Source organism: Triturus cristatus, chromosome 4_1 (genome assembly GCF_964204655.1).
Source record: "Triturus cristatus chromosome 4_1, aTriCri1.1, whole genome shotgun sequence".
Lineage (NCBI taxonomy): Eukaryota > Metazoa > Chordata > Amphibia > Caudata > Salamandridae > Triturus > Triturus cristatus.
In genome coordinates, this window is record NC_140585.1 from 652428294 (window position 1) to 652572472 (window position 144179).

Genomic DNA, 144179 nt, shown 5'->3' on the forward strand with positions numbered 1-144179 from the left:
CCAAGTGGGTGGCCAACACTCATTTGCGGTCAAGCAATGACGAAGTCACTGCAGGCAGGCAATTCCATTGTTTATGGCCTACAGTCATGTACTGCAGGGGTTGGCAGCAGGGCATGGCCTGTGGTGAGGTTCTATGCCTAATCACCCCCATGGGCAGTACACCCCAGTTGTGAATGGCTTTTTGCTGTCAGCAGCAGAGGTAGGCTGCAAGAACTGCTTGTTACCAGGCCCTGCACCCGTTTTTTCATGATTACAAGGCATGTCCACTGTGCTTCTGTTTTTTTTTCTGGGGGGAGTGTTATGGACCCTGGTACCGAATTTGCCAACTCAAGTAGGGATTTTGGAAGTTGTGAATCCTACAACATAAAATTCTATTTAAAAATATATTTTGACCCTGGAGGGTCTCTTTGGATTCCCACCACACGGAATGACAGGATTCTTTCGATGCTCTCTGTAGCCAATTTCACTACATTTTCATTTCCAGGACGGAAGATAAACGCTGTGTTCTTTAATCGCAGCCACAACACATATTTGCCCATTGCAGCCAGCCAATCATAGTGCATTGGGCTTGTGGACTCACCTCAGGTTACACAAACCTACCTCGGAGGACCGTAGAAAATTCTCTCTAATTATTTTTTTTCTGAATGGTTGGGTCCTCAAATTAATAGTGGACTTAAACTGTCCAGATATCTCTAAATGTGGCACATTTTTCAAATGCAAAGGTCCCAAAAACTACTAAACAGATTTACGGCAAACTGTAATGAGCACGCGCTCCGAGTAAAGTTAACCTTTTCTGCCCGCTTTTACTGTAGCAGACAGCAACGTTTTACTTCGGGAACTCGAATGGAAAACGCTAAACAGTACAAAAGTTTTACCAGTTCAAAACTTCAATCAATCAATCAGGTGTTTATTAAGCACGACTACTCACCCGTAAGGGTCTCAAGGCGCGGGGGTGGGGTCGCATGTTCCAGTCTATCAAGGAGAGGGTCTGTCGAAGAGTCAGGTTTTGAGATTTCTTGCAAAGATGGGGAGCAATTTTGTCTGTCTGAGGTGGCGCAGAAGGTCGTTCCAGGCTCTGACCGCACGGAAGGAGAAGGAGCGGCCTCCCGATCTGGTCTTTCTGGTGCTGGGGACCACAGACTAGGAGAGCTGGGCTGATCATAGGGTCCTTTGGGGGTGCGTGGAATTTGAGTCGGCTGTTCAGGTATGCTGGTCCGGTGTCGTGGAGGGCCTTGTGAGTGTGGGTTAGCATCTTGAAGGTGACTCTAGCTTCGATGGGGAGCCAGTGGAGTGTGCGCAGGTGCTGGGAGATGTGGCAGTGTCTTGGCAGATTGAGGACCAGTCTTGCGGTGGCGTTTTGGATGTTCTGGAGATTGCGGGTGAGGTTTTTGTTTATTCCGGCATACCGTAGTCGATCCTGCTGGTGACCAGGGCGTGAGTGATGGACTTTCTGAGTTCGAGGGGGATCCATTTGAAGGTCTTACAGATGAGGCGGAGGGTGTGGAAGCAGGAGGACGAGACAGAGTTGATCTGGCGGTCCATTTTGAGCTCTAAGTCCAGGATGATTATCAGGTTGCGTGCGTGGTCCATGGGGGTGGGCGGGCTTCCAAGGGCAGGGGGGCCACCAGGTGTCATTCCAGGCATCGGGGTTTGGGCCCATGATGAGTACTTCCGTTTTGTTGGTGTTTAGTTGTAGGCAGCTGTTTTTCATCCATTTGGCGACGGCTTCATGCCTTCTCGAAAGTTGTGTCTGGTGGTGTTGGGTTCGTAGGATAGGGAGAGGATGAGTTGGGTGTCGTCTGCGTATGACACAATGTTGAGTACGTAGGTTCTGACGATGGGGGCGAGCGGAGCCATGTAGATGTTGAAGAGCGTTGAGCTGAGGGAGGACGCCTGGGGGACTCAGCAGGAGGTAGGTGTAGGGTCCGAGAGGAAAGGGGGGAGTCTGACCCGCTGCGTTCTGCCAGAGAGGAAGGAGCAGATCCAGTCGAGGGCCTTGAATGTGTAACTGATCCATAGCTACATTGACGCTCTCCCCGACATCATAATATATTTTTAATGTAGTGTAAGGTTAGAGTTATAGTTAAAAATCGTGTTTGCCTAATGGGTCAATATTTTCTGTACTTTTATTTAAAGCTGTATCATTATGGCTAAAATAAATAAATATTGTACTTGACACCGTTGGGATATGCTTTAGTGACAGATAAAAGGTCAATATGAAAATATGGTATGGATGTTATGTTAATTTGAATGTAAACAATATTCGGATGTAGTAATGCAGCACAAAGTACAATGTAATAGTGAAAGAGGCAATGACGGGAGAGAGAGTGGTATTTATCTGTTTTTAATAATGCAGTTTTGGGTTGCTGATGAGCACAAACCATACAAGCATTTGCCTCAACAAATCACCGGGCACATTATTACTTTTATCACAATTTGAGGGTGCTCCTCACCTTTTTAGTTTCTGAATAAAGGAAGCAAAAATTGAAAGGCAGATAGCAGACTAACTCAGAGGGTTGTAAGCTCTATGTGCATCATTTTGTGTAACATTGGATAGTGTGAAATGAAATCAGCAGGTAATGGACTATGTAGCAAATGTGACATCTCTCATTATGCATATTTAGTATCAACATAAAAATTTCAAAATCAATATCCATTTTTTATGTCTCATTTTCCCCTGCCAAGCTGGGATATTAACTATGCAAGAAATCCTCGAAATCCTTGCAGCTCTCAGCTCTGTCCCCTAGGAATCCTTCGACGACAGTGGCGTAGCTAGGGGTGGGTGGGGGCGTCAGGAGACATGTCTGTCGTCTACCACCGTCCCCCCTGCACCGAGAACAAGTCGTCCATTGGCCGCCGCACTCCTGAAAAGATTCATCCGTTGGCCGCCATCCCATCCCCCAAACAAGTTGGCCATCAGCCACTACCCCCCGCTGTTACCTCACCCGGGCGGAAAACTTAGGGGCCATCTCGGGTGGCAGTATGGCTAGCTATGCCACTGTTGAATCAAAAAAATAACGAATTGATAAATCACTAATTTTGCCAGCTCCTCTTTCCCAGTTTGGCCTTTAACAGCACTCTGCAGCAATTACTCATCTTCCAGGACCATATTTATGAGTCTTGTAGTACAGGTAGCACAGCAAGTTACCTTACTGGGCTGCCCTGCATCACAGGGAAAGGACAGGAATGCACCGCATTTATCCAAAACAGCGCATTCCTGTCCTTTTCCTTTACGCTGGTGTCGTTTTGGCAACCTAGCGCCAATGGAGGCACCATTGCAATATGGTGGAAGGGTGTCCATGTTGTAGGCAGAATTGGTTATGTGGCGGAAGGGACACTTTCCTGTGAAAAAACAAACCTGAGAGGCTTTTTTCTCTTTCTATGTGTGCTGCAGAATGTAGCACACATTGAAAGAGGAAGTTACAAGGAGAATTAAAGATATAACTCCTCGTTACACCTCTCCTGGCGAGGTGTATCTTTCTGTCTCATTTCCAGGTTTATCAGATTTGATAAATATGGGAATGCGTCAACAACCATGAGAGTTGCAGGGGAACACCCATTGCAACTCCTACAGAACATCTCCCTGCGCAGAGGGATGCAATGCAGCATTTGCACTGCGTTGCATTACTTCATATTTTTAAATCTGTTCAAAGCCATACAAAGCGGTTTTGCGTGGCTTCATAAATATGACTTAGAGGTCACACATCTATCATGTTGCGTATTTCAAGCATGATGCAAAGCTCTCATAAATATGCCTCCCCTATCTTAAATATTGTAGCAACCTGAGTACTATCTCAAAACTGTCAAAGTGATATGTGTGGAATGGTATTGGTGCTTCCACTGAAGTTTAAATACATCACCGCTAATTTACTATAATTGTAATGTAATTCAATCCATGCAGAGCCTCTTTCCTCTGATAAGATGCTGAGGTGATTTTGCAGATGGATAGCACACTGCTCCATTGGCATGTCAGGGATGGAACAGTGTATCTGTCATATGGCCTATATGGGTACTAAGGATGCTGTGTATGAGGTTAACAGTTGTTCTCCTTTCTTGATTTTGTTGCTGCACCTATGTATGCACTAGAAGTGAAAAGGAGCGAGTGAAATGAAGCAAAGCATACGAGGTGCAGTTATGCCATAGGGTCACCTTCCATTTGATTCTACACAAACACAGTACTCACTCCTAGTGCACAAAGCAGGGCATCCTATTATGTATTTTATATATATCCCACCACTCAGTGATAGGGTCACTGCCTTTCTAGCACTCATACTCAATATCAATCTACATTAATTAATAAACTTGGTCACCTAAAGAGCAGAAATTCCCTCTGGTATGATAATGACTCTGATGGACTGTAGGTCTGCTCTTTCACTGTATTTAGTACTTCCTTCATTGTGTAATCCACTCACCAATGCCAAAATGACTAGCCTACATTTATGAGCCTTACTCAGAGGAGAGGTGTAGCAGCCAGAGCTGCTGAACCTAGGGATCATGGTTCGATCCCTGGCACCGGTGGCCGCTCAGCATCATGTGACTCTGGGCAGTGGCTCACTTGCTCTCCCTGACATCTCCCAGTACCTTGAAACCCTTAAGGGGGTGATATGTTTATGCTTTGCAAATAGGAATTATTATTTAAACTCTTGTTAATCTTGCGTTTAGAGCTTGAGCCTAAGTAAATTTTGAATACCATGTGAAAGTGGAATACATGGAAAAGAGGGTCAGTGTAGGAGAAGGGTAAAAGCAACAACCAAACTGTTGTAACTCAAGTAAAAATCATGGAGCATGATATAGTGCTTGGAATTTGAAAAAGAGCCTTCTGTTGATGCAAACAGGCAATTCTGGATGTTGGGAATGCTTGCCACTCATATGAATGCAGGCATTTAAAATACCCAGTGAAGCCTTTTAGGGGGCACCATAGAGGACCCCTGTAACCATTTATTTCCCCTCCCTACTTGGTGTTGAGGGTGCAGTAACAAACTACACACCTCCTGGCATGCTAGCAACCTATTAACTTGTACTTCTGGGTGCAAATGTGGAGATGATTCTTGTGTGGCAGTATCTGTCCTGAGGTGTATAGTCTTGCATTGAAGCATATGATATAAGATGTCATCAGAGAGCGGTAGGTAAACCAACGATTCTGTGATGATTTCATACATACTCATAAGAACTTATTCTTAGAAGGATTCTCTGCATTTGCACAGCAGAGACCTGCTTTTGGAGTCTGAAGTTAGCCAAGTCAATTTGATTTTAATAAAATTATATGTAAGATATACTTCAAAGACTTCCATCCTGCTTTCTTCATCCATTGGTCTATTATTGCGGCATTCCCATTTTTCTTACGTGCATTATAGCAAGCAGCATGCAGCACGTGACAGTGGGTCACACACTGGCTCACTTCATTGTGAGTGATGGCATTCTTTCTTTCCACAAGGAGCACATCTACACACAAAGTATTTACCTTAAGTGCCAGGATCTGCTGTGGCAATATGTGTTTATTAGAAGAAAAACTATGGTTACTTAGCCCCTGTTTTGTTTAGGGTGATGAGGGCCCGACAGTTCCCTGAACAATAACATTTTGCAAAACACATAGCGAAACAAACCAAGCACTGACTAAACCAAAAGGCTGGCTACCAATGCCAGATCTAATGAATTTGCCAATATTTGTTTCATTTAATGATAAAGCACATTGTGCTGATGAGTGCACAACAAATACAGCCTGAGATTGTGTGACCATACACTAGAAATGCATGCTCAGTTTAATAACAGCATCATCATGGAGTCTGCAATCTCTGTATAAAAGCCTCTCTCTAGCTTCCTTATTACAGGTGATTTGTGATGTTTCTTGTCACCTGTAATAAAGACATTACATGGCTGGTCAACTGTAATAAGTTATTACAGTTGATTTCTGATGTCAAAATGCGTGCTGCCAGGGTCAGCAGTCAGGGTGAAAGACCTTTCATAGAGCACAATTACAGCTGCAGTTTAAATAGTGAAAATGAAACAGCATTTGCTTCTTGAACTCTCTTTTTCTAGATGGATGTGATCAGCAGAAAGGAGATATTTAGGGCAACATGTTTATTTTTTGCACACCTTAGGTAACTATAGGAAAGATAGAATCTCTGCATGTTGCTACACATTCTGACTTACAACATTTTTGTTTTAAATGACTTGTACTAAACTGATTCTATATTTTTGTACTACTTAACTGTTTTGGTGTATTTCATTTTGCACTATAGATTCTATTTTATTCTTCATGTCTACAAACATCCTCTCGCTTTCATATAAAAGAGCAACAAACTGAGGGGCATATTAGCAACAACTTGTGATAATTATCGCAAACTTCGCTTGGTGCGATTTTTTATATCGCCTCCTATCGCTGGATTCTATTGCGGAGATAACGCAGTATTACCAACGTTTATCTCCACGGCGATAAAGAATCCAGCGATATCGGCGAATCCCATCTTTAACGTGAGATTTCCAGTGATAAAAAACCTATCGCTAAGGAAAATCTCGTTAATAGGGAGGTGGGGACTTAGCCGTAGAATCCACCTCCCATTGACTATTATGGCTAAGTCAGGATTTTACCAGGTGTAAAATCCTGGCGCTAATCGCGGTTAGCGCGAGTTTTTTTATCGCGTCGCGGGTATTGCTAATAGGCGATAGCAATGTTAGCGACTGCTTTCAGTCGCTACCAGTTTGGGTACGCCCACTTTGCATGTCATTAGGGATAAATATCGCTGACATGCAAAGCGGGCCCCAAACCGGTCGCTATCGCCTGGAAGTTGTCGCTAACTGCTGTTAGCGGCAGCTTGGTAATTGGGCGATGAAGAAATCGCCGCTTTATCGACAAAAAGTGCCAATAAAGCGGCGATCTGGCCCTTGTAATATCCCCCTGAGCTTTTAAGTGGCTTGTAGTAAGGGTGATGGTGTGACCACGAATTATAAGGAATAATGTACCCCTGATGTACATTATAAGAAATTGCAAGTCATCCTTGTGTTCCAAGAACTTCACCCTGAAAAAAACTAGTATCCAGCCAGGAAGCATTTGGAGCAGCCATGTGTCTGCCAAAGTGGTTAGATTTTGCTCCTGGGGCGTTTGCAGCCTCCAGCAACATTGTATATTTGGAGGTGACAAACCCGGGATATTAATAAAAATACTCGCTATAGTCCAACATTTCTATTTAAAGTGAATGTTTCAGATTAAAGAGCTCGTCGTGAGACAGCACGGCCTGAAAGTGATGCAAGAGCTGTTGAATGTAGTACTTTGCTGGGATATTATAATGAATATGGATTTTGACACAAGTGTTATGAGCATCCGTGCGCGTTGCAGCACTATGGAACCACGTGCCCACTACCATCGGCTCTCCTTTATTTTCAGTCTGTTTTCTCATTTGGCGGCAGCTGGGGGAGTTGGCGTGTGTGGAGATTCGTTTTGGAATGGCTAGGCTGGTCAACGGATATTACATCACCGAACGCAAAAAACGAGCCATGTTAATAGCATTGTAAGTTATGCGTGACAGTTGACTTTGCACAGAGAGTATTCTGTGTGCTGCTCGGCGGCATTCCCGCCGTCATGGCCCAAGAATTCCAGCCCGGAGCACGGTTGTTAATCTGGCGTTCCTCTCTGGAAACTACATCACCACTTCGGAGCAGCATTCCGGCACCCCACGAGCCTTTGCACACTTCTGAAAACTTAAAACGCAACCTTTCAGAATTGTCTCAGGCTCCATCAGAGGAGGGTGGGCGGAATAACAAACGCGCATTTCTGCCAGTCATTAAAATATCATTAACCTACTGAAAGAATCTTCATGCTATCTAGATTTAGACAACATGGAATTAGCATGCCAGCATTTCCAAAGGTCAGATTTGAGATGTAGCCATATAATTTTATTTCAATATACCAGAATTTCTTACTCGAGCTGTAATTTGTGACAGGAAGGGCCATATTTGTGAAAAGGTGGCGCAACGCAGCAAGTCACCTTGCAGCGCTGCGCTGTCTGACTGGGAAAGGGCAGTAATGCGCCGTATTTAAAGTAAAGAGGCGCATTCCTGTCCTTTCCACTGCACTGGTGCACAATGGCCTGCCTAGTGCCAACGCAGCCACCCTTTTGCCGTGGTGCAAGGGTGCCGGCATTGCATGCAGGATCGTTTTTGTGCAGGAAGATGCACCTTCAGCACAAAAACAATCCTGAGAGGCTGTTTACTCTTTCTATGCGTGCTGCAAAATGGAGCACACATAGGGCCATATTCTGAAGGAGCTATCACGAGTTAACGGCACCTTAACGCAGCCAAATTTGCGATAAATTTACCACCCATTTCACGAGCTGCTGCAAACAGCCCATATCACCAGTTTCCCGGCGATAGCAACCGCAAAAAACATCGCCATGGATGACCCCGGCAACTATCGCTAAAGAGATGCAGAGTAGGCATTCCCGAGCAAAAAGCCATGACAACACCACACCACAACATTCTCAACGACCAGCGTGATCTGCGATAAGAACACACAACATGCGATAAAGTGCGTTTGCACCAGGAAACTAACACCTGCTCCGACCTGGTGCAAAGTCAGACTACAACCTGCACCACAAAAGAAAACCCAGCCCAGAACCACACCTGAAGAACAACAGATGACATGGAGCCACAGAACATGCATCCTGGAGCTCCAAGTGGACAACAACATCCACTGCCACCACCCCCAGGACCCCACCTCCCCCCCACCCACCCAGGGGCCCCGCTCTGGGCACCCCCCACCCACCCCCGGACAGAGATATGTCACATCAACCACACAGAATCATATACCAAATAACCCGCATGATGTCGCACAATCACACCTGGTGACATGCATGTGTCTTCACAAAAATGAGCATCACACATTCACCTTCAAAGCAACAAATGATAATTTATTAAAATAAACACAGTACAGAAATGAAGACACATGTCGGCTGTCCTCGGGACAATCCGTAGGTCACAGCCTGCAAGACAAAAATCATGACAGAGAGGGGGAGAGAGATATAGACGGACAGATAGGGGGAGAGAGAGATAGATGGACAGATGGGGAGAGAGAGATAGACGGACAGAGAGGGGGAGAGAGAGACAGACGGACAGAGAGGGGGAGAGAGAGATAGACGGACAGAGAGGGGGAGAGAGAGATAGAAGGACAGAGAGGGGGAGAGAGAGATAGGAAACAGAAGAGAGGGGTAGGTAGAGAGAGTGCCGACACTGCCCACCCAGGCCACACTGCTCACCTGCTGCCACTGGTGTGTCTCCAACCACGTGCCGGTATGTAGTACAGTTCACCAGGTCCCACATCTGAGACAGACTTGTCATCTGGAACAGAGTCCAGATACATCAATGGCGCAGTACATGCAATTGCACACAACATCATCGCCGGTCCACCCCTGCGCACCCAGGCAGCTTCACCCCAGCCCCTCCCGCCGCCCAGCGGTGCATACCCGCCCCTGCGCACCCATGCCTCCCTGCTCACCTTCCGCCCTTGGCATGTAGCAATGAGGGCAAAAACCAACCCTCAAACAAGGGAAGAAGGTGTCAACTGCCAACAACTAGGACGCCACTACGTCTCTAGTAAATGGAACGAAAATGGAATTTGGTCCAGAGGAGACCAGGACCAATAACTCAGGTGAGTGCACCGAAATGGAAATAACTGTATGTTTGAAAGTAAGAACGTGATTCAAAGATGCACAATACCAAATCCAGATTATATTTATACATTTTTTTGGTTATTCTTTTTTTGTTTCTCAAAATAGCAACAGAGCTAAATGAAAGAGTACTTAGCTACTCACAATAATCAGTTAAATCAATAGGTCACACAATAGTCAAATACATTAACAGAGACATAAACAGAAGAATCTCCCACCCCATAACCATAGGGCTCGGTTAAAATCATGAACATGGAAACATATACATATACTTGTACTTGCCAACGATCAACCATCTCATACATTCCACATTCTCACATATCTACATAAAACATATAACACACAGAAGTTATAAAAAGTAAGACTGAAACCACAGTCCAAATAATGGTGGTAAGTTGCCAACAGTATATCCAGTAGGTATTATCAGATATATAACCCCTAGTGGGTTCTGTCTTGCACGGTGCCGACGCACGTTTCGGTGCAAGGCTAGATGGAAGCCATCACCTTCCTCAGGGGAAAAACAGGGGAGCACGAGGGTGGGGAGGAGCAATGATTACAAAAGACAATGAGGGTTAAATAAAAAATTGACAATTCTTCAGTCAGGAACTCCATGTATTTGTTTGAGATCTAGTAACCATGGAATCCTGTGCGCAATAATGGAAGAGGGAATCCCAGCGCTGGATATAATACAGAAGTCCTTCTACAGTAGCAGGAGGTAGGTGTGTCACGATACGTAGGATCAAGAGATGGGAGTCTTAGCGATAATTCAGGTTCAAATATAGAACCGTCCGAGGGCGTCCAAAGTACAGGGAAGAACCCTGGGATAAACAGCTGAAAAATGGCACGTGGTAGCCAACCGACTGTGCCACGCTTTAGAAATCTTAGAAGCTACTAAATGGAAGAAACTCGCCGATATGAAACAATCCTTGCCCAGGCTCGGCCGAGGCTGGTAGAAGGTAGATGAAGATTTCGAGGAATTAACAAAATACGAATCCTCCAGTGGTCACAAAAGCCGGTGAGTATATGTCCTGAATCAAACATTCGATAAATGGACCGACCCTCTGAACGAATGGTGTGTCTCCAACCACGTGCCGGTATGTAGTGCAGGTCACCAGGTCCCACATCTGAGACAGACCCGTCATCTGGAACAGAGTCCAGATACATCAATGGCACAGTACATACAATTAGACACAACATCATTGCCGGTTCGCCCCTGCGCACTCAGGCAGCTGCACCCCAGCCCCTCCCGCTACCCAGCGGTGCATGCCTGCCCCTGCACACCCATGCCTCACTGCTCACCTTCCGCCCTTGGCGTATAGCAATGAGGGCCCACCACGTGCCGCTGCAAGCCAAAAGCCCGGGGCCCGCAGACATGGCACCCTCCACATCATGCAGCCCCGCTCCCCAGGCCACCAGGTCTCACGTTTTGTGCTGGGTCTTGATTACTCCATGGCAGAGGACATACCAGTGCACCCGGCCTCATTGCAGGATGCACACCCGCTCAGCCTCATAGGTGCCACTAACTCTGTGATCCAGGAGGCGACGCCATGTGGCGGTAGGCCAGCGCTGCCCGCTGGCTCAGGCCTACACTGTGGTCCAGCAGGGCACACAAAACCTGAACTGTCCAGACCGCCGGGACGGGGCATCATCACAGGCTGCACACCTGCTCAGCACTTAAGGTGCCAAAACCTAAGTGCACCCAAAGTCACCGTCCCGTGGTGGTGTGCCTGTGCCAGCCGCAGTGTATCCGGTGCCACCAAGTCTCTGCCCCCACAGTCATGGACACTCTATGCTCGGGTATCGTGGTGCGGACTCCATCATGTCCCCTCCGGGCCTGCGGAATGTGATGTCGTAGCCCCCTGGGCCCCCATGGCTTCATGCACACCACACGGATACACCCCTAGAGAGGTTGGAAATTGCACTGTGCACGCGCGCCCAGTCCTTTTTATTGGCAGGATCACATGTGCTGTGACGCGTGTGCTGGATCGGTGTTGTGTGGGTGTAAACCAGCCGTGAGGGAGTGGCCGTGACATGCTGACAACTAGACCTGTGAGCAGCAGATCACTACAGGGGAGTCCTGGCACTTGTGGGATTTTTGCCCCCCCTGGAGCATAAGCGTAGTGGGCTGGCCTAGCGTATGCCAGTCCAGCGTAAGGGTTTGAACAATGAGCCCGGGGCTCTGGGCGTGATTCCGTACGGGGGTGGACAAGGAAGTAACAAATGCATGTGTCACTGTTGTTGCATCGGTGTAACCCAGACGACACTCGGCAATGTGTCACCCTGTGACCCCAGTCCAACGACATGAGCCACATGGACGTAAGAGGAATTCACTGATCCTACATTCATCCATACTAACACACTTGAAAGACCATAGACACAACACATCCGTGTGATTCAGAATGTTTAATGCACATTCAGTGGAGTGTTGCATCTGGAGCAGGGCCATGCAAAGCCCACTTTCAAAGGTTGGCCCATGGAGGGCCAGCCAGAGTCCTTCAGGGAATGAGAAGTCCAAAGGAAGAGGAAGAGTTCAGTCCGCAGTCTGAAAACTGTGTCATAGGCGATCAAACAGAATATGGCAGTCCATTGCAAGGTCCAAGGTGAGTGTCGCAGAATGTCTTGGGGACAATGGAAGGTGATGATGTAGAGGGCAGAACCAAGCTGAAACCGACCATATGGCGGAGATAAATGCTACAGTTTTCTCCATACCAGTAAGGCAGTTTCATCCGCATCTTCGTCCTAGAAGGTAGAATGTCTGCCGCAGTGTGTGGCACTGACACTTCAGGGGGCGGAGATGTGGATGTAGTGCTAGCAGCAGCATGCATCAGCGCCGGGACTTGTGGCAGCAATGCCATGAGGATGATTTTGAGCCCATTGTGGAACCCAGCTACCTTTCGCTGGTGTGCCACCGTGGCAGCCGCTCTTTCCGCATTGGCCCGCTCCATGTTCTCCATGAGCCTCCGCATGAGTCCCAACTCCCGGGCGAGCTCGCTGGAGCCACTCTAACTAGACAGTCATTCTTGTCTCACAGTCAGGACGATGTTGGCCATGGTTCGTTGGAGAGCATGGAGCGGACTGTTGGTGTCCGTTAGGGACTGTGAGTGGTCCCTGATGGGACTTAGACACCCACGTATGGCGTCTAGTTTGTCTGCCATGCGGTTGAAGCCCACCCACACCTGTTCAGCCAGCTGCTCCTGGCATGCCAACACACGCCGTTGGAAGGCCATGTGTTCTTCGTGAGGGTCCTGGGAGGCAGCCGTGGTGGTGGGTGCTGCCTGCTGTGTGGTCTGTGCAGGGGGTAGGGTGTCCTCATTGCAGCTGGGCTGCCCTGCCCCTGGAGGTGGGCTGTGGAGACTGTCAATGAACTGTTGGATGGCGCCGGAGTCGAAGCTGTGGTGGTCCTCTTCGTTATCAGAGAAGAGAGGTTGGGACTGCTCTGCAGAAGGTGTTGATTGTACCTCTGCAATGTGAAGGGGAGATGCAGTTTAACAATGTGCTCACATATGTGTTGTTGCATTGTACATGTTTACATACAGACTGTATGACTGTGTACATCGTGGCTGTTTCGGAGGGGCTGCCCATTTGCTGCGGGACAGTGGACATTTCGACAACATCACGGCTGTGTGTTTGTACTTGTGCATTATCAACTCACATTTCCCTGCAATGCTACTTGTGATTGGCCTGTATCTACACCCAGTCGGCACCAGTTGTGTCCTGTGTTCTGGTGAGGACGTGTTGCGGTTTGTGCCACATTGTTGTCAGCGTTGATTTGCTCTGCATGTGTGTGCTGCATTTTGGGGGAGTCGCCCCTGCAGCTCTGATTTGGCTGCCCCTTATCCCTTACATGCGGTATGCCTCTGACTCCTGTGCTTCTCTACAGTGCTGAGATGTTGCATACTTGGGTACATTGTTCTCTGGGTGGGAGTTGGGGTGTGGGGCATAGTTTGTCCGCAGATGTGCTCAGCATGTGTGCCATTGTGCCCATCTCCCCTGTCCCCTCAGTCCCTGGTCGTTACTCACCCTTTTGCTGTTGTGTCTGGTCCTGTTGAGCAGTGTCCGGTCCCCCAACTCCTGCCACCGTCTCCCCACTGATGACTGTGGACACCATTTCCTCCATCCCGTCCAGCTCCACCTGTGGCACAGGACTCCCACCTCCAGTCTGCATTGCTGCCTTCCGGTTGTTGGCGAGTTTCAGCTTGGTTTTTCACTTGACATCATTCCAGTGCCTCTTGACCTCGTCCATTGTCCTATTCAACACTCCGACTGCATTCATCTTGTCCACGATGGCCTGCCATAGTCCATTTATTGTTGCCAATGACACAGTGGAGGTGACGAACAGTTGTTGATGGTGTTCGACCACTTCCGTTATCAGAATCCTGTTTTACTGTGGACTGAAGTGCTTCTTCCTACTCTTCTTGTCCTTGGCCTTCCCTGACCCTGAGGCCTCTGGGAGGCTTGTGGGGTTCTAGTTCTCCTCCGTACTTGCTCCGGCAACATCCATGGTTCTTCGCTGTTGTTTGGCATTTGTTTTTCATTTTTTTCCCTACTTTTATGGTGATTGTTCCCGCATGACAAGTGTGAATTGCAGGCCTGTGGCTGGTTTTTGCTGATTTTTGTATCGCGATTGGCCTCATCGCTGCTTTTTTTGCATTCGTGTTCCGCATTTTTGCGGCATGGTGTTGATTTTAACACGGCCATTTGATGCGTTGTCTGGTGACTATCGCATGGTACCGCCATGTTGTGAATACCTGGTTAACACAGCGTAAATTTCCCGCGATGGACTGCGATGTCGAGGTTGTGTTAAGTAACTTTTGCGATGGTTATCACATGTTCTTGAGAATATACCCCATAGAAAGAGGAAAAAACGAGGAGAAATAAAGGTATTTCTCCCCGTTATGCCTCTCCTGGGGAGGCGTATCTTTTGGTGCATTCCCAGGTTTACCTGTTCTTGTCAATCTGGGAATGCATCAAAATCCATAGATGTTCGGTGGGAAAACCCGCACAACACCCATGGAAATGCCTCCCTGGCACAGAGTAACGCAAGATGAATTGTGCTGCGTTGCATCTCTCAAGACTTATGAAGTCACACAGGGCCACGCAAGGTAACCTTTGTGGCTTCATAAATCTTATTTTTTAGTTGTGTCACTCTTGAACAATGTTGCGTGATGCAAGAGCATCATAAAGGGGCTCATAAATATGCCCCGAAGTGTCTACGTGTTTCACTTTGGACATTCCAGCTCCTCAATGACTTCATCTCTCTCACACAGGATGCCGTGTGGGCGCTATGCTTATAAATCAATCATGGCTCAGAGACACACCCAACAAGAACCAGTTTCATAAAATGCTTTGGCATCAAAGTAGGGATGAAGGGAGACTATGTGCAAGCACAACAGTAAACAATGGTACTATATATCTTTTTTTTTGCAGAGTTTTATATAGCGCAAACTTGACCCGAATCCAATCAGGTATCAGAGCACTTTACATAGCACCAGTTACGTTACATGAGGACACACATTCATTTTTTGTTAGGCACAGGGAGATTAAGTGATTTGCCCAGAATCACAGGATGTTTAGCGTCATTACATATATATATATATACATATATATATATATATATTCACTGAAAAAACCATAGGTTTCACACATGTTATAGTTAGCTGGACATTTCACTCGTACAAAACCATTGAAATTCCCCCGTTATAGTTAGTTCAGCTAACTATAACTCGCGCGACCGCAATCCACTGCCGATGACGTCACATATTACATCACTCATGACATGGTCAGTGACATCACTCATGACATCACTGATGACATCTCAAATGACATCACTGATGACATCACTGATGACACCATCCTTGTGTAAGAGTGGCAGACCTCCTCTTATCCGAATATAAACTTTGATACACACATTGAAAAATACAAACTAAAGTTTTGAAAACTATAGAGATACCAATACCAGTTAGAACAACCTATTCAGTAATTCCAAAATCTACGTACGCATCCACTCATTCATCAACACTTCTATATAGTCACTCATACATGTACTCAGTCATCATATGTACTCATACACCTATACATCCTGTTACACACCTACACTCATACATAGAGTTACTCACATACATACTCACACATGCAAATAAACATCCATTTACTTGCATATACAGCTATACACACACCACTACACTTACTTCTACAGAAACGTACACATACTTACTCTCTTAAACAATCACTTATAGAAACACATACTTATTTATACAGGAACTCTTCCAATCTCTCACTCTCATATATCCCCACTTATATACATCAATACTCACATATACTAGTTCAAAACATATGAACTTACTCATATAGACACTATTGAGACAGTCATTCACTCTCTTACTCACCCATACACACACTCATCCACCCATACTGTCCTGCTCACATAGGTGCTGATTCGGATCCTGGAGAAACCGGGTACGAACCGTCGGTCGGAGTGTTTTCTCCGTCCGACTCGTACCCGGGGAAAATACATTACAAACATGCAAGTACGATTCGCACGGAAACACCATTTCCGTACGAACCGTAAAAAACACCGACTGACGAAAATATCCATACAAATGTGATCCGGGAAAGCGCCGACGTGATGTCAGGACGCATTCCGGCTGCGTTTCACGAACCAGGAAGTACGATTCGAACCGACAGCAGTCAGGACTGCAATATTTTTACGGCACCCAAAAAGTGCCGGAAAAGCTAAGTACGCCGCGATGCCAGTGGAATAGGGGGCCCGGTACGTGCCGTACCCCCCCCAGCCCCCGCATGTACGCCCCAAATTTTTCCAGGATCCGAATCGGCACCATACTGTCTTCAAAACACATACAAACAGTGAGTCACTCATTCATGCATCTATACGCTAAGTAACATCCCCCACTGAACCATACAGACACTCATACTGATACTCTAAAAACGAACTAATAACCCATGTACACACTCATGTAGCTACTCACCAACCCATGCAGCCACTTATACACAAAGTGAGACACTGATACAGATATTTGAATATTTAGACATTACTCACTAATACTTGTATTCACTAAGATACTGTTAATAAGTCAGTTATACAATTAATTTTACAAAAAAACATCCATTTAGACACTTATTTACCCATTTATTCTTCCATTAACCTTTAGATATACATATATAAAAAGTATTTATTTTTCAGAAAGACACATATTCACTGGATGATGTCATCAAAGATGTCATCAGTGATGTCATTTGAGATGTCATCAGTGATATCATGAGTGATGTCACTGACCATGTCATGAGTGATGTAATATGTGACGTCATCAGCAGTGGATTGCGGTCGCGCGAGTTATAGTTAGCTGAACTAACTATAACGGGGGAATTTCAATGGTTTTGTACGAGTGAAATGTCCAGCTAACTATAACATGTGTGAAACCTATGGTTTTTTCAGTGAATTTGCAAGGTTTTTTAAATGCTAATTCCTAACTATAACGTGTGTGAAACCTATGGTTTTTTCAGTGAATTTGCAAGGTTTTTTAAATGCTAATTCCTAACTATAACGTGTGTGAAACCTATGGTTTTTTCAGTGAATTTGCAAGGTTTTTTAAATGCTAATTCCTAACTATAACGTGTGTGAAACCTATGGTTTTTTAAGTGAATTTGCAAGGTTTTTTAAATGCTAATTTCTAACTATAACGTGTGTGAAACCTATGTTTTTTTTAGTGAATTTGTAAGGTTTTTTAATTGCTAATTCATCTATGTATTATTATATTTTTTATATATTTATTTTACAATAAACTACCTATGTATATAGTTATAGATTGACTGTATCCTGTAATATGGAATGGCTCAGCTCTTTTTTTTGAATTTGGATAAAGTTGAACAGCAGAGTTAATATCTTCTATAAACTTATAAACAGTTTAAAATGTTTTTTTTTTCTTAGGGTTTTTCACGGTGCGCGCACCGTGCGCGCACCGGCAATTTTTTTTATTAAAGGAAATGGTTTTTTTTTATTTACGAGGTCCTTTAGGGACCCCTGAGAAGGTCTAGGGGGTCAGGGAGTATCTTCCCTGCCTCCTTTTCATGTTTTAGAAATCGGGTTAAAATTAATTCATTTCTGATGCGTGCGTGCACCGTGCGCGCATGCGTGCGAGCACCGTGCGCGGACCGGCAAGTTTTTTTTATTAAAGGAAATGTTATTTTTTTATTTACGAGGTCCTTTAGGGACCCCATGAGAAGGTCTAGGGGGTCAGGGAGTGTCTTCCCTGCCTCCTTTTCATGTTTTAGAAATCGGGTTAAAAGTAATTCATTTCTGATGTGTGCGAGCACCGTGCGCGCACGGTGCGCGCCCCGGTAATTTTTTTTATCAAACAAAATGTTTTTTTTGATTTACGAGGTCCTTTAGGGACCCCCTGAGAAGGTCTACGGGGGTCAGGGAGTGTCTTCCCTGCCTCCTTTTCATGTTTTAGAAATCGGATTAAAAGTAATTCATTTCTGATGCATGCGTGCACCGTGCGCGCACGGCAAGTCATGTGATTACGAAACAACACTTTTCATTGGTTTATAGTAGTTTCTGTTCCAGAATCTTCAAACACCACACCCACTCCCCTCACTATTTCTTCTTATTTCCTGGGAGAAGGAGCTGAACAGCTACTCGAGTGAAATCTTACTTGAAAATGGCAGAACAGCAGTCAACTTCAGGGAGTGAGGAGGAGACCTTTGTGGAACCACCAAGGAAGAGCAATCAAAAACACTCTTTCATCTGGAATTACTTCACCTTTCCAGAGGGCCAAAAGAAGGTGAATGCGCCGAAGGTGACATGCACTATCTGTGGAAGTGTCTTATCTAGAGGAGATCCCAGCAAGAAATACTCCTTTAGTATTTATTCAATGCTGAGGCACTTCAAGACAGTGCATCCTGTACGTTATGCTCGTGAAACAACTAGAGCCCTAAGGGACAACCCTCCACCTGCTCAGCCGAGCACATCATCTGCGGCCGCAGATTCACCGTGTACCAGGCCACTGGACATCCGCCCCTTTTCCAGAAGGTGACATACATTGCAATGTGTGCAATGCTGTTCTTTGCTACGGTGAGAGCAGCATAAACTTGATTGAAAACAGAATACAGCAGCACACATGCTCCAGCCCATCATTTTTTTCATTTTTTTTGTTCCTGTTTGAACAGTTTTTCATTACCAGTTTTTTTTGGTGCTCTAAAAAAATTAAAAAAAATACAAAATTGTTAAAAAACTAAAAAAAAATACAAAACAAAAATGACAAAAAAAACAGTTCTTTTCAGAACTCACTTCACTTCTCCAACAAGAGCTATATTTCTAATATACTGTGTTGTAATTTTATTGAATGAATGTGTAGTGTATACATGAATGATTGAAATGATTGAAATGACTGAGTGAAGAGGAGGAAAGGACAGACACAATGAGTGAGAAAAGGAAAGTATGATCAGTCATGAAAGGGAAGTGAAAGACTGACTGCAACAAAAGGACTAAGGGTAGAGGATACAGGTAAGAAGAGTGAATGAGTAAGGGAATGGCAGTGAGTAATGGAGAGTGATGGAGGGGGAGTGAGAAAAGGGGAGTAAGGGACGGAGATAGGAAAAGGGAGTAACAGATGAAGCGGATGAAGTACAGCAGGGTAAAGGGATTGAAAGTGACAGAAGTGGAGTGATGGTGAGATAAGTGGTATGAGGATTAGAAAATGGGGTAAGGGAAAGTGACAGATGGGGAGTGAGGGGATGGAGGGATTTAGGAAACTGGAGTGAGAGAAAGGGAGTTCGGATTTCAATGAGCAAAGGAGAGTGAGGGAGAGTGGAGGAAAGAATGCGAAAAGAGGAAGGGGTGTGATATACAGACAGACAGGAGGAAGTGAAGTAGGAGAATAGGAGTGACTATGAGTAAAGGATTGTGACAGTTAGGGAAGGTGAGGGAAGGAGAATGACGGAGAAGGTTAAAAAATTAACATAGATGGAAAATGAGTGATGGAGAGAGGAGGAGTGGTAGAAACAGAGATGTTAAGGAAATTAAGGGTAAGACAGACAAAGGGAGAGAGACAGAAACAGAGACAGAGAGCAAGGAACTGAGAAGGAGTAAGGCAGTTAAGAATGACTGAGACATATGGAGACAGGGAGAGAAACATGGTTGAAAAAATAGTGATGGAGGCAGTAAACCTAGGGGAGTAGTAGAGAAGGAGTGAGGGAGTTACGAAAGAGCAGTAAAGGAAGAAGAGAGAGGGAAGGGGAGTGAGAAAAGCAGAGTGACGAGAAGTGAAGAAAAGGGAGCATGAAAGTGAAGGGGTGAGAAATACAGATATTTTAAACTTACCTGACCACCAAAATAACTTAATTAGAAATAAATGTTTTTTTTAATTACAAGAAAAATGGATTCAATTTCCTAAATTTTCTTTCTAGATCTGAAAAAAAAGAAAAAAAGTAGTAATATTTAACAATACATTTTAGAATACAGTACACATATTTTTATATTTAACAAAGTAATTTTTTGCCTTTTTGTTGCTGTTTTTAGAATATATTGAATTTCACTGAAAATAGTGATATCAATTGCATTCATCACTTAACAGCGGGCAAAAAAATAAACAATCTAAAAGATTGTTTAAAAAAGCCCTGAATCTATCCTCAGTAAAACATACATTGATAGAAATGTAACATATATATTAAAAATATCTTCTACGAACAATAACTATTTGCAATAAATAACGTCTGTAAATCTTGTTGCTTAAGCACATACACCAAAATAATATCTGTCAAAGAAGTCCACAATAGAAACATTTACGTTTCCATGAGGCCAAATGGTAATTTTTAAATCCTTTTTAGGTGAAATATCCAATGGTAATCCTATAAAATCGAAATAATGGTTTCTTCAGATGCTGCAATTTGTATCTAAAATTTTGGTTTTAGAAAAATTAAGTTGGAATTTGGTAATTCTGCAGGCAAACGTTGCTTGAAAATCAATTGAGAATCATTACACAGTGTCCAGCTTTTTTCACATTTTAGATACACTGTGTAATGACCAGAAGTTATAGAAGGTCCATCATGGAAAATTATTGCAACTGCAACAAAAGTCTTTCCTGATATTGATAATTGATTTCCTACAAACTTCTTTATTAAAGTGTCCAATTTTGTTCCATCAGCTCTACAACGTTGCATCATTAAAATTATATACTGTCCATATTTCTTTAAAAATAACGTTGATAACATTTCTGATTTACATTGAGAACATTCCATGTCGTGATTTGCATCTTTAACTAATTTACTAAAAGTCACTGATTTACTCTCTGGTACTGTTAAATGTATGAACCTTTCAGAATCAACATTAGTGCTGGATGTGTTCATACAGTTTTCACAACAATGTTCCCATTTATAAGAGAGACCAAACATATTTTCTATTTCTACCCCTTCATCTTCCAGTACCATAAGCATATACATTAAGAATTCCTGTGCATCTTGCTGGACATTTTGTGTAAACTGTGTACATCCAGAACATACATCTAAAAGATTTCTAACATCGAAGCACTTTCTATTTTAGTTTTATCATTACTCAACTTCTCATAAAGGAAACTCAGCAGAGAACAAAATCTTTTTTCATGATTTAGTATTATCTGCTCTTGCAAACTTTCAAGATAAAATACAACATTCAGCACTATATTAGCATAGCAGTTGACACCAGAGCTATTTTCAAAATGACAACCAACAACCTCTTCAACATTGTCCTTTTTCTCTTTGCTTGCAATCACATCACTCTCCTTTTGTTTTCTCTTCTGTACATCCTCATTACAGATATTCTCAATTCTCTTTTTCCGACAAACAACACGTTTTTCAAACACATGATCAAATTTTATTTTTAAAAATTCAATTCCATCTTTTTTCTGGTAATTAACAAAACCCACAACTTTACCCATAGCTCCATTCACTAAACCTTTTTCTACATTCAAATTACGTCTTAAAATTACTCGACAGTTAATACATACATAAAGATTCTTTTCTAAACCAGCTGTTTTCGATATGTTTTTCTCTAGAGAATCCAATTTAGTTTTCAATTTGCCTGTCAATATAATAGTTATTCCTTCATGCTGTATTTTATCCACGGCTTCCATTTTCATAATCTCTTCATTTTCCAATTTCAAAAGTTCTCCATTGAATATAGAGCATTCATGTAGTGTTAGCATTAAGCAGATTACAGTATTTTTTTCTGCAATTTCCTTGTATATTTTTTCTGGAACTATTTGTTCTGTTGGAAAAAAATTACATTGCAATCGACTCTGTAAAGCTTTTCTGCTATGTTCTGTGAGTAGTGCAATTCTGATATCTTTGAGAATACTTGCATAATCATCATCATTTGCTTACCGCATATTGGTAATGAGTTCTTTGTACTCAAAGTTTGACCAAATATTCACATTACCTATACTTCCTAATGACTTTTTCGTGTCTTCATGTGCAAGAGTATTAAATACTGGTTGTCCTTTAACTGGAGTGAGCTGCAGTAGATCCCCAAAAACTATAACATGTTTTCCTCCAAATAACACGTCATAGTCTGTCTTTAGAATTTGCTGCATTCCTAAATGCACAAAGGCAAGCATTAAGTTTGATACCATGCTTACCTCATCAATAATAAGAACTTTCATTTTCGTCAACACTCTTGAAACTTCAAAACATGCTTCTCCTGTTAGCTTGTGGTATTCTATTTTGTTCTCATGCTCTACTGGTAACATTATCAAACTATGTAAGGTAATTCCTATGAGAGTACCAGAACTTTGACTGTCTTGAGAACTGTCTCTAGCTACTTCAGCTGCAATTGTAGCTTCTTGTTCAATTTCTTCATTTAACATTTGTACATAATTTGTGAAAGTACTGCATTCTATGCTATCTTTACATGCATTAAAGGAATCTTCATAGCTCTGAAAATCTCCAAGTAATTCATCCTCTGAACGCCATGGTTTAAACAGCTGTAAAAGTGCTAAGTAGTAAAATTCCTTTTTGTCAGTAGTGTCGCAACTCAGCTTCCTGTGATTAATCAAACTTCCTTTTGTTTGTTTCACCAAACATCCTTCCTCACCAATGACTTTATATTTTCCAATGTTGATGTCTTCTGTGGCATTCCGTGTAAAAATGTAGTTCTGCAGCACTTCATAGAGACACATGTTCTCAAGATGATGACCTCTGTTTGGGTAATATGTGTCCAACATATTTGTTTTCAAAATGTCTGTACTTTCTGGTTCGTTCTCTGCTAAATATTCAATTTCTCGAATAGATTTCAGTACCCGATTTGGCATTCCTGCAAGGCCTAAACTTACCCAAATTATTCTTCTGGATTTGGAGTACAGACTTGCAGATGATAACCTATCTGAGCATTCGTATGACCCAATTTCTTGATGCGATAACATCTTTAAACTGAAACTGTATAACTTTTTACTGACAGTCTTCTCGTGAGAAATCTCTTCCCACATTTCTTTCAATTCCGTTTTCTCAGATTTAGTGATGTAAGATGTGACATACCGAGCAACAGCAATAGAATTGTCAGCTACATACTGAATATCCATGTTAGCATTCCACATGGATAAAATGACTGGGTTGTAGTCATTTATATATTTTGGCTCTTCTTTTCTTCTTAGGTTGTAGGTATTTTTCGGAGATTTTCTTGTAATGGTATGTCGCACAGCTGACATAAAACTGTTTACTCTTCCTTTTGAAAGAACAGGTCGTGGAAATCCAAATCGACATTTTGTGTAGAATTTATCTTTACTCTTCGTCGACAGTATTTTCCACACCGATGACTTTGGAAACGTAAAACTTGTTCTTTTAAGTTTTTTTCTTCTGTGCTTTTAGGTATAGCACATGTTGCATATTCTTCAATGAAAGATAAAACTGCATCATCAGAATCTGTTCCAAATTTTGGGGCATCCTTGATCCACAACAGCATATGAATATGAGGAGCACCTCTTGCTTGGTACTCTTTTCTCCAAAAGAAATCCACAACTTCTCCAAGAGGTGGATTTTTTTTTATTGCAGATGAAGGACATCATAGTGTTTCCCATAACTTCTTTAGAATGAAGAGGATGTATGCTGAAATGTTCATAAATTTCTTCTTCTTTTGACTTATCCACTTTTACAATTTGCCCAGTTGGCATTCCTGTGTCTGCTAGTAAAACTTCTTCATCTTCATCCATATAAATTGATTCATAGTACTTATTATTTCTTTTCAAATATAAATTTGCTCTTTGTACTTTTCGTACATCTACTAGCTCCTGCCAAATTTTCTTATTCTTTGTAGGTACACCATTAACCAGAATAACTAATGGTTCAGTTTCCAAACTATCTGCATCAATTGTTTCAATATTTTTTTTTTCAAATTTAATGGCAAATAGACAACTCTTCCTTTTAAACCTCTTTGTAAATCTGAAGGAGGTAATTTACCTGTTTTGGGCTCCATACGAACTATAGTCTGAAACGGATGGACACATTGAATGAGTATAGACTCATACGTATTTAAATCACTAAGTTCTGCAGGAATATCAACCGATTCTAAATTATTATGTACAGCTCTAGCTGGCATTTTATTGTCTTCTAACTTGTTATAACAGTATTTACAAATATGCTGATCTTCACCCAAATCAAAAAAAATTCCAGAAACAAATATGTAGCAAAATCCTTCCACTCATAATTATTTTCTTTTTCACTTTTTTTATAGAGATCAACATTCCTTGTTTGAGTTTTATAATGGCTTCTCCAGCAACAAATACAAGTAATATTTGGTCTTTCATTAGAGATGATAGTAAATTTTGTCATTTGATCTTCAAAATTTTTACTAACAGTGGGTTCTACATTCTCTTCCACATTTTCTTCAATAACTGTGTCATTTCCTGCACTTTCTTGTTCTGGACCAAAATAACAAAACTGAATATCATCAGTAACCTTCTCTACATTTGATACAGATCCACGCAACAGAGCACTATTCAACTCATTTAACTTTAGTGCTGGACTTTTAGCAAAATACAATCTTCTCACAAACTTTCTCATTTCAGTGTGATGTACTGCCAGCATCCTAAAATGGTGAAAAACACTTTGACAAACTTTCCTAGAAAGACAAGCCAGAGAATGTCCTTGCAAACCAGTATTCTTTCTCACTCTGCATGGATCTAGTCTTTGAAGCACCTTAATCTTCTGTTTAACACTTTTTTTTACTATATTCTCTTAGAAAGTCACGTAATTTATCAATAGATTCTTGTCGTACAGTACAAATACTACTACAATTCCAAGTGTACACTGGGGCTTTAGGACGTTCCCCCATAACCTCATCAGCTAACACTTCTTCCTCATTTCTTGGAACCATTTTCTCCTTTTCCATTACACAACCATCTTTAACTTCATAACTTCGACCACTGGTGTCAACTGCATGCAGCAACATATTACTTTGAAGATAACTCTCTTCATTAAAAAATGGTTCAGTACTTGAACTATGCTTCCATTCTCCTAAGAACACATTACAAAAATTATTTTTTTTCACTACTCTTTTCCTTTTGCTTTTTGACTTCATTACATTGACTATTTTATCTAATGTACGGATCCTGTTCAAAATTAAAATGAATGGTTTTCTTTTTAATTCCAAAGCCTTTGCAACAATTGATTCAATATGTTTCTTTTTCTTATAAAATATTGCTTTCTTCCTATATTTTTTCACATCCTTTAGCAAATTGAACACCACTCTTCTCTGAAACAATTCTTTACGAATGTTTTGAAATTCTGTTTTTCTTTTTAAGTCATTCTTTCTTGCTTCTGATTGTACATTAGCATTTAGTAATTTCTTTCTATTGTCTTGTTGTTTTCTTCTTGAAACACTATTTGTAGTGGATATACTTTCTACATTTTTTCTATGTTTGAGGATATTTAAAAAAAAATCCTTAGTCTGCTTACCAGAAGACTTTTTCTTTTTTCCAACATGAGGTTCTTCAACTAATTTCTGTTGTCCAGTTGTCTTCAAATATAGATGTTTTTGCTGTTCTTTTCTCTTTCTTGATTTTATAGGCATGTTTAATTTATTTCTGTGTTGTTCAGCAATACCTAAAGGAAACTAAAAAAAAAATACCTTTATGTAACTTAAATATATTACTATATTTTTTTTTAGCCTTTCAAATCCTATTATATGAGCTGCCCCTTTCCTACGAGTGCAAGTCTTACAGAACGAGAGCAACACGACTTAAATCTCTGACAACAATTCCTGTGTGCAGACAGACTCATGGTGTGATTCTAGGCAGAAAACGATATTTGATTGGCAATTTCAAAGCACATTTACTACTGTGGTAGAGCAAGTGATCATTACTGTAACAGCCTGACACATTTTCCTTATAGTTTAGAGAGGCAGAAAAGAGCCCATGTCCCAACAGCTACTTGAGACCATGAGCATGTGGAACCTGGGTGAGTGATTAGATGATTAGACTAGAGCAAAGGAAATGAGCCTTGGTGATGTTGAATGTGTTAGTGTTACACACTGCTATCTGAAATACAACACAGTGCTGAATAGTAAGCATGGGAATGCAGGAGAAGCAGCTGCCTGTGTGCTAAGAGTGTGTTTCTGGAGACTGTGTATTGTCAGGTGCAAGAGAGATCTGCATGGACGCTTGCACAACTGCATGAAGTCTGCAGAGATGTATGTACGATCACCTGTGGTAAGGGTTCATTGGAGTTTTGAACATGTAGGAACTACCTCACCCATTGCAGGAGTGGAAGTAAAATCTACCCTGTTGTTTTCAAATGTGTTACCATTTGCCTCTCATCTGAGAGATAGTGATTTGTGCTGAATGCTAACCATCACAGTTCAAGAAAACAAGCTTCCCCTTTCCTACGAGTGCAAGTCTTTCAGAACAAGAGCAATATGAATTAAATCTCTGACAACAATTCCTGTGTGCACACAGACTCATGGTGTGATTCTAGGCAGAAACCGATATTTGATTGGCAGTTTCAAAGCACATGTACTACTGTGGTAGAGCAAGTGATAATTACTGTACCAGCCTGACACATTTTCCTTATAGTTTAGCGAGGCAGAAAAGAGCACATGTCCTAACAGCTACTTGAGACCATGAGCATGTGGAACCTGGGTGAGTGATTAGACTAGAGCAAAGGAAATGAGCCTTGGTGATGTTGAATGTGTTAGCATTACACACTGCTATCTGAAATACCACACAGTGCTGAATAGTAAGCATGGGAGTGCAGAAGAAGCAGCTGGCTGTGTGCTAAGAGTGTGTTCCTGGAGACTGTGTATTGTCAGGTGCAAGAGAGATCTGCATGGACGCTTGCACAACTGCATGAAGACTGTAGAGATGTATGTAAGATCACCTGTGGTAAGGGTTAATTGGGCTTATGAACATGTAGGAACTACCTCACCCATTGCAGGAGTGGAAGGAAAATCTACCCTGTTGTTTTCAAATGTGTTAGCATTTGCCTCTCATCTGTGAGATGGTGATGTGTGCTGTATGCTATCCATCACAGTTCAAGAAAACAAGCTGCCCCTTTCCTACGAGTGCAAGTCTTAAAGAACAAGAGCAACACGAATTAAATCTCTGACAACAATTCCTGTGTGCACACAGACTCATGTTGTGATTCTAGGCAGAAAACTATATTTGATTGGCAATTTCAAAGCACATTTACTACTGTGGTAGAGCAAGTGATAATTACAGTAACAGCCTGACACATTTTCCTTATACTTTAGAGAGACAGAAAATAGCACATGTCCTAACAGCTACTTGAGACCATGAGCATGTGGAACCTGGATGAGTGATTAGACTAGAGCAAAGGATATGAGCCTTGGTGATGTTGAATGTGTTAGCGTTACACACTGCTATCTGAAATACCACACAGTGCTGAATAGTAAGCATGGGAGTGCAGGAGAAGCAGCTGCCTGTGTGCTAAGAGTGTGTTTCTGGAGACTGTGTATTGTCAGGTGCAAGAGAGATCTGCATGGACGCTTGCACAACTGCATGAAGACTGCACAGATGTATGTAAGATCACCTGTGGTAAGGGTTAATTGGAGTTTTGAACATTTAGGAACTACCTCACCCATTGCAGGAGTGGAAGGAAAATCTACCCTGTTGTTTTCAAATGTGTTAGCATTTGTCTCTCATCTGTGAGATAGTGATTTGTGCTGAATGCTAACCATCACAGTTCAAGAAAACAAGCTGCCCCTTTCCTACGAGTGCAAGTCTTACAGAACAAGAGCAACACAAATTAAATCTCTGACAACAATTCCTGTGTGCACACAGACTCATGGTGTGATTCTAGGCAGAAAACGATATTTGATTGGCAATTTCAAAGCACATTTACTACTGTGGTAGAGCAAGTGATAATTACTGTACCAGCCTGACACATTTTCCTTATAGTTTAGAGAGGCAGAAAAGAGCACATGTCCTAACAGCTACTTGAGACCATGAGCATGTGGAACCTGGGTGAGTGATTAGACTAGAGCAAAGGAAATGAGCCTTGGTGATGTTGAATGTGTTAGCATTACACACTGCTATCTGAAATACCACACAGTGCTGAATAGTAAGCATGGGAGTGCAGGAGAAGCAGCTGGCTGTGTGCTAAGAGTGTGTTTCTGGAGACTGTGTATTGTCAGGTGCAAGAGAGATCTGCATGGACGCTTGCACAACTGCATGAAGACTGCACAGATGTATGTAAGATCACCTGTGGTAAGGGTTAATTGGGCTTATGAACATGTAGGAACTACCTCACCCATTGCAGGAGTGGAAGGAAAATCTACCCTGTTGTTTTCAAATGTGTTAGCATTTGCCTCTCATCTGTGAGATGGTGATGTGTGCTTTATGCTAACCATCACAGTTCAAGAAAACAAGCTGCCCCTTTCCTACGAGTGCAAGTCTTAAAGAACAAGAGCAACACAAATTAAATCTCTGACAACAATTCCTGTGTGCACACAGACTCATGTTGTGATTCTAGGCAGAAAACAATATTTGATTGGCAATTTCAAAGCACATTTACTACTGTGGTAGAGCAAATGATAATTACTGTAACAGCCTGACACATTTTCCTTATACTTTAGCGAGGCAGAAAAGAGCACATGTCCTAACAGCTACTTGAGACCATGAGCATGTGGAACCTGGGTGAGTGATTAGACTAGAGCAAAGGAAATGAGCCTTGGTGATGTTGAATGTGTTAGCGTTACACACTGCTATCTGAAATATCACACAGACTGAATAGTAATCATGGGAGTGCAGGAGAAGCAGCTGGCTGTGTGCTAAGAGTGTGTTTCTGGAGAATGTGTATTGTCAGGTGCAAGAGAGATCTGCATGGACGCTTGCACAACTGCATGAAGGCTGCAGAGATGTATGTAATGTCACCTGTGGTAAGGGTTAATTGGAGTTTTGAACATGTAGGAACTACCTCACCCATTGCAGGAGTGGAAGGAAAATCTACCCTGTTGTTTTCAAATGTGTTAGCATTTGCCTCTCATCTGTGAGATAGTAATTTCTGCTGAATGCTAACCATCACAGTTCAAGAAAACAAGCTGCCCCTTTCCTACGAGTGCAAGTCTTACAGAACAAGAGCAACACGAATTAAATCTCTGACAACAATTCCTGTGTGCACACAGACTTATGGTGTGATTCTAGGCAGAAAACGATATTTGATTGGCAATTTCAAAGCACATTTACTACTGTGGTAGAGCAAGTGATAATTACTGTACCAGCCTGACACATTTTCCTTATAGTTTAGAGAGGCAGAAAAGAGCACATGTCCTAACAGCTACATGAGACCATGAGCATGTGGAACCTGGGTGAGTGATTAGACTAGAGCAAAGGAAATGAGCCTTGGTGATGTTGAATGTGTTAGCATTACACACTGCTATCTGAAATACCACACAGTGCTGAATAGTAAGCATGGGAGTGCAGGAGAAGCAGCTGGCTGTGTGCTAAGAGTGTGTTTCTGGAGACTGTGTATTGTCAGGTGCAAGAGAGATCTGCATGGACGCTTGCACAACTGCATGAAGACTGCAGAGATGTATGTAAGATCACCTGTGGTAAGGGTGAATTGGGCTTATGAACATGTAGGAACTACCTCACCCATTGCAGGAGTGGAAGGAAAATCTACCCTGTTGTTTTCAAATGTGTTAGCATTTGCATCTCATCTGTGAGATGGTGATGTGTGCTGTATGCTAACCATCACAGTTCAAGAAAACAAGCTGCCCCTTTCCTACGAGTGCAAGTCTTACAGAACAAGAGCAACACGAATTAAATCTCTGACAACAATTCCTGTGTGCACACAGACTCATGGTGTGATTCTAGGCAGAAAACGATATTTGATTGGCAATTTCAAAGCACATTTACTACTGTGGTAGAGCAAGTGATAATTACTGTACCAGCCTGACACATTTTCCTTATAGTTTAGAGAGGCAGAAAAGAGCACATGTCCTAACAGCTACTTGAGACCATGAGCATGTGGAACCTGGGTGAGTGATTAGACTAGAGCAAAGGAAATGAGCCTTGGTGATGTTGAATGTGTTAGCATTACACACTGCTATCTGAAATACCACACAGTGCTGAATAGTAAGCATGGGAGTGCAGGAGAAGCAGCTGGCTGTGTGCTAAGAGTGTGTTTCTGGAGACTGTGTATTGTCAGGTGCAAGAGAGATCTGCATGGACGCTTGCACAACTGCATGAAGACTGCAGAGATGTATGTAAGATCACCTGTGGTAAGGGTTAATTGGGCTTATGAACATGTAGGAACTACCTCACCCATTGCAGGAGTGGAAGGAAAATCTACCCTGTTGTTTTCAAATGTGTTAGCATTTGCCTCTCCTCTGTGAGATGGTGATGTGTGCTGTATGCTAACCATCACAGTTCAAGAAAACAAGCTGCCCCTTTCCTACGAGTGCAAGTCTTAAAGAACAAGAGCAACACGAATTAAATCTCTGACAACAATTCCTGTGTGCACACAGACTCATGTTGTGATTCTAGGCAGAAAACGATATTTGATTGCTAATTTCAAAGCACTTTTACTACTGTGGTAGAGCAAGTGATAATTACAGTAACAGCCTGACACATTTTCCTTATACTTTAGAGAGACAGAAAATAGCACATGTCCTAACAGCTACTTGAGACCATGAGCATGTGGAACCTGGGTGACTGATTAGACTAGAGCAAAGGAAATGAGCCTTGGTGATGTTGAATGTGTTAGTGTTACACGCTGCTATCTGAAATACCACACAGTGCTGAATAGTAAGCATGGGAGTGCAGGAGAAGCAGCTGCCTGTGTGCTAAGAGTGTGTTTCTGGAGACTGTGTATTGTCAGGTGCAAGAGAGATCTGCATGGACGCTTGCACAACTGCATGAAGACTGCACAGATGTATGTAAGATCACCTGTGGTAAGGGTTAATTGGAGTTTTGAACATTTAGGAACTACCTCACCCATTGCAGGAGTGGAAGGAAAATCTACCCTGTTGTTTTCAAATGTGTTAGCATTTGTCTCTCATCTGTGAGATAGTGATTTGTGCTGAATGCTAACCATCACAGTTCAAGAAAACAAGCTGCCCCTTTCCTACGAGTGCAAGTCTTACAGAACAAGAGCAACACAAATTAAATCTCTGACAACAATTCCTGTGTGCACACAGACTCATGGTGTGATTCTAGGCAGAAAACGATATTTGATTGGCAATTTCAAAGCACATTTACTACTGTGGTAGAGCAAGTGATAATTACTGTAACAGCCTGACACATTTTCCTTATAGTTTAGAGAGGCAGAAAAGAGCACATTTCCTAACAGCTACTTGAGACCATGAGCATGTTAAACCTGGGTGAGTGATTAGACTAGAGCAAAGGAAATGAGCCTTGGTGATGTTGAATGTGTTAGCGTTACACACTGCTAACTGAAATACCACACAGTGCTGAATTGTAAGCATGGGAGTGCAGGAGAAACAGGTGCCTGTGTGCTAAGAGTGTGTTTCTGGAGACTGTGTATTGTCAGGTGCAAGAGAGATCTGCATGGACGCTTGCACAACTGCATGAAGACTGCACAGATGTATGTAAGATCACCTGTGGTAAGGGTTAATTGGGCTTATGAACATGTAGGAACTACCTCACCCATTGCAGGAGTGGAAGGAAAATCTACCCTGTTGTTTTCAAATGTGTTAGCATTTGCCTCTCATCTGTGAGATGGTGATGTGTGCTGTATGCTAACCATCACAGTTCAAGAAAACAAGCTGCCCCTTTCCTACGAGTGCAAGTCTTAAAGAACAAGAGCAACACGAATTAAATCTCTGACAACAATTCCTGTGTGCACACAGACTCATGTTGTGATTCTAGGCAGAAAACAATATTTGATTGGCAATTTCAAAGCACATTTACTACTGTGGTAGAGCAAATGATAATTACTGTAACAGCCTGACACATTTTCCTTATACTTTAGCGAGGCAGAAAAGAGCATATGTCCTAACAGCTACTTGAGACCATGAGCATGTGGAACCTGGGTGAGTGATTAGACTAGAGCAAAGGAAATGAGCCTTGGTGATGTTGAATGTGTTAGCGTTACACACTGCTATCTGAAATATCACACAGTGCTGAATAGTAATCATGGGAGTGCAGGAGAAGCAGCTGGCTGTGTGCTAAGAGTGTGTTTCTGGAGAATGTGTATTCTCAGGTGCAAGAGAGATCTGCATGGACGCTTGCACAACTGCATGAAGGCTGCAGAGATGTATGTAATGTCACCTGTGGTAAGGGTTAATTGGAGTTTTGAACATGTAGGAACTACCTCACCCATTGCAGGAGTGGAAGGAAAATCTACCCTGTTGTTTTCAAATGTGTTAGCATTTGCCTCTCATCTGTGAGATAGTGATTTCTGCTGAATGCTAACCATCACAGTTCAAGAAATCAAGCTGCCCCTTTCCTACGAGTGCAAGTCTTACAGAACAAGAGCAACACGAATTAAATCTCTGACAACAATTCCTGTGTGCACACAGACTCATGGTGTGATTCTAGGCAGAAAACGATATTTGATTGGCAATTTCAAAGCACATTTACTACTGTGGTAGAGCAAGTGATAATTACTGTACCAGCCTGACACATTTTCCTTATAGTTTAGAGAGGCAGAAAAGAGCACATGTCCTAACAGCTACTTGAGACCATGAGCATGTGGAACCTGGGTGAGTGATTAGACTAGAGCAAAGGAAATGAGCCTTGGTGATGTTGAATGTGTTAGCATTACACACTGCTATCTGAAATACCACACAGTGCTGAATAGTAAGCATGGGAGTGCAGGAGAAGCAGCTGGCTGTGTGCTAAGAGTGTGTTTCTGGAGACTGTGTATTGTCAGGTGCAAGAGAGATCTGCATGGACGCTTGCACAACTGCATGAAGACTGCAGAGATGTATGTAAGATCACCTGTGGTAAGGGTTAATTGGGCTTATGAACATGTAGGAACTACCTCACCCATTGCAGGAGTGGAAGGAAAATCTACCCTGTTGTTTTCAAATGTGTTAGCATTTGTCTCTCATCTGTGAGATAGTGATTTGTGCTGAATGCTAACCATCACAGTTCAAGAAAACAAGCTGCCCCTTTCCTACGAGTGCAAGTCTTACAGAACAAGAGCAACACAAATTAAATCTCTGACAACAATTCCTGTGTGCACACAGACTCATGGTGTGATTCTAGGCAGAAAACGATATTTGATTGGCAATTTCAAAGCACATTTACTACTGTGGTAGAGCAAGTGATAATTACTGTAACAGCCTGACACATTTTCCTTATAGTTTAGAGAGGCAGAAAAGAGCACATTTCCTAACAGCTACTTGAGACCATGAGCATGTTAAACCTGGGTGAGTGATTAGACTAGAGCAAAGGAAATGAGCCTTGGTGATGTTGAATGTGTTAGCGTTACACACTGCTAACTGAAATACCACACAGTGCTGAATTGTAAGCATGGGAGTGCAGGAGAAACAGGTGCCTGTGTGCTAAGAGTGTGTTTCTGGAGACTGTGTATTGTCAGGTGCAAGAGAGATCTGCATGGACGCTTGCACAACTGCATGAAGACTGCACAGATGTATGTAAGATCACCTGTGGTAAGGGTTAATTGGGCTTATGAACATGTAGGAACTACCTCACCCATTGCAGGAGTGGAAGGAAAATCTACCCTGTTGTTTTCAAATGTGTTAGCATTTGCCTCTCATCTGTGAGATGGTGATGTGTGCTGTATGCTAACCATCACAGTTCAAGAAAACAAGCTGCCCCTTTCCTACGAGTGCAAGTCTTAAAGAACAAGAGCAACACGAATTAAATCTCTGACAACAATTCCTGTGTGCACACAGACTCATGTTGTGATTCTAGGCAGAAAACAATATTTGATTGGCAATTTCAAAGCACATTTACTACTGTGGTAGAGCAAATGATAATTACTGTAACAGCCTGACACATTTTCCTTATACTTTAGCGAGGCAGAAAAGAGCATATGTCCTAACAGCTACTTGAGACCATGAGCATGTGGAACCTGGGTGAGTGATTAGACTAGAGCAAAGGAAATGAGCCTTGGTGATGTTGAATGTGTTAGCGTTACACACTGCTATCTGAAATATCACACAGTGCTGAATAGTAATCATGGGAGTGCAGGAGAAGCAGCTGGCTGTGTGCTAAGAGTGTGTTTCTGGAGAATGTGTATTCTCAGGTGCAAGAGAGATCTGCATGGACGCTTGCACAACTGCATGAAGGCTGCAGAGATGTATGTAATGTCACCTGTGGTAAGGGTTAATTGGAGTTTTGAACATGTAGGAACTACCTCACCCATTGCAGGAGTGGAAGGAAAATCTACCCTGTTGTTTTCAAATGTGTTAGCATTTGCCTCTCATCTGTGAGATAGTGATTTCTGCTGAATGCTAACCATCACAGTTCAAGAAATCAAGCTGCCCCTTTCCTACGAGTGCAAGTCTTACAGAACAAGAGCAACACGAATTAAATCTCTGACAACAATTCCTGTGTGCACACAGACTCATGGTGTGATTCTAGGCAGAAAACGATATTTGATTGGCAATTTCAAAGCACATTTACTACTGTGGTAGAGCAAGTGATAATTACTGTACCAGCCTGACACATTTTCCTTATAGTTTAGAGAGGCAGAAAAGAGCACATGTCCTAACAGCTACTTGAGACCATGAGCATGTGGAACCTGGGTGAGTGATTAGACTAGAGCAAAGGAAATGAGCCTTGGTGATGTTGAATGTGTTAGCATTACACACTGCTATCTGAAATACCACACAGTGCTGAATAGTAAGCATGGGAGTGCAGGAGAAGCAGCTGGCTGTGTGCTAAGAGTGTGTTTCTGGAGACTGTGTATTGTCAGGTGCAAGAGAGATCTGCATGGACGCTTGCACAACTGCATGAAGACTGCAGAGATGTATGTAAGATCACCTGTGGTAAGGGTTAATTGGGCTTATGAACATGTAGGAACTACCTCACCCATTGCAGGAGTGGAAGGAAAATCTACCCTGTTGTTTTCAAATGTGTTAGCATTTGCCTCTCATCTGTGAGATGGTGATGTGTGCTGTATGCTAACCATCACAGTTCAAGAAAACAAGCTGCCCCTTTCCTACGAGTGCAAGTCTTAAAGAACAAGAGCAACACGAATTAAATCTCTGACAACAATTCCTGTGTGCACACAGACTCATGTTGTGATTCTAGGCAGAAAACGATATTTGATTGCTAATTTCAAAGCACATTTACTACTGTGGTAGAGCAAGTGATAATTACAGTAACAGCCTGACACATTTTCCTTATACTTTAGAGAGACAGAAAATAGCACATGTCCTAACAGCTACTTGAGACCATGAGCATGTGGAACCTGGGTGAGTGATTAGACTAGAGCAAAGGAAATGAGCCTTGGTGATGTTGAATGTGTTAGCGTTACACACTGCTATCTGAAATATCACACAGTGCTGAATAGTAATCATGGGAGTGCAGGAGAAGCAGCTGGCTGTGTGCTAAGAGTGTGTTTCTGGAGACTGTGTATTGTCAGGTGCAAGAGAGATCTGCATGGACGCTTGCACAACTGCATGAAGACTGCACAGATGTATGTAAGATCACCTGTGGTAAGGGTTAATTGGAGTTTTGAACATTTAGGAACTACCTCACCCATTGCAGGAGTGGAAGGAAAATCTACCCTGTTGTTTTCAAATGTGTTAGCATTTGTCTCTCATCTGTGAGATAGTGATTTGTGCTGAATGCTAACCATCACAGTTCAAGAAAACAAGCTGCCCCTTTCCTACGAGTGCAAGTCTTACAGAACAAGAGCAACACAAATTAAATCTCTGACAACAATTCCTGTGTGCACACAGACTCATGGTGTGATTCTAGGCAGAAAACGATATTTGATTGGCAATTTCAAAGCACATTTACTACTGTGGTAGAGCAAGTGATAATTACTGTAACAGCCTGACACATTTTCCTTATAGTTTAGAGAGGCAGAAAAGAGCACATTTCCTAACAGCTACTTGAGACCATGAGCATGTTAAACCTGGGTGAGTGATTAGACTAGAGCAAAGGAAATGAGCCTTGGTGATGTTGAATGTGTTAGCGTTACACACTGCTAACTGAAATACCACACAGTGCTGAATTGTAAGCATGGGAGTGCAGGAGAAACAGGTGCCTGTGTGCTAAGAGTGTGTTTCTGGAGACTGTGTATTGTCAGGTGCAAGAGAGATCTGCATGGACGCTTGCACAACTGCATGAAGACTGCACAGATGTATGTAAGATCACCTGTGGTAAGGGTTAATTGGGCTTATGAACATGTAGGAACTACCTCACCCATTGCAGGAGTGGAAGGAAAATCTACCCTGTTGTTTTCAAATGTGTTAGCATTTGCCTCTCATCTGTGAGATGGTGATGTGTGCTGTATGCTAACCATCACAGTTCAAGAAAACAAGCTGCCCCTTTCCTACGAGTGCAAGTCTTAAAGAACAAGAGCAACACGAATTAAATCTCTGACAACAATTCCTGTGTGCACACAGACTCATGTTGTGATTCTAGGCAGAAAACAATATTTGATTGGCAATTTCAAAGCACATTTACTACTGTGGTAGAGCAAATGATAATTACTGTAACAGCCTGACACATTTTCCTTATACTTTAGCGAGGCAGAAAAGAGCATATGTCCTAACAGCTACTTGAGACCATGAGCATGTGGAACCTGGGTGAGTGATTAGACTAGAGCAAAGGAAATGAGCCTTGGTGATGTTGAATGTGTTAGCGTTACACACTGCTATCTGAAATATCACACAGTGCTGAATAGTAATCATGGGAGTGCAGGAGAAGCAGCTGGCTGTGTGCTAAGAGTGTGTTTCTGGAGAATGTGTATTCTCAGGTGCAAGAGAGATCTGCATGGACGCTTGCACAACTGCATGAAGGCTGCAGAGATGTATGTAATGTCACCTGTGGTAAGGGTTAATTGGAGTTTTGAACATGTAGGAACTACCTCACCCATTGCAGGAGTGGAAGGAAAATCTACCCTGTTGTTTTCAAATGTGTTAGCATTTGCCTCTCATCTGTGAGATAGTGATTTCTGCTGAATGCTAACCATCACAGTTCAAGAAATCAAGCTGCCCCTTTCCTACGAGTGCAAGTCTTACAGAACAAGAGCAACACGAATTAAATCTCTGACAACAATTCCTGTGTGCACACAGACTCATGGTGTGATTCTAGGCAGAAAACGATATTTGATTGGCAATTTCAAAGCACATTTACTACTGTGGTAGAGCAAGTGATAATTACTGTACCAGCCTGACACATTTTCCTTATAGTTTAGAGAGGCAGAAAAGAGCACATGTCCTAACAGCTACTTGAGACCATGAGCATGTGGAACCTGGGTGAGTGATTAGACTAGAGCAAAGGAAATGAGCCTTGGTGATGTTGAATGTGTTAGCATTACACACTGCTATCTGAAATACCACACAGTGCTGAATAGTAAGCATGGGAGTGCAGGAGAAGCAGCTGGCTGTGTGCTAAGAGTGTGTTTCTGGAGACTGTGTATTGTCAGGTGCAAGAGAGATCTGCATGGACGCTTGCACAACTGCATGAAGACTGCAGAGATGTATGTAAGATCACCTGTGGTAAGGGTTAATTGGGCTTATGAACATGTAGGAACTACCTCACCCATTGCAGGAGTGGAAGGAAAATCTACCCTGTTGTTTTCAAATGTGTTAGCATTTGCCTCTCATCTGTGAGATGGTGATGTGTGCTGTATGCTAACCATCACAGTTCAAGAAAACAAGCTGCCCCTTTCCTACGAGTGCAAGTCTTAAAGAACAAGAGCAACACGAATTAAATCTCTGACAACAATTCCTGTGTGCACACAGACTCATGTTGTGATTCTAGGCAGAAAACGATATTTGATTGCTAATTTCAAAGCACATTTACTACTGTGGTAGAGCAAGTGATAATTACAGTAACAGCCTGACACATTTTCCTTATACTTTAGAGAGACAGAAAATAGCACATGTCCTAACAGCTACTTGAGACCATGAGCATGTGGAACCTGGGTGAGTGATTAGACTAGAGCAAAGGAAATGAGCCTTGGTGATGTTGAATGTGTTAGCGTTACACACTGCTATCTGAAATATCACACAGTGCTGAATAGTAATCATGGGAGTGCAGGAGAAGCAGCTGGCTGTGTGCTAAGAGTGTGTTTCTGGAGACTGTGTATTGTCAGGTGCAAGAGAGATCTGCATGGACGCTTGCACAACTGCATGAAGACTGCACAGATGTATGTAAGATCACCTGTGGTAAGGGTTAATTGGAGTTTTGAACATTTAGGAACTACCTCACCCATTGCAGGAGTGGAAGGAAAATCTACCCTGTTGTTTTCAAATGTGTTAGCATTTGTCTCTCATCTGTGAGATAGTGATTTGTGCTGAATGCTAACCATCACAGTTCAAGAAAACAAGCTGCCCCTTTCCTACGAGTGCAAGTCTTACAGAACAAGAGCAACACGAATTAAATCTCTGACAACAATTCCTGTGTGCACACAGACTCATGGTGTGATTCTAGGCAGAAAACGATATTTGATTGGCAATTTCAAAGCACATTTACTACTGTGGTAGAGCAAGTGATAATTACTGTAACAGCCTGACACATTTTCCTTATAGTTTAGAGAGGCAGAAAAGAGCACATGTCCTAACAGCTACTTGAGACCATGAGCATGTTAAACCTGGGTGAGTGATTAGACTAGAGCAAAGGAAATGAGCCTTGGTGATGTTGAATGTGTTAGCGTTACACACTGCTAACTGAAATACCACACAACGCTGAATTGTAAGCATGGGAGTGCAGGAGAAACAGGTGCCTGTGTGCTAAGAGTGTGTTTCTGGAGACTGTGTATTGTCAGGTGCAAGAGAGATCTGCATGGACGCTTGCACAACTGCATGAAGACTGCACAGATGTATGTAAGATCACCTGTGGTAAGGGTTAATTGGGCTTATGAACATGTAGGAACTACCTCACCCATTGCAGGAGTGGAAGGAAAATCTACCCTGTTGTTTTTAAATGTGTTAGCATTTGCCTCTCATCTGTGAGATGGTGATGTGTGCTGTATGCTAACCATCACAGTTCAAGAAAACAAGCTGCCCCTTTCCTACGAGTGCAAGTCTTAAAGAACAAGAGCAACACGAATTAAATCTCTGACAACAATTCCTGTGTGCACACAGACTCATGTTGTGATTCTAGGCAGAAAACAATATTTGATTGGCAATTTCAAAGCACATTTACTACTGTGGTAGAGCAAATGATAATTACTGTAACAGCCTGACACATTTTCCTTATACTTTAGCGAGGCAGAAAAGAGCACATGTCCTAACAGCTACTTGAGACCATGAGCATGTGGAACCTGGGTGAGTGATTAGACTAGAGCAAGGGAAATGAGCCTTGGTGATGTTGAATGTGTTAGCGTTACACACTGCTATCTGAAATATCACACAGTGCTGAATAGTAATCATGGGAGTGCAGGAGAAGCAGCTGGCTGTGTGCTAAGAGTGTGTTTCTGGAGAATGTGTATTGTCAGGTGCAAGAGAGATCTGCATGGACGCTTGCACAACTGCATGAAGGCTGCAGAGATGTATGTAATGTCACCTGTGGTAAGGGTTAATTGGAGTTTTGAACATGTAGGAACTACCTCACCCATTGCATGAGTGGAAGGAAAATCTACCCTGTTGTTTTCAAATGTGTTAGCATTTGCCTCTCATCTGTGAGATAGTGATTTCTGCTGAATGCTAACCATCACAGTTCAAGAAAACAAGCTGCCCCTTTCCTACGAGTGCAAGTCTTACAGAACAAGAGCAACACGAATTAAATCTCTGACAACAATTCCTGTGTACACACAGACTCCTGATGTGATTCTAGGCACAAAACAGTATTCCTGGGTGATACCAGTACACCTTAACTTATGGTGAAGATATACTCCATAATATCTTACAAGTTCAAGGCAGTTAAATATCTTCCAAAACATAAAATGTAAAACACAACTTTAAAAGAAGAAACAAATTTCTATTATTTATATCAAAATACACCACATACATCCCCTCTCAAATTCATAACTCACCTTTAAAAGTAGTTAGTTGAGAAAGAAATGTGCCACTCACACAGCAGATTATCAGAGCCTGAATCTGTGAGCTGTACTCCTCTCACCAAAACCACTAAATGGCAAAATTTCCCTCTCTTTGTTCACACATATACATGTTAACTTCAAATCACATTGCTTCCCACATTTTTTAAATGGGAACACACATTTCTATTGGTTGCAAATTTCTACCCTTTCCAAATGATTCCTACCCCCAACATGACTTTTGCCTGCTACCATAGCAACAGATCATGGAACACTGGTGTGAGCAGAGAGGTCAGAAGTTCAGCACACAATGTTTCTAATCCAAAGAGCAAGAGTGCTTGACTTTTCAAACCTAACAGCATATCCAAAGTAGTCTTCTGTGGGAACACATTTTTCTGAATCAATACAAAACATGCTTTTAAAAATTTAAACATACAGCCTAGTTTTTAGTGTTGAATGGTCTGAAACAGCCAATGAGCTCTTTTTATTAAAAAAAAAGTGTGTAAGCCTCCATTTTACAACTATCTTTCTTTCCATATTGCCATTCTACTGAAAGACACCTTCTGATTTCATCCAGATCTCCTTGAAAGATGTTCACAGTGTGGATTGTAGGTCATAGCTATGTCTACTGGAGTGAAAAGTATGCAGAAAAAAGAGGTATTGTGAAAGACCTTGCTTTGCCAAATGTAGACATTAAATGGATTGGTCAGAGAGGGTTAAAGTGGCACCAATTAATGCCTTTGCTGAAATCCTTTCTACATCTCCCACAGCCTGACCTTATAATTGTGCACTGTGGTGGAAATGACCTAGGCACTTTAACTGGGGTAGGTCTGGAAATGCTTGTTAAGGACACCTTTGTGCAATTGATGTCACTTTTTCCACAAACTACCTTTGTATATTCTAATATATGCCAAAGGCAAAAGTGGAACTGGTCCAACCAATATTGTCCGTAGTTTGAGAAAGCAAAAAAGCACGTCAATAAGTCTGTTTCTGCTTTCCTCAGAGACTATGGTATGGGTTCTATATACCACAACAACTTGCGTTACAACATGCAAGGCATTTATAGAGGAGACGGTGTTCATTTCACAGATGAAGGGAACAGAATCTTCCTCTTGAACTTTAGACTCTGCATCGGTACTTACTTGTAGGTACAAAAAAACACTCAATGAACACAACGGCTCTTTTTAGAGCCAACCAACATCTAAACACTTAAACTTGATTTTTAATTCTATTTTTTTAATGAATTTTTTGCCGCCATGCGCGCACCGTGCACGCACCGCGCAATATTTATACATTTCTTTTTTTTTTTGGGACCTTAGGGGTCTTTCATGGTCCCCCTGAGAAGGTCTAGGGGGTCAGGGACTCTCTACCCTGCCCCCTTTTCATGTTCTCCACTTGTGTTTTTAGCTCTCTTCTGCCTCTAAAACTCAAAATGGTGGCAGGGGGTGCGCGCAACGTGCGCTCACCCCGCGATTTTTTGAAAAAAAATACAATGTGTTTTTCACCCTTCGAGGTCCTTCAGGGACCCCCTGACAAAGGCTAGGGGGTCAGGAACTCTCTACCCTGCCCCCTTTTCACGTTCTCCACTTGTGTTTTTAGCTCTCTACTGCCTCTAAAACTAAAAATGGCGGCTGGGGGGTCCACGCACCGTGCGCGCACCCTGCGATTTTTTGAAAAAAAATAAAATGTTTTTTTCACCCTTCGGGGTCCTTCAGGGACCCCCTGACAAAGGCTAGGGGGTCAGGAACTCTCTACCCTGCCCCCTTTTCACGTTCTCCACCTTTCTTTTTCACTGCCACACACAAAATGGCGTCCGACACTTCCTGATTTCGACCGATTCGAATGTTGACTGACATCTAACCACCAATCAGAATTACGCTTGCGCACGGCACGGTGCGCGCACGGTGTGCGCATGCACACCTTAGATATTTATGTACTTTTAACTGCAATTTTCTCAGGAACTGCTGAACAGATTGACACAATATATGCAAAAGGCACATGCCTGACCTGAGGATTACCTCTTTGCCAAATTTCAAGTAATTCTGTTCAGCCGTTCCAGCTGTACCTTCGACTAAAGGTCCTATGGGAAAATGCATTGGGAAAACGCGTTTTGGGACCCCCCTTTTTTCTCAGCCCCCGCTTGAGGAATCACCCCGAGACTTTCAGGGTAGGAGCGGAGCGCCCCATTAGTTTTGAAAATTTCACGAAGATAAGTCAACCGGCACCAAAGTTATTCAAAATAGAATTTTCAGATTTCCTATGGGAACTCGGTCCTAACTATAACTAATATTCACTGAAAAAACCATAGGTTTCACACACGTTATAGTTAGGAATTAGCATTTAAAAAACCTTGCAAATTCACTGAAAAAACCATAGGTTTCACACATGTTATAGTTAGCGGAAATTTTACTGATAAAAAACCAATGAAATTGCCCCGTTATAGTTAGTGCTGGCAACTATAACTCACGCGACCGCAATCCTCTGCTGATGCTAATACTGTATTTAGACACTTATTTGCCCATGTCTTCTTCCATACATTTTTAGCTATACATATATTACAAATATTTTTTTTTATAAAGACACATATGTCATCAGCAGAAGATTGCGGTCGCGTGAGTTATAGTTGCCAGCACTAACTATAACGGGGCAATTTCATTGGTTTTTTATCAGTAAAATTTCCGCTAACTATAACATGTGTGAAACCTATGGTTTTTTCAGTGAATTTGCAAGGTTTTTTAAATGCTAATTCCTAACTATAACGTGTGTGAAACCTATGGTTTTTTCAGTGAATTTGTACGGTTTTTTAAATGCTAAGTTACTTTACGCCATTCGAGGCGTGCGCGCCCACTTAACGCAGTTCGTTCCGTGCACGGTTTTTATCAACTTTAATAAGCCCTGTACATTTGGTGGCCTTCGGCCACCAAAAGCACAGGGGGAGGGGTCAATGTGGATAGTGTTTTTTTTATTTCGATTTTATAATTTCATGTTTTTTTTATACAGTAATAAGCCCTGTACATTTGGTGGCCTTCGGCCACCAAAAGCACAGGGGGTGGGGTAAGTGTTGATAGTGTTTTCGGAATCGATAAGCCCTGTACATTTGGTGCCCTGCGGCCACCAAAAGCACAGGGGGTGGGGTAAATGTGGATAGTGTTTTTTTTATTTCTATTTCATTACCGTACGCTTACGGTAAGCGTACGGTAAGCGTACTCGGCGAAATTGCCGAAAAAAAAATATAACCGTTTTTGCTCTTGGGGGATGTTTGGGGACTCCCGCAACATGACTGTGTGGGAGGGAGTTGTCAAAACAGCCCCGTAACATGTTTTTGGGCATCATGTTTGATAAATAACACTCAGTGCGAGAGACAAAATGGCGGACGCCGCTTCCTGGTTTCGACCGATTCGAATGTTTACTAAGATCTAAGAGCCAATCAGAATCGCGCTCGCGCACGCCACCGTACGCGTACGGTAAGCGTACGGTAAGCGTACCGTAAGCGGGCTCAGATATATATATTGATTTAAAGGCTATTTTCTCAGAATCTACTGAACAGATTTACACCAAACCTACAAAAGGCACTTCCTTGACCTAGGGACTACCTCTCTGCCAAATTTCTAGTAATTCTGTTCAGCCGTTCGGGCTGTAGCTCTGTCTAAAGGTCCTATGGAAAAATGCATGGGAAAAACGCGTTTTGGGACCCCCCTTTTATCTCAGCCCCCGCTTGACGAATCCCCCCGAGACTTTCAGGGTAGGAGCGGAGCGTAGCGCCCCACCTATTTTGAGAAATTCGCGAGGATTCATCGACCGGCGCCAAAGTTATTCAAAATAGAATGTTGCGGATTTCCTATGGAAAAGGGGTCCTAACTATAACTACCTACTGGCGACCGCCAGTAGGTAATATATATATATATATATATATATGCCAGCCACAGTTCAAAGATTGCTGCGCACTCCAACCAGTATGTTAAGTTATTCGAATTTTATTCGTTTGCAAACACGATCAATAAAGTTACTGACAAACGCGTTTCAGCCTCCTGGCCTTCGTCAATGTCAGTGATTCCCTGCTCACACCTCCTATATAAGCAAATCATTTCATTGGTCAGCAGGGATTTCAATCAAAGAAAAAGAATGTGCATTATATATATATATATATATATATATATATTTTTTTTTGCAGTTTTATATAGTGCGAACCCAAAAGGTATTGGAGGGTTTTACATGAGCAACAGCTACATTAAGTAAGGACCCATTCATTTTTTGTAGGCACGGGGAGATTCTTGCCCAGAATCACAGGATGTTGATCTAACGCCGAGACCAGGTTCCCCAGTTGGCAGCTCTGACAGCAGCTGTGTCCGTTAGCCACATCCTCTGAACGCTATGATTAAATTGCACTACTAAACTAGACTGTATGATAACAAAATACCTCACAATTACCGACATATAAGCTGGGCGAATGAAATGCCTCTCAATAAAAAGACAGGCATGGTAAGAGGCTGCTGCCCATCAGGATGTCGATCCCAGACGATACCTTAAGCCCATTCAGTCACACCGGTAAGAAAAAGAAATACGTGAAAGCAAACAATGAAGAAACAAAACCCTTGTTTCTCTGCTATTGTTTCCTCGTTTCCGAATTCCTGTTCTCCCACCACACCCTCTTTAATGTCATGGTCAGACTTAAGGCTGCCCACATCTCTCGACATATTAACATCAAACCTTTGCCGTTTTCTGTGTTTACGTAACAGAGGTAAATATGTTTAGTTTTCTTTGCCACATGTTAATGAGAACTGATGCGAGCTCAATGAACGGGGGTATATATGTGACACGATGATTAGATATCGTCTCTCTGTGTGGCACTGAGTTCCACCAGCCTCATATCATGAAAATCTTATTTTTTTAGATAATGCTCCCAGTTTAGCTTGAATATTTGTGAGTTCATGCGTTTCATACAAGGATCTGAACAATGTTTAATTTGTGTACTCCTCCTCACTCATGAGAGACGTCTCATACAGTAGAGGTTACAAAATTCAGGGTACAGGCTTTATAAATCCCACCTCAAATTTCTCCCACATGAGGGGTTATGGTAATGCCCCATGTGAGTTTCATATCTTTCGAACTACCTCCTGATCAAAGTGTGGCCTGGATTCTCAGCAAACATTTACCCGTTCGTGCTACAGAGGCTAGGGATATTCAGGGTTGCCTTACAAGAACAAGGTTGTGGCAATAAACAAATCTGCCCAATCTGAAGATACACAGGATTTAATTGGCAATCGAGATCAACTATCTATAATTGGCTCACCCACTCCGCACTCTATCTCCAAAGAGCCACTCCAGATGACTAGAACATCATCCACCAACGTCATATACACAAATCACGTGGTGGTCTCACAATTATTAACAAAAAACCCTTTTCGTTCTTCACTCGCTCATTACACACACCCACATGTGAATGCTTCGCAGTTTAATTTCATCTTCTCTCCCACATACATTACCAATTTTCCTTATTTTCCACTACCCCTCGTGTATGGCAAAAACTTCTAAAATAGATTCTCCAACATCTTCTCCACCATGTCCAGCATAGATAACAACTAACTTGATGATTTCAAACTTCATGACTAGGACAATACTAAAGACATGAGAGAATATGTCATAACATTTCTGTCTTCAACTCCATATCTCATCTGTCAGTATCCACTCGCATCCGTGGCAATAATCTAGACTGAATCCTATTATCGAACTACTTTTCTATCCTGGTACCTAAACCTTCTTCCTCATACATCCTTTGACCTCTCAGCTTCGACACATACACGCAGGATAACCAAACCAAGAACACCCATAGCCAGATCCTCCAAAATATTATCTTTCGACCAATTACTGCAAGCCCTGCCACGTCTTTGCCTCAACCTAAAAAGAACACCATCTAGGGCTCTTTCCTTCCTTCTTTCCTTGATGACCAGTCACCTCAAAACTATTATTATTTCTGTATGTGTTGAAATGCCAAGGCGCACACTGCTGACACTGGGTTCATCCTCACTTTCCACAACTCCTTACTGTGTGCCACTCGCAATTTGAGCTGTTTACATTCTGCCTACAGCATAAATTACTTGAATGAGTCCTCTAGCAACATCTGCCCTGTAGTGCCCCATTCAACCTGTGTGCTCACAGTGTGCGGTAATAATGTGGAGTTGGCATATGCAAGATTGACTTATTGAGTGACATAAACCATCAATATGAGATGAGTTACGGCGCTCCCTATGTCTTTGGTTCATTTATCCTGATGCAATTATAAAACATAATGTCTCGATTGCATCAGTCAAATTGTAAAGTTTCTAATTCATACATATCCAATTTTCTGCAAGAGTATTGGAAACAGTTTTGAAGCCTGATGTGATGCTTTTATCCATTATGATTAGTTGATTGATCATTTTTATTTGTTGCAGGCGCTAAACCTTTAGCATAGATATACCAATCCTCTAAATATTTCAGGATTCTCTGCACTAGCAAAAGATGGATCGGATAGTGTGTTTCAAATACGACAATGGTGATCCGCGAGCCGCGAGCGTGTGGAGTGTGAGAGAATGCCGAAACCGAGACCGACGCCGAGATCAATGCCGAGACTGCCGCCGTGCCGCCGAGCTGCGGGTGGCCCCGGTGGTCTCCGGTGGCACCCGCTCTAGTCCCCCGCTCCTTGAGGAGTGTGGGAGTGGAGTAGAGCGAGTAGAGCGTAAGGGCAGAGCAGAGCATAGCAGAGCTGCTGAGGCCGCCGAGGACGCTAAGACCGTGTTGTGTCTCTGTGTCTCTGTGTTGTCGGTGGTCCCCGCTCCTGCCCTCTGATTGCTCCCAGTAAGAAACCCCTGCACTTGACAGTGCCCTAGGACCGCAGCAGGCAGTACCCGAGCCTACCGGGGTCATTAAAAAACTGCAGACGAGGAGGAATACAGTGCACTGGTTTGGGTGCTGGTACTGGGGTGGTGAATAACTCCGTTTTCCAGTGTCCAGGCAGACGGATTTCTGGGTCAGCCCTCGAGCTCTGGAGCCTTGGAGCCTTTTTGACACCTTTGAACGCCAGGTGCCTGGTGCCGGACACCGGACACCGGGAGGTGCGAGAGGCTGCTGCTGTCGTGGTCCCCACGGCTTCTAATTTTCCAATCTACCTTCACTGCCTACTCACGTAGCACCGTTTCTCTCCACCTAGTGGTGCCTGTGCCCCTTCCTTGTCTCCGCTGATACAGGTGAGTGAGCACAGTTTGGGGTACTGAGGTCAGAGCGGAGTGGAGCGGGAGAGTGAGCGTGGAGAAGGTACCTGCATGAGCAGAGGCAGCCCCGCTACTTTCAGCGCCTAACAGTGCCCCCAGCCCTCACAGCCTAGAGCGGCCTTATGTGGCCAGAAAAGCCGTCACTCTGATTACTATAAATCAACTGGCCCGAGCGGAGCTGTCGTGACAGAGGAACTTTATACGTGCCTTGTGACGAGGCTAACGACGTGGAGTTTGAGCAGAAGCAAAGTGGTGAGGAGGCAAGGTGGAGGGGAGCTGCATTTGTTTTTGGAAGAAAATCCTTGTCGGAGGTTGTTGGTGGTATCCAGGAGATATAGGGTGCCTGCCATATATGCCTGTTCTGATCTATGTTTATTGGAGACGATAGTACACGAAAAATACATACGGATTGGCCCGATCCGTACAAATTCGTTCGGGAAAAGTTGTACGAGACGGACCCGGACACTTTTCCGTACGAAGCCTAAAAATACAGTCCGACCGTACAAGTACGATCCGGACCGGCTTACCGATTTAGGATTCGTACGGAAAACGTCCCGTACACGGGGAATGACTTCACCCGCTACAAAGCAAACATTGTACGACTCGTATCCCGGGAAAAGTAGTTCCCGGGGTGCCTGTCGTACAGGGGTACCAGTCGTACAGGTCCCCCATGCATATATACACACCTCACAACAACATCGCGTATGTACGCACCTTACAACAACATCATCGCGTGTGTACGGTGCGTACCACAGCATCGCGTATGTACGCACCTCACAACAACATCGCATTTGTACACACCTTACAACAACATCATCGCGTATGTACGGTGCGTACCCCAACATTGCGTATGTATGCACCTCACAACAACATCATCGCGTATGTACGGTATGTACCCCAAGATCGCGTATGTACGCACCTTACAATAACATCATCGCGTATGTAAGGTGCGTACCCCAACATCGCGTATGTACGCACCTCACAACAACATCATCGCGTATGTACGGTGCGTACCCCAACATCGCGTATGTACGCACCTCACTACAACATCATTACATATGTACACACCTAACAACAACATCATCGCGTATGTACGGTGCGTACCCCAGCATCGCGTATGTAGGCACCTCACAACAACATCGCGTATGTACGCACCGTACATAGGCAATGTAAAACAGCACAAGGAGGGTCTATTCGACTCGCACAACACCACAAAACACGTCTACAGTGCACAAAACATGGAAATGGCTGACGTGGCCACATCCAAACAGGCAAACAGCGGGCCAAACTCACAACCTCCCCTTATAACACACCCACCAAAAATTCAAACTGAGGCCCACCCACAAATGGATCAATAAAAAGGGCCCACACACACAAACCATGAGCCTTTGCAACAGACTCACTGCAGCTAGAGAGCACACACCAACAACTGCACCCATCCACCTTAACATATACACCTTCACACAACCTCCTTCACACATACCCCCCTCTTCACATTCAGACACACAACTTCACATTCAGACCCACACACCCACAACCATCCACACCCTCATCCCACACCATGCCCACAGACAAGAATCCAAAGTTCACAACGGAGGAGCTGGAGATCCTTGTCAATGAAGTCATCAGAGTCGAGCCACAGCTGTTTGGAACATTGGTCAGACAGACCAGCATAGCCGAAAAATCACTCCTGTGGCAGAGGATCATCGATAGGGTGAATGCTGTTGCACCCATCAGAAGGACCAGGACTGAATGCCAAGCCAGGTGGTACGATCTGCGGTGGGCAGTCAAGCAAAAAATGAATGACGACTATGCCACGAGCAACATCACTGGAGGTGGTGGGCCCCGCAGACCAGTACATTTCCATCCCTGTGAGGAGAAGGTGATGGCCCTGCTTCCGCCGGTGGGAGTACATGCACTTCAAGAAGTTCCAGAGCCTGGTGAGTACACAAACAACTTATGTAACATGGGGGTAATGGCATCCACACCCCAACTACACAAAATGCATGCAACTACCTCCAAACACTCACTGGCCAGAACCATAGTCAAAAACAACGCCAATGCCACTTACATGTGTATGCCCCATTGACAAAGCAAGGCCATGCTATGCCCCATGCTACATGAAGCACTAACCCAAGAATGGATGTCCGGTACGCTGGGAGGGTGGGTGTCACAAAACGCATTGTTGAACTCCAAATCAGACACAATTGCCATCATCCCATATGGCCCAGGTACATACCCATGCACCATGCTCAATGCACAGGGACTGTGAAAGTACTGACAAGATAGCTGACACTGGGCCTTGGTGTAGGCACCACAAGGCCCTCCTGTGACCAGTGCAAACACAAACACCAAGACAACAAGGTCAGATATCTAGGACTCACTGTCATGGCAGCATGCTCCATGGGGGGACAGCTACATCACCTGGGAGCCCCAGTGCAAAATCACACTACACCCACCAGCAGGCCCTGTCACACACACCCCTTACACAAGCAGACACCCCTGGGACAGGCAATGGATTTACCCACTGTCACAATGGACATGTAACACAACAAGACCAATACGTAGCCGAAGAAGCATCCAAGCAAAAAATCAACAAGTCAAAGACTCAGAAACACATATCAATCTGTCCCCCGCAACAAACCCATCCACAAGTGAACATTGAGGAGAATGCTAGGCACATTCAACTCCCTGGAGGAACAGTGCCAACTAGAATGTGTATGAAACATGGATGTTGCATGAAACAGCATTTACATTGACTGTCTCTCACACACAGGGCAACGTGAGGAATCTCCCCCCAACAATGGGGGTGAAGAATCACAGTCCCAGGCTCAGGAGGAACCTGATCCTATTGGCAGCGACGTCTCTCAACACTCTGCGGATGACCCCGACCGACCTGGACCCTCTGCTGTCCAAGCCCCTGCAGCACCTGGTTCAGGAACATCTGTGCCAACCACCACCCCCATTCCTGCCACATCCCAGGAGACACCGAGGAGCCCTGCCCGCAGGGAACAACTGAGCCAGTCTGACCAGGAGGGACAAGGTTCGCCATGCACCCAGGAGGAGGCAGACAACACCATCACTGCCATCCCTCAGGGGTCCCGTAGACCGATGTGCCCACAACGGCAGGCCAGGCTCGTGTGGGCAGGGGTGGTGGGAGTGGAGGCAGGCGGAGGCGAGAACCTGACCAGCCAGCTGAAAAGACCGGTATGTCACACATACACAATATCATGGAGGCATACCGGCATGACACCAGGGAGATGAGCCAGGTAGTTGGGACACTCACAGAGATAAAGGGGACCATCACAGAGATGAAGAACCAGCAGGCCGAGCAACACGCCAGTCAACAAGAACACCAAGGACGGATGGAGGCAAGACTGGCTGAGCTCCTGGCGGTGCAAAGGGACATAAGCCATTCACTCTGTCGGATCGCAGACAACATGGGCAACCCTCCCTGTGCCACCAGGCGAAGACCACCACCAGCCACAGGGGGGGAGGAGGAGGAGGATTTGTCCGACGGAGCGTCCCAAGCATCGTCAAGGCCTGCATCTGAGGGTCCCCTGAAGAAGGTGGGTCATCCACGGAAAAGACCGTGAGAGGCAGCGGGCCATCCACATCTCCCAGGTCACCTGGCCTGGCACCTGGTCTTCATGTGCAACAGCATCACCTCATTGACAGACATTCTCTGTCACATGGACTTGCTGGTCACAGTCTGACCAATGATGCCAAACACTGTGGTCTGGACTCTGCTGCTTTCAAATGCCAAGAATCCCACCTCCCCCTGGGATCTTTGGATTCTATGGTCCCTGTACTGCACCTTTTTCTTGCACAAATCACGGCCCAGACCTATAATAAAAACAAAAAAAAATTATTTGATGTTGCAGTCATTTCGCATGAGTCCACAACTTAAGTGTGGGGATATGTCAAAGTATGCCTGAGTGTGGAACTGACTCCAGCCATCCATACACTGGTATCTGAGTCCGGTCGAGGACACACATGGGTCACAATGTATCATCAAATACAGACATGGAGCCCAATACTCACCCGTGATGGCCTCAAGCTTCTGAGGGGGGGCTTGCAATACTGCTCGGACAGACCAATTTGGAAGAGTATCATGAAGTCGTAGAGGTCATGGGTCATGTGGAGGTGCCCGGGGAGGGAGTCCCAGGTCTGTTTGGCGAGGTGGGAGAACTATCTCCTGCAAGAAGTTGTTCTGGGGATGTGATGAATGGTGGCCAGGGCAAGGTTGTCTGCACGGAGTTGGGCCAACAGTTGGATGACGTCCGAGGTCGGTTCTGGTTCTGGGGTTGTGGACTGCCTCCTGAGTGTGGGTGAGGAGTCTGAAGGTGATCCTGCAGCAGACAGTGAGCCATTGTAGCTATCTCAGGTGGACGGTGATGTGGCTGGGGCGGGGGATGTTGAATATGAGGTGTGCGGATGCACCCTGGATGTGGACAAGTTCTCCTGCAGTTTTGCTGTTGTCCCTCCGTACAGGGCGTTGCTGTAGTTGACCCGGCTGGTGTCGTGGACCTGGGGGACGGTCTGTCTTGCCTTGGAGTGGATCTATCTGTGGATCATTTGCAGCATGCGGAGGGTGTTGCAGCATGAGATACAGATGGTGTTGAGTTGCATGGTAATGGTGAGCGATGAGTCCATGATGAACACCAGCTTGCGTGTGTGGCCACTGGGTGCTGGTGCGGTGCCCAGGCCGGTGGGACACAAGGAGTTGACCCAGCCGTAAGGGGACAATCCTCACATGATGTCCTCAGTCCTGGCCAAGTCCAGCCTCAGGTGGCTGATGTTCAGCCATTTGTCAACGGATCTCATGCCTTCTTGAAGGTTGGATCTGCCAATGGCTGGGTCTTTGGTGAGGGTGAGGAGCAGCTGGGTGTCAATGGCATACGAGATGATGATGAGGACGTGTGTGCATGGGAAGTATGGAGAGGGGGGTCATGGAGACATTGAAGATCGTCACGCTGAGAGATGAGCCCTGGGGCATGGGCCAGATGACCCCAGTGTACCACATGCGGAAGGTGGAGGCTGACTCCCTGGGCCTTGCTGGTGAGCTACTTGTTGATTTAATCCTTGGCCCTCCTCTGGATACCAGTGTTGGAGATGTGTGAGCTGACAGTGTGGTAGCACATGGTGTACAATGCTGTTGAGAGGTCAAGGGGGGTGGTCTCACCATTGTTGAGCAGGGAAAAGTTGTCATTGGTGGTGGCAATTATGACGGTTGCAGTGGTGTGATTGTGGTGCCGGTTGCCTGGAGCTGTTTGCGTGGAGGAAGTTTGTCTGTTGCTCGTTGAGTGTCTTCCTGATGACATTTGCTGGGTAGGGAAGCAGGGTGATGTTCCAGGAGTTCCGGCGGTACTGCCGTCCGTTGTTTAAGAAGGGCCTGGGTCTTTGCATGCCTCCAGCTCCCTTTGGAATGTTGCAAACTCAAAGGAGACATTCATGACGTGCTGGATGTGGGCTTCAAGGATGGGGAATGATGTGATTGAGATGCTGTGTGGGAAGGGGCCTGATGGAGAGCCAGAGTGGATGGTGCACATGAGCCAGGTGGTGTATTTGCTGCTGACGGGAGTCCAGAACCTGAGGAGGGTTTGTCTCGCGGATAATAGTGCTGTCTGCCTCTGTGTGCCAAGGCTGTCGTGTATGTCCATGAGCTTGCAGTGGTAGAAATTTGCAAGGGATTTGATCTGCCTTGCGAGGGTGGGGTGTCTTTTGGATGGAGAGCTGCTGTCAGTCCACTCACAATGCTGATGAGCTCCTTTCTGTCGTGTGTTGTGGTGCCTCGGCCCTATCTGAAGGATCTCCACTTGTCCTTGCTGATGATATGGTGATTGCTGTGTGTGGCGTTTTCCAGGGCTATAAGGTAACTTATGATTCTTTGTGTTGCAAGGTTTGCACTAGAGTCCGGCTAGATCTGTATGAGTCCAGTAGGTCTGCCTTGTCCCAGGTGCCTTAACTGTTGTTGTGCTTCACAGGAAAGTCCGTCAATGTGGCAAGATTGTTGGATCAGTTGCTGATCCAGTGTGTGAGGTTGCAGGGTGTGGTGGGGGTGTTGGTTCGAGTGTCCCACACAGCTTGATTGTGGTGACTTACATCAAGCATCTTTGGGGGATCAGTAGCGGGGTGTGGGGCAGGGTGTTGCTTGTCGGAGACGTGGATGCAAATGTTGATGGACCAATGATGGATGGTGGTGTGGTTCTCATCCAGCAAGAAGTTACTGGCCCCCAGCCACATGTAGCCTGTGGAGGTGAGGGCGTGTGTGCAGATGTACGTGTTGATGGCTTTGGGGATTTGTGTATGTAGGCCTGGAGATCTGTAGATGAGAGTTACTCTGAGGGTTGCCAGGGGGTTGGTGCGAAACCGGATTTGTGACTCTGAGGGTGTACTTGTGAATAAATTGCAAGTCATCCGCTGGGATTGTTGGTGCCGTCCCTGCGGGTGATCTTGTATCCGTCAGAGATGGCAATGAAGAAGTTGTGTGCTGAGGATGCTTTTATACAGGTTACTGTCATGAAGGTGATGTGTGGGCCTGTTGTGTTGAGGAGGTAACAGAGTCCAATGGCGTGCTGGTGGACGGAGCGGGTGTGGAGTAGGAGGCACATGACCTGGTTGTTCTGACAGGGTCTGGTAGGCGGGGCAGTGCTGTGTAGGCAGTTGGAGTTGCACACTCAGCATGCAAAGGTGTCGTGTGTGCGCTTAGGGGTTGCCTGATAGCAGGCGGTTGCTTGTCTGGTGGACATTTGAGGGATGGCTGCAGCATGAGCCTGTTGTGTGACGTGGGTCATGCAAGGACCAGAGGGTCGTGCACTGTGCACGTTGCAGGCGCAGACGGTCCTGCCTTTGGCACAGCGTTGGCGCAACAGTGGCACAGACAAGCTGCTGGCTGCATTAAGAATGGGTGGAGGGGGGAAGGGAGGAGCATTTTGGAGGCATGCAGCACACAATGAAGATTTTGCAGACCTTCTCCGGTGCATATGGGAGGGACCTGCCTGTCTTGTCAAGGCACCGGAATCGGCTCTTCAGGAGGCCAAACGTCCTCTCAATCACTTGCCTGGTCTGCCCGTGTGCATTGTTGTACCTGTGATCTGCAGCTGTTCTTGGGTTGCGGAGAGGTGTCATTAGCCATGGCATGTTGGGATATCCAGAGTCCCCTACATGGAAACATCATGTAAAAAAGTGGGTCAGGAGATGCCGTAAGAGCCAAAGATACCGCAACACACAGGACCAACAGAGTATACCCACCAACAAGACATGCTCGTTCGTTGTGCAGCCGCAGCATCATTTGTGGCACCCTGCTACACCTCATGATGTAGGCATCATGTGCTGATCCTGGAAAACATGCACAGACATGGGAAATCAGCATGTTAGCAAGACACACCACAAGGGCATTTATTGAGTGGTAATGTTTACGGTTGCGATAGGCTTGCTCCTGTGCCTGTGGTGGTACCAAAGCCACAAATGTCCCATCAATGGACCCAATGACATGGGCATCCCTCCCAGGGCATAGAACTCACCCTTCACATCTGTCAACTCCTCAGGAGTAGGAAATTTGATGAATTCATCAAGGTGCTCCAACATGGCTGCCAAAACATCACTCAGGATGTATACTGGAATTTACAGCATGGAACCTGATGATTTCTCACACTATGTTGCATGAATCTTCTACCTGGCACCAGTTCTTAAATAGCAGTTGGTGTCGGTACGCTAAGCCCCCCCCCCCCCCAGTTCCTCTTGCCTCACTTAGGTTAGAGATCATGCCATCCCTTCTTATCTCTGCAGTGGATCTCGGGTAACTCTAACAGAGTTTTCCAGCATTGCCTGCAAAATGTTTTTCTTCTGGGATTCAGGCACTGTAAGGGATAATTTGTCGAACATTTCATCATGGCGCCTACCACACCCCTATATTAACATTTCAAGATCCTTTTCAGAGAACTTTAATTGTCTTTTTCTTGCTCCAACACCTTTGTGAATGTCCTTTCTTGACACTGTAATAGTTCTATAGGGTAGATAGCAAACACACAGAAAGATTTCACTTGGATGCTGTTCTCAGTCTCCAGCAGGTATGATGTCTCGGTTTAAACGGAGCGCCACTTATTGGGGATGTCATCAATCAATGCCAAAAGCGAGTTCGCTAATTGTGAGTGCATTCGCAATTTGAGAAATCGCAAAACTGAGATTACCTAACACGTGTACTAAATAAATAACGACTCTCTAAAAAGTAAGTGATTTCTATCATATTGATTTGCAAATCGCACCTATTCGCTACCTGGTAATCACTATTTGGTTGCTTCCTACACCTCGCCCTAAATGCCATTAAAGTGACAGTGCAAAGTGCAATATTTAAAATAATGGAAAAAGAGAAAAAAATTCAAGCCCTGTTTCTAAAAAATCCTTAGCAGAATATATTGAAATTACGAACAACCCAGTTCAAGAATTCAATTTGTGTAGTCATGCGTTTTCCTCAAACGTCTTTTCCTCGTTTGTTTTCCCTTTTCTCTTTTTCAGCTACTGGCAGAAGTGATATAAGGTCCTTAGGGGCAGAATTACAAGTCCCTTGCGCCAACTTTACGCCGCTGTTGCGTCACTTCTGTGATGCAGCGGCATCATAAACAATGAGCCACTTTGCGACATAGTTACAACGTGACTCATCTACGGTGATGCGTCACATTGTAAAGCCCTGCGCTACATTATACCTGCATCAGGTATAATGTATGCAGGGTGGGCGTTCGGACGCAAGAAAGCCTCGTAAAAGTGACGCAGTGAAATCTACAAGATTTCACGGAGTCACTTTTAAGACGCCACTGCGTCAAAACCTTGCGCCTGCTTGAAGCAGGCGTAAGGAGTGACGCAGCATGATAGGAATAGGTATTCCTGACCATTGCTGGAGTTGCGTCGTGCTTGCGACAAGACTTCAGCAATGCGCTGCCATCACGCCAAAAGATGCGTCACGCATCTGTCTATCGACAGACCAAATCATGGTGGCGCAAGGGTTTTTTTACGTGCCGCAAATTAACTGGCCCATCTCTGCTAATATGCAGAGATGTGCCAGTTCTTATAAATCTGCCCCTTACTCTTCAAGAAACCAGTCTTTATGGGTCCAGCGCCCCCAGAACTTGTGATATACATATTTAATTTATTTTTATGAGCACGGTAACAAAAGTCAAAGGTGCTTACCTTCTTCATTTTAGTCTTCCATTCTGAAAAAATGGGGCTAACGAACGACTTAAAATATTCTGGAATTAACAAGTTATTGCCATTGACACAAAAATAATAGTTGTACAATTATTTCATACCGATGAAACAAGGGCTGAAGGTACTAAACCTAACTGTACAGTCATGGTCTAGGGGTAATCTTTAGTCTTAAACTAATCACACAACAAAATCGCTTCCAAAAGCCAAAGAGCATTGCATATGACAAAAACATGTGTGCCCGGTCACCACCTAGAGTGCACTGAGGACATTTTTGGCCAGTATTATGAAACTTCTAATTTGATCCATTCGGAGTGTAATATAACATACAACCCTAAAAAAACATTCAATGGAAGTTACCCATTCTAAAAATCTATGCCCAAAATCAAAGCATTTTCCCCAACTTTTGTTGTCAAGAGATATACTCGCCTGTTTCTCCCATTTGGATCGGATGCCTGTTACATACCAAAATTGGACAGCAGTGCAGATTACCTGAAGAGAATCGTTTTCTTGCAATATTGGCTGTCAAAAAAAACTTTCGGTGTCAACAGATTTTTAGAATGGAGAAAGTTTGTCTAAAGGAGAAGTTATAAAAAGGTCCTAATCCACCTTCCGCTTTTGACAACTGTAACGTTTTAATTTTGACACGGGAATATCATTTAACATATATGGTTCCACTAATTGGTCTGAACAATCGCCCCCCCCCCCCCCTTCCCGATATCTTCTAGGTTTTAGGTTAATTTTCAATTAAGTTTGGTAGTAGGTGTTGGACCTGGCCCTTTTTGCAGGGTTATCCCCAAACTTTTTGCCTTCCTCCTGTATTTTTCTGACTTCTTTTTGCTGGTTTTAGGACTCTGGGCACTTTACCACTGCTCACCAGTTCTAAAGTGCAAGTGCTCACTGTGTAAATTGTATTTATCCATGATTGGCATATCTGATTTACTAGTAGGTCCCTAGTAAAGTACTCCAGGTGTGCCCAGGGACTATAAACCAAATGCTACCCTTGGGCCTGCAGCAATGATTGTGCCACCCACATGAGTAGTAATGCAAACATGTCTCAGACCTTCCAATGCAGTGTGTGTGTGTGTAGTTGTAAACTGCCATTTCGACCTGGCAAGTGCACCCACTTGCCAAGCCCAAACCTTCCCTTTTACTACATGTACATCACCTCTAAGGTAGGGCCAAGTCAGCTCCATTGGCAGGGTGCAGTGTAGTTAAAAGGTAGGACATGTGCTGTTGTGTTTTACATATCCTAATAGAGAAATACTGCTAATTTAATGTTTTCTCTATTGCCAGGACTATTTCTCCCTAAGGGCAACACGAGGATTGCCTTGAAATATCTTTTACATTTAATTTCCCATTAGGAGCATATAGAGATTGGGAGTTTGGGGTCTCTGAACTCACAATTTAAAAATAATGTTTTTTGTAAAGATGGTTTTTAAATTGCACTTTGGAAAATGCCACTTTTAGAGAGTGGACATTTTGTTGCTTAGCCATTCTGTGCCACTGCCTGTCTGTATAATCCATGTCTGAGTTAGGATGACAGTTGGGCTCTGTGCATTCACTCTAGACCAGTGGTCTTCAAACTTTTTGATGTCGAGACCCCCTTGTCCAACCTTTTTAAGCATAAGGACCCCTTCCGACAAAATTTTCTAGAAACTGGTTCTCCTCATCATCAACATCCATCGACAACCATAAAGTCCCCTGGCATATTTTGGCATGTTTCCCCTGTTTTTTTCCTTTCTGACCTCCTGGTTTTGACTCTGTTTTTGCTGGTTCAGTGTCTGCACACTTTCTCACTGCTGTTCAGTGTTAAAGCGCAAGTGCTCCTATTGTAAATTGTATTATGGATTGGTGTTTCCATGATTGGCATGTTTGACTTACTAATAAGTCCCTAGTAAAGTGCACTGAGGGTGCCAGGGCCTGTAAATTAAATGCTGCTGGTGGGCCTGCAGTACTGATTTTGTCACTGACCCATGCAGCCCTGAAAAGGGTTTTCAGACCTGCCACTGCAGTGTCTGCGAGGTTTGTAACTGCCATTTCGACCTGACAAGTGCACCCACGTGCCAGGCCCTAATCCTCACTTTTCTTACATGTAAGTCACCCCTAAGGTAGGCCCAAGGAACCCCTGTGGGCAGGGTGACGTGTATATTAAAGGTAGGACATGTACTGGTGCGTGTGACATGTCCTGGTAGTAAATTACAGTGTGTTTCATTTTTCACTATGGAAAGGCCATCTGTCCCATAGGATAGAATGGGATTTTACGTATAACATCTTATACTCATATCTTCCAATTGGGACAACATAGAGAAATGGGGTTTTAGTATGCCTGAACTCAGAATATAAAAATGCATCTTTTAGTAAAGATGATTTATATTTTCCGTGTTTGAAAATACCACTTTTAGAAAGTAGGTATATTCATGCTTAGCCATCCTGTGTGCCTCTACTGGGTTTGTGGATTGACTGTCTGGCTTTGGAGTGACAGGGGCTGGGGATGTGCATTCTCATCAGACAGCCACTGGGGGGGGATCAAAGTGTGTCCTGCCTTTTCTGGATGAGTCAGGGCTGGGCTGAATAGACCTGGGCTGCATTTATAGTAGTGTGAGGAGATTTCCTTGCACCTGAATTGGCCTGGTCTGCCTTGGACAATGCTGTCTCCACCTCCTGTCAGGAAGCTGGGCCAGAGAGGATGGATCTGGTTTGGGCTGGGCACAGGCACTTTCTTCCCAAAAGCACAAAGAGAAACTGAGTATATATATTGGGGTTCAGACCCCAGATCCCAGAACTTTATAACTCGCTGGAATCAAGGAACCTGCCAAGAAGAAGAGCTGGAAGAACTGCCAAGTGGAGTACTGCAACTTTGCTGTGTTGCTTCTTTGTTGGTTTGGCCTGCAGTTGCTGCTTAGGCCTTGTAGAGTAAAAGGACTAGACTGAACTTTCTTTACTTGTTGCTGAGTATCTCCAAGGGCTTGAAGTAGAGCTTGCCTCCTGTTCTGAAGTCTCAGGTACTGCAAAGACTTCACCAACCTCTGAGTAGCGCCTCTGGAACCGTGGTTTCAGTTGCCACAGAGGGGGGAAAGGAACTTACTCCGTCACTGACTCCGTCGCTGGCTCCATGTCCTGAAGACACCGCAGAGGGCACACTGCATCTAGCACTGCAACCCTGGTCTCAATGATGATGGCTGCCGAGCTGCTGCTTGCACCGTGACCTGTGGGCACCACACTGCCTCGCTTCACTTCGCCGCCCTGGTCTCACCAACGCCGTTGCAGACTGCGATAACCGTGTCTGCACCGTGGCTTGGGGGCACTGCTCATAAGTCTTGTGACACCCTGCCCTGTCCTACACCACAGTCCGGACCGACCAACGCCAGCTCCCCACAAAGTGCATATTTTTAAGTACTGTATCATGGATTTTTATCGTTTTGGTCTTGTTTTGAATATATAAAGTATTGGATATTTTTCTAAACTAGTGTGGTCTCCTTTTGTGGTGTTTCAACTATATTACTGTTGGTTATGTGCAAATCCTTTACACACTGCCTCTGAAATAAGCCTGACTGCTCGTGACAAGCTACCAAGGGGGTGAGCAAGGGTTATTATTTCAGTAGTGTATCCCTCTTACCCTGACTAGAAGGAATGGTTCCTACTTGGACAAGGGTACAAACCATTGCCAACTAGAGACCTCCATTTCTAACAGCTCCCAATTACCACAGCAAATAACTTTTACGGTGTGGAAATGATATTAAACAGTGTTTAGCAAACCAAAGGTCATTGGACATCGGGGTGTAGCCAAAGGTGTAGCTAAAAACGAAGGGCCTCATTTATGACGAATTGGTGTAGGGCAGCGCCGCAAGTCCTCTTGCGGCGCTGCCCTATGTCAATGTGAAAGGGCTGGAATGCACAGTATTCATGAAATTGTGCATTCCAGTCCTTTTCCCTTCACAAATTGCTGCCTAACACCAAGGTAGGCAGGATTGTTTTTGGACGGGATGAGGTACCTTCCTTTACCAAAACAATCCTGATGGGCATTTTCCTATTTCTATGTGAGCTGTGGAATGCAGCACACATGAAAAGAGGAAAAAAACAACGAGAAATGAAAACATTTCTCCTCGTTATGCCTCCACAGGGAGGCGTCAGTTTTTGAAGCTGCCCAAGGTTTACGTGATTTTGTAAATATGGGGCAGTATCAAATTCCATGGGCTTTGCGTGGTAACCCCATGCAAAGCCCATGGAACACCTACTTGACGCAGAGTAAGGTAACACAGTGACTTTCGCTGCTATGTCTTACTCCATATCTATGAGGCAATGCAAAACCATGCAGGGTGACTTTGCATTGCCTCATAGATATGATTTAGATGCTTGCGCTACCGGAGCATCAAAAAAGTGATGCTCTGGCGATGCAAGCCTCTCATAAATAAGCCCAAAATATTCTGTACGTTTTTTAGGTCTTTTACCTTCAGGTATCCACATATAAAATAATGGGCAGCATAATTGAAAAATAAATAAAAAAAGTTATTGCTCAGTGGGAAATGCACTGTAGTACATTATGAAACCTCTATTAGTTAATACACTGCAGAGGTCTGTGTGTAACCAGAGAACCACAGAATTAAATCTTGATTAGTGCAGTGGAGAATAGTAATGTGTATTTTCAGTGCTACGAAGTCACAGCCTGTGACAGAGAGCACTGTGAATATGTAAGTCAATTTTGTATACTTCGAGGAGGAGCCTAGCGCGCAACCAAGATGGCCGCGTAGGTGCGAGGCTCCCGAGGACCTCCGCGACCTCCTGCATAAATCCTGACCATATCCTGTCCTAGACGAGGGGACTGTGTTCGTGAGACCGAGCTGAGGTGCCACCCGTTTTCCGTTTCCAAATCGGACCTCGGACACCGGCGGGAGCATCGATTGAGGTTTGCGGCCTTCTCCACGCCGGCCCCCCGGATTGGAGTTGTGGGGCGATCCGGAGACAAAGTGAACAACAGCGGCGGGCGAGGCTGGGCGATTCGCGTACCCCGCACTTTCACTTTCGCTTTCGCGCCCTCCTTGCTGTCAAGCGAGGTAGGGTCGCGAGGCGGCGTGCGGTGGTGTGGCTTCATCGGGGTGCCCTGCCGGCCCGCCAGCTGTGATCCGCCCTTCGGAGCTGTGGTCGCCCTCCCCCGGAGCCCGTGAACTGGTCTGTCAGCCCCTTTCAAGGAGATTGGCACGATTTGGGGACTGGAGCCATGTCCACGAAACAAGATGGCGACCGGGCAAAGGTGAAATCGACCCGCCGTGGCGCAGCCCCTCAGTCTAACAGCATGGACCGCTACACCCTCCAGAAGGGATCTCCAGAGGCGCCGCGTAGGTCCCCTGTTGGCCCGACTGATGCTCCTGCTCTGCCCGCGGATCTGACCCTCCGGGACGTCATGGGCGCCATCGCCGAGATGAAGGCCTCAGTGGACCAGCGCTTTGACACTCTGGCGCAAAAGATTGACTCGGTCCTCGTGGATGTGGGCCTGGTGAGGGCCGATCTGTCCAAGACGAATGACCGGGTCGACTCATTGGCCCACACCACCTCGGGCCTCACAACGGACGTGGCGGCCCTCCAAAAGGAGGTGCGTCGACTGGGCCAGGCGAGCGCCCTGATGGATCGTCGACTGGAAGATTCCGAGGGTCGGGCCCGGAGGAACAATGTTCGCATTGTCGGGGTGCCGGAGGGACGTGAGGAGGAGGCGGCGGATCTGTTTGTGGAGGACCTGATCCTCACCCGTCTCCAGCCCCGGGGGCTGAGTAAACTCTTCGCAGTGGAACGTGCCCACAGGGTCCCCGGAGGGAGACCTAAGATCGGAGCCCCTCCGAGGCCTCTCATTGCCCGGATCTTCAACTTTCGGGACAGGGACGCTATCCTGCAGACTTCTAGGCAACAAGGACCGGTCAGACTCGACAATATGGACGTAAACTTCTATCCTGATTTTACTCCGGCGGTCCAGAAGCAGAGACTGAGTTTTCTCGGAGTCAAACGTCGCCTACGGGACCTGAACCTCAAGTATGCGATGCTTTTTCCAGCGAAGTTGAGGGTAGAGGTGGATGGCCGCACGCTCTTTTTTGATCGTCCCGAGGCGGCCGGGGACTGGTTGGACACTTTGCCCGGGGATCGGGGCCGGGGGGGTGGAGGGGGGCGCGGTTGGTGGGGAGGGCTTGCCGGATCAGGACTGAGGGACTAATAGTAGGCCTTGCTCTGGACAACATTATTGTCATCATTGACTGATTGTGTAAGTTCCCCTCCCGTGGAGGTCGTACGGGGTCTCTTTGGGGCTTTCCCTCCTCCTCTGGGGGACTAGTTAGTGTTTTCATCTATGGGGCGACAGGCACACTGCACTTTGGGGGGGCTGTTTGGGCTCATGCAGGGGTGCAGGGAGGGGGGAGTTCTGTTGGGACGGGTGGGTTGGGGTGGGGTGTTGTTCGTTTTTACCGCAAGGCAAACCCTTTACTGTGTTGGTGTTTTTGAGGTGCTCTCGGGGGGACGAATGATGGCTTCTGTATGTGATGGGGGGTAGGGACTTGACTTTGTTGTCTTGGAACGCTAATGGACTGGGGGATAGGATTAAGCGAGGTGTGGTCCTGCAGTATTTGAAACGAATTTCGCCAGATGTGGTCTTTCTGCAGGAGACACACCTTATTGGTAATTCCTTCTGTGCCATGAATCGGCGTGGCTATCGTTTGGTGGCCCACTCGGGCTTCACGTCTGGCTCGCGGGGGGTGGGCATCATGGTTAAGAACTCGCTCCCGCTGGAAATAGATGAGGTGCGCCATGATGAGAGGGGATGCTACACTGCCTTGGTGGGGAGAATGGAGGGCAAAGTGGTTGTCTTTGTTTCGGTGTATGTCCCACCGGGGCTACAGTCTACCACTTTTGCGGACCTGGGGCGCCTCCTCCTTGACCTTCCGGGGGGGCTTCTGGTGGTTGGGGGGGATTTCAATGCGGTGGTCTCTGGGACTATGGATCGTCACCCCCCTAGGGACCTCCCCCGGGCGCAGGCGTGGCTGTCCGGCCTCTTAGATACATTGGGATTGGTGGACTGTTGGCGCTTAAAACATCCCACGCAGCTGCAATACACCTTCCATTCGGGTGCCCATGGTAGCCTCTCGCGGCTTGATCACATCCTTGTCCCTGCGGCTTATGCTGGGAGGGTGGGAGAGGTGCGCCATCTGGCGCGGGGTATTTCAGATCACTCCCCGCTCCTGTTGCACTTTGGTGTCCTCCCGAGGGGGGAGGGCAGGGTAGCTCCAATCAATGCCTGGTACCTGCACGACCCAACTATTCGTTCTGACCTGATTAAATCCCTGCAGCGGTATTTCGAGGAGAATGTGGGGTCTGTCCCTTCGGCCATCTCCCTTTGGGAGGCCTTCAAGACAGTTATTAGGGGGGAGGCCCTCTCCTTCGTATCCCATGCCCGGAGGCGCGAGCAGGAGGAGGTGACCCGAGTGGAGGCCGAAATTACTGAACTAGAGGGTGATTTGGGGAGTGGGGTGACGGATGCTGCACTGCATGTTCTACACCTTAAGCAAGCGGCCTATAGGGCCCTCGTCACGGAGGCAGCCAGGGGCCTCAGTAGAGAGCAACAGGGGCGACTGTATGATGTGGGTGATAAGGCTGGTAAATTGATTGCGTGGTTGGATAAAAAGGAGAGAGCGAGTCGTGTGGTTCCGCTGATTGAGAGGATGGATGGTGTACGTGTCACCGAGCCAGAAGACATTGTCTCTTGCTTCGCGGATTATTTCCGCGAGGTGTATTCCCCGGTCTCTCCCTGCTCGGAGGCGGATTCTCATGCCCTGCTTCGAGATATCGCGCTGCCCTCCCTTTCGGTGGAGGACAGGGAGTCGTTGGATGCTGCTCCTACCTCGGACGAAATTGCCCTCGCTATACGCTCGGTCGCATCTGGCAAGGCCATGGGCCCGAACGGCATCCCTATTGAGTTGTATAAGCTGCGACCGGACGTACTGGCACCCCACCTCCACGCGATGTTCCTGGCGGCCCACTCGCGGGGCTCCCTCCCGCCGGACCAACGTCTGGCTACAATCGTGGTGATCCACAAGGAGGGGAAACCCCGAGACCGGGTTACCTCCTATCGGCCTATCTCGCTCTTGAATGCGGAGCCCAAAATCCTTGCCAAGGTGCTTGCCAACCGGCTGGTCGGTGTGGTGGGCGATTTGGTCCACCAAGACCAGTCTGGCTTTATCCCCCATCGCAACACGGCCCTCAATCTGCGGCGCTTGCACGGGGTGCTCGCGCGTGTTCCGTTTGTGCGGGAGCCGGCCATCTTGGCGTCCTTAGACGCCACCATGGCGTTTGACACGCTCGAATGGCCATACATTTGGGCGATGCTGGCGAAATTTGGATTTGGACCGGGATTCATCAGCTGGGTCAAATTGTTGTACTCGGGCCCGTTAGCGCAGGTGGTAGTGAATGGGCGAGTCTCGGCCCCGTTCGCGCTGGGACGGGGCACGCGACAGGGTTGCCCCTTGTCGCCGCTCCTGTTTGCATTGGCCTTGGAACCCCTGGCGGAGTGGCTGCGGTGGCACCCTTCCATCCGTGGTCTCCGTTGGACCCCCGAGTATGAGGACCGCGTGTCCCTCTACGCTGACGATATCCTTTTGTACCTAGCCTCCCCGCGCAAATCACTGATTGTCCTGGTTGATGTCCTGCGCTCCTTCGGCCGTAACTCAGGCCTTGTCATCAACTGGGCTAAGTCATGTGTCTATGTGCTTTCCGGGGAGGCTCCCGTCCTCCCGCGGGGATGTCCGATCCAGATTGCCTCGCAGGGGTTTCGGTACCTGGGTGTCTATATCACGCTGGACCCGGAGGCCCGCTACGAGCGAAACTTGCTTCCCCCCCTCCAGCGCTTGAAGGAGGACGTCGCGCGCTGGCGGCGCCTGCCGCTTTCGCCGCTCGGCCGGGCGGCATTGTTTAAGATGATGTCGTTGCCGCGCTTCCTGTACGCTCTCCAGAACACTGTGGACCTAGTCCCGGCGCGCTACTTCCGTGAGGTGGAGAGTCTACAGCGCCGCCTGTTCTGGGACGGGAGGCCGCGTATAGCCCTGGCGAAGTTGACGCTCCCGTGGTATGACGGGGGGATTGCCCTCCCGGACATTTAGCGGTATTACTGGGCCTCCCAGCTAGCTGCAATTAATCACGGCCTCTATGGGCCCGCCTTGAACCCGGCATTTGAAATGGACAAGATGCTCCTGCCCGGCGGCGACTACAATCGAGCACTCTACTCTGGCGCGCCGGATCCCCGCTTGACGGGGCCTACGCGTGTCATGGTGCGGGTGTGGCACGCGGCCAATGCAGCTATGGGGTGGAAGGACCGTTTGACCCGGGCGTCGCCGTTGTATGCGCCTCAGCGGTTGGGCTCCCTGTGGACCTCGAAGGGCTTCGAGAAGTGGGACACGATTGGCATCAGTAAAGTGGGGGACCTCTGGACGAGAGGGGGATTTAAAACATTCGAGACGTTGCAGACGGAGTTTCAGCTGCAGGGCAGTGAATACTTTCGGTACTTGTAGGTCCGTCATGCGCTGGGCTCCGTCTTCCCAGACGTCGCCTCCATCCCGGAGGATAGAGTGCTGGATGGCCACGTTCCGGATAGCACGATCTCCCTCATTTACAAAAAATTGATTAATGACCGCTCGGGCCTGCTGACCGGCCTCCGTGAGGCTTGGGTTGCCGACGGGCTGGAGTTGGACGACGAAGACTGGATTTCCGCGGTGGCCTCTCCGTAGGAGGTGGCCATACCGGCTCGCCTTCGCTTCGTCCAGCTTAAGATACTCCACCGGGTTTACATGACGGGGCCAAGGCTTCTGCGTATGGGTTATGCTGAGGATGGGTTGTGTAAGCGTGGGTGTGGTGCTTTGGCGACTTTTTTGCATATTTTATGGGAATGCCCGAGGGTGGAGCGATTCTGGCGTGGTGTGCATGAGGTCCTGCGTCTGGTTACGCATGTCGCACTGTTGCCTGAAGCGAGGAGATGCTTGCTGAATGTGTGGGAACCAACTGATTACTCGGTTCCGCAGACGCGATGGGTGACTCTGGGATATATGATAGCCAAGCGTGACATTGCTCAACTGTGGGGATCCCAGCGGCCTCCGGCGGTGTCGGCCTGGAAAGAACATATGGATTGGTGCATGTTCCGAGAAAAGGTGGTGTATGTGGCGAGGGGCAAGCCTGGGGCGTGGGTGAAAATATGGGGCCCCTGGAACGCCTACCGCGGGGGTATCTGCGAGCCACCACTGCTGCCTGCTGCCTCACCGGCTCCGTCCCCCTAGTTGACCCCCTCCCCCAGCCCCGGGCACAGAGTTCCCCCAGTCCTGGACTTGTTTCCCTTCCCCCTCTCCAGATTCCTGTGGATGGTCGGGGTCCCTCATTTGAGGAGCACGTGTGGTTACCTTCGATTGCGGGTTGCCTTGCGGGTGTGGTTTTTCTATGTTGTTGTGTGTGTATAAAATGAAACCGTATTGTGGGTGTAGAGTCATGTGGCCCACGTCGTTGATGCCTCCTGATTTACTTCTCTGCAACGCCAAGTGCCCTTTTGTAAGTTTGTCAGGTGCTCCTGTCACTCTAGCGGCCGGCCGGAAGGTTGTAGGCCCATACTTGTATATACTTGAGATTGCAATAAACGGTTAAAAAAAAAAAAAAAAAAAAAAAAAAAAATTGTATACTTCCATTACACACAGGTTAAGATAGAATGCTGCAAAACGTGTGAATAATTTTATGATAAAATGGTGCTTTCAAAATGTAGGTTTTAATAATACGAGAGCATATGTAATGCAGTTTTTTTTTTTTTACATAACTGTCCCTTCAACACCTCTTTAGGGGCACAAAGTGCTGTGTAAATGCAGTTAAAATTAAAAGCAAGAACTTCCCAGCCCAGTTGTTAACTCATTGCACTCCCACTCAAAAAAACACATCTTTGTCTTCACAAAGAGCCAGAACTGCTCCCAAGCATCCTTTACACTTGCAGATTAACTGATAAGGAATATTTGCCTTTTATTCAGGCAAGCAGCTGATAACGATCTCAATTAGCCATCCCAGGAGTGCTGTCTTTTTGCAGGGACAAGTGAAGCTTGGGAATCTGCGACCCCCTTCCTAGGACTTCCTTCCTGAGCTAGAGTCAAGGGAGAAGTTGTTACTGAACACTGAATAGGGCTGTGCCTGTCCCCACACAAAGCTGTCTCCACCCCTTGTAGTGTGTCTGGTGCCAGGTCAGGGAAAGGCAGGGTCTTGTGCACTACAAACACATTCCTTTGAAGTCTGCCTACTTTAAAGGCAGAAAGTAATATAAGTATTTTACCTCTGACACTTCTGGACTGAGAGCATTCTGCCACGAGGAAGAGCTTGATGCTGTAGGGGGAACTGACACCCTGTCGGTTGCTTTGCTGTGCTGGTCTGTTACTTGCTGCCTCTGTACTGGGAGTGAAACAACTGGACTTTGCTTTCTGTATCCTGCTTCCAAGGTTCTCCAAGGACTTGTGTGTGCTTGCCTCCTGTTAAGAAGTCTCAGGGCCATCAAACACCTCACTTAGTGCCTGTGCTCTTCTACTGAAAGACCTGACTTGCCATATAGCACCAAATCCAGTCCCTGGGCCCTTGGAAGTGAAATCTAGTGAACTGAAGGAGAAAATCAACACATTGCTGCTGCCAGCATGGGAGCATTGGCGCAACGACCACGGCTTTTACTGCAGGCCCCTGCTTTTTATTGCAGCGCATCAGAAGAACCGATGCAGCTTGAGTTTCAAGTGCTTCATTAGTGAAGTCCATGACGCACCGCTCCAAATAGACGCAGCGCCTGCTTCATGCTGTGGAATCGAAGCACGTCTGTATTTTTGACGCATTGTCCCTGTGTGTCGATTTCTTCATCAACGTTGTCTAGTAGTAAGGAACCAAGACCGCGTATCTGGAAATCGACGCATCACCTCCCCTTCTAGTAAGGAACTGACGCATCACCTCCCCTAACAGTAAGCAACCAACGCATCACCTCCCCTGCGCAGCAGTAAGGAACCATTCCATCACCTCCCCTGGCAGTAAGGAACCGACACATCGCTTTGCTTTTCTGGCACCACACCTTCCCTGCGCCTTGCACCGTCTTTGACACTTAATGCAGCCAAGGTACTTTGTGCTAAAAGTGACGCATCCATGGACTACATTTGCTTAACCTTTGAAAAGTGATATCTTTACTTGTGTATGTTAGATTTTTGTCATTTAGGTCTTGTTTTATTCAGATAAATACTGGCTATGGTTCTCAACAGGTGTGGACTAATTTGATAGTGTTTTCACTGAGTTACTGTTTGTGAATGTACAAATGCTTTACACATTGCCTCTGAGATAAGCCTGACTGCTCGTGCCAAGCTACCACGGGGGTGAGCAGGGGTTATCTTAGCTATGTGATCACCTTACCCTGACTAGAGTGAGGGTCCCTAAATGGACAGGGTGCAAACCACTGTCAGCTAGAGACCCCATTTCTAACAGTAGGACATTGGCAGACTATTAAATAACATTGTTTCTGTCTTTGACTCATTTGTTTTTAACCTCCTAATGCAGTGTATCATTTTATGGCCTGTAAAGCCATCTCGATATTGTCAGTCTCAGGTAACACAAATAAGAGAATATCATGTGCGTACTATTTGATTTTGGTCCCACCAAAAAGTGGTGGAAAGTTCTGAGAGTGGCAAGAACATTCTGAGCTATGGGTCTAATGAAATGGGCAAACAGAAGAGGGGACTAAGGGCATTCTTGTCTGTTTCCTCTGATTGTAAAGACTGTCCCTGCACACTGTCTACTAATTTTGTCTTGGATTGAAATGCCTTGTCATAAAATGGCTGTTAGACCTGGCATCTTTGGCGTGGTTTCCCCTGACTTTTTGCCTCTACCTGTATTTTTGACGTTGTGCTGGATTTCCTTTTTGCTGGTTTAGATGCTTTGGGCACTTTGCCACTGCTGATCAGTGTCAAAGTGCAAGTGCTCCCTAGGTAAATTGTTATATTGATTGGTTATCCCTGATTGGTATATTTGTTTCACCTGTCAGCCCCTAGTAAAGTGCACTGAGTGTGCCAGGGCTGGTGATTCAAATGCTACTAGTGGGCCTGCAGCACTGATTGTGCCACCCACAGGAGTAGCCCTAAGATGGTGTCACAGGCCTGCCACCACAGTGCCTGGGTGCAGTTGCTAACTGCCATGCTGACCTGACCAGTGTCCACACTGGCCAGGCCCAACCCTTCCCTTTCTATACACATTGGACACCCCTATGGTAGGCCCTAGGCACCCCCCTGGGCAGGGTGCAATGTATGTGAAAGGTAGAGCATGTATTGGTGTAGGTGACATGCTCTGGTAGTGAATTACATCCACTTTCGTTTTTCACTATTGAAAGGCTATCGCCCATAGGCTATAATGGGGAATGCTGAGTATACTGTTTACCTGCATATCTTCCCATAGGAGCAAGATAGAAAGCTAAAGTCTGGTATCCCTGAACTCAGAATTTAATAACACATCTTTTAGGAAGGATGGTTTTTAAATCCTGTGTGTGAAAACAGCACTTTTAGAAGGTGGCTGTTTTCCTTTTCTGCCCTTTCTGTGTGCCTTGGCCTGTTTGTGAATTGACTGTCTGGTTTGTGAGTGACAGGGACAGCGGTGGCTCCCAGAGGCTGAATGAGTCAGCACAGGGCTGATTAGGGAAATTCCCCTGTAGATGGGTGGGAGGAGTAGCACCTGGGCCTGAATAGGGCTGTGCCTGCCTTCCACAATGCTGGCTCCACCCCCTGCTGGGCGGCTGACGACCCTGCCCCTTTCTCTCAAAGGAAGGAAGAAACCAAGTAAACAGAGTGCTCCAGGACTGGCCAGAACTGGTTCTGACTAGGCCAAGGCCCCTCTGCCTGCAGAGGACAAAGGATTTTGGGGTATAAGTATTGGGACCCAGACTACAGAAAATTAGATCATCCTGGAATCAAGAAGGAACCTCTGCCAAGGAGAAAGCTGAAAGACTGAAGAAGAAGGACTGACCTGCTGTAAGGCTGACCTGCAGTTGCTTTGCTGCGATGGAGAGGGGAAGGACTTTGCTGTGTTCTGTGTCCCCTGGCTTGAAGGAATCTCCAAGGGCCTGAGTAGAGCTGGCCTCCTGTTAAGAAGTCCCAGGAACAAAAGGACTTCACCCCCAGCTTCGCCCCGAACTCTACTGTGTGAGTTTTGCCCTTCCTAGAGTCCTTGATCCAATTGTGGGGCCTCTGGAAGTTGTGCCTGGTGTTGGGAAGCTGACCAAGAGAAAGAAGCAAAGGATCTACACTTTTTCACGTACCGCCGGCTTAGCGAGAACATTTCCGTTGCTCCGCTCGTTAGCGGGCTGAATTTTTATCGCTGCGAACATCGTCGCAGAGCCTGCCAAGATCATCGCTGGTGAAATTGTCGCCCTGCTCGTTAGCGGGCCGTATTTCGTCGCATCGTGCCTTTGCGAGTAAATTTCTACCGGAGAAGCTACGCCTTGGAATCCATACAAGTATCGCCTCACTCCCCATACAGACCGGATTCGTCGCACACGCCCGCTGCGTGCAGTGGGATTGTCGCATCGCCTCCCCGGGGTCTCAGGACTGATGCTGTTGCTTGTTTTTCGACGCCTGAGCGCCGCTAGGAACTTTTATCGCATCACCAGGTACTGTTGGCTAAAATTGACGCTAAGGTGGATGATTTTGTCGCTAAGCTAAGAACTCTTTTTGAAACCATATCCTTGAACTGTGTATGTTGGATTTTTGTCGTTTTGGTCTTGTGTAGTTTATATAAAAGTACTTTATTTATCTACACTGGTGGGGAGTCCATTTGTGGTGTTTTCACTGTGTTACTGTGAGTGTTGGTACAAATACTTTACCCATTGCCTTTGATAAGCCTGTCTGCTCGTGCCAAGCTACCAAGGGGGTGAGCAGGGGTTATCTAAAGAGTGTATCCCCCTTACCCTGACTAGAAGCAAGGGTCCCTATTTGGACAGTGGTACCTACCTCTGCCAACTAGAGACCCCCAGATCTAACAATGGCAATCAAATTAGTGAGCTGAGTAGGAAACTTGAATTTATCTAGAATCTTAAACAAAAACCTCCAGCTCACGAGATCAAACGCCTTGTCTGCATCTACCAGAATTATCTCAGCAGGAATGTTTTCTGCTGTGGTTATATCAATGCCTTCTGATAAGTAGTGAGGATTGTCACTTAATCTTCTCCCCTTTATAGAATTAAAACAGTTTTATAAACTCTCAGATCTGTTCTTGACATCAATACTTCCCTCTGAACCAAGAAGGTCAAACCACACCCTACTCTCGGGGTTAGTCACAATACCTCCTCGTCCTCAAAGGAACCTACACTGACTGCCAACTCTGCAGCTGCAATTCAAAGCCACATACTACACCCAAACATTGTCAGAAGCAGAAAGTGAAAACAAAGCCGAATTAAAAACATGGCTTTGTAAATCCTGTTCTGCAACCCAATAGGCACCATGTGAGAGGGACAATATTTCATCACATGTTGCAGAATGAAGTAACCACCTTATCTTTCTTTGATCCTGTGAAACATGTGGTGCACTTGACCTCTCACAATACTGCCTATCTATAGAAGTAGATGTATGGACACATATGAATACTTAATCTACTAACATGACCATGCATACCCTCAGTGCCTTTCATAACCCTTTGGCATCTTCTGTTATGAAACGTGTAACCGCTTTAACCTTGTTGGCAGTACCAACAACATTGCTATTCATTTGCCACCTTGGTGTAGTATGACTGAGAACTGATAAAAAATTATGCTGTGCAGACATGCCTTCATGTGCTCTGTTTTGGGCTTTAAGTCTGAATTGATAATGTCTAGTATGTCTCTGGTCACATTCTTAATCTAAGGATCACCGATGGGAACCTTCCTAGTTGAGGTTCTCCATTGGCTGTGATGACTTGTTCTTCTGCATACATCCTGAGTCTTCAAACCACCTATATGAAATTGTATGTCACAAAGCTATGTTAACAAGATCCCCATCCAAGCAACATCCACTGGGTACAGCAGCTGGGCACACTTGTGTATTTGCATGTACCCATTTTGCTCTAACATGTCCGATGATGTTTTGCAGCTAGCAGTGACATTTGCACATAAGAATGGGGTGAGGATGCAGTGTTATGGCCAGAGAAGACGACTTTGGAACTGGGGAACCACTTTCAAGTCTCAGCCACTCTCACATCCTGTGATTCTGGGCAAATCACTCAGCTTGTTTCACACAGGTAAACTTACACTTTTTTATGACTGTGAAGATTTCGTCATTTCGCAGGCCCAGCGAGAACTCCGCACATAAATAGATAGGTCTGTACTTTCTTTTTATGTGTGGAGTCTCAGAAATCGTTAAATTACTGTTATTATAATTAAACTCGCAGTTTGTGTATACCCAAAAAATAATAAACTTACACAAAAGTGTACGTTTACTTTCGAGGAGCAGACGCTCAATCTCCCCATGCCTAAAAAAAAAAATGAACGTGAGCTTGTGTAATGTAATCCGCTACTCGTGTAAAGTGCTCCAATACATTCCGGTAGATTTTGCGCTATATAAACTGCTAAAAAGTATACAAGAATATATGGCTGGATGGGTTTTTCCTTTCACATTTTGTTATTTCGTTTGGTGTGATTTGTGGTTGTCAAGCTAATTTACCATTGGTTCATACAGTGCTTTCTGTAAAGGTTATTGCGATTCGCTAGTGGGGTGGGGTGTCCATTGTATAGGGTGGGGCAGTAAATGTTATTTCGGTACAATATTGATTTTTGTGTGTTTAGTGTGAGTAGTTGTTAGTGCGCGAATACGACTAGTAGTTTTCATAGCGTTTAAGTAACATGAGATATTATTTTTTCATATTCTTTTAGTACATTTTACATTTTGTTTGGTGAACTCGCATTTAGGTGCTTGTTTACAAACATTCAAATGAAATCATGATGTTTCAATATTAAACGAAAAGTAGTTGTAACCTGACTCCCAAAACAAATATAAATATTGCATTTAGTGATATTCCTATATATACACACTTTTTTTTATAATTGAGTTCAAATTATTACTAGACAGTATGTAATCTCTATGAAGTGGTTTATATGGCGTGCAATGAAGAACATCATAATTGTGGGGAGACGGTTTTGTGGCAGCGGAAAGATGTACTAACAGTTTTGTTCTGTCAAGAGCTGCCATCCATGACTTAATGTAGTGTGGTTTGCCCATTGGCCCTTCTAGTCATAAACAACATATTCATGGGATCCAGAAGTCATAACTCAGGAATCTTAAGTGGTGAAACTACTGTAAAGCTGCCAGCGCGAGTGAGAAATCCATTTCATGACTACTTCAGTATACTCAAAACAAGTCTACAGTACAGTAATGTCTGGCGTTATTAGATATTCTGGGTGGGCAGTCCTTGGTGCAGACACCAAACACCTTGTACTACCATATTTTGAAAGCAGATTCGTAGTAGTAGTGATGTGTGACGAGAATATCTGTGCATATTTAAGCAATTAGACGGTAGTTGAGGCGCATCAACACCACAACTACATGACTCCACTTTTCAATAACACACCACACTAACAGCAATACATGCCAGGTCTCTTTCAGATGTCTACCGTGTTACCACAGTAGGCACATGTCGTCCCCTCTAGAAAGGTGGGATCATACTCCCACACCATAGACTGATGTGGGGGAATGATTCCAAGTTGTTTGACACCACACACAAAATGTTTTGATGCAGTCATTACAAAGTTAGCATTTATAATGCATTTAAGAGTATATGGTTTAACCGCATCCACAAACAGCCACAGAGAATAGACTCTGCCAGCTGCAGAGGGGCCCTGCTGATGCAGAGGCACCCCCTCACATTGTAAACCAAGCACCCTGCCCTCAGGATTGATAGGGCCTGCCATAGGGGTGGCTGATAGGTTTATATGTGTGTGTATGGTGAGATATAGAAACCTATACCCCTGTGAGGAGTGCTAACACTACCTCACCCAGGCTGCAGTAGCAGGCCTGTGGTGTCAGATTTAGTCTGCTTCCCTAATATGCACACCAAGTCGTTTAGAGAGAACAGAGATTAGCAGGGACCCAGCCAGACTACAGCCAGAAACCAGTGTATACATCAGAAAAAAAGTGGGGGCAAAATAAGTGCAGATCCTACCCTCCTACAGTTCGGTATTGTTTTGTAGAGTTAATGTGCAATGAACTTTTGTTGTATTTTTTTGGCCACATTGGTGTAATGCTGTAAAAGCGTGCTACTGTGTTATGAGGGTTGATTTTGTTGATATCTTTGTTGTGTCACTGTGTTCTGTTGCGTCATTATTCTGTTCTGTATTACTCTGTAATTTATATTATGTCACTGTGTTGTTTTTGAGCCAAATTGTTAAAAAAAAATTTTTATTGAATTTTTAAACAACAACAAAATAATAATAAGAAAAACAACGTGGAGTGCCCACAGCAGTGTTTTCGAAAGTTACATTTCGTAAGGCATCGAGCATGCAAGGTCTATGGCCCCAAGAGCAATGAAATGCAGAGTTTCTCATGACACCCGTCTTCACAGTGACCACGACACAATATAACCAATATCAACAATGTAACATCACACCTCAGAGCACTCAGCCTGAGGGACAGCTTTACTCAGCCACCTTCAACATATCGGCAGTGTCACCAGGGCCCAGATGTTCACGCTCATCCTCCTCAAGCCCCAAATCGTAGCATTGCATCCAGGGACCCCATATTATTCTCAATTTGCGGGGGATTCCCCTGCTGTTATACATGACTCTCTCTGCAGCCATATACATACCCATTCACGCAGTGTGGGGATCTCTTGTACACCCCAATATTTAGCCTCATCCCTTTTTGCAACAATCAGGCCCAGATTACAGAACAAGAGTGGAGCCCTCCGGACATTGCCCTCTGTAGGAATTCCCAGAAGAATGAATTTTGGACCAAGAGGGACCCCCATCTCCAGTATATCCTGGAGTTCCTGAACAATCTCCGACCAATAGGTCTGGATGGTGGGACAGCCCCATAGTGTGTGGTAAAAATTGCCCCTTGCCCCTATACATCTCAAACATTCCAGGGTTGCCGCCCTTACCATAAAATGCAGCCGAGCACGATCACAATATACACAGTGGAGCACTTTAAACTGTACCAGTCGGAGCCTGGACTTTATTGCAACGTCCCAGGATGCATTAAGCCTGCCACCCCAATCAGTGTCATCAATCTCCCCAAGGTCTGTTAGCCATCTCTCTTGCAGCAAGCCGAAGGTGCCAGGAATATTATTAATAGAAAAAGACAGTGTAGCTGACCATGGCTAAGCACACCCCGTTTCTGAGTTACTTGGTGAAGTCTTGATTTGTGCAAACGACGTCCGGAGCGTGCTACACTTATGCTCCACTGCAAACGCAGATACAAAATGTTGAGAGATAAGGACGGTGCACAATATAGCACAAGTTAAGTAGTTTCGGTCTTGTGACACAATCTTTATTTTCTTTTTACAATACGGCACAGCCAACGCGTTTCGTTCCCACGGAACTTCGTCAGGGCTGAAAAGAATATATGTATACATAAAAACCTTTACAGTAGGTAGGACATACAAACATTAACACTAATAAATATATATATTTAAACATATATATAAACATAAATATAAAACTCTAGACAATTTCAGGATGGGCAACAAGTCAAAAACCATGTCAACTTGAGCTTTAGATTCGAGCAAGAGTACATAAACAAACGACATCACGCGAGGTCAGAGTCTCAGTCCCATCTAGGTATTGATTTCAATCGTCTCAAAAGAGAATAAACCAATAAAAAATCGGTAATTGCACATTGTCCATTCATAGTGTCGATAAACCCAAAATTAGAACATGTTTCTTCCCCTAACTCTGACCTCGCGTGATGTCGTTTGTTTATGTACTCTTGCTCGAATCTAAAGCTCAAGTTGACATGGTTTTTGACTTGTTGCTTTCCCACTTTTGCTTAATTTTAGATCAACGCAATTTTTGAATTTCAATATCAGAAAGCTAGAATGATATGGATATATAGGATTTTGCACAAACTGATGCAATAAAAGGTGAGACTTTTACTGAGTATTAATGACCTTATTTTAGGAAACCTGAGGCTTTCTTACTTTACTGCAATTTGCTATAACGATGATACCGTTTTTGTATTCAGAAGGTGATATAGCCTCCCTTTCATAAACCAAATGATTGTTTTATGGGTGTTACACTAATGAGATGGGATGTTGGAGGTCCAATTCTTGGCAGGTGTTTTATATATATGTAGATAGGTCCTTATGGCATATTGTTGAGATTCTTACTTTATATACACCTACCTGCAATTCCTTTGGTCTTCATATTCCTGAAAAAATGTTTATAATTTTTGTATATGTTCTTTAATGTATTTTTATATGTTCCTTGAGGCTATATATGTTTGTGTTTTTTTGTTAATTTTTCAGGTAAAAATATTGGTTTTGTCTATAAAAAAAAATGTGTTGTGATATGTGTTTGTTGTGTATTTAGTCTTTTATCAAAATTCTTCTTTTGTTCTACAATTATGTTTTTCTGAAATGTGAAGATATGTATGTTTGTTAGGTTGCATGTGTTTTAACCATCCTGAAATTGTCTAGAGTTTTATATTTATGTTTATATATATGTTTAAATATATATATTTATTAGTGTTAATGTTTGTATGTCCTACCTACTGTAAAGGTTTTTATGTATACATATATTCTTTTCAGCCCTGACGAAGTTCCGTGGGAACGAAACGCGTTGGCTGTGCCGTATTGTAAAAAGAAAATAAAGATTGTGTCACAAGACCGAAACTACTTAACTTGTGCTATATTGTGCACCGTCCTTATCTCTCGCCAGGAATATTATTGTTGATGGTTCTATAAGTGTGAGATATGGCCTTACTCACTAGCTCTTCCATTAGTAACCTACCCTCAAAGGGGGCATAGTCCGGCAAGTCAACCACATCTAATCCCTCAGCCATCCAGGCATGATGGAGTTACACAAATTTCAGATATTGATTTTGGTTGAGGTGATTTTTCCGCCTCAAAGAGGGGAAGGATATGAGGGTCCCATCCTCCAGTACATCATCCACTTTAGAAATGCAAATCAAGTCCCATGACTCAAAACCTCACAACTTCCTCAGTTCTCACATCATGCCAACTTCCCATAGAGCTGTTTTATCGGTAACCTTTGATGTCCAACCTAGTGTCTTTGAGGCTCTTTGCTACTCTCTCAATGTCACCTGTGTTGCCGGCAATAACCTACGTGACCCAGCACTGCCACCACCATATACATATGTAAAGGGGAGCGCAGCAGGAACCGGGCACGCTTCAATAAATAATTTGGGTGATCCAGTGTTGCAACCAGCCAATTATTGATAGGTATCGGACAAGCCACCCAATAGTAGGCGCGGACATCTGGAAGGGATATGCCCTCATTGTAGGAGTTTCGCTGTACCGTCCACAAAGTGATCCTGGGGTGTCTCCCACCCCATAGTTAAAGCCTTACCTCTCTATCTATTTTATTAAACATCTCCTCTGAAATTGTATAATAGATATTTTGAAGGCTGTAAAGCAGTTTGGGAGTGTAATCATCTTAAAAAGGGCAACCTTCCCCAGGATAGTCAGGAGCAACCCACAACATTGTTCCGCGTCTCCCCAAGAGTCCGAATACACCTTCCCTAGTTTAGCAGACAGGCACAAATCTCTATCAGGTGTGATCTGAATGCCAAAATATTTAAAACTCACTGTTTCCACTCAGAGTCCACCTAGGAAGGCCACAGTGTCTGGGTTTGATGAGCTCTGATTTCCCCCAGTTTATTTTATAGCCAGAGTAGCTGCCAAATGACTCTATGATCATGAAAATTACATGGAATGACCTGCGGCTCGTTGACGTAAAGGAGAATATCATATTCGTAAAGCAAGATTTTAGCTTTCAGCGGTCAGAAGCTTGGAAACCCCGGATAGCGGTGTGTGCCAGGATCATGCATGCCAGCGGTTCCAGCATAAGAGCAAAGAGGAGAGGAGACAGACACACCCTTGTTGTGTCCCATGCTCAATCTGGAATGTCTTCAATAGCAACATGTTTACTCTCACCAGGGCCATCAGGGTTTGATAAAGTAATGTTACCCACCACCTATATCTGGAACCAAAACCAAACTTGACCAGCGTTTGCTGCAGGTAAGGCCAATGAATAGCATCAAAGGCTTTCTTTGCATCTAGTGAAAGAAAGACATGGGGCGTTAGCCTACCGCACACCTCCGCCAACCAATTATGGAGCCTCCACAGGTTAAATTGGGTGGATCTATCTGGCATAAAGCCCAATTGGTCTTAATGTAATAGTGGGGTTATAACTTTGATCAATCTAGTCGCCAAGATTGTAGCCAACACCTTTGCCTCTACATTAAAAGTGAATTCTGGGGGGGAGGAGCCTAGCGCGCAACCAAGATGGCCGCGTAGGCTTACGGCTCTCGAGGGCCTCCGCAACCTCCCACGTCTATCCTGACTTAATCCTGGTTTACTTGACGGGCTTTTGCAGATGAACTTGCGCTGAGGTGCCACCCGTTTCCTAAATTCAGATCGGCCGCCGGGACCCGGAATGGTTGGACTCTGAAGTTTGCGGCCTGCTCTTGCCTTGGTCCCGATCTCGAGCTGGTGATGTGCCCGGGCACGAAGTGAACAACAGCGGCTGGCTGGGCTTGACTTGTCACGGACCTCGCACTTTCACTTTCGTTTTCAAGCTTGCTCTTTGATATCGGCCGCGCGACTCTGGTGTTTCTAAGGGGCGCGGATGGCGAAGTGTCTGGCCTGACTCTCGGATTATACATGGGTTGACTGTCGGCGACGGCTGTGCTCAACTGACTTAGCTACCTGGTCCCTTTTTTCCTGGTGCGGGCGGGTGCCGGCCTTGGTGGCCTCCGGATGATGGCGGCGAGACTAGACGGAGACAAGTCAAAACCCAAGTCAACCCGAAGGGGTGCCTATACCCAGGTCAATAACATGGATCGTTATGCGCTGGCAAAGGGATCCCCTGGTGGCTCGCATAAATCGCCTGAGAGGTCTAAGGAGGTCTCCGGCCCATCGTCGGAATTGACCCTGCTGGACGTCATGGGCGCCATTGAGGAGATGAAGACCGCTGTGGGTCAGCAGTTTGATACCCTGGCTCATAAACTGGACGCGGTCCTGATCGATGTGAATTTGGTCAGGGCAGACCTGTCCAAAACTAACGAGCGGGTCGACTCCTTGAGTCGAGCAGCGTCGAGTCTAACTGTGGACGTGGCCGCCCTGCAGACGGAGGTCCGTAGGTTGCGGCTAGCCAGTGATCTGACGGACCGTCGACTCGAGGACTCCGAAAGCAGGGCTAGACGGAATAATGTCCGTATCATTGGAGTGCCGGAAAGATCGGAGGAATCTGCTGCGGATCTTTTTGCCGAGGATCTGGTGACCAATCATCTCGCGCCCAAGGGACTGAGAAAGTTCTTTGCAGTGGAGCGGGCCCACAGGATTCCGGGTGGTGCGCCCAAGGTGGGTGCTCCCCCGCGGCCTATAATCGCCCGGCTCTTTAACTTTCGGGATAGGGATGCTATCCTTCAGGCGTCGAGGGCTGCCGGGCCGCTGAAGTTTGAGAACTCTAATGTCAGCTTTTACCCGGACTTCACGCAAGCGGTCCAGAAACAACGGCTGGGATTTTCGGGTGTCAAACGGCGCTTGAGGGACATGGAGCTGAAATATGCGATGCTATTCCCGGCGAGGCTGCGGGTTGAGTTCCAGGGTCGTTCCCACTTTTTCGACCGGCCGGAGGCGGCTGGAGACTGGTTGGATGCCCTGCCACGGGGACAGGATCGAGACAGTCGGACAGCGGAGAGCGGACGGGATTTGGTGACGCAGGACTAGAACTTGGTTCCTGGTGATGGACTGAACTGGTGGTGTTTTGTACCTTGGCTCAACTGGACCCTAGATTGACACTTTCTGCCCTTCAAATGTTTGGGGGTTGTAGGGAGCTTATTGGGGCCTTTTCCTCCTTCTGGGGTTCTTTTTGTGGTATATGTTAGGGCGACAGGCACACTGCGAGTTGGGGGGGCTGTTCGGGCTCAAGCAGGGGTGCAGGGGTGCAGGGAGGGGGGAGTTATGGTTTTGGGATTGTGGGGGAGGGGGGTTGTTGGGGATTGTTTGTTTGTTTCGCAAGGCAATGTGCAGTTCTCTGTCGGGTTGTGCTTTCCGGGATGTGGGTATCATGCGCGGAGGTGGGATGGGGGGTAGGGGATTGAGAATCCTTTCGTGGAATGTGAATGGACTTGGGGACAGGATCAAGCGCGGGGTGGTGTTGCAGTTTTTGAAGCGGGTTTCGCCCGACATTGTTTTCCTGCAGGAGACACACGTGATCGGGAACTCCTTCCATGCCCTAAATAGGAGGGGTTATCGCCTTGCCGCTCACTCTGGTTTCACTTCTGGCTCTAGGGGAGTGGGCATTTTGGTTAGGGCCTCTCTCCCATTGGAAGTTGATGAGGTGCTTCACAATGATAGGGGGTGCTATGTGGCATTGGTGGGGAGATGGGAGGGCAGGATTATCTCGCTTGTTGCTGTGTATGTACCCCCGGGGTTACAGACGGCTACATTTGCTGATTTGGGGCGTTTGGTCCTGGGACTCCCTGGGGGGGTTCTGGTGTTGGGGGGTGACTTTAATGCCGTTGTCTCCGGGTTGGAGGACCGTCACCCCCCCAGGGATCTCCCTAGGGCTCAGGCCTGGTTGAGTGGCTTTTTGGACACGTTGGGACTTGTAGATTGCTGGAGTATGATGCACCCGGGTCAGGCGCAATACACCTTTCACTCGGGGGCCCATGGGAGTCTCTCGAGACTTGATTACATGCTTATGCCGGCGATCCAGGCTGGGATGATTGGGGAGGTGCGTCATTTAGCCCGCGGTATTTCTGATCATTCCCCTATATGGTTGCAACTGAGGGTTGTCCCTGGGGCGGAGGGGAGAGTTGCGCCTATTAGCCCCTGGTATCTACGTAACCCTAAGATCCGCGCGGAACTGGTCAAGTCCACTGATCACTACTTTAATGATAATGTGGGGTCGGTTCCATCGGCCGTCTCCCTATGGGAGTCTTATAAGGTGGTGGTCAGGGGGCAGGCCTTGTCCCTTATCTCCCATGCTAAGAGGTGCGAGAGAGCGGAGGTGGTTCGCCTGGAAACTGAAATAGCTGAAATGGAGGAGGACTTGGAGCGGGGAGTTACTAATGAGAAAGTGCATGTTCTCAGCCTCAAACAATCAGATTATAGGGCGCTGGTTACGGAAGCCGCTAAAGGGATGAGTAGAGAGCAGCAAGGACGACTGTATGATGCAGGGGATAAGGCCAGAAAGTTGATTGCTTGGTTGGATAAGAAGGAGAGAGCGAGCAGGGTGGTGCCCGTTGTGGAGAGAATGGATGGAGTGCGTGTGACTGACCCGGTGGAGATCGTTGACTGCTTTGCGGCCCATTTCCGCGGGGTATACTCTCCGGTCTCTGTGCGTTCGGAGGAGGATTCTCATCTTTTGCTTAGAGACATTACATTGCCAACCCTATCGGAGGCTGATGCAGTATTGAAGGAGGCGAATTTGTCGTCAGATGAGATCGCTCTGGCCACCCGCTCGATCGCATCGGGTAAAGCTGTGGGTCCTAATGGTCTTCCCATCGAACTATATAAGTTGCGTCCCGATAAAATAGCGCCGCATCTTCGGCACATGTTTCTCGCGGCACGTGCGGCGGGCTTCCTCCCCCCCGATCAACGCCTCGCCAATGTAGTTGTGATACACAAAGAGGGGAAGCCGCAAGATCGCTGCGCCTCCTATAGGCCCATTTCGCTGTTGAATGCGGAACCCAAAATTCTGGCCAAGGTATTGGCTAATCGGCTGGTTCGGGTCGTGGGCGACTTGATTCATCAGGATCAGTCCGGTTTCATACCTCATCGGAATACCGCTCTAAATTTGAGGCGGTTGCACGGCGTGCTTGCTAGAGCGGAATTTATACGTGAGCCGGCCATCTTGGCATCTTTAGATGCTACTATGGCGTTCGACACTTTGGAGTGGCCATATATTTGGGCCGTGTTGGCGAAATTTGGGTTCGGCCCTGAGTTCATTGGTTGGGTAAAATTACTATATGCTGATCCTCTGGCTCAGGTGGTGGTGAATGGTAGGGTATCGGCTCCCTTCGCACTGGGGAGAGGTACGCGGCAGGGATGTCCGTTATCACCCCTTCTCTTTGCACTTTGTTTGGAGCCGCTCGCCGCCTGGTTGCGTTGGGAGCCGTCGTTGCGAGGCATTAGATGGACGCCGGAGTTTGAAGACCGTGTCTCCCTCTACGCGGACGACATCCTTCTGTATCTCACCTCTCCTCGACAGTCGCTAATTGTATTGGTGGACATACTGAATTCTTTTGGTCGTAACTCCGGCCTGGTCATCAACTGGGCCAAGGCGTGTGTTTACGCCCTCTCGGGTGAGGCCCCCCTCCTGCCACGGGATTGCCCTATCCAGATTGCTACCCTGGGGTTCAAATATTTGGGAATCTTCATCTCACTTGCTCCCGCGGTCCGCTATGAGCGAAACCTTCTCCCTCCCCTCCAGCGAATGAAGGCCGACGTCGCGAGGTGGCACCGACTTCCGCTCTCGCCACTCGGACGGGCGGCATTGTTTAAAATGATGTCGCTACCTCGCTTTTTATACGCTTTGCAAAATACTCTAGATGTCGTGCCAGCCCGTTATTTCCGGGAGGTGGAGGGTCTTCAGCGCCAACTGTTTTGGGACGGGCGGCCGCGGATTGCTCTCGCCAAGTTGACGCTCCCCTGGTACGATGGGGGGGTCGCCCTCCCCGATATTAAACGATACTATTGGGCGTCTCAGTTGGCGTCGGTGAATCACGGGATATACGGTCCTGCCTTGAATCCGGCCTTCGAGATGGATACATTTTTGCTCCCGGGCGGAGACTATAATAGAGCGCTGTACTCGGTGACCCCGGACACGCGGTTGACAGGACCCACGCAGGTTGCGGTACGTGTGTGGCACGCGGCGAATGCTGCGATGGGGTGGAGGAATCGCTTGACTCGGGCGACGCCGTTGTATGCCTCTGCGCGGTTGGGCTGTTTGTGGAGATCGAAAGGCTTTGAGAAATGGGATATGATTGGTATATGTAAGGTGGGTGATCTTTGGGCGAAGGGGTCTTTCAAAACGTTTGAAATGCTTAAAACTGAATATAAATTAAACGATAGAGAGTACTTCCGGTATGCTCAAGTCTACCATGCGCTATGTTCGGCTTTTCCAGACGTTGCTGCTATCCCTGAGTACTCCCCACTGGAGGATAGAGTGTTGGATGGCTACGTGCCCGACAGCACCATCTCTCTGATTTATAAGAAACTCATTAACGATCGCGCGGACTTGCTGCTCCGTCTGCGGGAGGCATGGACGGGCGATGGCTTGGAACTGGACGATGAGGACTGGGTTTCGGCGGTGGCCTCCCCGAAAGAGGCGGCGATCCCGGCCCGCTTACGATTCGTACAGCTAAAGATCCTTCATAGAGTGTATGTCACTGGGCCCGGTTTGCTGCGCATGGGTTACTCGATGGATGGACTGTGTAAGCGGGGATGTGGCCTGTCGGGTACCTTTCTCCATATCTTATAGGAATGTTCGGAGGTTGTGCGATTTTGGAACGGTATTCACACCGTAATGGATGAGGTCACGCACGTTGCTCTGTTGCCAGAGGCTAGGAGGTGTTTGTTGAATGTCTGGGAACCGAATGATTGTAATGCGGCACAGACGCAGTGGGTGACCTTGGGGTGCATGGTGGCTAAGCGTAACATTGCACAGCTGTGGGGCTCCCCGAGGCCGCCCACGATCGAGGTCTGGAAGGAGAATATGGACTGGTGTATGTTCAGGGAAAAGACGGTGTATGTGGCGAAAGGCAAACCAGGGAAGTGGACTAAGGTATGGGGTCCATGGAATTTATATCGAGGACGTATCTGCACCCCGCCTCTGCCATTAGAGATCGATATTGCTTTGTCCCCCTAGCCACGCATTCTGCGGGATGGTGTGAGGTGTGTTCCATGCTTTGCTCTCCCGTTGCCCCCCTCTACCGCTTCCAGACAAGCACTGCTTTGGACACTGTACGTTGTTCCCGTCCTGGGAAGAGCACGCTGCTATTTCGGACTCTCATTGCCTTGAGTGTGTTTTATATTTAATAAAAAATGAAACTGTTTATTCCGATTGCTATTGGCCTATGGCCGCGGCCTGTTACATGTGCTTACGAACTGCCGGGGGCTTTGCCTCTGGTTCAGTCGAATGTGTGGTGTTGCACTGCTGGCCCTCGGGCTCCTTAGCGGCCGGCCCTGGTGGTTGTAGGCCCTTGTCTGTATTTTATTGTGTACCAACGGTTTCTAATAAAAATTTTAACAAAAAAAAAAAAGTGAATTCTGGGAAATGAATCACAGCTAGTTTTGGGCTTACCCTCCTTATAGATAGCTGTTATGCTGGCACATTGCAGGTCTAGTGGCAATGCCACCCTGTCTTTTGCCTAACCAAACATATCCAGGTGGTGCGGTCTCAACACAGTAGTGTATCATTTAACAAAATTCAGTCTGGAGACCATTGGGCCCAGGGTCCTTCCCAGGGTTGAGCCTCATAATGGCCGCCTGAACCTCGGAAAGGTCTATATTCCCCTCTAGATCCATAAGTCCTCCACAGAGAGAGCCGGGGTAGCTTCGTCAGCAAGAAAGCCTCTTATTTTGTCAACACCTGGTAGCAAACATGCCACCCTATAACCCCTCATAATATTGGGCAAACTCCTCCACTATATGGGTGTCAGTGGTAGTGGGTTTTCCTGTGGTTGTAGTGATAGCTCCCACTTAGCATGCTTTTGCCTCTTTTTACTGAGCCACGCCAGCAGTTTGCCTGCCTTATCACCGGTATCAAACAGACGATGATAGGTGGCCAGCTGATTCTCTTTCGCCTCACCCTGAGCTAGGTCCCTGTATTCCGTTCATAGTACCTCAAGATGCTGGAGAGTCTGGTACGTGGTTTCCAGGGTGCACAGTTGGGATTCCAACTCCTCAATCCATTCCACCTCCCGTCTCTTTTTTTACATGCGAGGATGTTCTGCTAACGATCCAGAAGAATCGTTTTATAGGCTGTTCATAGTGTCAGGGCAGACTCTACCGAGTCCACATTTTCGAAGAAATACAGTTCCATGTCAGTTAGTATTTCACGTGCTATGTCTGCATGCTTCAGGTCCTGCATCTTCAATCCCATGTACCGCACTCGCCTCCGTTGTCCCACGGGAACCAAGAGCAGGAAAGGTCTGTTAAACTTTGTGCTAAATAGACTTCCCTGGTCTCCACCCCCACTTCACCTGCCGGACGAAAACGTAATCTAGTCTAGAAAAGACACCATGCACCCCAGAAAAATAGGAGTAACAGGGATAACAACGCTGCCACAGATCAAATAGCCCAATGTGGACACAAAGTGGGCCAAGGGTGTATCGATCGCAGGTACGGGTGGCTGCCTGCCTAGAACGATCTATGTCTGGGGCCAAGGGTGTATCATGGGTACGGGACGCTGCCTGGCTAGAACGATCTATGTCTGGGACCATTAAGTAACTTAATCAACCTCTATGAAGCGCATTGAGGAGGAAGCCTCCATAAGTATGGCCACCATCTTATCCAACATGGAGACTTGATAATGTGGGGGCACACTAACTATGGTAATGTCTATCCTACCCCACAATCCTTGAACCCCGACATATGTACCCTTAGGGCTGACCCACATCTGGGTAACCAAAAATGGAAGGTCTTCCATATAAGAGCAGCCACCCTCCTGGAACCAAAAGTAAAGTCTGCATGTACCAGAGTGGTGTAAGTGCACCTACCAACAAAAGCACAGTGAGTTCCTTTCAAATGCATTTCCTGCAGCAAGACCACCTCAGGTTTAAGTCTACGACTATATTGGATCACAAATCCCCTCTTGACCTGGATGCCCAAACCATTAACATTCCAGGACAAGACAGAAAAGTGTGTGTCAATTGAGAGCCAACCCAGTGTCAGGGATGTCATTATGTCTAATATCGGAAGGATGAGGCATACTTGGACTGCACACTACAATTCCTTAAGTTTTGCTCCTAATCAACAATACAACAGAAAAAAAGGTCCGCACATACCCCCCAACCTCCCTACCTTCCACCAAACATTGCAGAAATCAATCCCGAACAAACCTAACATAACTATTCACAATCAAATGCTGAGAATTCTGTTAAACCAATGCACACTAGAAACTTACCATTTAATTCACCAACTCTTAACCTCCTCACACAACACACACTACACACACCAAACAGAAGGGAACTCTCTCACTGGCCACAACCACATACCAAACATTCAGGACCTTTGGCCATATCATAACGCCCATTGGGGCCCTACCAGATGCCAAAATCATCAAGAGTGCATGGGATCATTGTTCTCTCTGTGCACCACTTCAGGATGAGACACTGCAGCATCCGAGACACTCCCCAGATTGTCCTTCTTTGTCTGCCCGGTTGTCAGTTCATCTCCACCATTCAGGGAAGTCTGGCTCCACCACAGAGGCACCCCCTCCTCTGAGTCAGTTGGACTATTAACCCCACCTTCACACAGGCAGTGCTTTGAAAAAGGTCCACCGCCACCTCTCCCAGTTCTGGCCCTTCTCTTACTGTTTGAAGACCAAAGTTTGGGCCTGGGCCCCAGAATTCCATGGCCAGCAGGCTCACGTGGCTGACTCTGTGATGGCCAAGACTGGGGAACTTCTCCAGCCAATGCCAGGCATTCTCTGGCGTGATGAAGTAATGGGCTTTGTCTTGAAACAATAAATACCATTTGGCAGGGAAGAGCAACATATATTGCAGCTGCAGGGACCGGAACTTAGCCTTCACCACATCTAGTGTTCTCTGCTGTTTTTACACCACCAAGGAATAGTCAGGGAACAAAATAATGGTGAAGGCATCATATTTAATCTCTAGTTTCTGTTGCGCCTCCATGAGGATCACATCTGAATCCTGATAATTCAAGCAGCGTGCAATTATCGGATGCAGGAAAGCATTCGGTGGCGATGACTAGAGAGCGCTCTGTGTGCCTGCTCAATAACAAATGTAAGGATGTTTTCATCCATGAAGGTGGAACAGGGCCACTGCCCCAAACATGTTGAAGCCTTCAACCACCTCGGGAATCCCACCAGTCTCAAATTACTTCACCTTGCCAGTTTTTCACCTCCACCAGGTCTTTCCAGAAGGAATGTGTCATATCCTCAAATCGACTCCCTATCCCCTGTGGCTGTCACATGGTCCGTGATGTTTCGCAGATCTTGCCACAGAAGTGAGACCTCAGACTGTACTTAGCCAATCCTGGCTTTCAGCGGTGTCCTTGATGTTTGAATCGCCCCCAGGAGGGCTGCATTACCAGGAACTGGAGGGGCCGCAGAGTCATCTGGGGGAGGCTCAACTGCCTAAGGGTACCTGTCAATTATCCACTGGCGAGGTGGCTTGGGATCTTTATACTTTGCATTGTGGATAGGAAAACTTGGCACTAACTTTAGCGTTTGTTAGCACTGACATATTCAAATGCAGGGGGAAATATGGAAGGAAGGTGGGGAGAAGGGACAAACCCCCAACAAGTGTAACCACAGAGCGACAGTGGACTGGATGTCTTCCTCTCATCTGAGTCCCACAGCAGCCACACTAGGCGCAAAGGAGAGAACCACAATCAAAGCTCTGCACAGCAATCAGTGAAGCCCCCAAACACAGCACCCAGTCAGTCTCCTCAGAATGCAGCGGCGCTCAAGATGGCAATGTTAATTTAGTAATTAGCACCAGCAGCACAGTGCTCACAGCTCTTGGGGTCAGGACCTGCAGAGATACTATGGCAGAGATGTTCAAACCATAAAAGAACCTGCAGCGACAACAAACATAGCCCCAACACTGCAGCGTACGCCCCCCTTAGGATAACATTCTCAAGGGCCTTCACGTTTCCCCAGACAAACACCATTTCAAGGAGTGCAGACAGGAGAGACTGCAATCTTAAAAAGAAGGGGAAGAGAGGAGGAGGAAACCTCCCCTGGGTCTGCCGTCACTGGGCCACAACAGGGGCTCATAGAGCGATCCAACAACTGTCCAGCGGCTGTTCAAAGGCGCCACTCCCCACTCCCCGCCCAGGCCTCCTAATGCCGGTGAACAGGGGGACAATAGGGAGGCCACCATCCGCCCCATTCGTACGTTGGGGCGGATGGTAAGTGGTAAGTGTTGAGAAGCTCCCATGTATGGCCCCCAAGGCTCAGCCTGCATACCATGTCTCGGTGTGCTCCCGTTTCACATAGTGCTGAGCAGCAGGTTCAGTCCTCTGGCATAACCCATGCTCAGTCCAACGCCGCACTCTCCAATCTGCAGGCCCGCTGGGGGTCCACCTCACACTGCTGCCTCAGAGGGCCACCACAATTTAGCAGGGAACTCCTCCTATTGGCCCCTGGAGCCCCTCAAACATCACACCGCTCTCTGGCTTTTAGCGGGCAGGCAGGAGAGAGACTCACTACCCGACACATCTCCCAACAGCACCAGCAGGTGCCTTTTTGGTAATCCAAGGGCAGATCCTTACAGCCCGCAGGTTAAGGATCGGCCACAGCAGAGCCTATGGGGCACCAAACTCACTCCGATCTATTCCCTTAGCGTAGGGAGAGACAGTGCAGTGAAATTAGGGGACTGATGGCACCCAGAGCCACAAGATTAGATCAGGCTATCGAAGGTCATGCTTATCTCTGCAGTGCTACATCCACCTCCCCCTGCCATGTTACTGGCAACGCTCCCCTTTGTACCACATTGCTGGGTTGCTTTTTTGAGTTGTTCCGCTTTTTTAGGTTATGTTATATTATTTTGGGAGTGTGTTGGTGTTCTGTGTTATTGGGTTGAATTGTGTTGTAGTGATTATGTAATGTGTTGTTTTTGTGCTATTGTTTTTTGTGGTGCATTATTGCATTGTATTTTGTGTTGTTCAGTGGTTGTTTGATCATTTTGTTGTCTTTGTATACCGCACATAAAACAATAACACACAAAGCAACACAACGATTCAATTAAAACATAACAGGGTGAAACAGAACAGAATATTCACAACAGAACACGACAAGAAAACCACATTGAAACACAACACACATCACCTTGCAGTGTTGCAGTACAAAAAATACAGCAGTACAAAACCAACAGAGCATATCACCAGTACATGCACAAACACGCTTGTCGCACCTGCTTTTACAACGGTAAAATGTGTTTGTACCATGCAATGCTTTAGCTTACCACAACGAAATTAAATAGCGACAGACAAAAAAACATTTCTGATCCGGCCCCATGACCTAAGTGAGGACGTCCAGTGCTCACTTTGTCCGAAAACTGCCCCTGATCATCTTAGCCTGCAGTTTTAAGCTTCAAAACAAAGTGAACGTTTAGCAGATAGTCGTAAGCAGATTTTCATAATTTCTTAAACCCATGTATATTCAAGGTTTTCTCTGTGATTTCCCTTATAAAGAGTCCCATTAGGTAGGAAAATTACTCAGTGCAGAATCTACTACATCATTATGTTTGTTAACGCTGCACTGCCATCGCACACAGTTTCGTACTGTACTGTTCCTTTCGTTTAATGTCAGATAGCACATTACTTCTCTCCGTCCACAGTTTACACAGTCCTTCAAACAAATGTACTATGCACCACTCCAGAGCATCATCAGATCCCCATCCCCAGCAGCCTCTTCCCCTGCTTTGGATGTGTTCACTCCACAAAAAACGTTTGTGTGCAAGAGGATCTTTGCATGTTGTGTGTTGCAAAACATCTGTGTAAGCACCAATGCCCCATGGATCCCAGTTCCAGAAGTACCAGACGATGATGGTGACGATGGGGCAGGTGGCCCACATCCCACTGCAGCTGTGGCAGGAATGGCCCGTAGGAACACCATCATTGACAATTTCTTCTCATGAGGATGTCACATTGTGGCCGTCCCTGGCAATCATTGGACAGTACAAAATGTCCAAAAGCACAGCATGTGTGAATAAAACACATTTGCAGGTTACAGGTTGTACTTGTACATTGTCATGTCACAGTTTCCTGCTGTGTCAGATGTGATTTGCCTTGTTGTACACATTTGCTGCACCAGTTGTGTCCTGTGTTCTGTTGTGGAGGTGTTGCTGTTTTTACCGGGATGTTGTCAATGTCGAGGTGCACTTATAGTTAGGTGCGTATGCTGCACGGTGGGTGATTTGCTCCTGCGGCTCTGATTTGTCTGCCAGTGGTCCCTTTCATATGGTGTGCCTGCCAATTCTGTGCTTCCATGGTGCTGAGGTGTTGCAGACTTGGGTAACTTGTGCTCTTTGTCGAGTTGTGACTCTTGGGCATGGTTTGTCCGCAGATGTGTCGTTGACGTCAGGGGTTGTTTGTGCAGGCGGTTGTGTCCGAGTGTGACCTGCTCCTTTCCGGTTGTGGTCCGCACTCAGCGACCTCAGTGTCGTGCCATGTACATTGTCATGGTGATTGGACTGCAGCCATGCTACTCGTCATGTGGTGTCTCTTGAATTGTCAGTGTGGCTGACGTATATGCATGTTTGCTGTGTTTCACGCATGTGCGTGTGTTGGTTTTGTGCTTGGTGATGTGTTGGGTGGGTGCCCCTTTGGGCACATGGTGTACGTGGGACTACTTGGTGTTTGTGTGTGTGTGCTGAAGTGTTCCCGTGGGATCAGGGACATGATCCTGAGTCATTGTGGGTGTGCAGTGTGCTCTGCTTAATTGTGCATGTGTGCCATTGTGCCCATCTCCCCTCGTCCACCCACTCCCTGGTCAGTGCGCACCCTGTTGATGTGGTGTCGGGTCATGTTGGACAGTGTCCGGATCCCTGACTCCTGTCACCGTCTCCCGACTGGTGACTGTGGCCACCATCTTCTCCATGTCATTCAGCACCTGGTGTTCTGCTGGCCCCCCTCCTCCGTGCTTTCGTGTTGGCAGCATGTTTCTGCTTGGTTTTGCCATTCACATCAGTCCAGAGCCTCTTGTGCTCTTCCATTGTCCTCCTCTGTCATGCGACGGCATTCACATGGTCCGAGGTGGTGTGCCATCTTTGCCTCTTTGTTGGAGGAGACGTACAGTTGGTGGTGGTGTTCTAGCTCATCCGTGGCAATAATCTGGTTTTCCTGGCAACTGTACCACGTCTTCCTCTTCCTCTTCTCATTGCCCTTCCACGAACCCTGTATTCCTGGGTGTTCCTCCGTGGGGATTGTGGGGTTCACGTTGTCCTCTGCAGTCGGTCAGCATGCATCCGTGGTACTCCGCAGTTGATGTTTTTAGTGATTTTTTCCGTATGCTGTTCTCGTACTTTTTCCCGCATTATGCGCGGGTATTGCTGGCCTCTCGTTGGTTGTCACTGTTTTCTTATCGCATTTGGGCACATTGCGTCTTTATACGCGTTGGGTTTTGTGTTTTTATCTCTGTCACGGTGGTTGTATTGGACATTGGCCGTGTTTTCGGCGGACTATCGCATGGTACCGCCGTGTTGTGAATTCCACGTTGACACGGGGTTATTTTTCCGCGATAGGCTGCGATGTGTAAAGTTGCGTTAACATTTTTGGGAGATGTTTAACACACGTTCTTGTGAATATACTCCTTTGTTTCAAGATCTACCAATGTGCCAACCTTTTGTAGTTCCATAAATCCCATAAATAAATTGCCGGTGCAGTTATTTGGTGAAACATAGGGTTGTGATAGGCGCAAAATATTAAATTGTAATGCATTTGGCAGTACACGTTTGCAATATGCAGTTATTATAAACAATGTGTATAGGCAGATGGTGCCGAAGAGAGTTATTACTTCCAGACTACCACAGGAATACCAGACTGAGCTGGAAGCACATTTGTCAGCAGTAACATGGTTATGTCTTTACCTCTTAATGTCTCTTCACTCCACACAAGTAACCAAACATTTCAACCTTTTGGTATTCATTGATTATTGATGTCATCTGTTACATGTGAAATAGTATTGGCATTTATATGTGTTACCAATGTAAAAGAACTTAGCCAAAACCTATGGAGAATATGTTGATTTATGTTACATTTACCTTGTTGTCTGTTTGACCATGGCACCCGGAACTCAAATGTTACTGCTATCTCTCATCCACAGACACCTTAAACATGCATGGGTTGTGAATATACAGACATGAGGCTGTGTGCTGTTATGGAAAGGCTGTGCTCCGAGATGAGTTTCTGGTAATGCCGTACTACACCTTCACCCGTGGCTATTCACAAAGGCAAGCTACACCTGTGATTAAGTTACCTTTACTGTCACACTTTTGAGTTACTTTATTACTTTTAGCTACTCACCATTTCCGAGTGTAAAGTTACTCAAAAGTGCAAACTTACATGTGCCCCGGGGTCCAGAGCATCGCCTTCCTGCGGCACAGTTCAGGGTGGTGTCCTGAGCATGGCCCAACAAGTACCATCCTACACAGACCCACTCCTGAGGCAGTTTATGCCCCGTGGACCCTGGGATCCCTGTCACACTGAGACTTGGGCGGACCCTCCTTGGACAAACGACACACAACAGGAGATCTCTGGTGTGAAATGGAGAGGCTTGCTGGCCGGGGCCTCTCTCCCAGCTGTGGCAAACTTCAGCACCAGTAGTTGGAGAGCTGAGGGAGTCTGGAACCCTTTGCATAGCAGTCTGCATGTTTTCCTCACCTCAGAAGCCATGCCCCCAGTGACTGCTGCCTCGGAACAGGTCTTGTGGAGCAGGGGGATGGATAAATAAAAAAATAAAAAATAAAACGTTCCTTCGCCACCGCACCACCTCTCCTCTGTCCTCTTAGATAAAGAGTAGCAGATGGCTGGTAGCACCGCAAGCACTCAGGCTCCCGTACCCTCCTAGCTAATCACAACGCTGCCCGAACAATGTCGTGATTGGTCTGAGAGGCCTGTTTGGCTGCTCAGGCAGCACCTGGGAGCCTTGGCATGTTTAGTAAACAACAAGGGGGACAATGAGGGCTTGATAAAGGTCCACCGTACTTGCCCTGGGTAGAACTAGAAGACAAAAGAGGTACGGTGTTCCTGGGTGGCAAGTTGGCCACCTGGTAAGTACTCAGAGTGGTGGGGAGGTGGGAAATACCTCCTTTCGGAACTAGGACCCTCACACACCAAGCAAGCTAGGTGTCATGCTTCATCATATGGGTCTGCTCCTCGTCGAGCCGGCGCTGCAATGCTCGATGGGCACCCATAAAGGGGCTCTTTATCGGAGATCTTTTGTTCCTTGCCGTATAGGTGCCATGGGTGTGTAGGGTGTGGCGGCAAGTGACTAGCTCTTGGGACGGAACTATAACTGTGTGTCTGATACACAATTAGACAGATCCACTCCCACAATGGTGAATATGACCTCGAAGGGCCTCTGTCATTGGATGAGGCACTGGGAGCTAGTAGGTTCATGGCGACTCCAACATGGGCAACAGAGAGACTACTCATACTACTCACCACTATACCGCCTACATACCTGGTTAGATATGTTTCTTTGCTCAACTCACTTATGATCTGCAGTGACTGACACAGAGTACACTATCAGACCACAACCCATTGCTTCTAACCCTCTCCCCACCTTCCGAAAGTGCAGCCACTCCGGTCTGGCACTTAGACCCTGCCCTCTTGGAAGATCCATGCCTTCGACACTCACCTCCCTGGTTGAGTAGGACGTGTTTAAAACTGTGGCACAGTGCTTGAGACAGACAATAGGGGTGACACAAGAAATTGATAGGGAACTCTGCACACTGGAGCCCAGATTCACTCTTTGGAAAACAGAATTTGGGTACGTGAGGAAATACAGGGACAACCCTCAGAGGCCAAGAGTAAATACAACACAGCATTGGAACGATTGTGCTTGTTGGACCTCCGGATCTACCAATAACGACAACATGCTGAAGGTGAGAAATCAGGGAAGCTACTAGCACGGCTGATTAGACCTGAGAACAGAGTCTCCAATATAACTCAATTACAGGTGAAGGATGGCACAGTGTTGTATTTACCCAAACTTATTAATTCCACCTTTCTGGATTACACCACTACCGTATGCGGTAAACTGAATGAAGTATCTAATGAACGCATAGACGAATACCTAGAAACACTTCCGCTATGTAGGATCGATCCAACCATGCAGAAAGCGCTGTCCATTCAGGAAATCATAGCTGCAATCAAAGAGGTGGCCGGGGGAAAACACCAGGCCCAGATGGGCTCCCTATGGAATTCTATTCCACCTTTAAAGCACTGTTAGCCCCACACTTGGAAAAGGTATATGCCAAGGCGTTGCGCTCTGGCCAACTCCCAGCCTACACCAGAAAAGCATCAGTGATCCTGTTACCCAAAACTAAATCCGATCTACCCAGCACATCTGACTCCATGTTAAACATGGATTTCGAAATTCTTAGCAAAATATTAGCCACACGATTGCTCCCACACATGCGAGGATTGAGCCACACTGACCAAAATGGATTTATACCAACAAGATCGACCTCTGGAAACTTTAGAAGGCTATACCATGTTTTATAACATCACTCTGACACTACTCTCCCAGAGGATGTCATAATGGCTGTAGATCTAGAAAAAGCCTTTGACTCCCTGCGATGGGATGTCCTGATGCAAAGCAGACCCAAGGAGATGATGTACGGAGTGCTAAAACTTTTCAGACACTCACCCCCAATCACAGATCTGGGTTGAATCCATCATCGTTCTTTAGCTTACTTTGCCACCTCAGTTCAGACCCAGCTATTTGCAAATCAGCCTTGACCCTGTGCCTCATGGGAACAGTCCAACCCGAACTGCCAAGCCGGGTCTTTCCTGAACTGGAAATAAGCATCCTGGGACTGGTTTCGGGGTAACACTCCTCATCAGCCAGGCTAGCTTGAATCCAATGGCAAAGTGAGCAAGTCATGCAGAGGATGGGATTGGGGGACTAGTGGCTATGTTGGGTACGACTGCTCTACAAAACCAAATGGGATGATGGACGGAGTGTTGAACATTGCAAGCACTCACCCCCAGTCAACTGATCTGGGTTTAATCCATCATCATTCTTTAGCTCACTCCGCCACCCCAGTTCAGACATGGCCATATGCAAATCAGTCTGATCCTGTGCCTTATGGGAACAGTCCAGCCTGAACTGCCAAGCCATGTCTTCCCTGGACCGGAAACAAGCATGCTGGGACCAGTTTCTGGCTAATCAGCCATCATCAGCCAGGCTAGCTTGAATCCAGTGGCAAAGTGAGCAGGGAACCCACGTCTGGGCATACCCTGCCAACTTAGGGCGAACAAAGCAAAACCAAAGGGGATGATGGATGGAGTGTTGAACATTGCAAGCACTCACCCCCAGTCAACTAATCTGGGTTTAATCCATCATCATTCTTTAGCTCACTCTGCCACCCCAGTTCAGACATGGCCATATGCAAATCAGTCTGATCCTGTGCCTTATGGGAACAGTCCAGCCTGAACTGCCAAGCCATGTCTTCTCTGGACCGGAAACAAGGATCCTGGGACCGGTTTCTAGCTAATCAGCCGTCATCAGCCAGGCTAGCTTGAATCCAGTTGCAAAGTGAGCAAGGGACCCATGTCTGTTGTTGTGTTTGCATAGGACTGCTCTACGCCTGCCCCAGAGCTTGAGTCAGAACTGGAGCAGTTTTCTCAACACCTTACGACATCTACAGAAGGACTAGGATGGCTGCCCGTTATCCCCTCTGTTGTTCGCCCTCGCAATCGAACCATTAGCAGAACAGTCTAGACAGTAAGGGACGAGGCGGGGACTAATATGGAGGGGAAGAGTATATAACATCCGTATACGCGGATGATATATTGTTATATTTGAGGGGGGCGCCCAAGGAGTGACTTTTGCAATAAATATACTGAGGAAGAATGCAAACCTGACAGGACTAAGGGGCACATGCATCAAGGTAGGCTTTTGCGATTCCTTAATTGCGATTATTAAGGAATCGCAAAAGCCTATGCATGTAGAAATCGCAAAAAAAAAAGCGATTTCTAAACATTCCTTATTTGCGACTCGCAAATTGCGACTCGCAATTAAGGAATGTCTTCCCATTCATTCCTATGGGCCTATAGTCATAGGAATGAATGGCAATTGCATTCGCAATTTGCAAGTACCCAATAGGTACTCGCAAATTGCGCATGCAATTTCAAGGGTGCAAGGGTTCCAAAAGGATATCCTGTTGCACCCCGGAAATCTGCATATGAGTATATGTTGCACACACACATGCCACAAGGGCATGTGTGTGTGTAAAATGGAACTTTGAAAAATGCACTTTAGTGCATTTTTCAAAGTTTTTGCAAATTACCATCAAGTACAAATTGATGGTAATTTGCGACTCCTATTAGCGAAATCGCAATTTTCTTTACTTTAATGCATTGCATTTAAGGAATCTCAATGTGCGATTCCTTAAATGCAATCACAATTTGAGTAATCGCAATTTAGAAATTACTTAAATTGCGTTTTTTGCATTTGGGATGATGCATCCCAAATGCAAAAATACCGGTCGCAAAGGGGCAGATTCTGAGAATCTGTCCATTTGCGACCGGTTTTTCTTTTGATGCATGTGGCCACAAGGGTTAATACGTCCAAGATCAATATCTTCCATGTCTTGATTTGGGACGGGTGCTGTGTGGCAGAGGACACCGGAGTTGAGCGGGCTAGGGGCCCCAGATTTTGACGCATACTACCTGGCAGTGCAGCTTCAATGGCTTGCTCAATGGTTAGATGGGAAAGGACTGGAGACGCTGGAAACCTCAGCACAAGCGGTCAACAAGGGGAAATTGCTAGCAAAATTAGTGAATCCTAAGGTACAGATTCAAGCCCCTGGTAAGTTACAACAGGTTGCGCTCAAATGCTGGAACAGAAGCATCCGCCGAATGGCGGGGACCCCCCTATATGCACCTGACCTTCCCCTGGTAAGCCTACTGAGGGAAGACACCACTTCCCTCTTTACGGAAGCTCAGTTGCGTGAGTGGATGGCACTATACTGACGGCCCGTGACTGCTGCCAAGAAGGAGAATTAATCCCCCTTGAAGACTGAATTATCACACAATGCTGAGGACCTTTGAGGCACTGTGGGGAAGACTCAGGCGAGAGCCTGATACACATGCTTAGGTACAAGCAGTGGTGACGCTGGGATCGGCAAGGCACTTAGTAAAATGGCTATACAGACCGTTGATGGAGGTGCCGGTAAAGCCCCTGAATCAATTACAAGAGAAAGGGAGAGACTTAATAGGCATGGAGATGACCAAAGCAGACTGGGGCAAAGCCCTGAGCAGCCCAAATAAACGTTCTACGAAGTCTAACTTTAAGTATGCACAATTTAACTTCCTACACATGATTTACCTCACCCCACACAAACTTAACATGTACGGGACCCGGGAGCTACAGTGCCCTAGGTGTGGGACCCATGAAGTAGGATTTACTCACATTGCTTGGGATTGTCAGAGCCTACCTGAGCATTGGCGCCATAGTGTAGAGACCCTAAATGACGTGTTGTCATGCTCATTGCCCCTCACGGTGGAGGTCTATCTTCTGGGTTTGTTCCCATAACCTAAAGCCAGGAAGGTTGGCACTAGATTCGTGGATTTAGCACTAATACTAGCAAGTAGATGCATAGCCCTCTGGTGACGGGCAACAAAAGGACCTAAAACATGGGAGTGGGAAAAAGATGTCATGGCCTGGGAAGAGCAGAAGAAAGGGCGCTGATGGAGAAGGACAATAGAGGCATGAGACGCCGCCCAATAGCAGAACTGTGGTCGGAGGTGTTGAGGGGCTGGGATAGCAGGGGAGGAGAAGACGGGAAAACCCCCCCGAAAACATGCAAAATGACAACTCAATAGGCAATGCCCCGTCACTCCAATTCCATCTTCATTTTCCCAATAAGAACATCTCTGGAAATGCTGAATGGAGTCATCCGTAGGCATATTCCCAGTCCGATTCATTCTTCCTAAGCGCTGAATCTGTCACCACAACCAACACGTCAGAGCATCCGGAAAGGGAGTGTTTCAGCTCCGAATTGCACCACAACACAAATCCAGCGAACCAGACGGTGCAGACATGTATTTTATTGCGCATGTCATCCCTATACTATACATCTACGGGCAATACTACAACCCCAACCAGTGTGGTTGTCGCAGACGTAAGTCCGACACCTAACCCCACACAAAAACATCACCACACCTTTAAAGACAATGTGAGATAAAGTAGGGGCAAAACCACAGTCACACATGGGTTGGCGGAACTACTTGCAGCAGTGTAGAAGAAAGGGGCGTGGGGACAATAATTACAGCAATTGAGACACAAAAGGCCAATGCTCCCAGCAATGTCAAGCCAAATTTGGTAGGTGGAGGTCTAACACTCACAGCAAGGCAGAGTCCAAACTGGGGTTGTGGATAAATCCCCCCCAGCAATGTTGATGCAAATTGTGGTTTGTGGGTCAAATAGCCACAGCTATGTTAAGCCAATCTGGGGTTTGGGGGCAGCAATGTTGATGCAAATTATGATTTGTGAGTCAAATAGACACAGCTATGTTGAGCCAATCTGGGGTTTGAAGGGCAGCAATGTTGATGGAAATAGTGGTTTGTGGGTCAAATAACGACAGCTATGTTGAACTAATCTGGGGTTTGGGGGGCGAAATGTTGATGCAAATTGTGGTTTGTGGGTCAAATAGCCACAGCTATGTTGAGCCAATCTGGAGTTTGGGGGCAGCTATGTTGATGGAAATAGTGGTTTGTGGGTCAAATAGCCACAGCTATGTTGAGCCAATCTGGGGTTTGGCAGCAAATACCCCCAGTAAAGTTGATGCAAATATGGGGTTTGGGGGGTAAATAACCCCTTAAAAGTAGATGCACATGTGGAGTTTGGGGGCAAATTCCCCATTTTTAAGTAGATGCAAATCTGGGGTTTGGGAGCAAATTCCTCCTTCAAAGTAGATGCAAATCTGGGCTTTGGGCGGCAAATTCACCCTTAAAGGTAGATGCAAATCTGGGGTTTGGGGGCAAATGCCCCTTTCCAAAGTAGATGCAAATGTGGGCTTTGGGGGGGCTAATACACCCAGAAATGTGTATGTGAACAATGTAACTGGTGAATATGCAAAGTGACCCAATACCTACAGGTGGAGTACATGCTGCAGGAATGTCTAAATGTACAAACACAAAAGTCATTTCCCATGAAATGCATTCCCATACTGTAGCAGCAAAAGTAACAGGGAAATTTGAGGGATGGGCAGAGTGGAGATGTAAGTGCTCTAGGAACTGTTAAAAAACAAACAAAGTCTTATCATCCAATAATTGGTCCCTTAAAAACCTTTGAAATATTGGGGGGCTGATGTGCAAACAAGACAGACCAGCCCCCTACAGCAGCTCAAGGCTGTATGCGTGTGGGTCAATGCTGTCTTAGTTTGGGCTGGCACACATGATGGGCAGCCTAAGGCTATATAGCCCTCTGGCTGTTGCGTCCAATCCGAAAGTGTGCAGCATATCCTTGGATAGGCCCTGCTGGCAATTTGGCATTGTTTGATGGGCTGATGCCCCAGGGTCACCTGTGGGGCCACGGTTTTGAGGACTTTGTAAACAACACCAATATCCTGACTCACTTTCCCAATCCCCACCAAGCTACAGAAATGTGGTCCCAATATCCTGTCCGCAGACCTGCTGTGCTGTAAATTGAAAATGGGGGCTAGACTTTGGAGCATACTCACCTTGGTGCTCTGCGTTAAGTGCCTTGCAAGAAGCAGGGAAAATTCTACTGGGTTCAGGTTCCTAATTCAAAAACAAAACATTTTGCGACTTCAAATGATTCAAAAAGATCCCATTCACAGAAATCATGAAATATTTCAGTACACTTAGAAAAATTATTATCAAAAGATTGTAGTTTTCATTCATGGAAAATTCAAATATACAATAATACAGAAGGTGCTCAAGGGTTACACAAACATATGTCACTAACCAAGGACAAACTAAAGTGTAATCACAAGTAATAATTGTGACAAAAAGGAAAAGGTTGTATACAGTAGTAGGTTTGTGGGATCACTGAAACAGACAACACTCAATGCTTCCTCTTATTCTTTGCAAAGGAAGGTGTCGACGGCGTTTCAACCATGTTCAATTATCAGGTCATCATCAGGACAGATCAATTAAAGAGCAACCATCAGTTGTACGAACAGAGCTGGTTCATCTTAGACAGCAGAATAGCACAATGAAATGTACTGGAAATCCTTCAAATTATTTGCCGTTTAATGACAAGAGAAATTTTACATAACTGGGGGAGTCTTAAATAATTAAATTGCATGGTCTCTCCAAGATCCAATCCATGTCCTTAAAAATGCTTGAAAGAGAATAATCGCTGCTGAAGCCAGTGCATTCTAAAAATCGCATCAAGCAGTGTCATCACCTCCACACACCCATGAGTATCAGGGCACGGCAGGTGCAGGTAGGTTGCATTGGATGTAGGGACCTTGCAGGGAGGCAAGTTACATTTGGCCATTTCAACCCCCCCCTTGATCAGCAGCAGTGTGCCTCATTGAAACCTCACTTGACAGGTGAAATCGAGGAAGGTGCTATGAAAGCGAGAATCATGGAATGCGTGCCAATTACTTTCATAGTGCACATGCATCATTGTGATCTTAATCTGAACATGGGTCCATAGCATGTTGTGTAAGACCAATGAGGGAATGTCATCATCAGGTGGGTTCACTTATGGAACTGGGTGTACTGTTCCAGTGTCACATGTGAGTTTGCTCACAGTGCAAAGTGTTGTCTGCAGCACAATCAGAGATATCATCACAATGAGTTCACTCCCCTGGTGCCCCCACACATTGGCCATTCAAAGTTAAAATGCCATGAATACCCCTGCATGTGTAGTCTACTGGGAAGTGTGGGGAAGCGTTTCTGGAGTTGTTTGCCCCCAGTTGGCACAACAACACACATACATAACTATTCACTTGAGGGGGCAATAGCCTCTTAAGCAATGGACTGCTATCCACTGGTACTGCACCATGGCTTAACATCAGAAACAATCACCACCTCCATTCCAGGGCTTCATTCAAGGGCAGGAATGACCAATCAGTGACCACAACTACCTATGAAGGCAACTCACCACTTATGCACACACACAACTCAGACAAGGCAAGCCTAGGTGGAGGCCACTTGTCCTGTGATGTCAATTGGTTTTGCACATGCCAGTGTACTCAAAGTGGCCATAACAACAATCAGTCATGAATACACATTGGTAGACAGCAAGCTGCAGCAAATACATCACGCATCTACATATTCACTCCGGCTAATGTTACTGCATACTCACATACATATAATCCACACATATGTGCAGTTCAAAATAACCCCAAGGCCTGCATGAAATCAACTTGTGCAGGTATGACCCTTCCCATATACACTTCAAAGTACAAGCTCATCTCTCAAAACTACAATACACACAAGCACGTTAGGAGCCCCTTCTGGTGCAGCTAGACGGAAAAGCATGTCTGCCCCACAAGCTCAAGACATGTTCTCAAACTTTACCAAGCTGAGTCAACTTTTCACTACTACTAAATCACTTTTGTGCTGCCCTTCCCACATCCACACCTACACTTGCAGCACCACTCTTCATCACTATGTACACAACAGCTCTCACATACATTACAATGTACTGTCCTCATTATCCCAGCCCACTCTTATATGCACACTTAACACATCACCACATCTCACATCAAGACATTTACATAGCTCAATGAATATTTACTCAGTCATCCGCACATCACCATAAACCCACCTAACTCAGCTCAAGTTCTACAGCTTGTCACATCTAAAGAAGATGTGTCCACAAATCCAAACACAACATACAACAACTATACAACACCTCAATATTTATTTGTAGGAAAATTATTTTTGTATTTTATTTATAATAATAGTTGTAGGTATTTGTGATATGTATTTAAGATTGTGATGTTTATATTTTTTAATTTTAAATATATTTTTATTTATTTTTTCAACATATTTATATATTTTTTATTAACTTTGTTTTTAAAATATTTTGTTTTTGTTTTTAATGTTGAACAGACTGGAGTGGGAATAGTAAATGTAACCCCTTCGCTTTCCAACACTTTGCCTTCTATTGCACTCATTGGAGTCGGAATTGTAAATTTTACCCCTCAGCAATCCAACACTTTCCCTACTATTGTACTGACTGCAGTGGGAATAATAAGTTTTATCCCTCCGCTATCCAACACTTTCCCTACTATTGCACTCATAGGGGTGAAAATAGTACATTTTACCCCTCAGCAATCCAACACTGTCCCTACTGTTGCACTTATTGGAGTAGTAATAGTAAATTTTACCCCTCTCCAATGAAACACTTTCCCTACTGTTGTACTGACTGGAGTGAGAATAGTACATTTTACCTCTCCGCTATCCAACACTTTCTCTACTGTTACACTCATTGGGGTGTAACTAGTCAATTTTACCCCTCGGCAATCTAACACTTTCCCTACTGTTGTAGATATTGGAGTGTGGATAGTAAATGTATCCCTTGGCACTACAGCAGTTTTGCTACTGTTGTACTGGCTGTAATGAGTACAGCAAAAATTACTTATCCGCAGTCCAGCGCTTTTACTACTGTCGCATTTATTGGAGGGAGAATTGTAAATTTTAACCAGTTGTATTATTTTTGTGTTGTGTGACGTGGGAGTAGTATGTTTTTTAACTTTTAATTTTAATAGTTTATCTAGTTTGGTATAAATTGTGGGAACAGTATATGTATTACATTTTATATTTTATGATTTATTTTATGCTGTTATAATTTATATTATTATGTTTTTGTTTATTTAAAATTATAATATTTGTAATTATTAATATGTTGTTAAGTTTTTTTTAAAGATTTTATGTTAATGGTATATGTATATATATATTTATTTGTTTTTATATTATTATTAAATTATAATATACAATACACTTATTAGTTGTATAACTTTTTGTAAGTAGTTATATGTAAATATTTTAATTATTACATGTGTGTTTAACCTTTTTAATTAAGTTTATGTGTTATATTTGTTAAGATATATTTAAAATATTTGTAATTTGAAAAAAAATGTATTTTACTATTTAATATATTTGATATTTATTATTTTATTTTGTATATATTTAAAAATCGATATTTTATACAAGTGTATTAATGACATCAATATTTTTTTACGATATAATGTAGTTACCATTATAAGTTGATTATGTCGATATTTTTGACATCGATATTTTATTCATGATATTTTTGTATGGGGATATTTTGAGTGTTGATATTTTGTCAGTGTACCTCGTCTGACTACAACTATTTTTACCAAATTACTTGACTGATGATGTTTTCTCACCAACTCTGCCATTTACAGTGGATCCTCAAAAACTGCTAAAGCAGGAGTCAAAGACTCACTTCCTGATTACGATCTTGGCGGACTGGGTTACTCCATCACAACCATGATGGATATGCAGTCCGCCAAATTACAATCCGATTATATTCAATGGAGCTTTTAATACAGGCGGCGGGATATACGTCAAATTTGTGACGGAGTATCCCATCCACCAAGATCGTGATCAGGCCTTTGGTTATGTTAGTATATGTTTGCCAGCGGATTCTCCTTAGCGATTATGGGTTCATTGTTGATGTATGTTTAAAATTATAGTGCAATGGAAACAGATTTAGACAAAAAAGTATGTTCACTCTCTCTAACGTGGAGATGGCAGCCCGTACTTTGGGTACCACTGCCACTTTAGTGGGTTTTTTTAATTGAACTACCAGAGCCGGCTATGATGTCTTCTTCAGGCTTGAGTCATACATGTGCAATGAAGGCAATATGCATCTGAAGCACGCAATGCATAAGCACGATCTGCATTTTAATACTGCATGGTGCTCAGTGTGATTTTGCCACATCGCACGTCCATGGCCTATGTCATCAGGCAATTTACCTTCACTCACTTCAAGATGATGTTGCATTTCAACTTTTGCAGTTCATATTGTATGCCATTTTCAAAGGAGTTGCATTTTACGTACACACTCGTCTGCATCTTTATTCTTTGTGAATTATTTCAATGCAGTTTTCGTGCAGGAGCAGTTGCAATCTACACGTTTGTGTTTTTTAATCAGTTTTGTGAACGGGGCCCAGGCGTACATAACCAGTGCCACAACAACTCTGCTCCAAATATCACTTTAAACGTATGGATTCCAAACATAATGAACCGACGATGCTCGTGATCTGCATTCCAACCATAAATTGACCATATGGTGCCACAGACGTGCTGGAGAGGAATGAGGTGGGGAAAGAGGGAACATGCTAGCCAACGTTACAACACCTAAAGTAGCTATTGGAGAAGGATTAGCTTTGAACATCATAGAATATGTATAGGACTTTACAGGTCAACAGAATGAAACTGCGCGGTTTCACTTTTTTTGTTTTGTGGCAGTAGATTGGCAGACCGCATGCATCACCCCAAAGATGTTAATAGGTTAGAAATGTCAGTCGCAGGCCTATCAGTTCTGCATAATTCATGGATACATTAGCGGAAGCACTTAAGAAGCGTGACCGAGAACAACACTCTGACATGAGTGCGCTAGACAACTCATGGCAGCCTAATTTGAAAAGAAAAATGTTAAAACAGATAAATATCCTATTGCTGTTTCGACAGTGTGCTCAGGGAAGTAGTTAAGTAGAGTGCAATAGATTTACAGGCAAATGCATCAAAGGAAAAACCGGTCGCAAAGGGGCAGATTCTCAGAATCTGCCCTTTGCGACCGGTATTTTTGCATTTGGAATGCATCATCCCAAATGCAAAAATCGCAATTTAAGTAATCCCTAAATTGCGATTACTTAAATTGTGATTGCAGTTAAGGAATCCCACATTGAGATTCCTTAAATGCAATGCATTAAAGTAAAAAAATTAGCGATTTCGCTAATAGGGGGAGCAAATTACCATGAAGTTGAACTTAATGGTAATTTGCAAAAACTTTGAAAAATGAACTGTTGTGCATTTTTCAAAGTTTCATGTTGCGCACACACATGCCCTTAGGGCATGTGTGTGTGCAACATATGTGTACAGATCAATTTCAGGGGTGCAAAAGGGTGTCATTTTGACACACTTGCACCCTTGAAATTGCATGAGCAATTTGCGAGTACCTACATGCAATCTCCAATTCATTCCTATGGGCCTGGAGGCCCATAGGAATTAATGGGACGGCATTCCTTAATTGCAACTCGCAATTTGCGAGTCGCAATTAAGGAATGTGCAGGAATCGCTATTTTTATAGCGATTCCTACATGCATAGGCTTTTGCAATTCCTTAATTGCGATTCCTTAATAATCGCAATTAAGGAATCGCAAAAGCCTACGTTGATGCATGTGCCAGTTAATCTCTAACCTCTTCAGTAAAATATTCATGATAATATTATCGAAGCCATTTTTAAAATGTTATTATCCTTGGGATGGGAGTCAAATTAGTCAACAGGTTCATAAATTGGTTTGGGTGAACAATAAATATCAGAAAAAAGCTAGTGTATCATCTGTGTCTGCTCACCAATGATTTAACTCGCAGCACCATGTTGACGTCCAGTGAGACTGCAAAAATAACATTTGCATTAAAACATTTAAGGGGGTTTTCTTGGAGGTTGCCAAGCCTTACATTTTGTGGCCAGAAATACTGATTATCAATACAAGATGGGTGAGGAGGTATAACAGCTCACCAAGTTAAGGGGATCCTGAGTTCTGCGCCATTGACGCTCAATCTTTTTGCAGTGACTTTTTTCTGATCGGAGATCTGTGGAGTACCAGGGTGCCTGTGTACGTTTGGGGGTGGCAGATGATCTTTTCAAGGGAATAAGAGCGTCTTTGGTGGATTTGATAGTGTTCTGGAAGGCAGTCAGGCATGTGTCCACTGTGTCAGAGACAGATTGTTGAGGGGGAGTGAATGTATCGCGAAATAGTGTAGGTTTGATCAGGGGGGCCTATTAGGTTGAATTCAATTAAAGAATGGTCTGACCATGTCAACGGGTTAGTTGATTTGTATTCTGTGTGTGGTGAGTTGGAGAGGACTAAGTCCAGGGTATGGCCTCCAATATGTGTGGGAGCGTCATTAATTTTTGTGAGTCCTAGAGTTGACAGCTCGGTCAAAAGGGTAGCCGCCTCTGGGTCCTTGGGGATCTCACTATGGACGTTGAAATCACCTAGAAGAAGGAATTTATTGGAAGATATCACGTGAGGAACAATCATATTTAGGAGATGGAAGACGGAGTCAGAGATAGTTCCAGGAGGACGATATACGAGGGCTCCTTTCCAACTCAGCTGAGAGTGGATGTCTATTCTAAATATTAGGATTTCAATTTTATAGCTAGTATGTTGATCAAGTATTGTTGCTTTTATTGGGTCTTAATATACGATGGCTACCCCACCGCCCACCTTGCGTGGTCTGTCAACTTTCAAAATACGATATCCATTAGGTATTGCGATAGCGATGGCAGGGGTAGAGGAAGGTTTTAACCATGTTTCAGTAAGGAAGCCAATATCTGGGAGAGTAGGTCCCAGATGTTAATAGGATGTTTGGGTAGTGAGCGAACATTGGCTAGGAAGCATTTCCAGCTAGTTCTGATTTTGCTTGTTTTGCCTGGATGGAGTATGGTTATGGGATCCCTGGTTAGGGGAAGAGGGATATTCTGAAAACCACAGTGTGAACATGTTAAAGGGCCTTCAATAACTGTGGGGAATTTGTGGGTACACGGATGGGTTGCTCTATGTTGAGCGTGGGGGAGTGTATGTTTTCTTATGTTTACTAACTCCGATCTTGGGTATTTAATGTGTGGGGCAGGGTGATTAGCCTGATAGGCGGAAGATTTAGCAGGATTTCTGGCTCCTGGCGACGGTCTGGCGCGAACGGGCGTAGACGGGCTTGCCTTAGGCACGTCCTTTGGTGCACCAGAGGCGCGTCCGTTGCGCGTGTCCGCTGCGCGTCGGTCAGGGCATCGGGCAGCAACCAGCTGATCTGGTGACTACGCGTCACTTCCGGTAGCGCAACACTCCCTCCACTCACTTTCCGTGGTGGACCGGGGAGGTGCGCCTTCGTGTGACCCTTGACCCTGACTAGCGTGGTGAGTACATAAAAAGCAATAGTGAATGCAATATTTAGAGTTTTTTTTAAAAGAAACGTGACTGTAGAGCAATTAAAAACAGTTAGCACTGCCAAACATTCATTAAGTCCACAAGCGGTCGCTAAGTTACCGAAGATGCAGCGTTAACGTGTGTTCATCGGTGGGGAGGAGGAGGAGAGTAGAGTGGAGCCCTTTGCCAGGCGCTCGATGCTAAACAATACCTAAGTGCTGCCTCTAGCACGTCCGCTGCGCGTCGGCCAGGGCATCCCACTTTGTAGTTTCGGGCAGCAACCAGCTGATCTGGTGACTACGCGTCACTTCCGGTAGCGCAAAACTCCCTCCACTCAATCGGAACTTTCCGTGGTGGACCGGGGAGGCGCTCCTTTGTGTGACCCTTGACCCTGACTAGCGTGGTGAGTACATAAAAAGCAATAGTGAATGCAATATTTAGTGTTTTTTTTTTAAATAAACGTGACTTTAGAGCAATTAAAAACAGTTAGCACTGCCAAACATTCATTAAATCCACTACCGGTCGCTAAGTTACCGAAGATGCAGCGTTAGCGTGCGTGCATTGGTGGGGAGGAGGCAGAGAGTAGAGTGGAGCCCTTTGCCAGGCGCTCAATGCTAAACAATACCTAAGTGCTGCCTCTAGCGCGTCCGCTGCACGTCGGCCAGGGCATCCCACTTTGTAGTTTCGGGCAGCAACCAGCTGATCTGGTGACTACGCGTCACTTCCGGTAGCGCAACACTGCCTCCACTCAATCGGAACTTTCTCTGGTGGACCGGGGAGGCGCTCCTTCATGTGACCCTTGACCCTGACTAGCATGGTGAGTACATAAAAAGCAATAGTGAATGCAATATTTAGTGGTTTTTGAGTGGCCATTCACTGTTTGGTCAGTAGGAGCCATGTCTCTAAACACAGATTTTAATGGATGATTATGTGTGGCTTTGTTTGTGTGTTTTATTTATGATTAATGCCAATTGGAAATATAATACCACAGATGAGTATCTATTCATCTTTAACCACTTGCATTCAAATAACTGATTGTTGACTTTATGGGAGCAATATGAATTACCTTTCTGATTAGTTCTATAGTACAACTAGTGACACCAACATCTTGTGTTTTTTTATCCAGAGAGTGGGTTTTGGATAAGGCACCTTCAAAATTTTGGCTTGCTTGGGTGAGACCTATTCAGCTATTGGCTTGAGACATTGTGAGTCAGATTTTGGATCAGCCGAGGGGAATATTTATCTCTCACTATCTTACTTTTGCCTGTTTGTGGGGAAACTCAATCATCACACTTTTCGTCACATTCAATTTGTTATCTTGTCTTGCACTCAATACAAAAATCACAAATGGTATCTTTTTCATTGCAAGACACATTGCTTCACTTTACAGCAAAACAAATGAATGCAAAAGGGATGCCAAAGTGATGCTCTTCTAATCGTTTCACACACAGCAGCCAGGCCTCTGGATTAAATGCAAAAAGTAGGTTATTTTATTTTTTGTTCATGTGTGCCTGTTGTGATAATAATTTTGCAGTCCTTTCCCTGCAATGCTACCAGATGTTTTTTCTGTGGGAAGGAAGGTGCACCAGGCAGGACAGGGCAACTGTATTTGCTCTCCACGCTCTTTCTTTGCTGGCCATTCCCTGGTGGCCATTTTGTGAAGTCAGTGTGCATAGGCTGCCATATGATCTTTGTTTTCCATGCCCTTCCTTTTCTGGTCATGCAGTGGTGGCCGTTTTGTGTAGTGCATGCATGTGTGTGTGCGAGTGTGTGTGTGTAAAACCCTGCATTGAGGTATGAACCGATTATAGGAGAGGTAGCAGACATCGATTTATCTTCTCAGGACAAAGGAAAGAAAACATGCTCTTGGGAAGGAGGAATTGTTGTGTTTGTTGATTGTCCCGATTAGCAGACACTAAGGGGGTTCTGGACTGGATGAAGTGAGGTAAGTAGAGTACTTAACAACACATGGAAAGAGAGATCTCCTAGGGAAATAATAAAAACTTGAAAGAAGGTGGTGATGGACACAGTGGGACAATTGGCTTGCAATAGAAAAGGTGCAGAGTAGAGCAGCCTCTGTCATCACTGTGTAGTCATGATAAAAAACATCACTTTAATTAAACAAAATTAAATGCTTAAAAGTCCCACTGCCTCCTCCCACAACAGGCCCACCCCTTCACCCAAACCCAACAACCCCCCCCCAAAAACACCTTGTTCCCAACTGTCCCACCCCTCATGAAAATAGGACTCGATAGCCTGCAACTGGTGCAACAGTTCCTGTTGGCCTGCTTTAACTCATCCAGGTCCTGCATGATCTTGTTGAGGATGGAAGAGTCGATGGTGGTAATTAGGGAGGACGGCATGAGTGGCTGGGAACCTCAGATGCCTGTGGTGGCAGCGATGTAATTGCCGGTGTCTCACTGGCTGGTGGCCGAGGCAGAAGCAGCTGCCAACTCTTATCCCGCCTCCTCCTCCTTGAGTAGCACCAGCTAGGGGTACTCCAGTGGAATTGCCTCAATTCTTTGGAGGCAAAATCATGCGCTGTGTCCTGCCGGGTGTGGGCCTCTGGGGCAGGTCCTCTGACTCCTCCAACGGGAGTAGTTAGATGATCTAAACAAAAAGAAAAGAATATGGATTGTAGTACTCAATCCATTGTACAGTAGCCACAACAGTGCTATTACCCTAGGGCCATTGAGATTTTTTGGATGTGATTTCTTGTCAGAGCAGAGGGCAGATTTTTCCCATGAATACTTCCCATAATGCAGTAGCAGTGTGTGGTATGAATTAATTTATGAGCATTGTTTTTCACCATAATCAAAAATAAATATTTGTACTAAAAGGATGAAAAGTTTGAACGATTTCATGTGGTGAAACTTGCAACACACCCTTAATGAAAGAGATGCTAAATATAAATAGATATATTGCCATTGGTGAATATGGCACATTTAATTAATGAATAATTTACTCAACTATATCGTGCAACCTTATTGGAAACATCCTGGAGAGGCAGCATGTTTTTTTGGGGACAGCTAGTGGTGTGTCATCCTAAATTTCTACAGCTGTGCTCTTATTTTTAAGACACCCTCCTGAGTCCCATAATGAGTATTACTCCAGACTGAGTTCCAAACTACACCCTCAAAATAATGTTCTACAAATACTTTTTGCATTGGTTATAGGGTAAGTAATTAATATTGGAGGGTGAGGTTTGGTAAGGTTGGGCTATGTTTATTTACATTTGGCTTTGGACTGATTGGGTGTCATATACTAGTAGGTTTAGTTGCATGGTTTATGGGTGGTAGAAGATGGAATAGTAACGAAGCCGGAAAAATAGACACTTAGGCAGAAACTGCGGGAGAAATATGGCATATACCAAGATAGGATTGCGATTTATGGGCTGGGCGGGATGGGAAAAATGGGGTAAGTTATGGGCAAGAGGGCACTAGAGACCGCACCTTTTCTTCTGACAATTGAATAATAAGGAGGATGTTACAGAAACATAGGAGGCTAGATGATTTATAAAAAGATCACTAATTGAGTTTGGAAGAAAGAGAGGAACACAAATGCAGCAGTTGTCATTGAGAAAGGAAAATTACTTACACCTTGTCGCAGCAGCCTTCACTGGGTGGTTGTCTCTGTCATCCTCTACAGGAGCCTTGAGTACTTCCGATCCTAGACAAAAACATAACCCACATATTTCGATACATACTGTAAGTAACCATCACATGCTATATAATATTTTGTTTCATAATTTTGGCTGGGATATGGGCCCGAAAGGATTGGAAAACAAACAATGATGGAGTAGAAGGAAATGGAAATGATGTATGGTGGTATATATCTTGCCATGCTGTGCTGTCATGACTCATCATTTATCCTAAATGGGGAGGGATTCAGTTGTGGACTGTGGAGGCTGGAATCAAGACATGGAGAATCAAAGTAGGGGTGGTGCCTCCCAGACCATCAATCATATAAAACTTTAAGGGAAGAAGCCAAAGTATTGTTCCTTCTGTTGTCTTTGATTTGACTTGTTATTTTATAATCTTTCACCCAGGGTGTACACTTTGATATATCACGCCTGTGTTTATTGTTTTTAGTGCTTTTTCATGGAATAAATCACTGATCCTTTTTCTTAAATCATAGCATTTTTTCTTTGCTTGTTTGTATAAAATGTTTTTTTAAAGGGGAACATGGTATACATTTACAGACATAATGACAAGAGACTAAACTTATGAAAAGCAAAATATACTTTTTATTTTTATTTTTTACAGAATTTTACATAGCGCAACCTTGACCTGAGGGTACCAGGTATCAGAGTGCTTTACACAAGCACCAGTTGCGTTACTTGAGGACACATTCATTTTTGTTAGGCACAGGGAGATTAAGTGATTAGCCCAGAATCACAGGATGTTGCGCGTCCTTGCCGAGACTCGAACAAGGTTCCACAGATTTAAGGTCGACCGCCCTAGCCGTTAGGACAACTCCTCTCCTCTATGACAACACTTCTTAAATACATGTGGAGGATTAATCCAGAAGACAATTTATATACAACAAAAATGTCACCACATCTTAAATACATTTAAAGAATTCGTTTACAACCATACAACAAAGCATATGAAGTTGCCTGTCTGGTGTCCTACAATGTGTTGTCTTTAGAACCTTTATCACTTCAGTACTCCTGTGTGTGGTGCTAAACACAACTTTTGTGTACAGAATGAACCAATTTATGGTAGCTCTTGGCTCCGTTTGTGTTTACGCCGACACGTTTCGACCTTCCGAAGTGGGCCTGTGATGTATTTCGGGGAAGGTCTTCTTCAGGGCTGTTGACTTTTTAATATAAACTATTGTTGTTTTGTGTCTTGTGATTGTGTCTGTAAATGTATACCATGTTCCCTTTTAAAAAATGTTTTTATTAAAACAAGCAAAAAATAATGCTATGATTTAGGAAAAAGTGTCACTGATTTATTCCATGAAAAAGCCCTAAAACAATATACACAGGCGTGATATATCAGAGTGTTCACACTGCGTAAAAGTTTAAAAAACAAGAAGTCAAATCAAAGACAATAGAAGGAACAATACTTTGGTTTCTCCCTTTAAAGTGATATTTGATTGATGGTCTGGGAGGCACCAACCCTACTTCGATTACAGGTAAGTAAACAATTAAATAAATAAAACGAATTTCGTAGCGCGCGCTGCATCGATGCAGCGCGCGCTACGAAATTTGTTTTATTTATTTAAATGTTTAATTACCTGCAATTATCCATATTCCGGTTTTTAGAACCCCCCACCCTGCCCCTCCCCCTCCCCACCTTACTGCCCCACGGAACTCCCTCCACGGGGCGCGGCTGTCCATCTCATCCACACATTCATGCATTGGGGCGGTTTGAGGCTAAACTAGATGCACACAGAAAATTATAATGACAATCCTAACATATTCTTTACCGGTTCTGTATTTGTGATTTACACACTAATCCATGTTCCCCAATTGTCTTTGCCATGGAAAAACAGGATCTTTCTCCTGGGGACTTACTTTATTGGTTGTAAGATTTCTACAGTGGCTCAAATATTCTGGACTTCCGTGTAACATCTTGTTGGACCTGGCTCTTTCTGGATGGTATTCCCCAAACTTTTTGCTTTCCTCCTGCATTTTTTTCTGACCTGTGTTTGATGTCTTTAGGACTCTGAGCACTTTATCACTGCTGATCAGTAGTGCATGTTCTCTCTCCTTTAAACTTGGTCGACACCTGTTTGGCATATTTAATTTACGTGTAAGTCCCTTGTATAGTGGTATCACATATACTCAAGGCCGGTAAATTAAATGCTACTAGTGGGCCTTCAGCGCGGGTTGCGCCTCCTACAGAAGTAGCCTTTCAAACTTGTCTCAGGCCTCTGCCACTGCAGTATCTGCGTGTGCAGTTTACTGTCACAGTGGCTTGGCATTTAAGGTTACTTGCCAAGCCCTGAACTTCCCTTTAACTACATATAGGTCACCCCTAAGGTAGGCCCTAGGTAACCCTATGGACAGGCTGCTGTGTAGGTAAAAGGTAAGACATGGGTCTGTGTTGTGTGGCATGTCCTGGTAGTGAAAAACAGCCTCTTTTGTTTCTCACTGTTGAGAGGCCTGCTCCTCCCATAGGTTTGCATTGGGAATTCTCTGATAGGTATTCAGTGGTAATTTCTGATCTGAAAGCCGTAGCGTTGCCATGTTGGAATAGTGGTGATAAATCCTGCTTATTGGTGAAAGTGGATTTTTCATTACTGTTTTAGAAATTCCACTTTTAGAAAGTGGGAATTTCACTCTGCTTATGACTCTTTGTGCTTTGCAGACTGACCACAATCAATGTCTGGTTTAGACTGCAGGGGTTGTTTGTGCATTTACTTTAGACAGTCACAAAGGGAGCTGAGGTGTGCCCTTCATATCCTGATGAGTCTTCCTGAGCTAAGGTGGTGGGAGGAGATGTCACTGGCACATGAATAGGGCTGTGCCTGTCCTCTCACAATGCAGTCTCCACCCCCTCTGTAGTGTGTCTAGAGCCAAGGCTGGGGATTGAATGTGGTTGTTGTGCACTTCTAAAATTTGTTTGAAGTTACATCTACATCAAAGACGTTTTGAGTATAAGTAGAGGGGCTCTGACCCCATGCTTTTAGACACTACATGGGACTTGTAACCAGACACTGCTGCCTCTACATATTGCACATTGCCAGGGACTGCTGGTCTGCCAGGAGAGACCACCACTTGGACTTTTCTTTGTTGTACTGACCTACAGGCCTGCTTGGCTACTAGAGAGACTGCCACTCTGCAACTATCTGATGTGCTGGCCTGCTGCCTGTCTCCCTGCTCTTGCGAACCCAGTGCTTTCCAGGACTTGTGGCTTGCGCTGTGTCCTGCCAGCGCATGGTGAGCACTACACTTTCTCTGCCTGTTCAGGAACAGGGAATGTGGGGCACCCAAAGCTGAGTAAGTGCTCCAACCAGGGTGTAGACAAGCACTCTTTTATTGCCTCGAGTGTGCTGAGGTTGACCTGCTTGATCACCAGTGGTGCTGGGTGTGATCTCCCCACACTCTTCTAAAGGGCAGGCGCTCTGCGTTGGTGGAGAGTGGTGTTCTGCTCGGGCACAGCCTATGGACTCAGCACGTTGTTTCCTCCCCAACCCCCGTATCACCTATTTCCAAGGCGATGGGGGGGTGAAGCGGTGACAACAGAGCCAACTTTGATTCACACCCCAACGCTGTTCTTCACGACGTGTTGCCCAGTAACAGGGAAGCTCCCGAAGTGGCCTCACCAGTGTGCAGGCTTGTCAGCCTGACGAGGACACACTGGCCTTGTTAGCCCTGGCCCTAGGTAGAGTGAGGCTCTCTTCTCAGCTGTGGTTCACAGTGCTCACTTCCGAGGCCCATCAGCAGCCGCCTTGTGCTGCTTGAGGTGGGGGAACCCAGCGAGGGCTTACCGCAGTGCCTGGAGGGGTGTGGGCATGCCCCCCCATCTAGTGGTACATACTTGAGGGCATTGTGGTTTCCACCTTCTGCAGGGTGAAGACTCCAGAACTGCCTGAGGTGACTTCCCTCATGGGAGCTCACTGTAACTCTCGTTCTTATGGCAATAGGAGGGCAGGTGGTGCTGGGCCCTCTATCCTTGTGTTTGTTACCATACAACATTTAAGAAGAGTGCAGGAGCACTCTCATAGGTTTCTGCTGTATTTCATTCCGATATTGGTATATGTCATTTTGTGCCTTAAACTGGGTTAGGATAATGAGGACAATATGTGCCTGCATAGATATCCACAGTAATGTGGTCTTTCATGATGTTTTGTTGACATGTGGTGATTCATTTAACTTGTCATAAACTGCTTTATATTCATACCCTGATGTGAAGATGTATGTTGTGGTTATGCCTTATATTGACAGGATAACAAGGCCTCCTTTAAGGATCTGCATAATATGTACAGTGATGGTTTTTTTATGACGTGTGCAACATATAGGATTTTATCTTATCGCACTAAACGTGATGTTTTAACAATTGCGTGGTTGGCAAAGTGATTATTGGTTGTTTTGGTCTATGTTTATATGCAATACAGATACTTAATGTTATATACTACTGTCTGGTGTCTCTTTTGTGGTGTGTTTACTGTGTCACATGTGTGTGTGTATGTTTTGCACAAACGCTTTACACATTGCCAAGCTACAGAGAGGGTGAGCAGGGGTTATCTTGGGTGTGTAACTCCCTTACCCTGACTAGAGTGATGGGTTCTGCCTGGCTTAGGTGCAAACCCTAGCTAACCAGAAACCCCATTTCTAACACGTGTTATTGTTAAAATATAACAAACTACATATTTTAGGGAAATATATATGAAGGTATCTCATTTCAGAAAAAAATGCATATTAATGGCTTTTTTAAAGTTATGGTGTTTTTAGTTACCAATTGCATGTCTGCTGGTGCTTTGTAAGAAAAGGGAGTAATGACATCATATTTTACAAACATACTCATGGCAACAGATAATTTTAGAGGGTCTGTTTCCCATCTGTCATCTGCATCTTCTTTACACCTGATGAAAAGTTCAGCTACGGCTGTCTTTTTTTCCCCTTGTGTTCGTTGCCAGTAAACACAGCTGGCTTACAAGCTGGGAGCACCGAGGAACAGTAGGTAAACACACTTGAAAGCGTTTGTACAGCCCGTTTGGCAATCCTTCTGCAGGCCGGCTTTGATCAAGGGATTCTCGAGAGAAGGCAACAATCTTTTCTTCTTGTCTTGGGACATCAAACTCCGAGGTCAGTCTCACCAGTCAAAACTGAGAAAAAGGTAAGGTCAATAAGCCTACCAGAAATATGAGCTTTGCAGCTGGAAAATGTCAACCATGCGCTCCGCGAGTGACACTATCACCAGGACAGTGACGTCATCTTCGTTTCTAAGCACTGTGTTCGTTTGTGTGGAGGAAACACGAGCTCGGATTCACAACAGATATGTTACTTGAGGATGCAAAACACTTTTAATGTCAAAATAGTATGTAAATTGTTATTTCCCCAGCGTGTGTCTGTCGTCAAGCAGCACAGCCAGGGGCACTGTGCCTGATGAACTAACCTGGCACAGGGAATAGGTGGGTGTACAGCACTGATGTGGCATATAGAGGTGGGCGTGCCAATACATTAGCAGAAATATCTGAGCCAAAGGGTGGGCTCTGGCTCTAAAAGCCCGTTAAAGAGATGAGTCTTGCAAATATCCGGCATTTAAATCATGCAAAAAACATAATGGTGGAATATAATACGGCAGGGCCGGCTTTAGGTGGTGCGGCCCACTGGGTGCTGACCAGGGCTCGAGTCGGGGTACCACGCGGGTGGACGGCGTCCCCCCACTTATTTTACCAGGTTTTTCCGGGTGGACGCCGTCCCCCCTGCCCAAAAGCTGGAGAGCATTGTGTGAGCAGAGAGCCCGGGTGGGAGGGAAGTTTCCCGTAAATTACCAAAGATATGCTAATATTTGTAATTGGAGACTTTAAGAGGCACCGGTGGTGTGTGCAGGCTGGAGTGATTGGGAGGCGGAGCGAGCAGGCGTTGGCGGTTAACGCTTGGAATGTGTGTCCTTCTGTATCTTGTGCACTTTTGAGCACTTCGTTGTGCAACTGGGGCACCCCCTCGGGGGAGTGGGGGGGAGGGGGGGTTGCAAAGGACATCGAGGAACAGACCAGGGGTAGCAGTGCTGTGAAATGCCCCGTCATCTAAAGGCATATGAATACTCATGAGATTCCTGTTGTGACGTCACTTCCGGTGACAGCGTCCCCCCACTTCTTTTCATGAGATTCCTGTTGTGACGTCACTTCCGGTGACAGCGTCCCCCCACTTCTTTTTTTTAGGACTTGTGCCCTGGTGCTGACGGCTGTGGCGTAGCAAGGTCAGGTGGTACCCGGTGCAGAAAATTACTTGTCATTCCCAGCTTGACAAAATGGCAAAAATACGTGTTTAAAACACATATTTTTTCCATTTTGTCACCCCCCTCAGTGATGACACCCGGGGCGGCCCGCACCCACCGCACCCCCTTCCTACACCACTAGAGGGGTGCTGAACTCAGGGTAGGCGCTGTACTTAGCAATAACTTACAATTTCAAAACACCTTCGGCAGAGTTCCTTGTGCATCTGGCTTTCAGGCAGCAATAAAAAATGTAAGATAACTCTTGTGATTAATATTCCTGCTAGAGAGACAGATCGAAGTTTTGTCTAGTGGCGTAATGTAGGAAAGATAGCTAATATGCCTGCTGCAAAGAACACATACCCTGCAGATCACAAATCTGCATTTTGTGTGGAGAGCTGAGTGGATTACTGCTTTTGTCACAGAGATCCTTGTGTCACCGCAGTACATAAGATATACATCCCTAATATAGAACAGTGACTGTTACAAACCCTCATCAAAGAGCTGCATGCAAACTGCATAACATAGTTAGGACGTTATGTTTTTCCCCCCAGTTTTTCATTATCCATTCCTAAAACGTGCTTATTTCGGCAGACATACAGTCTTAGCAAAGCCAGCCTTTACCAGTGCTTTAAAACGAATGAAATGTATGCGAGAGAGGGCTATGGAGAGATACTTTTGCCCAGTGTAGCCAGGGATTCTGAGGAGGAGGTCATGGCGCGCCAAAACTGATTGCCGCATCGGGCACTAAAACCCACTGCTGCACCTGGGGCCACCAGCACTAAAGTGGGCCCTGTGAAATGGTATATTCAAAATTCAAGAACGTGCAGAAGCTTTTTACCTTAGACCTTCAGATTATTTGAAAAGTATTCATAAAAAGTGAGAGTTGTTCAACATGAGCTAAGAAACATGTATGCCCCTGTCCTGATGGCAATGCTATTTGTAAATTAAGGGGCACGCCAGTTGTCCTGCGTACCCTGTATGTGGGGTAAATTCTTATTGTAGATAGGCTATTAATTCATACATAAGAGGGGTGCTTGTACATCGCACATGCAGAACTTACTATTTAGCTGAGCTCTTCTATGTGATAATGAACAAAAAAGGAGGTTCAGTGAAATAAAGTAATTGCTAAGGATCACACAACTTTGTCAAATAGGGAAGCTAGGATTGACCTCAGATATTTCAGCTTCGCACCGTGCAATCCGAGCACTAGACTAGGATCTCTTTCTGATATCAGGTGTTAATACTTCGTCCTTAATTCTTGGAGAATGTGATTAGAGGGTGGGTGGGGTGACCGGAAAAAGGAACATTTCATTTTGATAGTTTTACATATTGCAAGCCGTGCCCAAGGACATGAGCTCTTCACAAAAGATACAAACTGCTAAACACGTGTATTTCAGGCACAGTGAGATTTGTCATGATGGGATTCAAACCAGTTCCCTATGATGAATGGTCAGCAGCTGTAGTCGTGAGGCTACATTGCCTCCAATGAAAGCTTGGCTCGTTTTGGGCTCGCGGTTCCAAGTGGACCTCAAGCTCAGCCGTATCCAAGTATCTGGCAGGAGCCTGGCTTGAACTTTCGGTGGCTTGCTCATCTCTAGGATTCGGGGTGTTGCATTGCACATTGCTGCCAAATCCAGAGATTTACGGCAGAAACCTATGTCCCTGCATTAAATTAACATTGCAGCAATGTCACAGCACCTTGACTGCTAAATGGGCAAAATTTACTTTGCCACGATGAGTGGCACATTGTGAAAGGAAGAGCCAGGGAGCAGGAAATAGCCATAGAAGAACTCAGCCTGTCTTTTCTCCCATGCACTGTGGAAACGGTGCCCTATGAGCTGCTTCCACTGTGAGAATGGCTACCGCCTGCCCCATGCAGAATGATATCACATGGGCATATATGAAGAAGGCATTAGTATTGGCTGGAGATGTGTTGGTAACATCCTCCCAACCACTCCATGAGAAGTGAAGGGGTGAGGTTAAGAAAACCTACTTGCACAGTAACAGAGAGTGAGGCTAAGGCTTTCAATTGAGCGTTGGCTGAGATCCTATATGGTCCAAATTGAAGATCCCACAACTACAAGCACATTTTAGTGATAACCTGCCTCAAATTGATGGCTTGTCTGGATCTGCCAGGCTATACTCAGAGAAAATGTGTGAGGTTTTGTGATGCAAACAGTTAGAAATGTGGTCACTGGCTGAGGGGGGGGGGTGAAATCATACTCAAGCACCAACCACAATTCTTGTTGAGGTGAATCACAAGCAAAACCAAAATTAATCAGTGCTTAACCTTCTGGAAGATTGGCATAAAGCAGTCAGGTTTAATTTACAGGCAATGTGTACAGTATTTATAAGGCACTTCAAACAGTAAAAGAAGTAGGAAAAAAACACAAGAAAAATCCCACACCAATTTAGAGTAAAATGTAATTAATTATTTGAAACCAAAACAACAAACATCTAATCAGCAGAACGGTAGATATGCAATCCTAAAGATTTAAGGTAAGTATAGCACCTAAAAGCACAAAGGGACCCTCATAGTTATCTGATCTTGCGAGACTGGAGCACGGGCTGTATAGAGGGACCAGAAAAGAGTTACCTTCAAAAGTCCTGCAAAAAGAGTTCCGTTCGCGATGGAGGGGGGGTGCGAGGAGCAGGGAGAGTGTCGCGGATGGTCGTCGCTGTAGCTAAAGAGCAGACCGAGCATCACAGAGGGTCATCACTATAGTGTCAAATCCTGTTGGGCATCACAGACAGTTGTTGCAGGAGATTGGATTTACAAGTAAATTAAATGTGCCAACTGGGTATAAGCCAATGTTATCATGTTTAAAGGAGCGAGCACAAGCACTTTAGCACTGGTCAAGTGCACAACATACTGTGGTTCTTGGCAGGAAACCATTGTCTCTGGGGCTCATGTTCCCGGATTATCTGCCGCGGGGGATGCCATTGTGTCTTGCACTGGTATTATCTACACCGTGTACTTCAAGAGAACCAGGTTCAAGATCTTGAGGGTTTTTATATAATTTGGACCCATCTTTAAATAAAAAATATTCCCTGATATAACTTTCCTGAACCAATATACGCACTTGGGTTATAACCCGAACATGCCTCTGTTTGGCCATCATAGCTTCCTTGAGTGCTGAGAGGACTCTAAACTCTTTACTTTGGAACAATTGTTCCAGAGTTGCATACTCATCCTATGAGATCCTGCAGCAATGATTCTCGCTCCCTCATATGGGATTTTTTAGGTATTGACAGCTTCGACATTTCTTAGCAAATCTTAAAGCAGATGATATCAGGTGTGTCCAGAATAGTTTCCTTGATTATCTGATGAGAATCCCTCATAAGGGGAATATTAGCTTGGCTTACAAAATGATATCCATGCCGGAGATCGAGTGTAGGGCTGATCCATTTCAGCTCAGGGCAGATAAGTGGAGCAGGCACCTTGAATTTGGGGTGACTTATGATGACATCAAGTATATTAACTCCCTCGTGTAGAGTGTCTTTAATGTCTATTAGGTCAAGGTCCATCATATTAAATGCATCAATTATTTTTATTACACCCCTCCCCGTCCATACATTATGAAGCTGAGACAAGATGGGAAATGCTGCCGGTGCGGGGCTGTAGACGCGGAAGCTGCCCATATCTTTGCAGCTTGTATGTCTATACGCAACTATTTGAATATGATCCTGGGGAATCCTAACGGGATCTTCCATGTTGATATTGTCTGGGACCCTAAGTTAATAATATTGAGGGCACTCTCCTTCAAACCCACCTAATATCGTAGGAATATACTTTGCCATCTCTCTTGCCAGACTGGTGCTGGCGTAGCATTGGTTTTTAAGAGAGGCTCGTAGTCCTATGCTTTGGGGGCACCATTTTTTAAATATGGGCTCCTTTAAAATGTCTCTATTAGATACTTATGAACGTAGAACCAGGTTAAAGAGGATATGGGACCAACTCAGGGGATGGATGTGTTGGGCTCATGCTGGTCATTACATGTCATTATGATAATGTTTTTATTTTTGTTCTTTGCAGCTAGCCATCTTCGACGCACTCTGCACTTTATGCTCTTTCTCTGATTGTCTCCCCTCTTGATACTTACTGCTCTTCTTTTCAGTGTTTCTGGTCTGATTTGGTATTTGTTACATGGTAAGTCTTCCCACTTGTTCATGAACATTTTCTTCAATAAAAAGCAGCAAATGGTCCAATTAGGTGTAAGCCGATTTCACAATTTTTAAGGGAGAGAGCACAAACACTTTTGCACTGGTTAGCAGTGGTAAAACACGCAGAGTCCTAAAAGCCAACAAAAAAGGGATTCCGAAAACAGTAGGGTGAAGGCAAAAGGTTCGGAGATGACCCTGCAGATAGGGTCAAGTTCAGCATAAACCAATTAAACAAGAATAGTATTAAAGCAATAAGGAATTTATTGGATCTGGACAAAGGGAAAGTAAAATCATGAAAGGTGTCCAACAACCCGTAGGTTTATACAAGTGACATCAGATCGGAGGTGGATGTGGATTTTGAAAATGTGCTGCATGAGCTGTATTGCTTACCAGAGACACCATACACTCCAAACTACTACTTTTGAACTCTCTAGCTGAACCATCATTCTGCTCACCTTCCAGGGTGTAGCTTTCTTTGGTTCGGAAGGTGCAGTGGCATCAGGACCCAGAGGCCTAAGGGGCCCACTGATCCCTGATGGCTGTTATGTATAATTCCATGGTCATGGCACATGGCACTGGGGCCCATGGCACATTGACTTTGCTACTGTCACCTTCATAGAATGTACGACTAATGAACAGATAGTAGTGATGGTCTCAGAGGAAAGCAATGTTCAAACACCAGTATGAGAACCAGGGAACACACTGGTGACATTTCTCAGATCATAGTGACTGATTTGCAATGCTAATGAGCTTATTGGTCTCTTCAGTATCTTTGTTTGCCTCTTGGGTGTAGTGTATGAACATGCTTTTTGGAATTATACTTTGGTTTCTAGATTTCTTCAGGAAGGGAGTTGCTTATATTCACGTCCTATACATGTTCAAGTACAAGATTATTTAATTTAGGTTTAGCGTTATTAAGCAGCAGTTGCAGCATTATTGTCATACGCCGGCAGGGTATGTGCATGGCAGCAACTTTCGGTAGGTTTTCTGTATGGAAGCAACTTCCCACTAAAGCAGACTACAGTTACCTTCTCATCTTCACCCTTAATTTACAATCAAGTTCCTTCAATCCCTTTTCAACTTGTTTTGCATGAGACTGGCTTAACACAGTATTAGGTCCCTAATCTGACATTGGAAATGCCGGTCCCCGGGGGAAGTGAAGGTCGCAGACCAGTCTTCCCTGGGGTGCTTGGTGATGGCCACAGGACAGGGTGGGGATAGGTTAAGTTAGGGAGTAGGGGCGGGTTTAGGTATGGCTATAAAGGTGTGAGGAGAGGAGTATCTGGCCTCTTCCTGACTCCAAGCACCACCAGGAGGGGAGAGTAGAATTTTAGTCCTTCTGCCCACCCTACATGTTGTAGGACGATGGGTGGTACTTGATTTGCAGCATTCTGGCAGTTTAGAGAAGGTTGCAGGGTGTAGGCGATATTTGGGGGGAGTGAGTCACATACAGGCATATCCACCCCTCTGGGGGGGGGGTACACAGATGACTGAAGGGAAGGATCTTCAAGGGAGGATGTTTGGAGGGCAAGTGAAGGAGAGATTGGGTATACGGAATGAAGTTAGCAAGTGAAAGAGGGAAGAGTGAAGCAAATAATATGGTCTTAATGGGGTAGTGGAAGAAGGTGGGTTGCAAATGGTGCGGGAAGATTAGAACTGTCTGGGTTATGTCAAGATTCATATTTTGGAATTATTGTTAATTTTTTCATGAAGTTCATTAGTATGTTAGCAACCTTGTCCTAATAAATGGCCTTTTACGTTATTACAACAGCGTGGAGTGTGGTTTTGCACGAGTGTCAAAGAGTGTAGAATATTAGATTATAAATTGGATTTAGTACACTGATCTCCACCATCTGGTAAAGGTTGTGCCTGGAGTAGGGAGCTGTGAGTATCATTTGGTCCCAACATCTACATATCTACCAAGTAGCATTTGTGTGCCCTACATTGAAATGTTCAAAACGCCTCTTCCACCCTTACCTAAACTGGACTGTGCTTCCAAATGTAAATGTAGCATACGATTTTAGAGAGGCTTACTGAATTTCGGTCGAACTCAAGTTAGCATTTACTTATGTTAGCATTTAATTATTTTAGCTCAAATATTTCGAGAGATTAAAATGTGTTTACTATACTCCTGCAAAGAGTGATTAGGGGTTTAAAAACGATTTTGGGTTTGGTTAGAACACCTAATTTAGGGGCCGATTACGATGGTGGGCCGACTTGAGTCCGCCCACCATCAAAGCGGTATCAGGACCGCCCACCTTCACTACGGCAGTCCCACACCCCTAAAGATGATGCGACAGCCACCGCAGCGGTACCCCCCAGTGCACAACCCCCCCCCCCCCAGTGGGGGCCCGAAACAGGCCCCCTGAAGCCAGCCTCCGCCAGCCTTTCCATGGCGATTCCACCACCATGGAAAGGCTGGTGGACGCCAGCATTGTGATCTGGCGGGCGTTGCCTTCAAGGCACTGCCCCCATATCCCCGGCCTAATCCGCTCCGCCAGGCAATCGCCATGATTGCCTGTGGCGGAAGCGTGTCGGGCACACCTTGCGCCCGCCACGCTTGTGGCACGATTACTCCCGCCATCCTAATATGGCGGGGGAAATAGGAGCCAGATGGGGAGGGACTGCCACTGCCAGGCCGGCGGTGGCAGTCCCACCGCCATCGTAATGAGCCCCTTAGATACGCAAATGGGCCTGCTGAAGCCTGTCTGTCTCCCCAGCTACAAAGGCTCCCAGGAATATAAATGGGATGGATGGGCGATTTCCTTTGAAGTTTCTAGATTTGGCCAAATAAGGCCATCTCTTTGTCCGAAAACAGGCTTTGGTTTTATAGATTTCACACTGTATGGGAAGTATCATGCCTCTTGTTTATCTCAGAAGTGAGTATTGTCTTTGGTGCTGACCAGGAGGAGGGTGTTATTCTCAGGGAGAGCTCTGATCCTTCAAGGGAGGACTTTTGCATGACTTTTGTATGATATGCTTTATTACATTGCCACAACTAGGCTGATTGAATTTCTACTGGGTATCTATCAATGAAATGCTATCCAATCATGTATAAAACCACAGTTAAATGAGATGCAATCTGGTGACTTTGGGACTCGTTCTAAGCTTGTGGAAATCCTCCTTACAGCTCTCTGAAGTGGGTTCTGTTTGTTGGATTCAGATCTGATGAACCAGAAGAAAAAGTGCATGTATCTGTCTAACACTTTGTGCCATGTAGACTTCCAGGGGAGAGATGAAGGAAAATCGATTGGAATTTATCAGACCCACGAGAAGCAATGGCAGTGGAAACACACTTTTTTCTGATCAGAGATATTCAGTGCAGTTGTCTTTAAATTTGGCAGACGGTGGTCCGTCAGGGAGGTGGAGGTAATGTCCCTGCTCACACTGGTGGACTGCACTCCATCCAACAAAGCCTAAATCGGCTACTTTTTCTTTTCTGAGAAGTTTACTCTCTATCCGTTATATTAAAATTGAATGTTTGGTTTTTGGAAACATTTTTTAAAATTAAATATCGCCTGAATCCTTTACTGATTTTCTCAATTTTTGTGATATTTTGCTGGTTATGCTTTTATCTTTGTAATTCATATTGGTTTGGCTCATTGGGGCAGATTTACAAGCCCTGTGCGCCACTTTTGCGCCGCCGTTGCGTCACTTTTGGGACGCAGCGGCAGCGCAAAGCTAGCACCATGCTGCGACAGATTTACAACGTGACGCATCTAGGGAGATGCGTCACGTTGTAAAGCCCTGCGCCACATTAAACCTGTGTCAGGTTTAATGTATGCAGTGTGGGCGTTACGTCGGAAAAAGCCCTGGAAAAGTGACGCAGTGAAATCTACGAGATTTCACGCAGTCACTTTTCCGACGCTGGTGCGTCAAATCCTTACGCCTGCTTCAAGCAGGCGTAAGGCGTGACGCACCATGTTAGGGATAGGGCAGGTTGGAACAGTGCTGGAGTAGCGTCGCGCTTGCGACACAACTTCAGCACTGCGCCAACCTTACGCCAGCAGATGCGTCACGCATCTGCTTGTCCTTGCGCCACGATGCACCGCATTGTAAATGCAGCGCATCTGCAGCGGCGCAAGGGCAAACTTGCGTGACGCATCTTCCCTGGCGCATCCCTGCTGAATTGCAGGGATGCGGCAGGGAACGTAAATCTGCCCCTTTATGTTCTTTATATCTTTAACCTTCGTTTAGTTTGTTTGCTAAATAGCTAATGCACATTTTTCTGGTGGCGTGTCTCTGTGCTCCGACCAAGCTACTAAATTTAGGTCAAGGATACCATTAATTGTTTATGCCCATGTGTTTCTTATGGAATCTCAGCCTCATCTCACATCACAATTGTTTCTTTTCTATCCCATAGCATACTAATCTGACTGCCTACATCAAGCTGATCTAAACTTCTACACCATCATGTCTGACCAAAGACTGATGATATGGTATATGTAATCCTAGTACTATGCTAGCATGGGTATTGTATTTCTTGCTCAACCTATTCAACATTCTTACCCAATTCAGAGCCTGTCACGTGTAGGTGAGAAACATTTGGGACCATCAGATGCTCTGCTTTATTACTGCCCTATAACCATTAGTTGCTGGGTCCCCATAAGTTAATTTTAGACCCAATAAGATAGAAGTGCCTATAGTTGATGGGGGCAAAATCTATGTCCTACTGATCTCTGTCCAAAGTAATTCAGTCGTGGCTAAAGTTTTTTCCTTAATGGTATACTGCTGTTGACCTTAGAGATTTATGGAACACATGAATCAGTACATTGTTTCCTGAATTCAAGCTAAGATTTAAGATCTTAGTAAACTGCAGTTTTTGATTGGCTTAATCATCAGGATGTGGCGGGATACACTGAGGAAATGATAGCAGCAGCAAGGGAGGGCACTAGCAACTCTAAATACCCTTTTTTTACCTCAGGAGGAAAAGCTATGCAGGACGGTTTCTATATAGGATGAAGGTCAAACCCCTCTTAAGAGGCTAAGCCCGGCAGTGGTGGGGTGGCCATATGCTGGAAGTTTAGCAAGGGCGAGCGCAGATGGGGTCTCTCATTCGAGTTCAGACACACCTGTGGAAAATGTGCGACTGCACATCCTTAGTGAGTGCAAGAAAGTGAAAACTCCGGTGGATAGGGAGGACACACAGGAGAAATAACAAAGGTATAGTAAGCCCGAAAATGGGGTGGGAAGGGGAAAGAGACTTGTTGAAAGCATCCACACCAATTAACACAGGCAGAATTCACCAGTTGCTCAATTGTTACTACATACAGGTTGATGCACAACTGCTAGCAAAGGGGTTTGAAGACCATACAACAGTTTACTGGGGAAAACATGAGTACAAATCTGAAATAAGTGTCAGAGTATATGGAAGTGGCACAAAAGAAATTGGCGAAGCAGGTTCAGTTCCAATGCTTGGTGGGCCTTTTCCAGAGTCCCCTCCTGGAGCATTTCACGGTTTCCCCTTGGGGGTGGTACCCAAGAAGAAGGCAGTAAGCTTCTGATTCAGTCGCCATTTGTCACACCAAGAAGGGGCCTCAGTCAATGAGGGCATAATGCAGGACCAATGCTCGGTCTCATACATGTCCATAGATGATACTTTCGACCTAATGAGAGCAAGTGGCATAGCACCCCTCATGGCAATGGCTGACATAGAATCGACCTCTAGGTTGTTACCTGTTCCCCTTAGAAGCTTCCACTTGCTGGGCTTCCAGCTGAATGGGCAGTACTATTTTCAAAAGTGCCTGTGAATGGGTTGCACCATATCCTACGCCTGCTTTGAGGCATTCAGCACGTTTATGGAATGAGCACTTGATGAGTTGCATCCAGGCGGTGTGTACAGCACTTGATGAGTTGCATCCAGGCGATGGTAAATTACATGTCTTAGATGACTTCCTTTTGATTGGGAAGACAACTTGAAACAAGTGTCAGTCACTGCTGTGCCAATTTATAAAGATGGAGGATGATCTGGCCTTGCCTTTGGTACAACAAAATGACTGGGCCAGCCACAGCACTCACCTTCCTAGGCATAGAGCTAGATTCAGTTGAAGGGGTATGGAGGCCACCATTTTCTCTACGTGTGAATGTTTGTGCTTTTCTATTTTATGTTAGGTGTAATAATTGCATTGTTGGCTGACAGGGTATGAGGCCTGGTTAAGCAGCAACCACAATCTTTGTCAGGGGATGCACAAGCCCGTTCTAAATTAACCTGTGCTCACCCCTCTGATGGTTTGGCACATAGCAGTCAGGTTTAACTTAGAGGCAATGTGTATTTGTGCAACACTTCAAACAGTAATAAAGTAAAAACACCACACAAAAAGGATTCTACTTAAAGTTAGAAAATTAGAACTTTTAATAAAATACGACCAAAACAATAAAAATCCAATTAGTATAACCGGATATATGCAATTTAAAAGTTTTTGTAAAAATAATGCCAAAAAGCATAAAGCGCCAACTGTGGTTATCTGGTTGCACTGGACCAGGACAACATCCGAAGTTCAGGCCGACTGCAATGGAGCACAGGCCGGCCCCTGGGAAACAGTTAGGCCCACTGCACAAGTACCTCAAATTCTGGTTTGCAGAGCGTGGTGAGGATCCGTGTCAAAAGTGTGTCACGAACTAAAGCGATGCATCAGTGCGGAGTTGTGTTGAGGCAGTGATGGAGGGCCTGCATTGTCATTGAGGATCCCGCTGACGGGGCTTGCGATGCGAAGTCCTGCATCAAGGGTGCGGCATGCAGACAGGGGGATGCATTAGTTCTGAGCAGCTGCGTGGCTTCGATGCGCAGTCAGGCATCGTCATCGAGGGTGCTGTTGATGAGACATGTAAGGATCTGCACCGAGGATGCGTTGTGCCACGGCAGTTCTGAAGGTGATGTGAGCTGCTGCAGCAATGTGGGCCTTTGAGATGGGTCCAATCCACACAGCAGAGGAGATGCGTTGGTTCTGAGCGGGGTTGCGCCACGTGGCAGAGGAGATGCATTGGTTCTGCTGGATCAACAGAGGCTGGTAGAGTACCTTCTACCCACTACCAAGGGTCCGGGACTGGGATGGCACCACTGGGCAGGGTAGACTCACATATAGCCAAGTCCAGGTGCAAATTAACGGTTGTTGGAAGCCTATTATGTCCCTGAGGTTTCAGAACAGGAGGCCAGCCAATGAGCCTTTGGAGTCACTCTTGGTACAAGGGATGCAATTCTAGTCCTTCTCACCCAGGCAAGAGGGCAGCAGGTCAGCAGTTCCTTCAGAGCAGCAGTCCAGCAGATCCTTTCTGATCGTGATGGAGACGGGTATTTTCATGGCACTTTTGAACAATTGAGCACTAAGCAACAACTATGAATACACAGGACCAGAAGCAATTTTATTTTCCACACTAACATCGTGCAGGTAAAATGTGAAAAGGATTTCCCTACCTGTATTTAAAACAGAACTTAACCTGCACTATGGGAAATGTATTTTTAACAAACTGGTCATGTGACTCAATGGTTTTTAAGCATGTACGCTTGCACTTTGCATTTGATATTGCTTCCACCTTTGAGCAAGGTGGCATTGATCACCGAAACACGTAAGGAGACGGAGGCTTTCTTGTGCTGCTGTGCCATGAATAAATGCAACTTTTCCTTGCTTCTTATGTGGGTGAAATAGATGGGCTGCTCCGTGCCCATTGTTTCAAGAGGCCGCCCTGAAGGGTTGAGGGTTCCTGTACTCAGAGGATTTCTGTGATGATGTTAAATTGGGAGCATGACCCACTTGCCCTCTCATGACCTACCAAAGGAAATGCTAAACCGAGCGAATTGTGAGAGTGCATGGAAGGGATTCAGGAAGGAATACATCCTTTCTGATCGTGCTGGAGACGGACATTTTCATGGCACTTTTGAACAATTGAGCACTAACCAACAACTATGAATTCACAGGAACAGTTGAAATTTTATTTTCCATACTAACATGGTGCAGGTAAAATGTAAAAAGGATTTCCCTACCTGTATTTAAAACAGAACTTAACCTGCATTATGGGAACTGTATTTTTAACAATCTGGTCGTGTGACTCAATGGTTTTTAAGCATGCACGCTTGCACTTTGCATTTGATATTGATTGCTTCCACCTGTGAGCAAGGTGGCATTGATCACCGAAACACGTAAGGAGACGGAGGCTTTCTTGAGCTGCTGTGCCATGAATAAATGCAACTTTCCCAGTATTGGGACTCTGTTTGCTGCTTCATGTTGGTGAAATAGATGGGCTGCTCCGTGCCAATTATTTTAAGAGGCCGCCTTGAAGGGTTGGGGGTTCCTGTACTCAGAGGGCTTCTGTGGTGAGATATATATATATATATATATTATCTACTGGCGGTCGCCAGTAGATAGTTATAGTTACAACCTAGTTTCCATAGGAAATCTCAAAATTCTATTTTGAATAACTTTGGCGACGGTTGACGAATCCTCACGAAATTTTCAAATCTAATGGGGCGCTCCGTTCAGCTCCTACTCTGAAAGTCTCGGGGTGATTCGTCAAGCGGGGGCCGAGAAAAAAGGGGGGTCCCAAAACTCATTTCCCCATGCATTTTTCCATAGGACCTTTAGACGCAGCTACAGCCCGAACGGCTGAACAGAATTACTTGAAATTTGGCAGAGAGGTAGCCATAAGGTCAAGGAAGTGCCTTTTGCAGGTCTGGTGTAAATCTGTTCAGTATTTCCTGAAAAAATAGCATTTAAAAGCATATCAATATCTATACGCGCGCACCGTGCGCGCACTGTGCGCGCACCCTGCCGTGCGCGAGCGCAATTCTGATTGGTTGTTAGATGTCGGTAAACATTCGAATCAGTCGAAACCAGGAAGTGTCGGCCGCCATTTTGTCTCTCGCAGTCTGAGGGGGTGAAAAACAAAGGTGGAGAACGTGAAAAGGGGGCAGAGTGGACAGTTCCTGACCCCCTAGCCTTGGTCAGGGGGTCACAGAAGGACCCCCAAGGGAAAAAAAAACAATTTTTTTTTTTTTAAATCGAGAGGTGCGTGCACCCTGCGTGCACTGCGAACCGTGGGCGCTCGGTGTGCGAAGCACCCCGAGTGCCCACAGAGCGCGCACGGTGCGTGAAGCGCACGGTGCGCGCACGGTGTAAAACCTGAAAAAAATAAAAAAAAATAAAAACATAACTTAGCATTTAAAAAAACGTACAAATTCACCGAAAAATCCATAGGTTTCACACACATTATAGTTACGAATTAGCATTTTTAAAAACCTTGCAAATTCACTTAAAAAACCATAGGTTTCACACATGTTATAGTTAGCTGGACATTTCACTCGTAAAAAAACAATGAAATTCCCCCGTTATAGTTAGTGCAGGCAACTATAACTCACGCGACCGTAATCCTCTGCTGATGACGTCAGATATTACATCACTGATGACATATGTGTCTTTCTGAAAAATAAATATTTGTAATTATCTACTGGCGGTCGCCAGTAGATAGTTATAGTTAGGACCACGTTTCCATAGGAAATCCGCAACATTCTATTTTGAATAACTTTGGCGCCGGTCGATGAATCCTCGCGAATTTCTCAAAATAGGTGGGGCGCTACGCTACGCTCCTACCCTGAAAGTCTCGGGGGGATTCGTCAAGCGGGGGCTGAGATAAAAGGGGGGTCCCAAAACGCGTTTTTCCCATGCATTTTTCCATAGGACCTTTAGACACAGCTACAGCCCGAACGGCTGAACAGAATTACTAGAAATTTGGCAGAGAGGTAGTCCCTAGGTCAAGGAAGTGCCTTTTGTAGGTTTGGTGTAAATCTGTTCAGTAGATCCTGAGAAAATAGCATTTAAAAGCATATATATATGTGGGCGGAGCCTAACCACACATCTCATCCTGAGATCTGATTGGCTGTCAGCACTTCATCCAAGAAGTGTTGGCAGCCATCTTGGGACCAATATACATGATAGCACCTCATTAAAAAGCATTGCAGTTAATAGAAGGTTTTAAGACTTTAGTTACATTATAAATCATTTGTTGATGGTACCATACTCATTTTAGGAATTGTGGTATGTTCTAAGGTGATTTCACCATGTGAAAAAGCCTTCTGCTGGGATATCATGATTGAGAGAAAAATATTTTCTCATGCTTTTACCACAGAGGTTTGGAAGGTGATCTATAGGCTAAACTGAGAGCTTATTTTCTGTAAATTCACATTATCTTTCTCAGTCATGTGAGAATGAAGTCTGACATTCTCAGTAAAACATGTACATCCAACAAGGGCAGAGACTGTCAGTTGATTCCTTTGTGTTCTACTGCAGCTTCCCAGAGTGTTCCAAAGAACTACTAGAGCGCTAACAGTCCTACTTATGATAAACGTATGGCACACCTGAAGCCATCTTGCTTGGATTAAAGTGGTAACTCTTAAAACATTTAATTTAAAAAGGAACAAAATGAGGGGGTTCATTTTTCAATAAAAAGTATGATTAGTGCTGCAGAAAGAAAAATTAGGGCACATTTTGAGTGACTTCTCAAATCCTCTTCTATTTCATTAAAAAATTCTGACATGCAGACTGAAACATGCACTTTCAATACCAGCAGCAGTTTTCCCTGGTGAGCAGTAGCTTTACTACAGTGATCTAATGAGCAAAAAGAGTGCTAACATTCTGAATTTATGGCAAATGTGTGACACATCTGAATGCCTTCTTGATGGAATCAAAGTAAAAAACTGAAAGTATTTCCTACTGAGGAGACTGCAGTAAATGAGGAAATTAGGAAACTTCATAACAAATAAGTCTCCCAAGATGGCCACCAGAGACAAAAGAGCCCAAATGTAGCCCAAATATCACCCAGATGTAGCCCAAGTATAGCCCAATGACAGAATGTCCCAGAATGTTCTTAAAAACAACTAGAGCGCTTACTGTCTTCATTATGACAAAAGTATGGCACACCTGAAGCCATCTTGCTTGGAATAAACTGGTAACTCTTAAAACATTTAATTTAAAAAGGAACACAATGAGGAGGTTCATTTTGCCATAGAAATTATGATTAATGCTGAAGAAAGAAAATGAGGGCACATTTTGAGTGACTTCTCAAATCCTCTTCTATTTCATTAAAAAAATTCTGACATGCAGACTGAAACATGCACTTTTAATACCAGGAGCAGACTTCCATGGTGCAGTAGTTTTACTACAATGATCTAATGAGCAACTAGAGTGCTAACATTCAGAATTTATGGCAAATGTGTGACATATCTGAATACCTTCATGATGGAATCAAAGTAAAAAACTGAAAGCATTTCCTACTGAGGAGACTGCAGTACATGAGGAAATTAGGAAACTTCATAACAAATAAATCTCCCAAGATGGCCACCGGAGATAAAAGAGCCCAAATGTAGCCCAAAATCACCCAGATGTAGCCCAAATATAGCCCAATGACAGAAGTGTGCAAAACACTTATTATTTTGTGTTTTTGCAGTGTTATATAGTGCAGACTTGTCAGGTATTGGAGTGCTTTACATGAGCATTGGTTACATCACACAAGAACACATTCATTTTGGTTGTAGACATGGGGAAACTAAGTGATTTGACCAGAATCACAGAATGTCGAGCTGAAGCAGAAACTTCAACCTGGTTCCCCAGTTGCAAAGTCTGCAGTTCTGGAAGTAACACCACATCATCTCCCCTAAGTGCAACATTTAATCAAGTGGTCAACTGGATAAAAAAACATAAAGATAACAAATAATTTAAAAGTGCTTTGTCGCTATTTGAAAACTCAGAAAATATGTCCTTATTTTAGCCTTTTAGAGCACTAACCATAATTTTGATGCCAATAAGACCCTCTCATATATGTAATTTCTAAAGGAAATGCTCTAGGTATTACAGTTTTGATTACATCAAGATGATGTCAGGCGTTCCACACTTTTGTGATAAATATAGAATGTTAGCAATCTAGTTGTTCATTAGGATACTGTTGAGAGGCAGAGGCCAGGGGCACGGACTCTGAAAATTGAAGGCAGGTAGGAGGGTGCAAAGGCAACAATTTAACCACACTGAGCAGGCAGGAAGGGCCGTGGAAGCACAACAGACTATGGAGGGCAGTGGAAAGGGGGGCAGGGGCAACAAACCAACAATACAGGACTTGCAAGAGAGGCTGTTGGAGGCAAGATCTATTACGGGTCAAGGAAGCTAGGGGCGGTCCCCAGATCCCTGGGAGCCACCACAGAACTGAGCAGGAGAGTGAGTCAGGGACAAAAGGGGCACCTTAATTTGAGCCGGGGTGCCTAGGAACGCTTGCTCCAAAAATGAAGAAAACAGACATATGAGACATGGAATTGGAGGCAGAATACAATGGCAGTTTAATGAGAAGATGCAACTTCAAAGAAACCGCAGAATAGAGACATAAAGTACAAAATACAGAATCCAGATAATCATACAGCTGTCATGATATTCTCTGTATCTCAATTAATGTACTGACAGAGAGAGAGAGAAAACACATCTATAAATGCATCATGAGAAACAAGTTACACCAAGGAAAATGTTACCTAGGAACACTCACGTTTACTCTTAGAGCAAGCATTCCTGCAATTACAATACAAAATCTTTTAAATGCAAAAGTAAAGAGAACAATGGTTAAACATAACATGACATTTCATATAGGTAAAATAGAATAAGATACTTCAAGCAAAGCAGAGCAAGACATTTTAAGCAAAGGAAGACAAGAGCTCCCAGCTCTTGGGGAAAACCTGCACTGCCTGTTAACCTACATACAGACGGCGAGGTAGTCCGTCGATATCTGTGGGTGCTCCCTTTTTATATCATTTTGTGGGCTCCTTTGCACGCTACATCTACCTACGTATGCTACCCAAAAGCTTCGTCTGCAGATTTTACCAGACATTTCGTCATTTACCCACTTAATGCTGACAATGGACTGGGTGAAAAGGTCAGTCTCTCAGGCCAATCGCTTATCGTAAGTTCCATAGAGCAAGCAGAAAATAATGGGTATTGTACGGGAATTCAATATATTCATGTATAAAATCTCCTCAGTTCTCCTAACTTGACGCTCTGCGGTTGCCACTTCCTTAAAAGCGGGAAACCTGCCCAGGAAGCAAGTACCAGTCCAGGATGCAGCCTACTGTATGTCGACAGCTTCAGGGGGATGTTGAACTTTGATACCGAGCACGGAGCACTCGGGTAGGGTGGGGGCTACTGGTTTGGAGCAGAAGGCCTCGCAGACCTGCCTTCAGACTGCTTTTTGAAGTTGCATCTTCTCATTAAACTGCCATTGTATTCTGCCTCCAATTCCATGTCTCATATGTCTGTTTTCTTCATTTTTGGAGCAAGCGTTCCTAGGCACCCCGGCTCAAATTAAGGTGCCCCTTTTGTCCCTGACTCACTCTCCTGCTCAGTTCTGTGGTGGCTCCCAGGGATCTGGGGACCGCCCCTAGCTTCCTTGACCCGTAATAGATCTTGCCTCCAACAGCCTCTCTTGCAAGTCCTGTATTGTTGGTTTGTTGCCCCTGCCCCCCTTTCCACTGCCCTCCATAGTCTGTTGTGCTTCCACGGCCCTTCCTGCCTGCTCAGTGTGGTTAAATTGTTGCCTTTGCACCCTCCTACCTGCCTTCAATTTTCAGAGTCCGTGCCCCTGGCCTCTGCCTCTCAACAGTATCCTAATGAACAACTAGATTGCTAACATTCTATATTTATCACAAAAGTGTGGAACGCCTGACATCATCTTGATGTAATCAAAACTGTAATACCTAGAGCATTTCCTTTAGAAATTACATATATGAGAGGGTCTTATTGGCATCAAAATTATGGTTAGTGCTCTAAAAGGCTAAAATAAGGACATATTTTCTGAGTTTTCAAATAGCGACAAAGCACTTTTAAATTATTTGTTATCTTTATGTTTTTTTATCCAGTTGACCACTTGATTAAATGTTGCACTTAGGGGAGATGATGTGGTGTTACTTCCAGAACTGCAGACTTTGCAACTGGGGAACCAGGTTGAAGTTTCTGCTTCAGCTCGACATTCTGTGATTCTGGTCAAATCACTTAGTTTCCCCATGTCTACAACCAAAATGAATGTGTTCTTGTGTGATGTAACCAATGCTCATGTAAAGCACTCCAATACCTGACAAGTCTGCACTATATAACACTGCAAAAACACAAAATAATAAGTGTTTTGCACACTTCTGTCATTGGGCTATATTTGGGCTACATCTGGGTGATTTTGGGCTACATTTGGGCTCTTTTATCTCCGGTGGCCATCTTGGGAGATTTATTTGTTATGAAGTTTCCTAATTTCCTCATGTACTGCAGTCTCCTCAGTAGGAAATGCTTTCAGTTTTTTACTTTGATTCCATCATGAAGGTATTCAGATATGTCACACATTTGCCATAAATTCTGAATGTTAGCACTCTAGTTGCTCATTAGATCATTGTAGTAAAACTACTGCACCATGGAAGTCTGCTCCTGGTATTAAAAGTGCATGTTTCAGTCTGCATGTCAGAATTTTTTTAATGAAATAGAAGAGGATTTGAGAAGTCACTCAAAATGTGCCCTCATTTTCTTTCTTCAGCATTAATCATAATTTCTATGCAGAGCTATGGTCAATTTAACAAAGAGGCCTACATATTGAACAGAAGGGCCTACACAGGGGTTTTATACTGGCTGAGTGGTAAGGATGTCTCAGGATAATTATATAGCAACACAGGACCCGCTGGTCAATTTAATACGGCCTACAAATGCAGCTGGCAGGGCAAGGACAAGGGTCTCATACTTCAGGTGTGGACAGAACGGGCCAGGGGCCCCCTGTGATACAAAATCTACCCTCCTTCAAGCCTGTGGCAATGTAATAGACCATTGTGGGCAGAAGGAAGAGGCAATGGTAGTACAACCATACATGCCAACAGACCCGATTCAGCCAGGAAACGTCCAATGTTTTTAAGCTCAAATGGGCTTTATTAGATCTGTCTCCTGTCTACAATATCCTCTTTTTCAATGTAACTCAAAGGGGAAAATCAATACCCCAGTTTTTTTTTCAAAATCTCCCTCTTACCAAGTTCAAAATGTTCGCAAGTATGGTACATTGGATCATGGAAGGAAATGGGATAGGGACATGGACTTGGATAACAGAGGACAGGAGGGACATGGAGAGGTGCACCAAACTGACCCTGCAGGGCAGGCATCAGGGTTTGCAGCAGCACAATACACCACACGGGAGTGCAGCACAACAATCCATAGAAAGCAAGAGGGAGGGGACAGGACTATGCACATGGACAACAGAGAACAGAGGGGCAAGAGGCAATGGTAGCTAGCTGACCATAATGGACAGACAGGAGAGAAAGCTGCAGCATAACAGACCATAAAGGGCAGGAGGGACGGATCAGGGGCATTACAATGGAACAGACAAGCCAGGAGGGAGGGAGTAGGGCTGGGGGCAAGGGGGCAGGGCAGGGCAGGAGCAGCAAGATAGCCATGGAGGTCAGGCAGGATGGGCACTAGAAGCAAGATACACCATGAAGAGCAACAGTGAGACTGTGATGGCATACACACAGACCATGGAGGGAAGGTGGGAGGGGGTCAGGGGCAGCTAACTGACCACACAGGGAAGGTGGGAGGGGCCATGGCAGCACAGAAGACCATGCATGGCAAGTGGGAGGGTTAGTGGCAGCACAATGGCTATGATGGGCAAGAAGGAGGGTGGAGGGGCATGCACAAAGGACGATGGAGGATAGAAGGGAGGGCCAGGACCTGTGCACAGACAAGAAAGTTCAGGGGAAGGGACCTCACAACAGACCACACGGGGCAGGCAGGAGGAGCAGCTGCAGCACAACAGACCAGGGAGGGCAGAAGGATGTGGCAGTACAATGGACCATGTAGGACAGGAGGAAGAGGATAGGGGCATGGCATGTGGACAGGCAGGGTGGAGGTGACAGGGACAGGTTACAGTCATCTGACAATGCTAGGCAGGTGGGAGGGGAGTGGCAGCTCAACAGAACACTCAGAGTACATAGGAGTGGCAGGTCCATGGGACATGGTGGGCAAAAAGGATGGAGCAGGGGCATGCACAAAGACATCGGAGGGCAGGGGGAAGGAGAATAGGGGCAGCAAGCTAAGCACAGAGTTTAAGCAGGAGGTCAATGATGGGGCATAGAATTGGGCAATGGAGGGCAGGAGGAGTGGACTGGTGCATCATACTGAGGGCAGTGGCAGCACATCAGACCATGCATGGCAGGAGGGAGGAGGCTAGTCCATGGATTCACACAACAGAGGATAGGGAGGAAGGGGATGGGGCAGCAAGCTAACTGTTCAGAGAAGGCGGGTATTAGGAACTTTATTGTTTTTAAAACATTGTGTCTGTGCGAACTACTTAAAATATGAACAAGTATGCAGCATAATCTCACTTTTATTCAGGAAGAAGAGGACGTTTGTGACTGTGACTCCGGGCTCACTTGGCAGAAACACCCCCTGACCCTCCACCCCCTATCGCAAAATGTAATGCCCGTGAAAAGGGTAGGTGAACACAGTGTTATATAGAACATAGTCCTGAGAGCACGATTGAAAATGAAAACTAGATATAGTGTATGGTATAAACTATGCACCAAAAAGTGTGATATAAGATGAACCGGGCGTGAAATATAATATGCAATACATTGTGCGCAATGACAGATTCATTGGAGAGCGCGAGATAGCACAGGCACTAGCGCGTGCTATGCGATATGCGCCTTGGAGTGTAATATGCACAGGGCAGTGTTGTGTAACCTAACTAGTCTCTAAAGTTGTAATATAAAATATGTGCTGGGGAGTGTAAGGTTGCATATGCACTGTGACAAAGATATGGATCCCAGATTGTAATATGTATGGCATAGCACTGTGCGTTATAACATAGGCATCGAGAAAGGCACGTTAGATGGGGCAATATAACCCGTGCGAAGACAAGTGTGGCATGACATATTCACGGGGTGGTGTTACAGTGCACATGGGCTAGAGAGTGTCATAGCATATGCACTAGCTAGTGGAATACAACACAGAGGTGTGTGGCACACGGCAGGCAATGGTGGGTGTAACACAGCATTGGGCTCTGTCAGGAGCGCGCTGTGACTCTCAAGTGATGTTCGTCCCCTTTCCAGAGAGTAAAATAAAAAGTATTACACATCCGGCAGTGGATGTGTGTTTTATTAACCGTGAGGGGGGTTTCTTGCATAGTTTTGGTCGAATTTTTGTCGAATCCCCTTTGAATGGCTTGGTGTGCATGTGTATTAAATGTGCCCGTCAATAGCTACCCAAGTTTGTATAAATAAACGACAAGGGTGTCTACCGGGATTAGGCACGGTAGGGCATCAGACATGTCAGAGCTTCACTAGTGGTGTAAATACATTCCACGTGGATTCATTGCATGCATAGTCGCCTTTTAATGAATATCACGCAAATCGTCAAGGTGATAGGTACGTACGGTTTGTCCAGCATGTCCTAGGTGTGTCTATAAATATATATTTTTTAAAAATAATAAAAAACAGTGGCCGGCCCTGGGGATTGGGGTCAAAAAAATATAATTAGGAGACTGGCCCTGGGGGATGGGGTCATCAGGGCCAATAAATTAGAATAAGAAGGGGAACCAAACAGCCCCCCTTCTTAAAAAACTAAAATAAATAAAAGACTGGCATCGTGCAGGAGGCCATGCCCCCTCCGTGCAGCACTCTGCAAACGCGCCCCCAACAGGTATCTCCAGTATGCGCCAGGGAGCTGCGCTGCAGCCAGGTGTTCTGAGGCCAAGCCCCTTTTTACACCTCTCTGCAACGCAGCTCTGTGGCGCTTACTGGAGGTACCTAGTGGTCTAGTTTGACCCTAGGGACCCTTAGGATTCAAGGGGACTTAATCTCTCAACTTAGAACAGCCACAGGGCGCGTTTACACAGTGGTGAAGGGAGGGGACGGGGCCTGAGGTGACGTGTGCAAACACGCACTATGGCACGTTTTAAATTGGGGATATAATTTCCCTTCAATACTGAGGGCCCCTGGGGGCTAACTAGCCCACCAAGTGCTTCCAGTAAGCGCCACTGAGCTGCATTGCAGAGAGGTGGTCCAGGCCGTGCCACTTTTTACACCTCTCTGCAACGCAGCTCTGTGGCACTTACTGGAGGTACCTAGTGGGCTAGTTGGACCCCAGGGACCCTCAGGATTCAAATGAACTTAATCTCCCAACTAAAAATGGACACAGGGCGTGTTTACACAGTGGTGAAGGGAGGGGACGGGGCCTAAGTTAACGTGTGCAAAAACGCCCTGTGGCCTGTTTTAAGAGGTAGTTTTAATCCCCATGCCCTCTGATATACTAGGGGCTTACAGAGGAGGTCATGCTAATCACAGGGGGACCCCAACGCATAATGTTCCCTAGTGTATGTAGGTGTTTTCACTGTATTCTAAGTGTCTTTTAACATAGCACTGGCTCTAGGACTGGTTAGTCAGGCTCAGTTACCACCAGTATCCGTCTGAAAAAGTTGAGGGTACAGGATGATTTTGCAACAAGGCTTCTTTCTGCTCTTCTTTTTGTTCTTTCTGCACGTTATCCTTCTTCCTGCACTTATCTTCGTATTTGAGGACTTCTGTTGCTTCTTTCTGCACTTCTTTTGTTTCTTTCTGTGCATTTTTTCTTCTTTCTTCACATGTCCTATCTCTGTAGGCATAGTTAGAAATTAGCATTTAAAAAACCTTTGAAATTCACAGAAAAAACCATAGGTTTCAGGCACGTTATAGTTAGGAATTAGCATTTAAAAAACCTCAGAAATTCACTGAAAAAACCATAGGTTTCAGGGGTGTTATAGTTAGCTGGACTTTTCACTTGTACAAAACCATTGAAATTCCCCCGTTATAGTTAGTTCAGCTAACTATAACTCGGGCGCCCGCAATGCACTGCTGATGACGTCACATATTACATCACTCATGACATGGTCAGTGACATCACTCATGACATCACTGATGACATCTCTGATGACATCACTGATGACATCATCCTTGTGATAGAGTGGCAGACCTCCTCTCACCCTAATATAACCTTTGATACACACATTCAAAAATAGAGACTAAAATTTTCAAAACAATGGACATACCAATACCAGTTACAACAACCTCTTCAGTAATTCTAAGATCCACATACACATCCACTCATTCACCAACAGTCCTATACAGTCACTCATACATGTACTCACTCATCATATGTACTCATACACCTATACATCCTGTTACACAATGCCACTCATCCATAGAGTTACTCACACACATAGTCACTCATGCTAATAAAGAATCAAACATACATTTACTTGCATATACAGTTATACACACACCACCATACTTACTTCTACGGAAACTTACACATACTTAGTCTTTTAAACAATCACTTATAGAAACACATACTTATTCATACAGGAACTCTTTCAATCTCTCACTCTCACATATACTCACATATATACACCAATAGTCACATCAACTAGTTTAAAACATATGTAGTTACTCATAAAGACACTACTGAGACAGTCATTCACTCACTAACACACCCATACACACACTCATCCACCCATACAGTCCTGCACACATGCTGTGTTCAACACATACAAACAGTGAGTCACTCATTCATGCACCTATGCACTACGTAATACCCCCCACCGAACCATGCAGACACTCAGACTGATACTCAAAAAACCAACTAATAACCTATATAGACACCCATGTAGCTACTCACCAACCCATGCAGCCACTTATACACAAAGTGAGAGACTGATACAGATATTTACATATTTAAACATTACTCACTAAGCCATGTATTCACTATGATACACTTAATCAGTCAGTTACACAATCAATTTTTCAAAAACAAATCATCCATTTAGACACTTATATACCCATTTATTCTTCCATCGACCTTGAGATATACATATATAAAACATATTTAATTTTCAGAAAAACACACATTCACTGGATGATGTCATCAGTGATGTCATCAGTGATGTCATTTGAGATGTCATCAGTGATGTCATGAGTGATGTCACTGACCATGTCATGAGTGATGTAATATGTGACGTCATCAGCAGTGCATTGCGGGCGCCCGAGTTATAGTTAGCTGAACTAACTATAACGGGGGAATTTCAATGGTTTTGTACAAGTGAAAAGTCCAGCTAACTATAACACCCCTGAAACCTATGGTTTTTTCAGTGAATTTCTGAGGTTTTTTAAATGCTAATTCCTAACTATAACGTGCCTGAAACCTATGGTTTTTTCTGTGAATATATATATAGCTAAAGATTAATGGAAGAAGACATGGGTAAATAAGTGTCTAAATACAGTGATGTAATATCTGACGTCATCAGCAGAGGATTGCGGTCGCGTGAGTTATAGTTGCCTGCACTAACTATAACGGGGGAATTTCATTGTTTTTTTACGAGTGAAATGTCCAGCTAACTATAACATGTGTGAAACCTATGGTTTTTTAAGTGAATATATATATATATATATCAAAAGCAAGTCTCTCGTTACTGGAGCCCCCAACCCTTCAGGGTGGCCTCTTCACAATGGGCACGGAGCAGCCCATCAAGTTCCAGCACAAAAAACACACACAAGAGGCCCGTTGCTGGCAAAACAGCGACGTTTATTCTTCGTCTGGCACAGCAAGTTCCTTCCTGCTCCTAACGTTTCAGCCTCATCCGGCCTTGCTCACAGGTAGAAGGACAAAATTCAAATGCTGATTGCAGTCTGCTGTGCGCTTATTTAATTGAATTGCCCACGTGACTAAATAAAGAATACAAATCCCAGAGTGCACCATCAGTGAATAAAATACTCCTGGAATTCCACAATATTGTTCACAATGATAAGGTCAGTACCTGCATGGTGGTGTCACTCCAAATGGAAATAATTTTCAAAGTCAGTTGAGTTAAAATATTCATTGCGCATTGCTGTACATTGTTCATGGGACGTGAAAGAGCGCGAAATCCAGCCAGCACGATCAATGGTGAAAGTAATTCACCTCTAATCCCTTCCAACACGCAATCCCTGTTTGCCGATTAGCATCACCTCAGTAGGCAGGGGTGCGTGAGTGGGTCATGCTCCTCAGTTTAAATCAAAAGCAAGTCTCTCGTTACTGGAGCCCCCAGCCCTTCAGGGTGGCCTCTTCACAATGAGCACGGAGCAGCCCATCAAGTTCCAGCACAAAAAACACACACAAGAGGCCCGTTGCTGGCAAAACATCGACGTTTATTCTTCGTCTGGCACAGCAAGTTCCTTCCTGCTCCTAACGTTTCAGCCTCATCCGGCCTTGCTCACAGGTAGAAGGACAAAATTCAAATGCTGATTGCAGTCCGCTGTGCGCTTATTTAATTGAATTGCCCACGTGACTAAATAAAGAATACAAATCCCAGAGTGCACCATCAGTGAATAAAATACTCCTGGAATTCCACAATATTGTTCACAATGATAAGGTCAGTACCTGCACGGTGGTGTCACTCCAAATGGAAATAATTTTCAAAGTCAGGTGAGTTGAAATATTCATTGCGCATTGCTGTACATTGTTCATGGGACGTGAAAGAGCGCGAAATCCAGCCAGCACGATCAGTGGTGAAAGTAATTCACCTCGAATCCCTTCCAACACGCAATCCCTGTTTGCCGATTAGCATCACCTCAGTAGGCAGGGGTGCGTGAGTGGGTCATGCTCCTCAGTTTAAATCAAAAGCAAGTCTCTGAAAATTGCAAAAAACAATTTAGCAAAAAAACATTCAAACTGAAATATTGATTAATTTTCTTGTTTTCATTTTTTATTTTAATATATTGATATTACTTTCTTTAAAAAAAAAATTCCAATTTTTTTTCGGAGTCGCGCACGCAATGCGTACACATCAGGGTGGGTGCGTGCATTTTAGCCGCCATTTTAGAAAAATCGTGAAGGATCCGCGTACGGTTGCGTGTTTTTCAGTTACATCATATACATTTAATATTACGTGATGTGCGCGATTAGTATGCGACCAGTCCGCGACTCCTGCTCGCACACATTCGCAACACATGCACATTACGGTACGAGATGCTTGCACGGTTGCGGGTCCCGCGTGACGTCATATACGTGCTAGGGCGAGCTGGGTTGTTATGATCAAAAATGATAGGTATGTGTCTTTAATATACATGTCAGGACAAGAGATTATCTAAGATATTCATAAAAATAATATATTTGTACTTAT